At 35.0% G+C, this 144179-nt stretch overlaps 4 protein-coding genes and 2 long non-coding RNA genes across 20 annotated transcripts; 3 read left to right on the top strand and 3 right to left on the bottom strand.

Moving 5' to 3' along the window:
* Window positions 1-36281: 36281 nt before the first annotated feature.
* On the top strand, window positions 36282-37340 carry LOC114295624 (uncharacterized). Its single transcript, XR_003640959.2, has 2 exons — window positions 36282-36520; window positions 36854-37340. It is a non-coding gene; the product is annotated as an uncharacterized LOC114295624 (long non-coding RNA).
* Window positions 37341-72965: 35625 nt separating this feature from the next.
* LOC114295634 (protein TOPLESS) lies at window positions 72966-89700 on the top strand. Of its 8 annotated transcripts, none has more exons than XM_082866137.1 (28): window positions 73021-73277; window positions 73571-73615; window positions 73793-73962; window positions 74097-74276; window positions 74374-74487; window positions 74568-74726; window positions 75182-75359; window positions 75450-75573; window positions 75841-75947; window positions 76065-76230; window positions 76369-76478; window positions 76597-76666; window positions 76807-76880; window positions 76981-77076; window positions 77192-77287; window positions 81748-81875; window positions 81981-82215; window positions 82313-82474; window positions 82562-82651; window positions 82850-82996; window positions 83424-83534; window positions 83635-83814; window positions 83910-84038; window positions 84161-84256; window positions 86746-86934; window positions 87015-87181; window positions 87770-88049; window positions 89446-89700. In XM_082866137.1, exons 3-27 carry the CDS (start codon window positions 73883-73885, stop codon window positions 87981-87983), a joined length of 3402 nt encoding a protein of 1133 aa, XP_082722263.1. In that variant the 5' UTR covers window positions 73021-73277; window positions 73571-73615; window positions 73793-73882; the 3' UTR covers window positions 87984-88049; window positions 89446-89700. The 8 variants fall into 8 exon arrangements, with proteins under 8 accessions (XP_082722260.1, XP_082722256.1, XP_082722263.1 ...); XM_082866135.1 differs by having other exon boundaries at window positions 73037-73277; window positions 73869-73962; XM_082866134.1 differs by lacking the exon at window positions 73571-73615 and having other exon boundaries at window positions 72966-73277; window positions 73869-73962.
* A 4667-nt stretch (window positions 89701-94367) lies between these two features.
* LOC114295635 (uncharacterized) lies at window positions 94368-118087 on the bottom strand. 8 transcript variants are annotated; one of them, XR_003640960.2, is made up of 17 exons: window positions 117932-118087; window positions 115653-115900; window positions 115311-115439; window positions 114984-115191; window positions 105244-105390; window positions 103517-103591; window positions 102969-103040; window positions 101994-102068; window positions 101384-101455; window positions 101155-101226; window positions 100608-100679; window positions 99452-99523; window positions 98259-98402; window positions 97456-97527; window positions 96257-96403; window positions 95071-95230; window positions 94368-94870 (listed from the first exon to the last, which is right to left on the bottom strand). XR_003640960.2 is itself a non-coding variant. In XM_028239910.2 (16 exons), exons 2-16 carry the CDS (start codon window positions 115848-115850, stop codon window positions 94686-94688), a joined length of 1740 nt encoding a protein of 579 aa, XP_028095711.1. In that variant the 5' UTR covers window positions 115851-115900; window positions 117932-118076; the 3' UTR covers window positions 94368-94685. The 8 variants fall into 8 exon arrangements, 5 of the variants coding, with proteins under 5 accessions (XP_028095711.1, XP_028095712.1, XP_028095713.1 ...); XR_014327450.1 differs by having other exon boundaries at window positions 117703-117953; XR_014327451.1 differs by lacking the exon at window positions 99452-99523 and having other exon boundaries at window positions 117932-118074.
* LOC145789469 (secreted RxLR effector protein 161-like) lies at window positions 106293-107789 on the bottom strand. Its single transcript, XM_082866129.1, has 2 exons — window positions 107586-107789; window positions 106293-107264 (listed from the first exon to the last, which is right to left on the bottom strand). Exons 1-2 carry the CDS (start codon window positions 107660-107662, stop codon window positions 106763-106765), a joined length of 579 nt encoding a protein of 192 aa, XP_082722255.1. The 5' UTR covers window positions 107663-107789; the 3' UTR covers window positions 106293-106762.
* Window positions 109951-110325, top strand: LOC145789471 (uncharacterized). The gene is made up of 2 exons (XR_014327452.1): window positions 109951-110079; window positions 110117-110325. It is a non-coding gene; the product is annotated as an uncharacterized LOC145789471 (long non-coding RNA).
* An 8401-nt stretch (window positions 118088-126488) lies between the features above and the next one.
* LOC114295636 (DEAD-box ATP-dependent RNA helicase 15) lies at window positions 126489-129437 on the bottom strand. Its single transcript, XM_028239916.2, has 6 exons — window positions 129256-129437; window positions 128699-128801; window positions 127769-127951; window positions 127317-127412; window positions 127139-127172; window positions 126489-127052 (listed from the first exon to the last, which is right to left on the bottom strand). The coding sequence occupies exons 1-6, from the start codon at window positions 129285-129287 to the stop codon at window positions 126967-126969; spliced, it is 534 nt and encodes a 177-aa protein (XP_028095717.1). The 5' UTR covers window positions 129288-129437; the 3' UTR covers window positions 126489-126966.
* Between the last annotated feature and the right edge of the window lie 14742 nt (window positions 129438-144179).

Below are 144179 nucleotides of genomic sequence, written 5' to 3'. Positions count from 1 at the left end.
GTCTAACAAAGGCAAAAGCTTAGTTAAAAGCCAAAAAAATATTTTTTACTATCTTCTCAAAACAACTCATAGTCACGTGACACCCAAGATCAACCAATAATTTTTTCCTTTACATGTGAATCCTCATTTTGACTTAAATTTCGAAAACACCCTTCAAGTACAATAGCCAACGTAACAACACAGATGACTTAGGTGCAATTTGGAAATTTGATAAAAAGTCAATTTTTTAACTTTTTAGTTTTTTTACATAAAAAAAAAACTTACAAAAAAGTCACTAAAAAATCAAAAAAATTAAAAAGTCAATTTTTTATCAACTTTTCAATACACCACTTATTTTCATACCAATATTTTTTATATATATTTTACTATGTTCTATTTTATAGGTTTTATTTTAGATTAAAAAAAATAATTCAAACCGTTCATTTTATAAATTTTATAATAAAAACCATTTATATGAAAAATTAACTTTTTCGAATTTCAGTTGGTATATAAACAAATTATATTTTATTTCTTAAAATGGATAACAATTATGAGTTTAAACTTAAACTATTCATTTTATAAAATATAATATAATTTTTTCATCTTCAATATCCAATGAATTGATTTTTTGTACAAATAATTTTTATATAATTCACATTTGTTCCTTTTTTTTTTTTTTTTTGATCAAAAGAGATATTTCAATTAATAGAGCCAAAACGGCATTTACAAGAGTCCATATAACCCAAAAACTTACACCAAACAAAGAAAAAATAATGCAAGAAGCACCCAGGAAGAAAACTATGAAAATATTCAGGCGTACATAACGTACTCGTGCTCGTACTGCGATGCAGAGTCGATCATAAAAGTTCGACAATAGAGCATGTCCAAAATAAATCATAGATCCAACCACAATGAGGGTAAGCTAAACAAATACGCACAGATGGACTCTAAGAACCAAACAAACCCAGAAACAACACAAACCAGTGAAAGAAAAAACAAAAACAAACAAAAATAAAACCAAACTAGAAAGACACACAACCAAGCAGATCCGGCAGCAGCATCTGCAGATCCGGCGATGGGGAAGACTGGCGAGGAAGAGGCGGCGGAAAAGAGTCGGTGAAGGAGGTGGCTGAGGTGAATCCAATGTCGGCAAAGGAGGGAGGAAGAGCAGACGATGGCTATGGAGAAGGAGGCAGAGTCGATCAAAGGAGGGAGGAAGATAAAGCGGTGGTTATGGAGAAGACGGTGGTGCAGAGGCGGTGAAGGCGCAGATCTGAAAAGGGCACTCCCGGAGTGAATGGGTGGGGGAAAACACCTCACAAAGGAGGGAGAGGATGGAAGGCAAAGCTTCCAAGTTTAGGGAAAGCAAAAGAGGAAAGGAAAGAGCAAAAGAGGGGTAGGGGGAGGAGAGAGGAGGCCGGAGGCCGCCGAAAACCCCTCCCCCACCACTAGCAGCCACCAACTCGAGAAATCCTAGGGGGAGAAAAGTTTAGAGAGAGAAGCTCTCAAACTAGAGAGAGAGAGTACTGGAAACCAAGATTCACATTTGTTCCCTTTGTTATCCAAAATCCCAATAGATTTTTTTTTATTTCTTTATAATTAGACACAATTTTGATGGGCAAAATTGAAAATATAATTAAATTATCTAATGATGTCAACATTTATTGTTATTTTTTTACAATAAAGTAAGGAGAAGGGAATCTGTAATAAAATAATTAAACCTTAGGGGAGGTTTCTATTATTTCATGAAGTTTCTTCCATTTTATTAAACCTTGGAAGTGGTTAGTGTAATTAAAAATTAAACTTCGATGGAGATTTTAATCATTTCAGCAATTTCATTAAACCTTAGGAGAGTTTAGTTTAATTAAAAATTACTCGCAAATGGAGGTTTAAATCATTTTAGAAATCTCATGGAAGGTTTCTGCAAGGAATGAAACTAGGGGAAGACTACGGGTTCATGGCCCCTTATCTCTATGAAAAATGTGTTTGTCATAGTACTTTAAAATATATATTTCATTTTACACATAAAATGACTCCCTAATATAAAAAATATATATATATCTAATTATTATCTCATCTTGTAGTCTCTTTTATTTTATATAAAAAATTTCTTTATCCTATTAAAAATTGCTTCCATAATGTTAAATTTCTTTTTATGTTTATTATTTATCATATTCTATTTACATGTGTACGTGTGTATATGGTGAATTTTTTTCAACTTTTGGCCTCTGCAATGATGAAATCCTAATTTCGTCCTGATTTCTGCTATTTCATTAAGCTTAAAGGGAGATTAGTGTAATTTATCCAAATAAAAAAATTATTATATCATTTTGATCTTTATAGTTCCAATTAACATTAATTTAACCTTTAGTTTATGCGATTCAATTGAAAAAGTTTTTAAAAATTAATAACCATTGAAACCTAATTTGATTTCTTCTTATATTTAATTTTGTTTCTGTATCTAAATTTTTATCTATAACACATAATACACGTAGGGATGGCAATTTGAAACCGGCCTGATGGGGACCCGACCCCCTGACCCCGAATTGAGCGGGTTTTTCTCGAAAAATACCTCCAACGGGACGGGAATAATATTTAAAAATCAATCCTCGAACAGATTCAGGCCGGGGACAAGGATAAGTGTCCCAGTCCCGTACCCGGCCTGGCCCGGTTTGTCCTCAAAATGAAATTACTAGTTTACCCCTATATATATATATATATACACACACACATAGTAACCAAACTCTCATCCTCTCAGTTCTGGCTTTCGTCTCTCTCTCTCTCTATTCCCTCTACTCTCTCTCTCACTCTCTCTCTCACTCTCACCCTGTTTGCGACATCGATCATCACTATTCGCGACGCCGATCGGCCTCCTCCGTCATCCATTGCCACTGTCTCGACGCAGTCACAGCCACGGCCACCCATTCGCGACGCCGATCGTCCTCCTTCATCCACCATCGCCTCCTCCGATCTCCTCAGTCGTTCATCGCCGCCGATCATCCACTCTCTCTCTCTCTCTGACACAAATACATAGATCTGTATGTATCTCTGTGACACAGATACACCGATCTATTTTTTTTTTTTTTTTGCTAGAGATCTGTTTGTGTATATATGTGTATATCTCTCACAGGGAGAGAGAGATGTATCCATTTTTGCTAGTGTATATCTGTTTGTGTATCATGATATGTTGATGTTGAAACTGATATGTTGATGCTGATTCTGTTGATGTTGATGATGATGATGATGATGATGATGATGATGATGAGGTTGTTGTTGTTGATGGTGGTGTTGAAATAGATTTGGGGGGCGGGGAATTTTCGGGGTCGGAGAAACCTGATCCCCGTCAGGGGACAGGGATGGAGACGGTAGTAGGTTCCCCGTCGGGGATCGGGGCTGGGGAGATTTTCACAATTGGGGATCGGGGACGGGGAGTGTGATTCCCGGCCTCACCCCATTGCCATTCCTAAATACACGTAAGATTGTTCAATAGTTAGTTTTGTAGCCAGTTCTATATCTGTGGACATATTGATAGAAAAATAAAAAATATAAGTAGGCCTCATAATCGTTATTAATGTGTTAACATTCTGAGTTTAAATTTAAAAAGAAGAAGAATAATATTGATAATGGGTCTTTATGTGTATAGAATATTTTGAGAATGACTTTTCTTCAGTCTGACTGGGTTTGAATTGATATAACTATTCGAGAAATGAATTTGTGCCACCTTGGTTTTTTTTTTTATAAATTAATGATTTAAATTTTGCCTATTAATTAAATATTGAGTTCAAATTTATTTTATGGACCTAATATTGGATTTGTAAGTAGATGGGCATAATCTAAAGCATTAATTTATTAAAAAAATATCGACAAGATAATCATCTAGTGGTTGGACTAAACATCCAATTCGGATGTCCAAGTTGAGAATAAGTTTAACTTAGGCTGAAAATTGAATTTTTTAATAATTTTTACCTTTGAATGATTTTTTCTAATTGTATTGAAAATCACAAATTACTGAGATATTGAATTCTTTTTTTAATGACTTTTTAAATTTTTTTATTAACTTTAACTTTTTTAAAAATATATTTTAACTATTTAGATAAAAAATCAAACCAACCTCAATAACTAAACACACTATTTTGATGAGAAGATCCCAACCCAACACCATTGTGTGCCAGAGAGAAGCCTAATGTGTAACACACTATGTATATAATATTTGTTAGTTAAAATGCTTAATATAACTCATTTTTTTTAACTTTAATGTACTAGGCATATGATTAGGTATTTTAGCTCAACTTACATTCACTAGTTACATGTAGTTAGCCTTCAAGGCTAGGCAAAATATATTTAATCATTATGATTATTTTTCTCTATCTTTGTTGGTGATGTGACATTTTATAAAATTAATAGTATTTAGATGAATAGCTAAAATAAATAGCATGGTTGGAGTAGAAACATGAAATAGTTGATAGGCAAAATAAAATATATACTTTATAGTAATATTTAAATATGTAAAATACCTATTATCGTTGGAGATGCTCTACCACTAGGCATATGATGCTTGTTAGTCAAAATGCCTAATGTGACTCACTTTTTTCAACTCCAATGCAGTAGGCATATGCTTAGGCATTTTGGCTCAGCTCACATTCACTAGCTACATGTAGCTAGCCTTCAAGGCTAGGCAAAATGTATTTAATCATTAAGATTATTTCCCTCCATCTTTGTTGTTAACGTGGCATTCTATAAAGTTAATAATATTTGGATGAATAGCTAAAATAAAGAGCATGGTTGGGGTAGAAACATGAAATCGTTGACAGGCAAAATAAAATATATACTTTATAGTAATATTTAGATAGGTAAAATACCTACTACCATTAGAGATGCTCTTAGTTATTTAGTGCTTTAGGAAAGAACAGTAGGACAACCAAAGCTAAAGAGGGAATAAAAAGAAGCCCAAGTATTAAACTACTTGTTCATGAACAATTACTAATACTCTTATGAAAAAGTACAGGAGAAAATATAATTGATGTCAAAAATAATACAGTAATGATTTAGACCCCCTCAAATTTCAATCCCCACCATTCCATACACACGTGGCGGATGGTGATTGGAGGAGGAGAAAAAAAAAAACAAACAAACAAACAAAAAGAAAAAGTGACCAATAAAAAAAAAGAGGTCAAAAGAAGGTGAAAAAAAGGGAGTTCCAATCTTTATTCAAAATAATAATAATACTTAGTCACCCAATAATGCTTGGGCATATATGCTTTTAATAATATTTTCAGTAATATTTGTAGCATTGCTCTTTGTTCATTAATTTCATTTTTTTCTACTATAATTCTATACTTTTAGATTTGTAAATAAAATTTTATTAATGAGAAACGAAATAATAAAAAATAAGTGTCATAATTATTATGCTTTTTATGAATCATTTATTACTTTATTATGTGCCTAGTACGTGTCAAACGTTAGTAAGACAACATGCATTTGAACTTGCGTTAAGATCCTCTGGGGTGATCTCCCTAGAGTGATCTTCTAAAGTGAGTGACATAGGCTCGACACGTGTCCCATTAATGAAATCAAACGTTGAGATTAATCCTCACCAAAACGACGTCGTTTTGGTGGGGGAAATTTAAAAAAAAAATGAGAAAAAAAAAAACGAAAAAAGTTGAACAGAATGACAAAGAAGCTTCAGAATATATCATCATCGTCGATTTTGATCCGTAAGACCAAAATAAATAAAAAAAGAAGATTAAATTGATTCGATAATGAGATTGATTCAGATCTGTATCATCATCATCATCATCAAAAGATTGAAGAAAAAATGTGAACAGAATGAAATTGATTCAATAAAAAAGAAGATCAAATCGATTCAATAATAAAATTGATTCAGATATGTATCATCATCATTATCAAAAGATTGAAGAAAAAACGTGAACAAAAAAAAAAAAAAATCAAATTTATGGAGGAGAACACTTGGGCTATTTATTTGGCTTCTGCGTCATATATATATATATGTATATATATATACCCAATTGAAACAAGCCTAAATGCCACAGATCTGATCTCCAAAAACAAAACCCAGCAAAATCCAACAGCAATGGCTTCTACGTCATATATATATATATATATATATGTATATAGCAATGGCTTCTGCGTCATATATATATATATACCCAATCGAAACAAGCCTAAATGCCACAGATCTGATCTCCAAAAACAAAACCCAGCAAAATCCAACAGCAAAGAACCACAACGTTCAATACCCAATAAGAGGCAGAGATTGAAGATGAACTTACAGAAAAAAGAGCTTCGTCGAATCGAAATTTGCAGAGAATTCTTCTATCAAATCAAATCCCTTCAAAACAACGAGAAAATTTGTAGAATTGATCGTAGATTTACGATCGGCGGAGGAAGTCTTTCAGATCTCTCCATCACTACTATTCAACCGTGAGATTTCAAGAGGACATGAAAGAACAAAGCAAAATCAAAGCTTTGGTCCCTTCTCTCTCTCTAACTCTTCCCAGAACAGAGTGAAAGTGAACCCAGATATTGTTGATTTTTTTTTTTTTTTTTTTTTCAAAATACTCACCAAAACGACGTCGTTTTGGTGAGTATTAAGATCAACCGTCCGATCATCCACTTTAGGAGATCACTCTAGAGGATTACTCTAGAGGATCCTTGCGCTTTGAGCTTATCCACCAAAAAAAAAAAAAAAAAAATTGTCCACAACATTGAACCATTCAAGAGTCACTTTCGATATATGATGTGAGTGTGATGGTGAAAGCAGGTTAAATGATTTAAGGTCATTGATTTAGACCCCTTGAAATATTCATCCCACAATTCCTCCACACACATAGAAGTTGAGGATTGGATGAGTAGAGAAAGAAAAAAAAATAAAATTAACCAATCAAAATTAAAGGGGTCAAGGGGGTGACCATCAAAGGGAGTCTCAACCTTTATTCATGATTTAATACTATATCTTGTTTATACATTTCTAAAAATAGAGTTTTAACTATACATTTGGTAATAATAATAAAAAATTAAGACACAAATATCACTATTACTGTAGGGTCTATCCCCATTAGAATTCATTAGAATTTATTTATTAGAACTCTCTATTATTTTTCATCTTATTTTTAAGAAAAAAAAAATTAAGTACAAAAGGAAAGAGAAAGCTAAGAGCAAGGGATCCTTTCCTAAATAAAAAATGTTTTAGAACTCTAAAATAAGAGTTCTAATGGAGCTCTAAGGATGGTGTGTCTAATATGATGGGATGTTTTTCTCTTGTTTTTATTATTATTATTATTATTTTATTTATTTATTTATTTTTATTATTGCCAAGTATATAGAGTTTTGTTTAGAGCTCCATTTTTAGGGGAGGTATCATTTCCCTTTCTAAATATTCAAAAATGATTGAGAACTCTAATAAACGAGTTCTAATTGGAGTGTGCTCCACTGTGATGTGATGTTTTAATTTTATCTTTTTATTTTTATTTTTATTTTCTGCCACATTATTAGAGCTCAATTAAAATTCTACAATTAGGGGAGCACCATTGGTCCTAAATATTATCCACTATATAATAAGACAATGAGAGAGAAATGAAAATGGCTAGCATCAATATCTAACCAAAAAAGAAAAATATACAATGAAATTTAACACACAGCTTTTGATGGGAGTACAAAAATAAACAAAATAAACTACTCCATCAAAAAACAAACTGAGCTTATAGAAAACAAGCACAACATTCCCAACAAAACAATGATTCAGAATTTTCTTCTAACATTAAGTTCTAATTAAATTATAATTAATACAACAACAAATTATAATTAAAAATCACAAATACACACCCAAAATGAGTGTGTATTATAAAATTTTCCTAGAATTCACGGTTTTCTTATATTATTTTGCGCAGAGGTCCACACACGTTGGGAAATTATAGCTGATAATGACATTAAATTTTAATTGATAATGCTATACTATACTATACTATACTCTAAAAGATATATAACATGAATTTGGAAGGTTGTGGAGAAAAGTCCCCGGCTGCTTTTAGAATATGTTAGCAGTTGGCACACGTTATATGTAATATGAGGAGAAACCACCAAACCACCAAAATTTGAGTTATACACTTGTCAATTATCTACTCCATTTTTTTTATTTTTTTATTTTTTTTATTTTTTTTTTGTCAAATAGGAAAATAAAGACGCGTAACATAAGAAGAAATCATCAAAATTTAGACACCAATAAATTGTTTGCTTTTAATAATAATAACTAGGTGTGACTCACCTGGTGGGTGTGTTAGAAATATTTTGAGTTCATAATAGATTTTTTTGTATTAAGTGTCAATTTTTTATTTAAAATAAAAAAATAAAAAATAGTAATTAAAAAACAAAGTCTATAAATACCAAATGAAATGTTTACGTTTAATAATAATAATATAGATATTGATAGAATGATGGGGCTTTTCCCTACCTCATTTCATTTGCTAGCTAGTAGCTAGGAATATCAATAAATTCGCCCATATTCCACGTCTCTCTCCTTTTCCCCCACCTCACTTCATTTGCTTGCTAGTAGCTAGGAATATCAATAAAATCACCGATAGGGATTGGTACCACTAATGTCTCATTTGGGAATAAATTTTTTAATAATTTTTTAAATTTTTAATTAAAATATGATATAAAAAAATAATATATTTGGGATAACTTTTTGACTATTTTACGAAAAGATGTACAAAAAATAGAGAGAAAATGAAATCTTTGACTTTTTAGTATGTGTTGTTAACTTTTTGATTTTTTTAGTAATTTTTTGACTTTTTAACTAAAAAAGTCACTTACCAAACGAGACCTAAATCACTATTAATAAGGTGGGAAAAAAAAAAATCAAGGCATAGCAACACTGTGGCCGTGGGTGGAGCTCACTGCTACATCATTAGTGCCACCACTAATTAGTGGTCTTAAACATTGTTGTAAAATCACGGGGCAACGCTTCACGAATTTTATTTTGATGATTCAAATTGTTTAATGTATAAAATTTGTTGAGTATTTTATTTTTATAAAAAATTATGTTGATCGAATATCAATAACCCTCGATCAAAACATATTTCTGTCAATAATTTATTTTTAGAAAGGCAAATTTCATTTTATCTCATTGTGATTTGGCTCATGTGCAGGTCACTCCCTTATTATTTAGAAATAACCATATGACTCTCACGTAGTTTATGGGCGGACCAAAGTACACCGTCAACTTTCCATCAAAGTGAATAGAATTTGAGGATCTTCCGTCCATGAGGAGAGTAAAAAAAATATTACCCCTCGTTCACCTTTAAATTTACAAAAAAAATACAGCTTATTTGGTTTCAAGATTTTGGATTCACTTTTCAAGTAATTAAATTTTCTTATTTTTCGTGTTTTTTTTTTTGTTGTCATTGAATTTTTTTTAATTTTTTAAGCAATTTTTTTTAAAAATTTTTAGATACACCTAACATAAATACATTTAAAAAGTATAATAATTATGAAAAAAATTAAAAATTCACTAAATATTAAAAATACAAAAAAAATACAAAAATTTAGTATATTTTCGTATTCCTGTGTATTTATTAATTTTTTTATAAATATTTTACTTTTTAAAGAAATTTAAATAAGGTCCGTCTAAAAAAATAAAAAATAAAATTTTAAAAATATTCAATAAAAAAAATCCAAAAAAAAAAGAAAAAATTACTCTGTGTATTTGGTTTGAGTTTTCTGGATTAAGTTTTTGAAAAACTGACTTTTGTAGTTTTCGTATTTTTTTGTTTTTAGTGAATATTTTAAAAATTTTATACATTTTTTTTTTACTTTTTTAAATGTATCTTACTTAGATGTATCTAAAAAATAAAAAAATTGTGAAAAAATATTTTAATAAATTAATAAATATATAAAAATATAAAAAATATACTGAATTCTTGTTTGTTTGTTTTTTTTGTATTTTTAGTATTTAGTGAATTTTTTTAAAAAAAATTTATAATTTTTTACTTTTTAAGTGTATTTATATTAGGTGTGTTTAAAAAGTAAAAAAAAATATTTAAAATATTAAAAAAATCCAATAAAAATAAAAAAATATGAAAAATAAGAAAATAATTTTCTGAAAAGTAGAAACAAGCAAGGTTATTTCTCTCTTTATTCAATCTTCTCTGCGTCGCTACTCGCCCATACCAACGTCCCTCTCCTCTCTTTGTTTTACCTTTGCCAAATCCACTTTCCCACCCCAACCCACTGCCCAACACCAGCTTCCTCCTCACGTCCTTTCTGCCCCCACCACACCCATTTTCTATCTCAACACACTCTGTGAAAATACATACATATACATCTTTCCACTCATTTTGGCTCTACAAACCTAACCTTTCGATCAAAAACACAATTTTATGTTTTGATTTTCATTTTATATTTTTGGTTTCATATATATTTTTTAAGTTTTATATAAATTCATTAAATTTCAAAATTCATTCAATATGCTATGATACACCATAGTGATTCATTCTTTACAGTGCACTATTATTTCTTAGCTTCTTAATTTCGTTTTAATTTTGAATTTGATTTTTCTTCAAATTGAATTTTGACTAATGGCCGGTGTTGGCTTCATTGGCCACAACACTGAGAACTGTGTTAGATAGTGCCTTTATGGAATGTTGGTTGTGAGAACATAATTTTGAGTTGTTCACGTGACTTAAGTGGTTTAGATTGCACTTAAGTTTGAGATAGTCTGATGAGGACGGAGAGTTCTAGATGATGATAGGCTCTCTGTTTAGATAAATCCAACATAAGTTTTATCCATGAGATAGAGTCGTAAGAAAAAATGATAGAGTCGTAAGAAGTGAGACTTCTAAGGAAGTTGGACACTGTTGACTCGATAAAGAGGGCATCCTGTGGGTCTAAGGTATATTTTTACTTGAGAGTTATTTATTTAGCTAATATCTTTGAGAGATAGATGAGTCACTTAATTGTCGGAGTGTCCCGGATGGACGAGTCACCAGTCTTGTTGTCTTTTTATGTACAGGTGTTGGATTTCTCTATTGTCTCACTATGGCTTAATTCTCGGATTTCTCTATTCTCTCCCTATGGCTTAATTCTCAAAATTTCAGGAAGGAGATCTGATCTAGTTGTGAGATCATATTTTTTAACACCTACATTGGTGATACGTATACGCACGTACAAATGTTGAAGGTAACTAATGGATGTGGATAAGAAGAGCAAGGAGGTAGGACAATAAAAAATAAAAGAATTGTGATGGTTCCTGCAGACTGTGAACAATATATATGTGTATCATATATATATATATATATATGCTTAGTTGAAATGAAAGGATGAAGAAGACAAGGGTATAAAGTTTAATTCACTATTAGTGTTAACGGAAGTTAGATATGTAAAATCCATGAATCATATGGAGATTATGTAATTATTTTCAAATGATAAGTGGGTGATCTAAACACAGGTCAAATTATAAGGGGTAAAGTGAAATTTGTCTTTTTTAAAATCATATTTACCATGAAACAAAAATATGATATGATCGATGGGTTATCGTTATCCGATCAATGTTTTTTTTTTTTTTTTTTTTTTTTGCAAAGATATTTGCAAAGATAAAGTACTTGAAGCGTTCTATACATTGAATAGTTCGAATCATTAAAATAAGACCATGGGATCATTGAATAGTTCATTGTAGACTAGAGAGAAACTCTGTCCTAAAATCATATAGGACTTTTTAGTACAATTTATTTGTGCTATTTATACTTCTTTTTTTTTTTTTAAAAGTATGTGTTGAATTATTTTGTATAAATTTTACTAATAATTTATTAAGTAAAAATAGTTTAAATAAATTAAAAAAATTAATTTCTAAAAACTAAATAATAGATACTTTTTATTTCAATTTTTAAATTATCAACTTTTAACTCACTTCTCAATCTGTCTCATTTCTCTCTATCTTCTGATAAGATTAGTATATGCAATTTTTTTTAATTAATATTAGAACTCAAAAGCATCATACTAACTTTTATATAATCGTTTTTTTAATTTATTTAAATTATTTTTACCTAACTAATTATAAGTAGAAGTTGTATCAAATAGTTTGACAAAAACTCCTAGAGTAAAATAAATTTATGCAAACTCAACTAAACTGTACCAAACTGTCCCATAGTTAAAATAACTAGGCAAGATTTACTTTTAGAGAAATTGTAAATCAGTGAAACAATAAAAGAATATTTGCATTCTTATGGGGGTTCAAATTTTGTGTGTACATAGTGTAAGTTCTTCATGTCTGTCAGAGGGATGCATGGTGACTGTTGTCGAGTCCGGATTCTCGGCCACCCTTTGCTATAGCCCCCAAAACGACGTCGTTTTGGAGGCAAATTTTAAAAAAAAAAATGCAGAGGAAGAGGGAGGAAGGAGAGGAAGAGGGAGGAGGGAGGAGGAGGAGGAGGAGGAGGGCCGGACTGGAGGGGGCCATAATCACAGGGAGAGGAGGAGGAGGCGGGGCCGGAGGCGGAGGCAACGGCGGTCGCAGCTGCTGCGACGGCGGGCAGCGAGGGACGAGCTGCGACGGCAAGCTCGCAGCCTTCTTCCTCCTCCTCCTCCCTCCTCCCTCCTCCTCTGCGTTTTTTTTTTTTTTTTGAAAATTTGCCCCAAAACGACGTCGTTTTGGGGCGCTACAGAGAACAGCCGCAGGCAAGGGCAACCGAGGATCCGGATTTGACTGTTGTCAAGGACGGAACCAAAATTTTAACACCGGACAAAAGATAAATTAATTTTTTTTTACCATATACATAAACACACCTATATGTAGAATATGATATATAAATTATATATAGACACAAAAAAAAAAACAAAAATAAAAAAATAAACACCATAGAAGTAATCTCTAATATGATCGATAAGTTTCTTGTTTTACAAAATGAAAAGAGAATTTAAAATGGGAAATATGATATATATTTTTTATACTTGAAGGCTATTTTATGTATAAAATGGTATATAAATATATATTTAAAGTATTATGGCAAATAATATTGTTTCACAAAAATAGAGGGGCCATAGCCCCTATAGTTTTCTCCTAATTTTACCACCATCTGTTGTACCCTTTGTGCAATAGTCACTACTACGAGCACAATAGGACCCATATTGTATCCTACTTCGATAATTCAAATCGTTCATTTTTTATGAAATGCTAAGTATAACATTCTTATAAAAAATCAAGTTGTTTGAATCGATAGTTCTATGATCAAATCAAATTATGACATTTATAATATAGTCCCGCTACAAAAATTATTAGATAGCCTAAGAACACCAATCCCTTCACCAATCACCAAATACAAGTCTTTTATTGTTTTTTGTTCCACAAAACAAAGTTGTCGGCACACCTTTCATCTATTACAACACCCTTTAAAAGCCACCTGGTCAAGTTGAAAGAAAAATGTTAGGGGCACGAAAAAAAAATTATCAAAAAAATCTATCAAATCACTCATATGAGTGTATATGGTGAGTAAGTTTTTTGATAAAAAATTTGAGATCTCTAACAATATTGAGGTTGAAAACTACTTAAATTACTTCTCCACATATGCTAATGAAAAATAATTCATCTCTCTAATTTTGTCTTTCCAGTTTCATCCCCGATAATTTGTAACGAGAAATCAACAGGTGCACGGATGCCTAAGTCAACATTAGAGCGGAGCAGATCGGAGATCTTGTATGGAAGACCCATCTGTGGCAATTAGGCCACTTCTTGTAACAGACATGATTGCAACTATGTATGAGATGATATAGCATCTATTGTCTATGTTTATGTATATGACTATATAAAACTCTGTTTTATTTCAATTCCAATGCATCAAAAATAAATAAATAAATAAAATTTCCTTCAATGATGTGAAATTAGGGAGAACTAAAGATAAAAGATAGATGAGTGTGTGACCGCTTCACATAGGTCTTAACCACGCCATTATAGGTAGAATCGAGGGTCTCATATGCTAATGTAACGTACCTGTATTGGATAATTTGGATAAATTACAAATGCACCTTCTGAGACTTATTTAAAATACAAATTGTCTCTTATAGTTTAAGAAATTACAAATATTTCATTGTCAAATTTTTTTATTTAACATAATTAACTAAAAAAAATCAAAATTCTAACTGTTCTCCTATACAATATTAAAATTATCTGATTGTTAATTGAAATAAATTACTGACATCAATAAAAATTATTAATTGACTTGATAATTTATTAATAAAAGAAGCTATTTATTGTGAAATTAGAAACTTTAAGAGGCGGGATATGATTTCTAAAACCATAAGAGATCATTCGTATTTTAAGTAAATTTCAAGGAGTGCATTTGTAATTGACCACAGCTTCTCTCCGGTCTAAATCGGACTTAAGGGTGCTATTGGGCCTCTATTGGCCCATCACGGAGTCTGCATCGATTATCTGAACCGTTCAATGCATAGGATTCATCGAGTATTTCATCCTTGCAAAAAAGATACGTTGATCAGATATCAATAGACACTTAATCTCACATTATTTTAAAATCATACTTACTGTTGACACAAATGTGTTTTGATCAAGTGACTATCGATATTCGATCAACGTGATTTTTTATAAAAATAAAATACTCGATGAATCATATATATTAACGATGCAGATCATCAATACGAACACTATGATAAGCCCATGATAGGCCAATAACACCTTCCAATTGAGAGAGCCAATTGGAGAGAGCCTCTCCCTTTGTAATTTACTCGGATAATTTTCACTGAACCACATCTAGGGGTGTAAAAATGGCCCGAGGCTCGTGGCGGCCCGAAGCCCAAGGTGGGCCCGACCCATTTCGGCCCGTTTAAGCCCGAGCTCGAGCCCAGCCCAGTACCCAGTACCCAGCCCACCTATCCGGCCTTCTCACTACCAATGGTCAAATTTCAAAAAATAAAAATAAAAAACAATTTGCAATGGTTAAATAATTAAAAAAACATAAAAAAATAAAATAAATAAAAAGATTGATCTTATAAAAATAAAAAATAAAAATAATTAAATAAAAATTAATCTTGTAAAAATAAAATTTTATATAATTAAACAAACAACATTAATAATTTAAAAATAAAACAAAAAATAATTGTAATTTATTAAATTAAAATCAAACTAATAATAATATTTTCTTTGGCTAGGAGAGAGAAATGAAGTGTAACCCACTGGCACATTACACTGTCAATGTGGCTAGTTGCTAGCAGCCGAAACAAGAGAGAGAGAGAGAGAGAGAAATGGACCCCAGCCTACCCTTTTGCTATAGCAGGCATGAGTTACCTATTACCAATAACCATTACAAACATAAAATAAATTGTAAAAGTGGAGTGGAGTGGTGGGCAAGTTTAATTTGTTGAAAATATATTTATTCATCATTACGATAGACTGACAGAAAACATAGAAGAGAGTGGAAGCAAAGTCGTAAAATATTCATTATATTCTGTATATACAAGAGAGAATCCCTGAAAACTTTTTAGTGAAAAGACTAGAGCATGGCAATATTTTAATATATATTTCTAGCTCCATTCTTTTGATCGGAAAGAACGGCTGCCTCTCTCTCTGTATGTCCTGCCCGTCCCTACTAGCCTAGTCGAAATTGATCTGTTGCATCTCCTCATCAATCACTCAACTCAAACGGTAATATATATATACAAATAGTCATAATTAAAACTACTATAAATATCTTTCATTTTTTAAAATAAATCTCACAACAAATAATTCTCTCTCTCTTAAACTCTCTCAATCTCTCTTAAACTCTCAATCTCTTTCAACTCTCAATTAACTTTGAAGTGTCATTCCTAAGTGACAATTGCAATTGTGCAACAAGAAACTTTTATCAGAAGAAACAAATTTCTGTATCACATTCGCCAGTCGGTAACATTAATTAGTTTAATTAAATTTATTAGTTACTCATTTTTTTCATTAGTTATTTGTGCACATATATTAATTATTATTTTTTTACTGATTGTATTGACACATTATTTAAATTAATTGTTAATTCTTATATATTGTTTTACTTATATTACTATAGATACTAATATGCCTAATGTTTATATCGATGTTGATACATATACTACACAACATGAATCTGTTGATTCTCCTTCTAATATCCCTCTTCCAACAGTTGGATCATCATCTAGGAGCAGAAGTAGTAGTGTTTGGGAACATTTTGAAAAGATATCTATAAATAATCCTGATGGTACAATTACATTTAAAGCCAAATGTAAATATTGTGCACATTTACTTAGTACTGCATCTACAAAGAGTACTAGTCACCTAAAAAGGCATGCTAACAAACATTTACAAAATCAACAACCTGATATTCGAAGTCAAATGCAATTAGGGGTTTCACAAACTGGCAATTTGCAAACATTTTCATATGATCCTCTACGTGTACAAAATTCTATAGTTGATTATATTATTAAAAAAGAACAATCTTTTACTACTAATGAATGTCCCGATTTCACCAAAATGATTCACGAAAGTTTTGCACCGCAATATATAGGTTTTCAAGAAATACTACTAGAAACAGAATTTTAAAGAAATTTGAGGATGCTAAAGTGAATTATTTGACATCTTTAAAAATTTGACTGGAAGAGTTTGTTTAACATCTGATTTGTGGTCAAATAATGATTTTGAATATCAATATATCACTGTGCATTTTGTTGATAATGATTGGAAATTAAATAAAAGAATTATTTCATTTATATTAGTTGAACTTCCATACACTGGTCATTCGCTTGGTGTAGAAATAAAAAATAAACTATACGAGTGGACTTTACAAAATAAAATATTTGCGATTAGTTTAGATAATAGATCATATTATAATCAAACTGTAGCCCATTTAAAATCAACTTTACAATTACTTGTTGATAGTAATTTATTTCATGTTCGTTGTTATGCCCATATTTTCAATTTGATTGTTAAATAAGCTATGCATGTATACGAAACTTCTGTACTTGTAATAAAAAATACAGTTGTTACTATTATGTCTTTTGGTAATTGAATTTCGGAATATAGAAAAATTTGTCAACGAGAAAATATGCCATTTAGAGAATTAATTTTAGATGTAGATAGTAGGTGGAATTCAACATATAATATATTAAAAATAACTTGTAAACAAAGAAGAGTAATAGATTTATTTTTTGCAACAACATCAATAGGAAGAATATTGACTCTCACTGAACATAATTAGCTCCAAGTAGCCTCGTATAAAGAATTTTTTAAAAGTTATTGATACTTCAACAAAATTATTTTCTTATATATATATATTCCTACTTCACCATTTGTTTTATATATGCTAGCAGAAATAATTAAAATTTTCATAAAATATATGGATAATGAATATTATATAACCATCATTACTTCAATGAAAGAAAAATTTGATAAATATTTTGATCATTTGCCTCATCTATTACGTTTAGCCATAATAATTGATCATATGTGTAAAGAAATTAGTTTACAAGAATTTTTAGAGCGTATTTTCGCTGATCAAACACAGTTTGCCCCTATTATGCAAACATGCAACAGATTATTTGAAGAATACAGGGCATCTGCATCTGTAAATACACCTATACACACTAGATTAGCAGTCTCATCTTGAGGCGGGAGATTAAGTGTTTTTTCAGTAATAAAAAGTAAAAGAATATCTCAACATACAAGTGTAAGTAGTTCTGAACCACAATGTTATTTGGAAAAGCCCATCGGTGGATGATTCCAATGATTTTGACATTTTGGAATGGTAGAAACAAAATGAAACTATGTGACCTGTGGTTTCACAAATGACCTGTGATATACTAACCGTTGCTATTTCTACAGTTGCTTCAAAAATAGCTTTTAGTGTAGGTGGGCGAGTGCTGAGCGATTCCCGAAGTGGGCTTTCACCTGAAATGGTTGAGACACTGATGATATCCAGATATTACATGCATGCGCTTATATGAAGACAAAATTATAGTGAAAAGAAGCAAATTTAAAATGATTTGGATGATATATCCTTAAATAACGCGACTGAAATGTCTGTCTCCTCCGATGATTGATCAATAATTTGTTTTTTATTATTTTTTTTTTTTTTTTTTTGTATATTAGATTATTGAGATGAAATATAATGCAAATGATTGGTAGGTTAGCAGGTGCTAACCTAATTGGGATATACTTGACCTATAGTGATGCAATTGCTCTACTATCATCAGTAATCTACACATAATTTATTTAATAATATCAAATTTTGTAATATTTTATTTCATTTTGAAATAAAAATTATTTATTCAATAAATGTTATATAAATAATTAAATATTATAATATTGAAAATTTCATTTTCATATATATAAAATTATTCATTTTGAAAGAAAAAAAATTACATAATTACATACTTTTCCAGTTATAAGTTTATAATTAAAAAAAATATAAATCATATATAATTAAATTTAAATATTACCATGGAACATCACATAACCAAACAAAATATCTCATTAATCTTAACTGTACGGGGAAGAAATAAGTTTCCTCGTATAATCCTGTTGACTAAGTCCACGCTTCTCCGTACGACGTCGCTTTGTCACCTGAAAACACAAACGTGAGCTAGCCGGCGGGTGTATGCCAGAAACCTCTCTGATGCCTAAGTTAGAAAACTTGACGAATAAACAAAGCTCAATGTATTCAGGAAGCAAAATTGTATGTTGTGTTATGTTACCTCCTCCAAGGTGATGCTTGTGAGCTTTTATAGGTTTCGAGTGGCCCAATCCTAGTAGGACTTTTATTTCTCCATGCAGAGTCCTCTTAGGATTCATACTCTTAAGGATAATGCTTATCCTTCAACACCCCCCTCACTGCTTAAACCAAGTGAGATGGTTTGTACCATGGCCGAACTTCAACATGACCGAAATAAACTTGACTATGCAGAGCCACTGAGTAGGCCGAACTACCTTAGTTCGGTTCCGCTTTTACTCCTCCTTATCTCGGTTCTCTCCTGTTCAACCCATGGCACGGTTGGACCAAGACCGGCCTAACTCAAAGGTACTGCTAGACCGACCTATTCAGGATACATCATGACCGGACTAACTCTGAGACCGGCCTAGCTCCAACTTGTCCGGACCGAAGTAGCTTTACTATTCTTGAGCCGAAGTAAATTTATCTCGCTTGGGCCGGAGTAACTTTTACATTTCTATTGGGCCTTTTTACTCAGTCCTTCGTACTTTGGGTCATGAAGCCCATCTCACAGCTCGGCCCAATTTTTACCAAAAATTACCCTCTCAATTGCCCCTTAATTTCATCTGCTCAGCGTGATTGGGATTACCAGTCCACCAGCCGAGCTGAAGTTTTCAAGCCTTTCCAGCCGAGCTAAAAACCCTTTAGCCTATCCAGCTGAGCTAATTTTACTCCGGGCTGCGTTTTGTCCGGTCAAAAACGTCTCTTCAATCACGACTGTAACGCTTCCCTTTTCCAATGACACGTGGGGGGCTCTGATGGGCTGGGAGCAGCTGTCACGCCGCCCTCGTACAGCGAAATTTTTGAACAGTCCCGCCCTTTTTTGCCTTTCATCCTTTACACAAAACAATCCTTTCATTTTTGAATCATTCACCCACACTTTTCTCCTTCTTCTCTCTTCGTGCCTCCAATTTTTACCAAAAATTACCCTCTCAATTGCCCCTTAATTCCATCTGCTCAGCGTGATTGGGATTACCAGTCCACCAGCCGAGCTGAAGTTTTCAAGCCTTTCCAGCCGAGCTAAAAACCCTTTAGCCTATCCAGCCGAGCTAATTTTACTCCGGGCTGCGTTTTGTCCGGTCAAAAACGTCTCTTCAATCACGACTGTGACGCTTCCCTTTTCCAATGACACGTGGCGGGCTCTGATGGGCTGGGAGCAGCTGTCACGCCGCCCTCGTGCAGCGAAATTTTTGAACAGTCCCGCCCTTTTTTGCCTTTCATCCTTTACACAAAACAACCCTTTCATTTTTGAATCATTCACCCACACTTTTCTCCTTCTTCTCTCTTCGTGCCTCTGCTTTTCTAACCTGAGTTCGTGTTTGCTGTGTTCGTGCTTTTCATTGCTCCCATCTTCTAGTTTCTTCCCCTTCACTCTGGTAAGTAAATCTAACCCTTTTGCTATGTTTTGTTCTCGTATTTTGCTTTCCATGTTTTAGTGAAACACATCTGTACATTTTTGTTTTGCTTCTGTACTTCTCATGGAAAAATCAATAGAACTCATGTGTGTATGAATTATCCTGTAGAAAACCAGTCTTGGATCCAAAATCATGTAGCAACCGAACTAGGATACTGTTTGTTCTATATAGGTAGATCCCCTTAGACAATAACCGAACTAGAACTTGAAGAGATGACAGCAGTTTCAAAAAATAACCTTCTGATCCTTAGCCGAAATAAGATCACCGAACGAAGTTTGAATACATTAAACTAGGAACCTCAGTCTTCAACCGAGCTAAGCCTTTGGGGCTAAGCCAGCTTTCTTAGTCTCTATACCGAACTCAGAAAGCTGCCCCTAGAGGCTCAACCGAAGTAACAAAACTCAAAGTTTAACCGAATTAGGCCTTCGGGGCTAAGCCAGCTTTCTTAATTTTCTAGACCGAACTCAGAAAGCTGTCCCCAGACGATGAACCGGTCTAATGAGTAACCTGCTCAAACCGAGCTACCAAACCTTTTGATGAACCGAGGTAGAACCAGTTAACAAGGCCGAAGTAGGGCTCTTGTACCTTGCTTTTAATTTGTAGCACGGTCCTATGATCTGTGCTTAACCCCTTTGTTTTTTACTTTGCAGACTTAGGTTGCCCAGGCACTTCTTCGTGCGCTCAACCGTGCTACTGAGCACAATTTTTGCACCGATATAAGTTATTCATAAATTATACAACAAATGGGTAAGTATAGGTATTTGGTAGAGACCCCTGGTGGCATGGCCGAATTCCGAAGGGATTATGGCATTCCAGACGATGTACACCTTACCTTAGCCAAGCAGGATGTCATACCATAGGGCGAAGCAGGCTTTGTACCTTTTACCCTGCTTTCCATAATAGAGACCGGACTAAGGTTCCCAGTTCAGCCTTTAATTTGTGAGTTTCTTAGGCAAACCAGATTATGCCCAACCCAGCTATCCACCAACACATACCGGATAATAATGGGTATAGCCGAACTAAACCGCCAAGCAGGCCTGAACCTCGGTCTAGCCGAAATCTTCCACTAGTACTCCATAGGTTCCAAGGACGATGGCTGGGTTTATTACCTTAGGATACGCCGCCGTAGAGAAAAGATAATAAAAGATACACCGGATAAGGATGTAAATGATGATGACTTTTTCTGGGTATCGGGCAATTTTGAAGATCAGCAAGCCCAAATCCCAGGCCAAAGTATAAACTGGAAAAAAGGAGAACCTGGTAGAGTTACTTTGGTTTTATGCATGTTTTCTTTTACTTCGGTTTCAAATGTCACAACCGATCTAACAGTTGTATCTTTTTGCAGACTCATCTCATCTTGCATCCCTGTACAGTTACCCAAATCTGAACACACTCCGAGCCGCATTACGGTTTAAAGAAAGGAGTTGGGCTAAGCTTCTAAACTTTGAGCCGACTTATAGGTATAGCGGTCGCCGAAAAGCCAGAGTGACCGATTTCCTTCTTGAAGACGCTCCAGAACTGGAACCAACCTTGCCTGAAATAAGACTTGTCCCACTAACCGCTGAAGAAGAGATGGCAAAGAAAAGCAGAGTCAGGGCCCTTCTGACCACAACAACCAGGGCCGAAGTACCTCCATCAATCCAACCGCAGCCCGCTGTTGTGGCCCTCCCTTCTCAACAGCCGTCCTCTTCCCGCCGAACCAAGCGTGTCCGAACTGCCGAAACTGAACAAATTTTGGTTGACGATGCAGAACCTGCACTTCCACCAAGTTTGCCACCGAGCCCCCAACTGGAACCTTCTGACCGAACTACCGGCAGCTGGGCCCCAAAACTTACTTTCAATGTCCGAGACATCCGAGATACAGACTCGGTTGTTGCTGAGAAAGACCACCTGTTGGCCATCAATCTGGCCAAGAGTGTGTGTCTGCCCAAAGACATGGAGCATCACCACAAACAGTTAAACACCGAACTGAAGGCTATCCGGTCTACGACTAAATCCATGATTCTGGTAAGTAGCTTCGGTCGTTTTTCTGTCTACTTTCTTTTTTCAACTTCTACTTCGGCTTAAAGGGAAATCTTTGCTTTGTCAGGCCCTTCAGAAAAACCAACTCACTCATAGGAAAGTGCTGGAGCTTAGGAAAGTAACCAGGCAAGCAGCGACAGAAGCTGAGGCAAAAGCGGTCGAGCTGGAGGAGGCCAGAAAGGAAATGGCCGAACTACGGGGCGAGGTCGGTAGACTGACCGGACTGGTTAGTTCGGCCAAAGCGAAAAGCAGAATGCTGCCATTGCTCTGAAATATAAGTATCTACGCGAGCTGGTGAAGCTGGAAAGGAAGAAAGATGCCGAAATATCAGAGGCGAAGGAGAGCGCAAAAGAGGCCGAAAAGAGAGGCTTCAAGAAGGCAGAAGATGTATACGTCCAACAATGTGAGGCTGCCAAGGAGCTGTTCTTTAAGTGCGGCTGGAGGGGAGCCATTGAGAAGCTCGGTCATGATCCTCAGACCGAGGTTTTCAACCCTCCAGCCTACTTCATACCGAACTCCCTCATGGAATACGCCAATGCCATGCAACAGCAGTTTCTTGAGGGCTCAGACTCTGATGAAGACTCTGCCCCCGAGGATACTCCGGTTGCGAATGTAGATCAGGTAGTTCGGTCGGAGCCCACAGTGGAAGATCTAACTATTGAACAACCAGGTGAAACCGTGGTTCCGACCGAAACCATTCTTGCGACTGAAAACGTCCTTCCGCCTGAAACCGGTCTTCAAGTTGATACCGATGCTGCCTTTGACGCCGAAATTGAAGACCTTTTTTCTTGATTTTGCATTTTTTCTCTTTTTTGTTACTTGTTGTCTTTGTAACCGGGCTATGCCCCTCTTGTACTTGCTTTTCAATGAATGAAAATTTTGTTCGACTCTTATTCTAGTTTTGATGTGTGTTTGCACTTGTAATGGTTAAACTATGCTTATCAGCCAACCACTCCTTAGCCGACATAATTACTTCGGCTGAGGAGTATGATGAGTTGTTTTGAAGTCAACCATTCTTCAGCCATATCCATACTTCGGCTGAAGAGTACTAAGAGTTGGTTTATTCCAGCCAAGCACTCTTCAGCCATACCCTTACTCCGGCTGAAGAGTACTAAGAGTTGGTTTATTCCAGCCAACCTCTAAGTTAGTTTTTTCCAGCTAACTTAGAACAATGTTTGGTTATTTCGACCAAACGTCCTGCAGCCTGGATCCTTATCCTGGGCTTAGGAAGGGTGTTGGTTTATTCCAGCCAACCACTCTTCAGCCATACTCATACTTTGGCTGAAGAGTACTAAGAGTTGGTTTAATCCAGCCAACCTCTAAGTTAGTTTTTCCCAGCTAACTTAGAACAATGTTTGGTTATTTCGACCAAACGTCCTGCAGCCTGGATCCTTATCCTGGGCTTAGAAAAGGTGTTGGTTTATTTCAGCCAACCTCTAAGTTAGTATTTTCCAGCTAACTTAGAACAATGTTTGGTTATGTCGACCAAACGTCCTGCAGCCTGGATCCTTATCCTGGGCTTAGGAAGGGTGTTGGTTTATTCCAGCCAACCACTCTTCAGCCATACTCATACTTTGGCTGAAGAGTACTAAGAGTTGGTTTAATCCAGCCAACCTCTAAGTTAGTTTTTCCCAGCTAACTTAGAACAATGTTTGGTTATTTCGACCAAACGTCCTGCAGCCTGGATCCTTATCCTGGGCTTAGGAAAGATGTTGGTTTATTCCAGCCAACCTCTAAGTTAGTTTTTCCAGCTAATTTAGAGCAATGTTTACAATATTCCTATCTTTACTAAAGCTAACTTTTACAGAGAACAACTCATGCTGAAAAGAATTGCTTGTTTTATTGAAGAAAGAAAAAATTACACATGTTTGAAAGAGAAAAAGCTAAAAGTAAAATAACTTGAGATTGGCCGTGTTCCATGGCCTAGGGATTGCTTTGCCATCCTTGTCTTCTAGGTGGTATGCCCCTTTGCCTGTTAACCCAACCACTTTGTAAGGACCTTCCCAGTTCGGCCCTAACTTGCCATCTCCTGGTACTAAGGTGTTTCCCATGACTTTGTGCAGTACCCAATCGCCGATCTTGAATTGCCTTGGATGTACCTTTTTGCTGTATTTTCTGATTAACTCTCGTTGGTATGAAGCAATGTGAACCAGTGCTTTTTCTCTTCTTTCTTCCGCAAGGTCAAGTTCCAATGTTATGGCTTCTCCATTTAAGTCTGGATCAAAATTTTCGCTTCGAATTGTGGGGAGGCCAACTTCCAGTGGGATTACTGCTTCCATTCCATAGGCTAAGGAGAATGGTGTCTCTCCTGTTGATCGTCGAGGCGTGGTGCGGTAAACCCATAAACACATGAGGAAGTTCGTCCGCCCATTTGCCTTTTGCCTTCTCTAATCTTTTCTTAAGTCCATCCAAGACGACTTTATTTGATGCTTCTGCTTGGCCATTTGCTTGAGGATATGCCGGTGTAGAATTATAGAACTCTATCTTGTACTCTTCACAAAAGCTTCTGAAGATTCTGCCGTCGAATTGAGTGCCATTGTCTGAGATTAGGGCCTTTGGTATGCCAAATCGAGTGATGATGTTTTGCCAGACGAACTTCTTCACATCTTTTTCCTTGATTGATGCCAATGCTTCTGCTTCAACCCATTTTGTGAAGTAGTCTGTTGCCGCGAGAAAGAACTTCCTGCCGCTGGGTGCTGTTGGAAGTGGTCTTACTATGTCCAAGCCCCATATTGCGAAAGGCCATGGGCTAGTCAATGGTAGGAGTTCTCTAGCTGGTTGATGTATTTGATGTGCGAATTTCTGGTATTTTTCACACTTCTTCACATATTTCTCTGAGTCTGCCTGCATATATGGCCACCAATAACCTTGCGAAATGGCCCTGTAAGCTAGCGACCTTCCTCCTTGATGGCTTCCGCAAACCCCTTCGTGTATTTCGAACAAGAATGCTTCTACTTTGCTGGGATGAACACACTTTAGGTAAGGTCCTGAGAAAGACTTATTGTATAATGCCAAGGATGGGGAGAGCCAAAATCGCTGTGATTTCGCTCTTATTCTGTTGGCTTCTTTTTTCTCTTCCGGTAGGATGCCGTCTTTTAGGAATAGGATGATGGGATCCATCCAAGAGGGCCCTAATTCTGCGCAACATACTTCTTCTGCTTCGGGGTCTTCTATGCTTGGTCTTGGTAAGTAATCGATGAGCAATGGATGAGGGGTGGATGCATCTGCCATTGAGGCAAAGCCTGCTAGTTCGTCTGCTCTGCTGTTTTCCTCCCTGTCGATTTGTTCTATCCTTACTACATCAAACTTCTTGATCTCTGTTCTGACCAATTCTTGGTACTTGGCCATCCTATCATCCTTTGCTTTGTAGTCGCCAGAAATTTGATTTACCACCAGCTGTGAGTCGCTGTAGACCATTAGTTCGGTGACCTTCATGTAATGTGCTGTCTTGAGTCCTGCGAGAAGCGCCTCATACTCCGCTTCATTGTTGGATGCTGGGAAGCCAAGGTTGATTGCTTGCTCTACAACCAGGCCGTCTGGAGAGATGAGGACTATGCCAAGTCCTGCACCATGCCGGTTGGATGCTCCATCCACAAAGAGCTTCCACATCTCTCCAACGAACAACTTCCAGCAAGTGAAGGGGTCAGATGATGTCGTGGGGTCAAGAATGGTGTTTTCTTCAAGGTCCATGCCTGTTGTCTGCCCCTCGCCATCTGGTTGGACTGTTGGTGAGCCTTGGTTTGCTTCTTCCTTGCTGTCTTTAGTCTGGTCTGCCTTGGAGTCTGATTGAGTGCTTACTGCTAGGGGTTGCGCTATTCCGGTGTCAACTTCCATTCCTAGTTCGGTTATGTCAGTTAGGTCGACTGGGCAGATATGATGACTACCAGGAGTAAACTCTGCGACGAAGTCTGCCAAAGACTGGGCCTTTACTGCGGTTCTGGGTTGGAACTTGATGTCGAATTGTCCCAACTCTACTGCCCACTTCAAGATTCGCCCAGACAAGTTTGCCCTCTCAAACAAAGCTTTTAGTGGAAAAGCTGTGAGGACGACTATGGTGTGGGCATGAAAGTAGTGTGCCAATTTTCTCGAGGCCATCATTAATGCCAATGCTAGTTTCTCCAAGGGCAAGTACCTTGTTTCGGCTCCCAACAATGTCTTGCTGACATAAAAGATGGGCAAGTGTTGTATTCCTTCTGTACGAACCAACACTGCGCTAACTGCGTGTTGAGAGACTGCCAGGTACAAAAAGAGTTCTTCACCAGGTACTGGGGTAACAAGCAGAGGTAGGGAAGACATGTATTCCTTCAAGCTTTCCAGAGCTTGGTCGCATTCTTCATCCCACTCAAACTTGGCCTTTAAAGCTTCAAAGAATGGTCGTAGTCTGTCTGACGATCTGCTTATGAACCGATTGAGCGCAGCCGCCATGCCGGTGAGATGCTGCACTTCCTTGACTGAGTTTGGTCTCTCCAGCTCCTGGATTGCTCTGATCTGGGAGGGGTCTGCTTCTATACCCCGGTTGGTCACAAGGAAGCCCAAGAATTTGCCAGATCCCACTCCGAATGCGCATTTGGACGCATTGAGGCGCAACTTGTGTTTCTTCAAGACTTCAAACATTTCTTCCAAGTCCCTGAGATGGTCATTCTCATCCTTGCTTTTGACCACCATGTCGTCGATGTAAGCCTCCATTGTTCTGCCTAACAATGGTTCAAACATCTTGGTGACCATCCGTTGGAATGTTGCCCCTGCGTTCTTTAGGCCAAAGGGCATGACCTTGTAGCAGTACAATCCTCTGTGTTGTAAAGGATGTGACCTCCTGGTCTGGTTTATGCATGGCGATTTGGTGGTAGCCTCTGTATGCGTCCAGAAAGCTAAGTCAATTGTGCCCTGCCGTTAGGTCTACCAGTTGATCTATCCTTGGTAGAGGAAAGCTATCTTTTGGGCACGCCTTGTTGACTGTTTTGTAGTCGACGCAGACACGCCATTTACCATTCTTTTTTGGCACTACGACTGTGTTGGAGATCCATCTTGGGTAGTGCACTTCTCTAATTGCTCCTGCCTCCAGCAGGTTACCTACTTCTTCTGCCACTATTTCGGCATGGTGAAGTGCCGATCTGCGAGTGCGCTGAATGACTGGTCTGGCGGATGGGTGGACATTGAGTTGGTGACAGATGAAGTTTGGATCAATGCCTGGCATGTCGTAAGGTGTCCAGGCGAACACTTCGATGTTAGAGGTCAAGAATTCCAAGACCTCTAATCTCTTAGTGCTGGACAACGACGAACCGAGCAAAAAGAACTTATCCGGGTTCTTTTCATCAATTTTTACCTCTACCAAGTCCTCCACTGCTTTCTGATCCGCCGCCTTGCCGACGTCTGCGAAGAGCTCATTACTTTCTGGTTCTTCCACCGAATGAACGTATCCTTTGGCAGCGCGGCTGCCATTCACCGTGGCGAAACATTGCTTTGACATGATCTGATCTCCATAGACTTCTTCAATTATTCCGGCGTCGTTGGGGAACCGCATCACTTGGTGGTAGGATGATGCCACCGATCGCATGGAATGCAGCCATGTTCTGCCTAAGATGATGTTGTAAGTGGAGGGGACCTTCAATACCCAAAACTCCACTTGTTTTGTTACACTTCCTGCTCTGACTGGAAGAATTATTTTGCCGACAGGCCACTCTGGCATGGAGTTGAATCCAATTAGGGGGGATACCGCCGGCGCCAAGTCTTTGTCTTGTAGCTTTAGTTGTTTAAATGTGTCGTAGTACATGATCTCACATGAACTACCCTGGTCAATCAGAATCCGTTTGACGTCAAAATCCTTGACTCGGAGAGTGACGACTAGGGCATCATTGTGAGGACAGTATATTCGATCCAAGTCTTTATCCGAAAAAGACATAACATTTGTCGCCTCGGTTTTTCCCTTCTTGATGGCAGGTTGGGCACTTAGCACCTCTCTGAAGTGCTCAACCTTTTTAATTGACCCCCTGAGCTCGCATACACGCTCAGGCTCAAAGACTCCATGTATTACATTGATAATGCCTTGAGGTGGGGCGTCGATTGGCATTCCGTTGGGGTTATTGTGATCCTGGGGGGCTGGTTGCGTCCCTCCTTCAATGTATTTGTCCAAGTGGCTTGCTGCCACTAACTCTTCTAGGTGTTGTCTCAATGGTGTGTAATTCTCCGTGCGATGTCCTTTTTCTTTGTGAAAGGTGCACCGCGATCTTTCGTCATAGTCCTTCTAGGCTTCTCCTAGCTTGGCTGGCCACTTGACGAAAGGCTCATCTCTTATTTCGCTAAGAATCCGATATATCGGTTTCTTAAACACCGTGGTTATGGCAGTTCGGATTCTCAACCATCTTTTATCCGGGTCTTCTCCGTTATCTCGTCTGCCACGTCCGTTTTTGCTACTTCGGTCTACCGTGTTGACCTTCGCTGAGGTTTTCTTTTCTGGTATTGCGGTCGCACTAGATTTTGCTTTGGCACGTGCGCCATCCTCTTCTACCCTGATGTGCTGATGCACTATTTCCATCAGGGCTTCCATAGTGAGGGGTGGCGTCATGGTGATCGAGTCCCTCAGTCTGTTCCCAACTGGAAGGCCTCTTTTATATTGTGCAATGGCGAGATTGGTGGGGCAGTCCCCTATCTGATTAAATGTCTCCCAGTAGCGACTGTTGTAAGATCTGAGGGTCTCTTTTTCACCCATGTCGATGGATAGAAGCTGGTCGATTTCCACCGGGGTTTTAGCGTTCGTTCGGAACCTTGTTACGAATGCTTCTGCCAATTGAGCCCAGGAGGCTATGCTGCCCTCTGGAAGTTTTTCGAACCAAGTCAAGCCTAGGTCGCCAAGGCTTGATGGGAAGAGTATACACATCAAGGCCTCGTTTCGCCTGTACACAGCCATGACTTGGCGAAAGTGGCTCAAGTATGAATACGGATCCGTCTTTCCTTTGTATGTAGTGAATTTCGGCTGAAGGAAGCCTGATGGTAGGGGCGCGTTCTCGATTGCTGGAACAAACGGTGAAGTCTGTAGTCTTGCCAATGCTTTGTCCGTTGGTTCGTAGGCAGGGCGCGGTATTGGCGTTCCAACCTCGACGCTTCCATGTGTCCGAGAAGCCAACCGCTGTAAGGCAGAAACTCCGTGTGGATCCCTTGCCCTGGCATCCTCCTTGCATTGTGCTTTCTCTTCGAGCACGGTTCGTAAGTCGGATGATCTGGGTAATTTCGTCTGTCTAGATCTGGTTTGGTGCGAATGCGAGGGCCAATATGTGCTTCCTGAGGCTTCTGCTCTCTCCTTGCGAGGGTGTAGTATTCCTACTACGATTTTTTGAGTGGCGAGGGGGCGTCTTGTTTTTGCGCCCCTCTCCTGTCGTCACTTCGTTTTTCTTCATCTGGCGTTTCAAGGCCTCCATGTCCGCCGCCATCTTCCTTATCAATTCATCTTGCTCTTTCACGCGATCTTCTAGAGCTTGAGGGTCAACCCTCCGCCTTTGCCTGTCGGGACTTTGAGAATGGGATTGACGGGGGCTGTGAGTCCGTCTTCCCCCAGCATCCCTCCTGGAGGTATGTCGTTGGGGCTCCAAGTCCGCCATGGGAGGGACAGAAGGTAATCCTTCACGCCTTGCGCCCCCTTCTGGAGTTAGTCCGTCGACGGCGGACTGCGGCAATTCTTCAATGTGTGCCATTGAATGTAAAGGGGAGAAGCTTTAATCAAGAGGTTTTGTTCTGTCTGTTATTCCCACAGGCAGCACCAATTGTACGGGGAAGAAATAAGTTTCCTCGTATAATCCTGTTGACTAAGTCTACGCTTCTCCGTACGACGTCGCTTTGTCACCTGAAAACATAAACGTGAGCTAGCCGGCGGGTGTATGCCGGAAACCTCTCCGATGCCTAAGTCAGAAAACCTGACGAATAGACAAAGCTCAATGTATTCAGGAAGCAAAATTGTATGTTGTGTTATGTTACCTCCTCCAAGGTGATGCTTGTGAGCTTTTATAGGTTTCGAGTGGCCCAATCCTAGTAGGACTTTTATTTTTCCATGCAGAGTCCTCTTAGGATTCATACTCCTAAGGATAATGCTTATCCTTCAACACCCCCCTCACTGCTTAAACCAAGTGAGATGGTTTGTACCATGGCCGAACTTCAACATGACCGAAATAAACTTGACTATGCAGAGCCACTGAGTAGGCCGAACTACCTTAGTTCGGTTCTGCTTTTACTCCTCCTTATCTCGGTTCTCTCCTGTTCAACCCATGGCACGGTTGGACCAAGACCGGCCTAACTCAAAGGTACCGCTAGACCGACCTATTCAGGATACATCATGACCAGACTAACTCTGAGACCGGCCTAGCTCCAACTTGCCCGGACCAAAGTAGCTTTACTATTCTTGAGCCGAAGTAAATTTATCTCACTTGGGCCGGAGTAACTTTTACATTTCTATTGGGCCTTTTTACTCAGTCCTTCGTACTTTGGGTCATGAAGCCCATCTCGCAGCTCGGCCCAATTTTTACCAAAAATTACCCTCTCATTAACTAAAATACTCTAGTATAATTTTTTTAAAATTTTTATTCTTAATATTAAAAAAAAAAAAAAAAAGTCCAGCTAAGCCCGACCTGCTAAAAAGACAAGAATCCGCAAAGTCCACTTGGACCAGCTCAAGCTCGGACACAGATGGATCGGACCGGCCGAGCCATTATTACATCCCCACACCAACTAAAGGACAAATTGTGGGTGTTTGGGAAGTGGATTTTTATGTAGGTTTTTTTAATTGTAGGATATTATTGGATAAAAAAATTTTAGTGTTTGGAAAGATAGTTTGATTTTTTTGTGGTTAGATGTGATATTTGTGAGAAAAAAAATGAAATGATTATAAGATTAGATGTGATATTTTATTTAAATTTATTTTTTTTTTATTTTGTAAAACTTTTATCTTAGGCCAAGTTTGGGGACTTTAAAAAAAGTCAAAAAGTCAAAAAGTTACTCAAAAAGTTAAAAAGTTAACACTATTCACCAAAAGTCAACAATTACGGCTGCACAACTCCCAATTCAAATTTTCCCCTACAAATCAATTTTTACAATTTTTTATTACACATTTTTCAATAAAAAGTCAAAAAGTTAACCCAAACATCCATATTTTCAACCTCAATTTTTTAGTCCAAAAAGACAAAAAGTACACTTTTTTAGTCTTTCCAAACTTGGCCTTAAGTAAAAAAAATTTAAAAAAAAATCTGGAAGCAAGTTCCCAAACAGCACCATTGTTAATTAAATTAGAATTAGTATAATGCTTGGGACCCCCTTTTGGGGGTCACCCCTCACCCCCTTTGCCACGTGGCAGGGGGTGATTGGAGGAGCAGGAAAAAAAAGAAAAAGAAAAAGAAAAGGTAACCAATGAGAGAGAGGGGGTCAAAGGGGGTGGGGAAAAGGGGATGAATCATTACTCATTAAATTATATGAAAAGCATTGTCTGACGTCTGACATATGACAACATACTACTTGCCGATCAAAAAAGCAAAGAGAGTTTGGGAATCAAATCAATTTAATTTATCATCATAATCGTACGGCGTTTATTTCTTTGGAAAAATTGCACATCTAGCTTTTTGACAAAATATTTACAAATTAATAAAAAAAAATTATGACCTTGTTTGGTTTATTTTTGAGAAATAAAATCTTGGAAATTTTTTTTTAGAATTTTGTTTAGTTTAGTAGTTTTGGAAAAAAAAAAATTTTAAAATCAATTTTTTTCTCCTATACATCAATTAATCACTTTTTTTATCTCATCTCTCATTTTCAATCACTTTTTCTCTCACACATATCTACTCAACTATAACAAAATATTATTCCAAACTATTTCAAAATATATAACCAAACAAATTAAAAAAATTCTATACTCTTTTTCCAAATATTTTTTTAGAAATTTATCTTCCAAAATCAAACCAGACATATATTTAAAGGGAATAATCTACTAGTGGTGGTAATAAAATTTAATTAAAAAATATAAAAAAATAATTTTAATTATTAATATTTTCTAATTTTTTCACTGACACAGTATTAATGTAATTTTCACTATATTTAATTATTAATATTTATAAACTTTACCGATGGTTTAAAATTTTTTATAAAAAAAATACAGTGACAGGTAAATCTCCCTATTCCTTTTATATATATATATATATATATCGTGAGGTTTCATTAATGTATATATAGGGGAAATAATTGCACAGTCGTGACAGCAAAAAAAAAAATATATATATATATATATAACCTGTGAGAAAGTATAATAGTTTAATTTATTAAAAGGGATATTTATATTCACCCAAAAAAAAAATAGATATTTATTCATAAATTTTTTTTCACCTATTTATATTTCACTTTAGTCTAAACTATTTACTTATGTTTCTATAAATTTCATGAGTGACATAGTTATTAAAATATCCCTAATAATAATAGGGTGAAGCGTATATTAATATTCACATTTATAGTGTGAATATTGCATGATGTGAACATTTACACTGTTAACGTGAACATTCATACTGTCAAATTTATTTAATATAAATGCTCTAATCACCAAATTACTGGGTTTGAAAAATATTTATAATGATAAAATTATCCATCAAATATCTTAAATATTATAGTAATTGAGATTTAGGCCAAGTTTGGGATGTTCCAAAAAAGTCAAAAAGTCAAAAAGTTACTCAAAAAGTTAAAAAGTTAACACTATTCACTAAAAGTCAACAATTACGGCTGCACAACTCCCAATTCAAATTTTTCCCTACAAATCAATTTTTATAATTTTTTATTACACATTTTCCAATAAAAAGTCAAAAAGTTAACCCAAACATCTATATTTTCAACCTCAATTTTTTAGTCCAAAAAGACAAAAAGTGCACTTATTTAGTCTTCCCAAACTTGGCCTAAGATCAAATATCCAAAATAATAAGATTTATTAAAATATAAAAATATTTTATGACTAAATTAAAATACAAACACTTAAAAGAGAACTTTCTAATAAATTTTACTAATTATGATGTATAAACTTTTTCACTAATTTATAAAAAAAAAAATTTTGACTGTCCAATTATACTGTCATTTCCTTTAATATGGGGTTTTTTGGAAAGCACTAAAAAAGCTAGCTTCTAGTTTTTTACGTATTTTGAATCACATCATTTCTATATTTTCTATTCACAAAAGACAAAATAAACTAAAAAAGTTAAAAAATTAATTTTTTACCAATTTTTCAAGACACTCCTATCCCACAACATATTCATTTGACAATTTCCAAGATGCATAGTTCGGATTTTGATTACTTAGACCATCTCTAACGGTTTATCAAAGTTGACATCAAATTCAAATTTTGATGAAAAAGTTACTGTTTGGTGCTCCAACGGTTGCACCAAATCGATATCAAATTGAGATTTCATCAAATAATTCATCAAACTGAGGACAAGATACTGATTTCACCAAAACACTGTTTGTGACTGTTGGAGGGAGGACCCAGTCGACCAACCGGTTGCCCGGCCGGTTGACCAACCGGTCGACCGATTTCCTTTATAATTGATGGGTTCAAACCGATCAAAAAAAGTTCAAACAGGTAAAAAAAATTTATTTTGCCTTACCGGTTAATTGGCCGGTCGACCAACCGGTCGACCCCAAACATCTTAAATGAGAATGAAAGCTGCAAATATGATTAGTCTGTTATCAAATTAAAGAAACAATTGTTTAATCATAGATTCATCTGATTGCTAAGATATGCACAATATATCTTTACTGAAACCACCAAACATCTTTATAGAAATAATTGATGAATCTATTGATGAATCTATGAAAGCTGCAATTGTTTACATCATGAAAAATATTTACGCTTACCGGTCGACCAACCGGTCGACCCACGGGATTTGATACGGGATTTGATGCACCGTGGGAGCGAGTGGTATCAGATTTGGTGAAATGGGTCATTTTTTACTCAGATTTGATGAAAAAAGAAATTCACCGTTGGAGATGCTCTTAGACCATCTCCAACGGTTTAGCAAACCTGGCATTAAATTTGAAATTTGGTGAAAAATGCACTTTTTGGAGCTCCAACGGTTTTACCAAATTAGTATTAAAATGACAATTGAACAAAAAAATCATCAAACTGAGAACAGAATACAGGTTTCACCAAATTACTATGCGTGACCGTTGGAGGAGTCCAGCCGTTGACCAACCGGTCAACCGGTTTCTTTTCAAAGAGGTAGGTTCAAACAGGTTAAAAGGTTCAAACAGGTTAAAAAAAAAATTAACCTTACCGGTCGACCGGCCGGTTGACCAACCGGTTGACCCTTCAAATTGAGAGAAAGAGAGACCCAGACAGATACAGAGTAGAGAGTGATTAGAATTCTTAGTGGATGATAATGATAATGCTTCTTTGTCTACCCAGGCTGAATCAAAGAAGAAGCTTTAGCTAATACTAGTATTTTCTTTTGGGTTTCAAACAGATTTTTTTGTAGAGCTCAATTTATTTTCTTGTAAAATAAGCCCAATATGGAAAGTTCAGCTGAGAAAAGTAAGGGAAAAGATAGGTTCAAATCTTTCGCTGGAAATGGTGATGGAACCGGATGAATGGTTTCAGCAAATGGTGATGGAACAAAAAATGAGAATCGATCTGCTTAAGCGATCCGGTTCCCTTTCGAATCTTTCGCTGGAAATGGTTTTAGCAAATTTTACCAATTGGGCATCCGACTGCAGAGACAGTACCACAAGTTCAAGCAGATCGAGCTCTAAAACTTCGACTCACAAACCGGAGGCTAAGGTGTGTTCTTCACCGGCTCGATTGAGTTGGCCTATTCGCAAGGCCCATCTCCCAAAATGCTCGATTTCTGATGTATCCGAAGCTGACCAACCGGTCGACCCTTCCCTCAATTCTGCATATATTTTGTTCGACAGATTTGATACTCACCGTTGGAGGAAACTGTATCAAATTGAGAAAACAACCTATTTTTTACTCAGATTTGATGAAAAAAGAAATGAACGATTGGAGATGCTCTTAGGGACCTGTTGCTCCGTTTGACATGTGCACGTGGGTCACGTACCTATGTAAGATATTTAATAAAATATTTAAATTTTTTAATATTGCTCTTATGATTAATTTAGTTTATTAAAAGATAAAATAAATAAAGAAATTAATAAGATATAATATCACGTCTAAACTGTCATTATTCTTTTTTTACAAAACTACAAAAAAAAAAAAAAAAGCCGGCTTGTTTTGAAAACATGATTAAAAATAACTTTTTAGCTTTTTAGATTTTTGGATCACATCTCCTCTTTATTTTTTTCGTAATTTAAAAAACCAAAAAAAAAATCAAAAAATAAACCTTTGTCTTACTTCCTAAAATAAGTTCAAACAGAACTTTTTTTTAATCAAGTTAAAATAGTCAAAAAATCTAAAAATCAAGTTAAAAAAATTCTTCTCAAACGAAAGTTAAGAGCATCTTCGCTTGAATTTTTAAAAATTTATATATCAATTTTTTATAAAAGTTTAAGTGTATATAAATTTAACATTATTAAAAAATAAAATTCATTTGATATGTTAAATTTATTATTTTATTACTTTAATATTTTTTATATTCTCTTATATTTTTTTAATATTAAAATAATAAAAATAAGGACAAATTATACAAATAATCCCTGCAGTTTACACTCTGTATCATTTTAGTCTCTATAATTTTAATTTATTCCATTTTAACCATAAATTTTAAACTTTGTGTCACTTAAGTTCAATAGAGAACTTATGTTATGCATTTGGATAGAAAAGGCACATGTGGACAACATGTGCAGAGTTTTTGAGGGCAAAGTAATCAATTTACTTTTACTCTCAATTTACTTACGCTGTGTTTGGTTGGGGAATTTGGGAAGGGAAATGGAAAGGGAAATGGAAATGAAAGGAAAATGAGAAAGAATTAATAGAATTCCAAATCCCAACTATGTTTGGTTGTGTTGGTTATAAAATATAATTGATGTCCTAAAAGGTATCCTATTTCTTTATTTATTTCTCACCCCCTTTCTTTTCCCATATATTTTTTATTATAACCAAACATAAATAGGATTACATTTCTCATTCCTTTTTCAAATCCCACCTCAAAAACTCCAACCAAACACAGCATTAATGATTTATCCAGCTAACTCAGAGTGAGTTAACTCAATGATATATATACATCTATACATAGAAGAGAGAGAGGAGGGAGGGGGTGGCGTCGATGACCTATGAGAGAGGAAAAAAGATGGTGTTAGGGATGGGGAAGGCAGAGGCAGGGGCATGGAAAAAAATGAGTCACCAACACCTGCGAAGTCTGTGAGCGCAGCCTCCTTGATTCCTTCCGCTTCTGCTCTCCCGGTTGCAAGGTACTAACAATGTCCTCTCAAATCTATTCAAATGTCCTTCAAAATCCATTAAATCTATGTCTTTTTCTACAATTTTGACTAAAATTTGAAGAAAATTGAAACGGGTATTGCCCAAAAATTGCTCACCCTTATGGCTTCCATTGAAATTTGTAAACTTTAATATGAAAATTCGGTACTTTCTAGGGGATTTTTGCATCTTAACTAGGTTTTCTGGTTGATTATGATTGTTTGATTTGCAGTGATCACTGATTTTAGATTGGTATTTTGAGGAATTAAATTTTGGGTATTTTGAGTCAATTCTTATCGATCTTTTACAATTACTATTGAATACAGATTGTTGGCACATCGAAGAATTTCGAGAGGAAAAGAAAGTACTCGCTGGAGAAGAAGCTCTGGGCAGCGGCGTCGGACTCGAAGAATTAAAAAAGAAAAAATCCTCTGTTTTGTTGGTGGTCTATCACTTTGTTGTTGTTAGATGAAGGAGGTTAGATGGAGGTGATGGATGTGGCGGGTATGTGCGAAAGACAGGGTGGTGAGTTTGATAGTCTGGGTGCCAGACTATACTGGGTTTGGTATGGTAGAAGCGGATGGTGCTGATGTTGGGATTGGGTATGGATGATTTTGGTGGTGGAGGTGGCAATGGTGTGTTGCAAAGAGTCCTAGAGGAAGAAGATGGTGAAATAAGGAATGGTAGTGAAATGCCTATATTGCCCTTGAAACAGGGTCATGTGTGCCTCACGTGTTTGTTTTCCTTCAACAATTTTAACCAGTGTTAATAATTGGACTAAAATTGTACAAAATCAAAAATTGAGGGTCAAAATCGAGCAAATTAAAATTATAGGGATCAAAGTGACACAATTGGTAAAGTACATGGACTGTTAGTATAATTTGTCTTAAAAATAATAAATTTTAACATATTCTTTTTGATACGTCAAATGAGTAATACTATGAATCCACTCTTATTAATTCAAACCCCTTATCACACAAATTTAATTTCTATCACACAAACCCCATCAAAAAAAATTCTGGATGGTTAACTATGAATTTCAAAAGTTTTCCATGTCAAATTTGATATTGCTCAAGACATGTCAATTATTAACTCATTTTTGCAAATTTGGTTAGAGCATAATTGCATGTCAAATTTTATTGTTAATAGTGTCACCTCAAATATCACAATTTGCATGAAAATACTTAAATTAGGCTCTCCAAATACCGCATCCTCCTATTTATATAAATATATATAAATATTATGTTAATCATTTATTTTTACTCTTTGAATTTATAGTTTTATTAACAGGTGTGTTGAAGGCACTAGTTAAGATTGCATTAAATGAATCCAACTACTTCTATAAATACAAAAAGGGATGCGTTTATACCTCAATACGAGAGAATTTGAGAATTCTGCAAAGTCCATCATAGGCTCATTTTGATGATTATAATTGTTCATTTTGTAAGGCCCTTAATGAATATCATTCATGAAAAAAATTAGGTTGATCCGATAATCGTAATATTTTTATTTTATAATATTTATCTCTAAAAAAATGAATTGTTTATTTTCAAAAATATATTTATTGCCCATTTTTTTTAAAGACAAATGTGAGAAAATGAAAATATTATTATTATCGAATCAAAATAATTTTATTTTTATTTTTATGAATGATATACATTGAGAGTCCTACAAAATAATCAGCTTGACTCGTTGAAACAATTATTTTAACTTCTTAAATGATATTTTTAGCATGAGTATGTTTGGTAACCTTCCTAATTTTTTAACTTTTTTATACAAATGACCAATTTACCTACGATAATAATGGATTATAATGTATAAAGTAAGAAAATATGAATGTGGCTAAAATGGTTAGAGTGGATATTTTGACTTTCTGGCTAAAATGGTTAAAGTTGATATTTTAACTTTTTAATTAGGGTGAATTATACTAACAGTCTTTATAGTTTGGGGCTTGTGTCATTTTGGTTCATGACTTTTCAATTGTGACACATTTGACAATGAATTTTGAATCTTGTTCCAAATAAGGACAATTGAATATACTATTGGATTTTTCAAGGACAAAATTGTCAATTTGATAAAATATAAATTAATTTGACAAAAATAAATATTAAAAAATTATTTATGAATTTTTAAAAATTGTTTCTACCTACTAAAGATAAAATTATATAAAATTGATAAATCTTTAGAAATTTATTTATTTTTTTACCAAATTAATTTTTATTATGTATTTGGATGATGATCATATAAAATTAATTTTTAAAAATTAATCATGTAATTTTTATTAATTTTTATCAATTTTACATAATTTTATTTTTGGTGGCTAGAAATAATTTTTTAAAATTTTAAAATATTTTTTTGACATTTATTTTTGTCAAATTAGTTTATATTTTATCAAACTGACAATTTTACCCTTGAAATTAAGCAACGGTATGTTAATTGTCCTTATTTGGAGCAAGATTCAAAATTCGAGATCAAATGTGTCACAATTAAAAAGTTAAAGATTAAAGTAACACAAATCCTAAACTATAGAGACTATTAGTATAATTTACCCTTCTAACTATTTTAACCACTCCTCACACGGAGCCTAAATGGAAAGGTTTGAGTTGAGATATTTTAAATGTATAACCCATTCCAAACTAACATATTTGCCACCTCCACTACAATATGTATCAAGCCACATTGATGTGCACCAATGTGATTATGATATCCTTTTTGGCTATCTTTAAAACATTTTGGTTGTTTTGAGTTTTTTAAATTTAAATTTTTTCATTTTAATGAATTTTTTTAAATATTTTAATAATTTCTTTTACATTTTAGACGCACTTAAAAAATAAAATATTTGTAAACAAATATTAAAAAATCAAAAATATAAAATATATATATATATATATATATATATATGAAAATGCTCCTTTTTTTTGCATTTATTGATTTGTTTATAAAAGAATTCACAAATATTTTATTTTTTAAATGTATTTAGATTAAATGAATTTAAAAAGTAAAAACAAGCTTGCCTAATTTTTTTTTTTTTTAAAATTACTGAAAATAAAAAAACCCAAAATTTATTTTTGAAAAAATCAAAATCAAATAGACGGTATTTTTACTAAATAAATCAAAAAAAAAATTTGTTTCCCACTAAAAATGATAAAAATAAAATTTTGTAAAACTAAAAACTAAGGAACCATTTAATTTTTTCACTAACAAAAAAAATAATAATTTTTTTTAGCTTTTAATAAACACTAGCTTTTTTAAATTATTATTTTGAAAAAAGTATATAAGTTCATGAATGCAATTAATTAAGCATCCCAATAAAACGCCCATCTACTCATATGCTTTTCTTGAAAGTGAAATTGTCGGGTACCCAAATGTAAACCAATAAAAGAGTCACTTTCTCGTTGATGGTTTTCTTTGAAAGCAGTTTTTCTTAATTTTAAAATTTTAAAACGTCCTAATCAACAGCTTGCTAAAATAACTCAGTTTTCTCTACAGCCAAACATAGGAGTCTTAATCAACAAAAGCCCAATACAAAACCATAAAAGAAATGCCATTTGACACCCCCCACCCCCACACACACACATTAAATTATTTTAGCTTCAAAATCATCTCAAAGTTATTGGATGATCACTGAATCCTACTGCATCTCTCAAGTTGTTAGTATGAGTCATTAGTAATTAAAGTTCACTACATTAGAAGGTCAGAATTTCTTCACCTTCCTATTAGTGGTTTGAATCTTCTTACTTATGTATGAATTTTATTCCTCTTGTATTTATTGAGATTTTCTCTCCCACTTTAATAATTTCTTATGTTGTACTTGATCTTCGTCATTATAATTGAGTTTTATTGTAATTTTTTATATGAATTAAATTAAACTTAAAAAAAAAAAAAAGTTGATTGCACCCCATTTTGTATTGTTTATTTGTAATCACAGAGATGTGCCTGGATGAAGATAATTAGGGTTATGTCAAATCTATAACGGAATACAAATGTTCAGACCTAAAATTTAACTAACCATTTTCTAATTTGGGTTATGGGCAAATCAAAAACTTAATACAAACTTTTAGACCTAGAATTGAACAAACCATCTTCTAGAAATGTGTTGTCTCTATTCCATTTAGTGGATTAGACGAGGTTGTTCGGATTTGTGGGATTCACTATAGGTCTCATTTCGATTATCTAAGTTATTCATTTTTTTAACTCACTTTGTATAGATCATTTACACAAAAAATCATGTTAATCCGATATATGTAACTACAAAATTTTATCACTTTTGTCTCTGAAAAAATGAATGATAAGAATGATTTTGAAAATAGACCATATATTTTATTGAAGACAAATGTGATAAAGTTTTATGTAGTTACGGATATTAGATAGACTTAATTTTTTTGTGAATAATTTACACGAAGTAATCTAAAACATGAATTACTCGAATGATCAAGACAGAACTCGTAGTAAGTCCCATGAGTTCAAAAAGCGCCTTCCAATCCAATTAATGGATTAAAGACATTCCATTCTCAACAAGTTAATATATTATAACAAGTTTTCTGACACTTATTAGCATTAACTGATTATTATTGCAATGAAAAATTATTGGGAAAGTGGTATTAGTAAAAAAATAATTATAAATTAGCGATAAAATTTATAAATATTAATAATTAAAATTTTAAAATTTTCATGAATGGGTAATTATTTTCTCAAACCATCACTGGTTTGTAATTTTTTAAAAATTATTTAGTATTTGAAAACGCTAATATAAAAAGTAAGAGAAATTTCATATCAGTGTAAAACTTAAAAAATAATTACAAATAAATGGTAAATTTTATAAATATTAAAAATTAAACTCAAACTTTTTCATAAATTCTAATTGGTAATTTCTCCTAAAAAGTAACAGGTTTTATAATTTAGACCAATAACTATATTAGGTTAGAGAATTATTTAAATTTACTTAAAAAAAACATGTATTTTTATGAGTTTATTGGTGATAAATCTATTTCTATAGGGACATATGACATTAGGTCCAATAGTTAATCTTTTATGGAGGTAATGACATGATTAAGAAATTGTATAGTAAGAGATCAAATTATTGATTTGAAGATTTTTACTTTGATTTTTACTCCATTGCCGCTAATTCACCACTAGATTACCGTCCGCCGACCATTTGATCACTGTTGACACTAGGAAAGTCGGCGAAAAAATGGCCAGAAAAGCCAGCAGTGACAACAGTTAATGATTGTAGTAATGCAGACAAATAGACAGATTAAATGATTAAATATGTGACATGTGAACAAATAAGGAATGACACATGACAAGATAGGTGGACAAATGGACAACACTAGGATAAATAAGTATGTGAACAAATAGGTGGACTGTAGACAGATAAACTAAGAAGTAAGACTAACATGAACTTTCAAATTAGAGTAATGCTATACAAACAAAAAAAATTCATACATAATGATGTGGCTCATTGTGGACCTTTCAGTTCAAAATAAAGCACTATTAAAGATGAATTTATTTACAATAATTGTATAAATTTTATGTATGAATATAATTTTCTTTCAAATTATTTTCTTGTTTTGACTCCAAAAGAATAGAGTTTGGAACTATTGCCCCAAAAAATTTGAAATTGAACTTATTGTCCGAATGTCCTATTTTATGTAATATATATATATATATATATATATATTATTTTTTGATAATTTTGAAAGAAGTTTATATAATATGCTAACTTGATTTTCATTGATTAAAGTAATAAAATTAGTATTTTATGTTGATTTTAAAGAGATGACAAAATAAACGTGATGAATGACACTGAACATTACTCCAAGACCACTGACGATTGTTTGTCAACTTAGTTTTTAGGTTAAAAAATTTTTAAAAAATCTTGAGAAGTCAAAAAAAAAAAAAAAAAAAAAATTGAAAAAAAAAAAAAAATCAATAAAAATTAAGTAAAGCACACTGGATATTCATAATTTTTTTATACAATTATAAAAATCGTTCTCATTTTTTTTCTTTTTTTAATGAATTGATAAGAGAGTAATTACAAATTTTAGAAATATTATATTGTCAAACAGATCACTAGCTTATAATAGCTAGAAAGTTAACAAAACCTAACAATTAATTATAGAGAAATTTGGCCAAAATCCCCTAAGCCCAACATGTTAGTTTGTAAAGTACAACCCAAAATATTATACTGCTTAAACCCCTGCATAGGAAGCATGCTCTTTATGAAGGACAAATTAATATTTTCTTCTTCTTTTTTCTAGACAATCTTACCCTAGATATATATCTCAGTAAAGAACAAAGATAGTGATCACACTGGAAAGTTTACTGCTGAAGCATAAGAGAGAGAGAAAGAGAGAGAGAGAGCTCAGGTGGAGAAGAGCCATGGATAGTGCACATCAACTGCTCGACATTGTAGCTTTCATGTATAAAGAATTTGTAACAATATACCTTTATGCTTATTTATTACGTTGTTTGATCGTTACCATTCTTGTTTGTTTTACGAGGATCCCAATTTTATGGATAAGAAAATGATATGTTTAACGAGATTAATTTCGCTGAACTTTGCAAGATTGCTCAGATGTGCCAATTTTATATTTGAACTAAAAACTAGAATTTGTTGCACTTTGATTTTCTAATAATCACTTTTACGCCTTTTTCTAGTCAACCAAATAGAGTAGGGCCATTTGTTTGGTTGCTGAGAAATAAGAGGAAAACAAATAGTGAATAATGGATATTTATGTTGCTTTGATTGCTTAATTCAGTAGAAACTACCTCTGCTGCTTATTATTCTCGGTTGTCCTCAGCGATAAAGCCAATGAGAAGAATCAAGATCCACCGAAGACAGTGGATCATTGTTCTTAATTTTTTATTTGCTAGTTTCGGTTTGATCTTCTCTTCCTTATCATCATACTTTGTTTTGATTGTTGATGCCTTGTTTAGAATATATAGTAAAATGTTACTGTCAACCAGAGTAATATTTGACTGTGAAAAATAGTACCATGTTACTGTTTATGTCAATTTCAACAATAATTTTTTTTTATAAAGAATTTTATAGTCAACATGGATCTTATTTGATAGATCTTGATGAGAGAATTCTAAAAATACTAATTTTTATTAAAAATTGACATCTAAATTAAAAGTTATATTAATTTAAAGTTTAAAATATTAAATTACTTACTAAAGATATTTTGATAATAGTGGTATGTGCTAGATTTTTCAAGAATTTTTTTCTTTATGATTGTCATTAATGAATTAAAGTTTTATTATGAGAAGTTTTTGACAAAATTTTCCTTAATTACCAAGCTCACAAAGTCCAAGCCCAACAACCACCACTACTAGTTCGGGAATTCTATTTACACTCAAAAACTCGTTAAGTATTCCCAATTTCTGAGTACACCCTGTTCAATTATTTAAAATTTTATATATCTCTCACTACACCCTATTATTTTTTCCAAATTACCCACAAGGTAATAAACAAATTAAAAAAACTAAAGACAAACTCCATAATCAGAGACACCATCAACAAGCTTCTCGTCCTTTACTTCGGTCGATCTTTCAATTCTCTTTGTCTCTAGCTCGATAACATCAAACGTCTAGGGTTTTCCTTTCCCTCTGTTGTTTAATAATATTTCTTAGATAAATAATGGATTATTTGTTGATGGAATACCTAATTTGAATCGGAAACGCACGCGATAAAAAAAGGCTTAATTTTGTTTATATCTCAAAATTCTCATCTAATCATGAAGCAATACAGTTTGATTCTATAAATCAAAATTTTAAAATATATATATAATTGCTTTGAACATTGCTAAAATGACTGATCACTTGTATACTTTGCATATATTGCCTTGCCTTTACTTTTTTGTATCTCTTTCTTCTCATGCTGTTTTGCTATTCCAATTTGTTGATTACTATATGTTTGACAAAATGCTTGAATGGAAAATGCTTTGCTACTTTGCTTGGCTTACCTCTTTTATTGAATTTTTTTCTATATTTTGTTTTACAAATATTATACTTTTTATGTGCATATAATGGTGAGTTTTGGTAGAGTCAATTGGAGTTTTGGAGGGAGGAGGAGGAGGAAGATGAGAAAGAAAAAAAAGAAGAAGAATAAATAATTTTGATCACTTGGGTAAGAAGATATAGAGATTTGAGTAGGAACAATTGATTAGGATGTACCATGAGAAAAAAAAAATATTTTAGGGTTTAATATGTGTAGTTAATATTAATAAATTCACATTAAGATATAATATGAATTAGATTTATGAATTTTAATTGGGCGTACTGAGATATATTTTGAGTTCAAACAAAATCCCCCTTCCTAGTTACATACAACACATTTACAAAGTCCAAACCCAACAATCACCACTACTAGTTACATACAAATCCCATAATATGGAAGAAATAAACTGACCACAAAGGTATTGAACTCTTTTACATATGAGTTGAACCTACAACTTTACACAACAAAAGGTGTTATACAACCACTAGATCCAATGTGCTAATTTTGCATTAACATATTTTTACCTACTAAGAAATTAAAAAAACTACTAAGGGTTGTTTTGAGTATGATTTATAAGTTAAATTTTTTTATTTATTATAAAAAGACATAGAAATTTTTTTAAAAAAAATATAACCTAAATAAGTTAATAAATAACTTATTTGTAGTTATAGCGATTCCAGTTTTAATCCGATCCTTTTGTATATTGGACTCGGGTTTCGTGGTTTTGTAATGTTGTTCATGTCTTTTTCCCCTCATACTTCCTTGAGTTTGGCTATTGGATTGTAATGGTTGTGTTTAGAACAGGTTGGTTGCTTGGTTTTCAAACTTTGGTTGCCCAGAATTTTACTCCCCTGCTCAAGTGGCACTTCTTGCACTTGAGCGGGCTTTGTGAACTCTCACTACTTTTGCAGGTTTGCAAAACTATTAGGAGAGTGTATTCTACGCTCGAGCAGTCTCAGCTCGAGTGGCATTTCTTGCACTCGAGCGTTGGTCTGTTATCTGTAAAACTACTAGGAGTGTGCATTCTGCGCTCGAGCGTCACTTCTTGCACTCGAGCGGAACGACTTATTGTGTTTGACGCTCAAGCGTCACTTTTTGTACTCGAGTAAATTGTGTGTATATCAGTTTGTAGCAGCACCTTTCTACATCACTTTTTCACATCTTTTTCTCTCAAAACCTTAGATCTAGAGCCTCTCTCTCTACATTTTCACTTAGATCCGTTGGTCTCTCTACCCTAGTGTCTTTGGGAAAGAGGTAGAGCATCTCAAGAGCTTCACTTTGGTCCGAACAAAACTTTGCTTTGCTCGTCTTCTAAACTTGAGGTAGGGGCTTTCTACATTCTTCTACGAGTTTTAACTTACTTTTCTGTTGATGTGTAAAGAATTTTGGAATTTGAGATGATTTTGAACAAACTTAGGGTTTTGGTTTAAAATCAAAAGAAGGGTTTTTAAATGTATGTGTTAAATATGGTTATAGGAGTAGATATGAGGTTGTGTTGTGATGAATTTGTTGACTTTGATACCTGGGGTGGATTTTGGGAGAAATGTGAGTTTTTTCCTAAAATGTCTCAAATAGTTATTTTCTATAAATAAATGAAATTGGTGTTAGGAATATGAAATTGGATGAATGTTTATATAAATGGTGGAGTTAGATATGTGTTATCTCTCACCTATGGAAATTTGGGTAATTTATCTGTCTTGGAGATTGTATATCTGTTTAGAAATATCTGTTTTGAGCTATTGGTGGAGGATAACTATGATTGTTGTAGAAATTGCATGATGATTAGGTGAATTGAAACTAATTCCTTATTCGTTGTCATTGAATATGACTAAGTCTTTAATACATTGTAAATGTATGATATTTGAGAGAAGAAAGTGGATGTACACCATGTTTGGGAGAAGAAAATGAATGGACTCCATTGAATTAAATTGGCCTATGTGTCGGAGGTGAAAGTCATGAAAACCGCGCATATACATACGTATGGATTCTTGCGGACGAAATATCCATAAAATGAAAAAATCAAAGTATTTGTATAATGGCTGTGTTAGTTAGAGACCCACTAAGTTATACCCTCAATTTGGTTGTCTGAATGAAATGATGAATGGCTTATGAGTTGAGATAAATTGAATTGAGGTATAAAGCACGACATGGCATGGTTTTGTGAAAAAGTTATAAATAATTTTATCATGGGCTGTGGATATGCATGTCATACTTATACCTTTGTTAAGATCAATACATTGTGTAAGATTGTTTCTATTGGCCTTTGGCTCACTCTTTTTAGGAAAAACCATTTTTAGGTGCCGGGGATATGCCTCTGCCAAAACAATAGCTTGGAGAAATTTGGAGCAAAGGCTTCTCTTTTGTGTATTATGTTATTGTTTTGATTCTAGCCAAGGGCTTTGATGGGTCATTTCACACACTAAAATATAAACACTAAACTATACCAAATTCCTTAGAATAATAGTAAGTCCAGGTATTGATTCACAGGGACAAACGGGAAATTAGACTAATTTAATGGTTAAATTCCTAAATTAATTTTGATTAAAAGATGATTGGTTCATAATCTAATGAGAACTAAATTAAACAAAGTGATTAAACAATTAATTAAAAGTAAGGATGAAGTACTAGTTTTGGGAAAAATCTAAGATAATGAATCCACCACTAATTACATAAATAAGGTTTTGATTTGAAAGTCAATTATGTTCCGGTTCGAACGAAATAATACTTCACAACTACAAATTCAAAGCATTGATCAAGAAAATTATCACATTCAATGTATAGGCACGAATCATCTCAAGTGGTACGAATCTTTCGCTCTAAACTACGGTAACGAAATGGTTCGTCCCTCGTAGTATGGCTCATCTCATACCTTGAATATGAAAATAGAGAAAACTATTATATGGAAAGCATTCAACAATCACAGAAAGTAGAATACTTGAAGAGATAATGAAAAATATATAATTGAAACTTCTTAAACACCATACAATTTTTTCAAACCTTTACATAATCAAAAAACAAAGAGAAAACCCTATTTACTTGGCTAAGGTTTCATCAAAACCCTAGAAAGATGAGCCTAGCCACTCATGGAGGAGTGGGAAGGAGTGGAAAAGGTGGAAAAGGAAGAAGCCCCCATAAAAGTTGCCTTTGAAGCTTGAGAATTCCTCTCTTCAAACCCTAGCCTCCCTTTTCCTTAGAATATTTTCGAACCCTTTGAGCAGCTTATTTTCTTCCTTTTATTCCCAGCAAAATAGAATGAATTTTTCATGCACGTAACCCTAAGTAGGCCACTTGAGCGCCCATGTGGGTCACTTGAACGGTGGTGGGTTGCATGTACGGTGGAGCTTGGCCGTACGTGCGGTGAGGTAGCAGGCCGGGATTTTTTGCTCCTCGCACGGAGAATCTATTTTCACGCCTTTTTTGCTTGAATTTGAGTGTTGCCTATCAAATCTACACAAGTGCACAAAATACATCATCTCCACCAAATAAACAACATTGAAAGACTAAAAATGTAACTTAAGTTGCCTCAATGTGTTACCTTTTGGTCTACATCACATCCCCCAACATACATTTTGCTTGTCCTCGAGCAAACAAAAGAAATAAGAAAAGTAAAATAACTCTAAGTCACTTTCGTAGGGATCACGATTACATTTAGCATATGCAACAAGCCTTTAAACCACAAGGTTACCCCAAGTGGACAAGTATAGTCTCGTGAGGGTTCCCAGAAATGATACTCACAAACATCAGCATATTCACATCTGCCCCACAACAAAAAGTAATCACACTACTCGAACTATCAATTAACTTATGTGCCAACTACAATGTGGTATTAAGACCTAATGAGTCATTGAAGACATAGTGGACAAGCGTGAAGGAATCTATTGAGCAAAACCACAATTCAGTTAATACAAAAGTTAAGTCCCCTGTACTTGTGAATGCTAGTAAACTCATCATCAGTGCCCTTGGTGTAAAGTGCATTCCTCATAACTAGTTAACTGTCCACTATAATAGCCCAGTGTAACTCACAATAACACCCAACATATACAGAAAAACTAAACTTTTGCAACTAAGATTCTCATTTTTTTTTTGAAAGACTATGCAATGTCCTAATCCATTAAGCTTTCTAATCAACCCATGTGACAAGCATTGGGCCAATAACTCTCAAACCAGACTGTTTTAGGACACTAGGTATGAAGACACCCATGCGGGCTTAGGTGCCGTTTGGTAACACTTACATTTTCAGTTTTCTGTTTATATTTATAAAAATTTTAAAAACTCAAATAAAAACTTGTTTGGTAAAATTTTTAATTTATAAATCAGTAGTCTCAGTTTATAAATTTGGCCAAAAAATGAAAACACAAAAAATGTGTTTTCGTTTTGAGTTCTGAGTTTTTATTTTTTTACCACCCAACACTAGCCACCACCCGCCACCATTTTCCACCACCGTCTTCCGCCACCACCACCCACCCCCCACCACCACCTGCCACCACCACTCACCAGCCACCACCCACTTGTCACCCACTCACCACCACCACCCACCCCTCGCCACCCACCACCACCACCACCCGCCACCCGCCACTACCATCCACCGCCCGCCATTACCACCCGCCACCTACTTGCCACCACCACCTGCCACCCACCACCACTATCCACCTGCTACCATCACCCACCACCCACCACTACCATCACCACCATCACCCGCCACCCACTTGCCACCGCCACCCACCACCCACTCACTACCACCTACCACCCGCTACCGTCATCCACCCACCACCACCACCACCACCCGCCACCACCTGCCATCCGCCACCCACTTGCCACCACCACCCGCCACCCTCCACCGTCACCCACCCACCCACCGTCACCACCCACCACCCACCCGCCACCACCACCGCTACCACCCACTCGCTACCACCCACCACCGTCACCCACCCACCCACCGCCACCACCCGCCACTACCCGCTATCCGCCACCCACCTGCCACTGTCACCCCCTGCCGCCACCACCACCACCACCACCACCACCCACTCACCACCATCCGCCACCACCACCTACTCGCTACCACCCACCACCCGCCACCAGCTACCCACTACCCACCGTCACCACTTTCCACCACCGTCTTCCGCCACCACTTTCCACCACTTGCCATTTCTCGCTCTTTTTTATATTTATACAAATTTTTAAACATTTTGTCAATTACCAAACGCGTTTGTAGTTTATGTTTTTCTAAAAATAAACAAAAAAAAAAACAAAAATCAGTTTATGAAATTTTTGTAAATATAAACTGAAAACGTAAACGTTACCAAACACACCCTTAATAACTCGAGCTAAAAAGGCTACGAACCTAAACAAGTCTTTATTTTATTTTGTTTTTAACTGTGCAATGTCCAGGTCCCTTAAGCTTTCTAATTAACCCATGTAGCAAGTATTGAGCCAGTGACTTCCAAACCAGACGGTTTTAAGGCACTAGGTGTAGAGACACCCCTACGGGCTTAATAACTCGAGTTAAAAAGGCTATGAACCAAAGCAAGTTAAGTGGTTTTTTTTTTTTTTTTTGTGAGAATCAAGGCTACTCATTTATTCTTTTCTGCAACACTAGCAATTATCTATGATGTACACCGGGCATTAGAATAGAGACGTCACCTCTATGAAAGTGTGTTCATGTGAATCAAGGCATACTCATGACAAGTGTACTAATACCACAAACACAAATAACTCTCCTAGTGCAAACATCACATGCGAGTATTTACCTAATAAACCCTTTTCATACAAGTTCACTATGTTCCCCAATTAACATATGCTTATATCACTACCATGCTGGCATAAAGTAAACATCAAGTGAAGTGGTGCAATCAAGTGTAGCAAGTACAAACATGAATTGTTTTTATAAATAAATACCCTCACCCCCAACTAGAATACAATATTGTCTCAATGTAAGCAGCGATAAAGTAGATAGTAAAATGAGAGAGAAAATCTTACCAGACGGTGTAGGCACACATCCAGTGAGGCAGAGACGAACCAAACGCACACACACACACGATTTTTTTTTTTTTACTGTACAGCATAAAAGGAAAAGAAAATAAAACAAAACAAAAATAAATGAAGAAATAAAACAAAGAAAATAAAACATATATCACTGATTTGGATCCGGCGGTGGTGGAAAATGCTGCTCAAATAGGGCATGCATCAGCTTCCGAGTCTCGAATGCCTCATCATGAACCCTAGCGCCAAGCTGATCAAACTGTTGCTGACTTGACTTCCGGTATGCATAGAAGTCAGTTTGCAGAGATACGACTGACTGCTAATACCCATCAAGTGTCATCTGCAAGTAATCCCGATATGCCTAATAGTCTGCCTAGAGATCAACCACAGTACTTGACAGCATTGTGCTTGGCCAGAAGGGGATCCGGGAGAGGCCGAGGCTCAAGGGGTTTGAGATGGCCTTGTCTAACGAGGATTTAGAGAGCTTTGGATAAGGCCATGTAGAGTGGGGTAAAGACCCTCTGGCCTTAGGCTTGATGGCTTGAGGTTTGTGAGGTTGTGTTAGATGTACAGGCAAAGGGGTTGGCAGATGCTGACTAGGTTTGATGATCTCTTCCGAGTGTAGAATTGGAGCTGAAAGGGGCATTTCTGGTACGACATCCCTTTTTTCCGGCTTGCCCCTTGATTTAGAATGCTCTCATCTTGAGTGGCAAAAGTGTCATCCACAGTCTTTGCAATAACTGCAAGCACTTGCTGTTTGTTCAGCCATTCAGCCTTCAAAGCCTCAACGGCCCACCGAAGATGTTCATAGGGACCAATGCCTGCCCCTACGTTGTTCTTATCACTTGCCTCCACTTTGCCAAGGGATTGGGTCGCTATATCAGGGCGGAGCCCAGTTGTTGTTGACATGTCATTGTCCAGACCTGAGATAGCTTTAGGTTGGCCACTTTCAACCGCAGCTCACCCCAAGATTGGGGAGCCTTTTGGCGTGAAATTTCTGGCATGTGATGTGGTCGATGATGGAGCCAAAACCCCAAAGGCTAAATCTGCCATAATTCCCTGCAAATCTTCAATCATGCTCATCAGCTCCGAAGTAATGGGTTCATGGGTTTGAGAAGTTTGGGGTTCAAGTGCATCCATCATACACAAGTCTGTACTTTCTGGAATATACACCTCAGGCTTGGGTAAATGGGCCGGGGTGATGTATATGCTGGGGTTGTAGGTGGATTGCAGTGCATGGATGAGGTTAAGATGTGAATGAGGTACTTGGTCATTGGGGTCTTGAGGTGGAACTATCATTTGATTGTCGATGAGATTCTGAACCTCATGACGAAGGCGGTAGCAACGATCGGTGCCATAACCGCGCTGCTGATGATACACGTAATATTTGGTAGAGTTATGTCTGGCAGGGAGTGGGTCAGACAGAGGTTGAGGATCAAGTGGCTTGAGATACTCCCTTTCCATCAGGACTTTTAGTGCGCTGGTTAGGCTCATATAAAGAGGGGTGAAAGTTCTGCCTTGAGCTCAGGCTAGGCTGGCTGTTTGTAGGCTTGATTTGGCAAAAAAGTCAGCTGTGGCGACTGTATTGATTTCAATGGGTTTGGAAATAGTGCTACCACCAGCATTGGTACTCCCGAAAATCACCCTCCTTGTTGGTTCACTTGTTTTGGGAATAATCCCCTTGTTGAATGCACTCTCAATCTGAACCCCTAATTCATGCAAACTTTTGAAAATGAATAGTGGAGCAACTATTAACTTTTGCAGCATATCAGGCTCCAGGTTTTGCACCATTATCCGTACTTGATCCCTCTTAGAAGAACGATCTGTCATCTATACTGCCTTTGCTCTCCACCTTGCAACAAATTCCACAAAAGACTCTGTAGGGTTCTGGTGTGCTTCAAGGTCTTGAGTGGTTATTTCAAGTTGGGTATTGTAAGAGTATTGATTGACAAAGGCCTCAGCCAACTCTTCCCAGTTCTGCTTCACTTTATCCTCTAACTTGGCGTACCAAGTGGCTGCTACACCCGACAGGGTTCTTCCATATAGAGAGAGTTTCTACGGCTTAGTCAGACCCATCAGTTTCAGGACATCCAAGAAAAGCCAGATATGTACCATAGGATCTCTAAACTTGTCGAAACGGTCAATGTGTGGCATTTTGAATATGTCTGGGAGCCTTACGGCAGCCTCGGTGTACCCATCCTCATTGTCAAGAATAGAGTTAAGGCCCTGTGCCTTTTTGAATTGCTTCTCAAGGTTCGCAATTTTCACAGAGGTTGGATCAAGATCATTAATATCAAAGGGATAAAGCCTCTCATTAGGCTGCACCAGAGGTGTGAAAACTCGAGTTTGAGCCAACCCTTCTTGAGGATCTGGGCTCTACAAATCTTCAGATGGTGGAGGTGGGTCAAAGTTCAGCTGGGCCCCCGAGACTGGATGTGTTGTAGGTGCCCCAGATGGGCGTTGCATTTCAACATTGGTCTCATCTTGCATGGCAGTTCCTTGGTTTAATGTCGATGCCGCTATCATGGCCACAACTTCTTCTGGACTTTGTGCCATCACAATTCTGCTAAATTAAACAAAGGTAATCTAACTGGTGACTATCGAATCAATGGAACTAGTGAGCCCTGTTTGGCCCTTCTTTGCCCTGCCGCCGGCAAAGGAATACTGGTTGCCCTTGAACTAAATCTCTGACCTGACAAAGTCTATCGACAAAAGTCTGGTGTACTCGAGGGATATCAAAGCCTTCTGAAGCTATGGTACCAGGACTACCTAGCAAAAGAAAAAACATTCAGCATCTCAGCCTAATTTCACCAAAATAGATATGATCACAGCTGAATAATTGTACTCCACACTGAATTCTGCCCCAAAATAGATACCAACTTTGCAACTGATATGTACGTCCCTGTACAGTTTCACTGTAAAGCACATACTAGTTAAGTGAAAGCCAAATCACCCCTAAAGGGGGTAGGGTTACCCTGTCCTAGTTTCGTCAAGAGCTAAGGTTTCACTACGCAAAACATGTGGTTTCATGCAATTCCTGCATTCAGGTAAGCAACATGTCCTAGCTTGGAACAGTCTCTATGGCTTCCGATATGCAACTAAGCCGATTGGTCAAAAAGGGTACCTCAGCAAGACTACTTAATTTATCTCTCATATAGCGATTCCGATTTTCCTCCATTATTTATTGTATTCTGGACTTGGGTTCTGTAGTAGTTGTTATTGTCTATATCTCATTTTCATCCTTTAATTCTTTGTATATGCGTTGTGGGATGTGTTGGGTAAGTTTGGAATAGGCTGGTTAGGTGTTGGAACAAATGATTGCTGCCCAGGATTTGGCTTCTTCGCTTGAGCGAGGCTTTTTGCGCTCGAGCGAGGCCTAGGTATTTGCTTCTTTGCTCGAGCGAGAGTTCTTGCGCTCGAGCGAGGATTGAGGGTCTTCAGGTTTCTTTTCAGACGCAACTTTTGCTCGAGTGAGCTTTCTTGCACTCGAGCGAGCCTGGTTTGGTGTGTCTATTCGCTCGAGCGAGAACTTTTGCGCTCGAGCGTGCGTCTATACCTCTTTTAGACCTGAAGGTTGGTATTCTTCGCTCGAGCGAGCTTTCTTGCGCTCGAGCGAGCCCTATGTTTTGTGTTTCTTCGCTCGAGCGAGAACTATTGCGCTCAAGCGTGCATCTGCGTTGTAGACCTGAAGCTTTGCATTGTTCGCTCGAGCGACGCTTCTTGCCCTTGAGCAAGGTTCTTTGTGTTTGGTCGCTTGAGAGACCACTCCTTCGCTCGAGCGAGCCCTGTGTATATCAGTTCGCAGCAGCGTGTTTTTACATCATTTTTGAACCTCTTCTCCACTCTAAACCCTAGATCCGATACACTCTCTCTCTACACACTCCTTCTCTCTACAAATACACTTGATTCAGAGGGTTTCTACCCTACTCCCTTGTTTAAAAAGCTAGAATATCTCGTGGGCTATCTTTTGATCTGAAAAAGTTAGACTTTGGAGCATCTTGGGTTTCTCTCTTCGTCTCCTTTGAGCTTCTCCATTTGAGGTAGGGATAAACTACTAATTTCTATGAGCTTTAACATAAACCTTAGTCATTTTGTATAAATTGAGGGATTTGGTAATTTTGGGTAAAGTTAGGGTTTGATTTGAAATTATTAAAGAGGGGTTTTCCAATTTTGGGTTCATTGGGTATGTAAAGTCTTGAGTTTAGCTCCTTTTGTATATAATTAATGAATTTGGCCTTTAGTGCTAATTTTGAGAAAAATGAAGAAATGCCCAATATGTATTTAATAACTATTTTGTATAAATAGTAAAATAAATGTGGAAGTGTGAAATTGGATTGAGAATCATGAAATTGGGGGAAATTGTGATTGAATGATGTAGTTGGATCAATGAATCACTCATCTATGGAAAATGTAATAAATTATCTGTTTGATAGATTTATTTATCTATTTAGAAATAACTGTTTTGGGCTATCGATGGAGGATAGTTTTGATTGTTGTAGACACAGCATGATGATTAGGGAAAATTGAAACTAATCATTTGGATTATGTCATTGAATGTGACGATGGAATCAGCACATTGAATATGTGAATCATTGGGACATTGTATATGACTATGTGTTTAAATACATTGTATATGTATATTGTGTGAGAGGAGATAGGGAATGTACTCCATTTTGTGGGAGGAGATAGGGGATGGACTCCATTGATAACTAAGTTGGCCGGAGTGTCCAGGGTGCAAGTCCTGAAATCATATTTATTTATGGGTGCCGGTTCTCTTGGACGTAGTTCCGTAAAATGGCAAGTGAATGGAAGTGTTGAATGATGTTTGTTATTGAAGTGTTTTTATATGAGTTGTAATCTCATTTTATACTGTTGGGATAATATTGGACTATGTCAATGAATTAATTTGGATAAATAATGGGAAGTGGATTGAATATGAGGAAAATGTTGATTGGTTATGGAAATGGTATGAGTCGGATTTCAAGCGTTAAACATTTATCGAATGCTTATGTTTTAGTTAATTCTCATATTCTGTTTAGCGTATCTCTACTGGGCTTTGGTTCACCCTACTTGGGACACCACTTTCAGGTACAGGTGACACGCTGCCTCCAAGGTTATAGCTTGGGAGGTCTTAGGGCTGGAGTTGCTGTTTTGGTTATTTTGTTTCATGTTATATGTTTTCATTTCAAAGCCTAGGGCTTTAACTTATAAAGGGCTTTTGACCCTCTTTTGTAGTAACCAAGTTATACTTGGAAAGATGTAAGCCCGTAGGGCATTTACTTTGTTGATTAACATGTAACATCCTTTGTATAGAACACTCTGATGAATGGAATACAACTTTGCCATAATGTGTATGTGTCTTTCGAATGAATGTTTAATGTCATATTTTGAGGGCATTACATCTCACACCTAACACCGAGAAGTGAAAAGAGGATCAAACGGTACAGCGGTAGTCCATATTCAAGGGTTGTGTTCCCATCGTGGCAGAGCCCGCAACCGGTCAGCCTTTTGGCTAGCTTTCCAAGCAAGCCTCCGGCAAACCGTTCAGGAATAGCAGATGGCAAACACTGTAACTTAGGCGCACCAATGCAAATGCAAATGCAAAGAAACACATAAGTGTAGATAAAACAACATATCATGAGTTCGAGTCAAGTTCTCTAAGTCCCTGGCAAAGTCACCAAAAACTGTGGACTCGCCTTTTTTCGCGCCCCGCCTTTTGAAAAGGGGTTGAAAAAAAAGGCCTCATAGTTCGGACTCCCGCGGTTCTGAATCTAGTCTCACAAGTGCAATGTGAAACTGATAATCACCAAAAAGTCTAAATCCGACAAACCTTTTTGGAAAATCGATTTTAAATCAAATAATGCCAAAATTGGATTGCTTTGTCAAATACAGAGTCGCCACCTAAATATTTTATTTTGGGGGAAATTTAGGAAACCTTGACTCGTGCCAAAGGTCACGTGTCCGTCATCACCAAAATTGCATCGGCTAGGGAACTTAGATATGAGAGGGGAAGGTCCTGAAATGAGCATCCATGCTCGCCCGATCAAAGATCGGCCTTTACTAATCATGATATGAGTTTTTATAAACATTATGCGTTCTTATTCTGGTTATTAATTTAACCTTACTATGTGATGCACACGCATACAAGTATCGACTACATCGCAAGAATTGGAGCATTTCAAGTCATGTTTGTTTGTGAAAATGGTTTGAGTTTGCCACCCTCAAGTGGCCTTAAAGATGCGGATTTGCCACCAAACATAGTGGGCTTAAAACAGGATTTGCCACAGCAAAGTGGGCTTAAAACTTACATTCGTTGAATCATTCCAATTCAAATAACAAGCCTTCATCCACAGGCATTCATGCAGTTTAGCATTTAAGCACATAGCCTCATGGCAAGCATGCGAATCATGGCAATATGGTAATCGCACTCATGCAAGTATGCTAAAGCATAAAACTCACCGAGTACTCCAAGCCAAAATAGAAACTAGTTAGAAAAATGCATGATCCTAACTATATTAAGTATCTAATACAACACATGTAATATGAAATTAATAGGCTCGGCTACTAATATGGCATATGAATCAATTTGAACAACATGCGATTAAAACACGTATTCAAAGAAGATATTTGAAATTGCAATGCAGTTTGAATAATGCGCCGAGCCTTGGTACATGCAATACAAATGAATAGATGCAAGCATGCGAGCATAAGGCATGCTAATTGAAAATGTCCCTAATCTAACCATCAAAAGCGATTAAATAAAATGGAGAAAGACGTGAGGTTGGAAGACATACACACACGCACGTACACTTATCACAACATTACGCCCTCGCGAAGCAGGATCCGAATAAATAAGCTAACTAACTACGCTAATTAAGCTAACTAATTATTACAACAATTGAAGCGAATTAACTAACTTATTAGCTAATTAAATATTACAAATCGAAGTAATTAGCTGAATACTAAGCTAATTAAGTACAAAGCAATTAAACTAATTAATTAGCTACCACTAATTAACTAAACAAAGCAATTAAATGGCCTTAGGAGGCAAGGGATGCCTGCATGCTCGATTCCTTCACCCGAAAAAGCCACCGCCTTGCCACTGAACGCCTTTGTTTACACATTTGAACATTAACAGTGCGCCTAACTCCCAGAATGCCTCTGCTCCACCTCAGGAACACACTGTGTAAAAATTTCATTGATGGCCGACAAGGGGGACAAGGGGCCGGTCAGCTACCAATGGTGGCCGGTCGACTTCCATTGGTGGCCGATCAGCCACTAATGGTGGCTATCGGCCACTACTGGTTCACATTTGCATACTCTTGGAGCCAAAGCACAAAATAGGCAACAATCCAAGCCACAAACACCTTTCAGAGCTCAAAGAGGGTCTCAAGTAACCTCAGCCCAAAGATAAGCAACTTTGGTTCAGAGTTGATAAGCAAACTAGAAGTGTATGTCTACTTGTATGCACAAAAGAGTAAGAGAGAGAGAGAAATCTAGAGAGAGAAAATTGTAGAGAAAGAGGCTCCCAAAATTTCCAGCCTTGAAAACAATAGAGAAGGTCCTTTATATATAGAAAAATGAGAGCTCAGGTTGAAAATATTTCAAAATGGGACAGCTGGAGCAGTACAGAACAGTTGAAGGGAAAATATCTGCACAAAAACTACCTTTTTGCACCAATGGCCGACCGGGCACCACTGGTGACCGACAAAATGCACCTCTGGCCGACACATGGCCGACACATTCCACTAGTAGCCGGCCAGAAAAATCTACTCTCTAAGTCTAACTTCAAATGGGCATATCTCCTTGCTCCGGACTCCTTTGCAGGTCATTCTTGAGTCTAATTGAATCCCCGGAAGTCTTCTTTCCAATGGAGGCAGCCTCACATCAAAATTCCAAGTGTGCAAAAAGTTATACTTGTTTTAGTGAAGACTGCTCAGTTTTGGTCCTAATGGATGGATGCCTATCTTCTCCCAAATTAGTGTTGTTATCTCTCCTCCTATTTTCTTCAACTCCAAACCCCTAAATAAGGTGTTTTAAATATTTTTTAAAGAGTTCACCTCTCTTTCATTTATTTTCACTTTGTCCTTGCTCGGTTTACTAAAAAGCGTAACATTTAATGAAATGCGAGCCTCAGAACATTATAGAAACTTTTCAAAAATATTTTGAAAGAGAGGGTTTTAAGGTCTAAAAATCATTTTGGTCAAAATAGTTTTGGTCCAAAAATAGAGTGTAAGGTTGGGATTTGAAGCTTCTCTTTGCCGAAGAAAATGAACCTTTGCACAACATAGCCTTCATCACCGAGTGATCAACCTGTGGCGCCCAAGTCTTATGGGCAGTCAAAAATGGGGTGTTTACAGTTGTGGGAAAGGCACTTGCCCTTATTGGAGTTTGTCTATAACAATAGCTTTCAATCGAATATTGGCATGGCACCGTTTGAGGCCTTGTATGGTCGACCGTGTAAATCCCCTGTGTGTTGGGCCGAGGTGGGTGATGCACCTATGTTGGGTCTAGAGTTAGTCTAGGAAACGATGAAGAAAGTTGCACTTATCCGTAAGAGATTGGTTACTGTTCAGAGTAGCGAGAAATGTTATGTCGACCGTAGGAGAAGACCCTTGTCTTTTATGGTGGGAGACCAATCTTCTTGAAAATATTACCTACGAGGGGTTTGATGAGATTTGGAAAGAGTGGAAAGTTGTCCCCTCGATTCATTGGGCCTTTTGAGATCCTTGAACGGATTGGAAAGGTAACTTATCATTTGGTTTTGCTGCCACAGCTTTCCAGGGTTCATGATGTATTTGATATTAGCATGCTTCAGAAATATGAGCCAGATTCATCACACGTGTTAGATTGGACCCACTTAGAGGTAGATGAGGATGCCTCATATAAGGAGAGGCTGGTAAGAGTCTTGGATACTCAGAACCAAGTCTTGCGAGGCAAGACAATTCCCTTGGTTAAAGTATTGTGGAAATATCACGGGGTGGAGGAAACAGCTTGGAACGTGAGTTGGAAGTTCGTGAAAAGTATCCGGACTTATTTGCTAATGTTTGAGCATGTATTGCGATTTTGATTATGTTAATGAAATATGAAGACATTGTATATGTTTTGAGAATATGGAAAGATTGTACATGTTGTATGTGTTTGGAAACACGAATTTAATGTAAACATTGTATATGCTTTGGAAAAATGTGAAGTGCTTTCATTGTTGGAACTTGTGTATCAAGTTGATGAGAATGGCTGACCAAAGAATGGGTTATAGTGATGGAATTGATTAATTATCTTTATTGTGGTCGGTCTAAACATAGTTCTAAAACTTGATTTGAAATTTCGGGGATGAAATTCCTTAAAAGGGGAGATTATAGCGATTCCAGTTTTAACCCGACCCTTTTGTATCTTGGACTCGGGTTTCGTGGCTTCATAATGTTGTTCATGTCTTTTTCCCTTCATTCTTCCTTGAGTTTAGTTATTGGATTGTAATGGTTGCGTTTGGAACAAATTGGTTACTTGGTTTTCAAACTTTGGTTGCCCAGAATTTTACTCCTCCACTCGAGCGGCACTTTTTGCGCTCGAGCGGGCTTTGTGAACTCTCAGTACATTTGTAGGTCTGCAAAACTACTGGGAGAATGTATTCTACGTTCGAGTGGTGCTTTCTGCGCTCAAGCGGTCTCAGCTCGAGCAGCCTTTCTTGCACTCCAGCGTTGGTCAGTTGTCTGCAAAACTACTAGGAGTGTGCATTCTGTGCTTGAGCGGAATAACTTATTGTGTCTGACGCTCGAGCGTCACTTATTGTGCTCGAGCGTACTGTGCGAATATCAGTTCGCAGTAGCACCTTTTTACATAACTTTTTCACATCTTTTTCTCTCAAAACCTTATATCTAGAGCCTCTCTCTCTAAAACTCTCTTTCTCTCTCTACATTTTCACCTAGATCCGTTGGTCTCTCAACCCTAGTGTCTTTGGAAAAGAGGTAAAACGTCTCAAAAGCTGCACTTTGGTCTGAACAAAACTTGGTTTCAACGTCTTTGAAGTATCTTCCTTGATTTGCTCGCTTTGCTCGTCTTCTAAACTTGAGGTAAGGACTTTCAACACTCTTTTATGAGCTTTAAATTAGTTATCTGTTGATGTGAAAAGAATTTTGGAATTTGAGATGATTTTGAACAAACCTTATGTTTTGGTTTAAAATCGAAATAGAGGTTTTCAAATGTATGTATTAAAAATGGTTATGGGAGTCAATGTCAGTGTTGTGATAAATTTGTTGATTTTGATACCCGGGGTGAATTTTGGGAGAAATGAGAGTTTTGCCCTAAAATGTCTCAAATAGTTATTTTGTATATTTAAGTGAAATTGGTGTTGAGAATATGAAATTGGATGAATGTTTATATAAATGATGGAGTTGGATATGTGTTATCTCTCACCTATGGAAATTTAAGTAATTTATATGTCTTAAAGATTGTGCATCTGTTTAGAAATATTTATTTTGGGCTATCGGTGGAGGATAGCTATGATTCTTGTAGAAATTGCATGAAGATTAGGTGAATTGAAACTAATCTCTTATTCGTTGTCATTTAATATGGCTATGTCTTTAATAAATTGTAAATGTATCATGTTTGGAAGAAGAAAGGGGATGTACTCTATGTTTGTGAGAAGAAATGAGTGGACTCCATTGAATTAAGTTGGCCTATATGTCCAAGGTGAAAGCCAAAAAACCGCGCATATACATGAGTGTCGATTCCCACGGACAAAATATCCGTAAAATGGCAAAATGAAAATATTTGTATAATGGTTGTGTTGATTAGAGACCCACTGAGTTGTACTCTCAGTTTGGTTGTCTGAATAAAATGATGAATGGCTTATGAGTTGAGATAAAATGAATTGAGGTATAAAGCACGACATGGTATGTTTTGTGAAAATGTTATAAATGATTTTATCATGGGCTTTGGATATGCATATCATACTTATACCTTTGTTAAGATTCATACATTCTGTTAGATTGTTTCTACTGAGTTTTGGCTCACCCTATTTGGAAAAAACCATTTTCAGGTGCTGATGATATGCCTCCGCCAAGCCAGTAGCTTGGAGGGATTTGGAGCAAAGGTTTCTCTTTTGTGTATTATGTTATTATTTTGATTCAAACCAAGGGCTTACATGTATTGGATTTATATCCGCTTTTGTTGTAACTAAGCATGGTCTTGAAAAAGGGCATTTATTTAGTTAAACTCTTTTATACTATTAACTCTCATGAAATGAAAAAACATTATACTCTGACTCATATTGTTATTTACATATGGTCTTGAATGGATTTATGACATTTATTTCGAAGCGTTACAATAGTGTTGACAAATGAGTCCTAATACAATCAAATACCAAACCACCTTTAAACAAGTAAAAATAACTGCACAATGGTACAAAACTTATTTGGCTAAAGCTTTTTGACTTAAAAAAGTACAAAGGCAAAATAGACTAAATAAGTCAATAAGATAAAATGTCACATCCAAATTATAATCATTTTACTTTTTCTCTAATAAAAGTCAAAAAAGCCAAACTAAACAAACTTTTAATCACAAACTAAAATAGTCAAAAAGTTAAAAAACCAACTAAGAAAGTCAATTACCAATGACAACACAGTAAAAAAAATATATATAAAATCATATAAAAATATAATATTTTGATTATTAAAATATATAAATATTTTTATTAATTTATAAATATTTTTTTACTGCACCATTGTGCACAGTTATTTCTCCCTAACTTCTCCATTACTCTACTCTTGGTTTTAAAGGGTCTAGAGATCTGTAAAAAGAGCAAGGATAATCTCCTTGCCTTCTCTACTTGGGGGTGATCTGGACCATTGGATATATGAGCAAGTAATTTTTTTTTTTTTTTAATAAAGTGATTTAGGCGATTGGATTCTCTTAGGGTGAATCTTAACCTTTGCAAGGAGGGGGGCAAGTAAAGAAGGCAAAGAGAGGATTCTTGCTCCTATAAAAATAAGGTCCAAATCCCAATGGTGGTTCGATCAGGTCATTCATAACAATTAATTTGAACAAAATTTGACAGTAGATTTCGTGCAAGGTTAAAATCAGTTGTATTGTCAAAAAAATTATTTAGTGGTCTACGAATATCATGTTGGTATGTCTTTGACTAGGGTTGAGGGTTGCTGCTATGCCTTATGGCACAACAGTCCTGGTGTAAAGGCCTATAGAGGTATTTACTAAGTGTATTTTGATGATCTGAACTATTTATATTGTAAGATTTATCAAATATATTATCTATATAAAAAATTAAATCAATTAGACATATGTAATTCTATGATCAAATCCTAATTGTTTTAAAAAATTATTAAAATCATGTTAATCGTTGATTTTTTAAAAAAATAAATGCGCTCTTATTATGAGGTTACAGATATCCAATTTACTTAATTTTTTGCATGGATGATCTACTTGACGAACCTTACAATATAAACGGTTCGGATCATCGAAAAAGACTTGGAACACACCCTCAATGGGCCTCATAGCGACCTGTTGTGCCATAAGGCACAATAGGAACCCCAACTCCCTTTGACTAAGGTGTAATTTGGAGAGTAAATATTTTAGTAAAAAAAAATTAAAAAGTTTCTATAATTTATCATATTACTCTCTTTAATATTGTTTTTATAAAAAATCAAAAAATTACTAAAAGACTCTCTTCCCAAACGAGGCTAAGTACAAATCACTATGCCTTATGTTGTTTTCTAATTATTCAATATAAAATTATGAGTCCAACCTTCTTCATGTGATCATGCCCAAAACCACTAAATAACTTCTCGTAATTGTATTCCTTACTTTTAGAAAAACTATGGCTTAATTATACCTATATTTGGAGAAGTTATTTGGTGATATGAGGCATGACCAGATAACGCCCACAAGCATTGTGATTGGTAAAAAAAATGTAATTTACGATTTGGTGACAAATGATAAGAGAAGAGCATAAGCATAATATTTTATGAGTATTATGATCGATGGAGAGAATATGATTTACGATTTCGTATTTGGTGATGAGGGAAGAGCAAAAGCATAATATTAGTGAGAGTAATGTCACATAGTGCCCCAATACTGTCTAATAATTATTATTTTTATTTTTATCTTTCTTAATAATTTAGAGAAAATACAGTTTGAACAATAATTTTAACGTAATTTCAATAAATTTAAAAAAAAATCAAAACTAATATAAATGGTGTAAACACACAGACAAGTAAAGAAAATATATATTTTAATATAAAGATATGAAAATATTATTTTTTATTCATTAAATTAACGTATTATTGATAAAATTGATTTTTTCACGATCAATAATATTTCTTCATTGAAAAGCTTAAGCATTCGAGATTATGATTTAATAATAACAATGCACCAATAAGTAATAGCAATTCCTAATCGATCAAAGTTAGATCTAATCTAATCTAGAGTGATTGAATTTGATCTACTTTCAAACAATGAGAATGGACACAATCAATTTTTAAATGAAAAATCACAATTGAAACCCATTTAATTGTGGAAATAATATGGGTCACCGGCCACCAAAACAATTCACTAAGAATTATAAAAAAGTACACAATGAATTCTTACACAATCACCTATCAAATCTACATCAAATTGGCTCAATCCCTTATGTCTATTCCAGCACCATTTTTACCATGGGATAGCTTCTCTCTCCAACGCTGAATCCACAGCGCCAATGTCGAATCCTCAATTGTAAGCCACTTCGAAATCCATCGAATATATCTTTTCTTGTATGTTGAATTTCTAATCAAAACTCTTTGATGTTCTTCAATCCATACTGCACTGATGAATAGATTTCACTCAAATCATCAAAGTACAAAGATCAATTACTCTAGAACTCTTCTAGCTTTGTTTTTTTACAACTTTAAAGATGAATATATGAGAGTTTCACTGTAGATCTGGTCAACAAACACGTATATAAAAAATTGAACCGACTTAGATTACTCGAGCGCACATTATGACTTTGTAGGATTTGACATAGGAACATTGAGATGTTGTAAGCCTAAATAACCCTTCAAGTGCAATTTTCTCCGTTTGAGTGCTATTGTCTTTCCTCGAGTCAAACTAGATTGGATTCGCGTCTAAAACGTTCTCATTCTTACACAACAAAAAAAGCAACTCAATTACGGGTTGTTTTGGGAAGATGGTAAAAAGTGACTTTTTGACTTTTAACCAAGCTTTTGGCTTTTTTAAACAAATGATTTGGGAAGTTGGTAAAAAGTAACTTTTGACTTTTTTGATTAATATTTGTTTATAATGTCAAATCATAATAAAATGACTAAACTACCCTCATTTATTTAAAATATTTACAACTGAACCTTATGTAACACATTGTGACCCATGAGGGGTAAAATTGTAATTGCACCGTTGGCTAAAAACCAACTTGCCAAATGAAAAAAAAGCCAAAAAAGCCAACTTTTGGCTTTTGCTACCAACCAAAAAAAGTGGCTTTTAGCCAAGTTCCCAAAATAGCCCTACAATTGAATAGTATTTTGTCCAATTGGAGTACCAACAACAAAAGGCCTAACATCCATCTCATAAGGCACTAATTGCTTAGGTATAAGTCCTAAAGTATTCTTAATGGGAAATTAGAAATAAATAATTTCATATGAGAATATGGTTTTAATTTAGGAGAATTTATTAAAAATTCTCTTCAAATACTTGTATTCCAATTAATGCATAACATATTTTTGTATTCTAATAAGTCCTATTATTTGAATATTTGATCCACTGAATCCTAATTTTCATATTTAAAGTATTTTACGAATAATTTTATTCTTATAAATATTTTTTGAATCCATAGCAACTTAGTGTGTACTATTTTGGACTATTTTATACCTTTTATATATTTTTGGTGTACATATTTTTTTTACGAAATTTATATTTTTGACACCGAATTAATGAGACCTATCAAATAAGATCTCACTTGAATATGTAATTTTATAAAATAAAAATAAATTAATAACTTTGACAATATGAATATTCACATTGACAGTATAAATGTTCACATCATGGACCATTCACACTGTCAATCTGAATATTAATACGCGCTTCATCCTATTATTATTAGAGGTATTTTGGTAATTATATCACCCATAGGACTTAGGCCAAGTTTGGCATAACCTAAATAATACAAAAAGTCAAAAAGTCACTATCATATTTAAGTCACATCATCTTATTTAAATCACATCACCTCTCTAACACATCACATCAAACGCAACACATACCCAATCCATATAAGCCAATAAATTAAAAAGTACGCTTTTTTAGAACATCCCAAACCAACTCTTATTAAAACATAAGAAAATAATCTAGAGTAAGTGGAACTAGGTGACAACGGATTTATGAATAGGATTTAGCTTCTCTTAAGTTGTTATTTCAACTTGAGAGAGCGCTTTTACTTGGTAGGCCCATTTTTTTTACCTATTTTGGTGATTTGAACCGTTCACTTTTTAGGACTCGTTGAGTAAAATATTTATACAAAAAATGAAGATGATTCAACATCAATAGCTATATGTTTGAATCATATTTGCTTTAAAAAAATGGACAACAAATATAATTTCAAGAATAACCATCTATTTTTTGTAATACAAATTTGATTCAAATATATAGTTACCGATGTCCAATCATCTTAATTTTTTATATAAATATTTTATTTGACGAGCCTTAAAAAGTGAACAATTCAAATCACCGAAGTCGATCCCAAAATGGACCTATCAAGCCTAAATGCTCTTTCAAATTAAGATTGCCAACATAAGAGAAGTTCAACCCTTATGAATAAATACCCCTTTAATTTAACTAATCGGGTTTTATAAAAATTAAAAAATTACAATAAATAATATAAAATATATATTTTGTATAAAAGATATAACAATGTCCTTTTTTTTATCCATATAACTAATAAATTATTGATAAAATGAAACTCAACATTATTTGAATTAAAAATTAAAAATAATTCAATATAATTATATCAAAATTATATAATTTATTATATATTTTTTAAAATCCGTACAATTTACCTTTACAATTTTGTAACGTTGGGATAGTGGCCCCACTAATCCATTTTATATCCGCCACTTATAGAATCAACTTTTTAAAATAAAATAAAAAAAATACAAACAAAGCAAATTAATTAAATGATTTTTTTTTTTATTTTTTTTCATCTGTTAATTACGAATGAATTTATTTGACTAATTGAAGTTTCATTATTATCAATCATTGTGCCTTATAGTCTCGTTACCTAAACAAATAAGACAAAAATGACATCAACATTACACCAAATTCTAGATTATTATCATTTTGTTGGTTTTGAAATTACCTCATCCATAAAATTGAACAACTTCTATTTTTATTTTATTTATTTATTTAAAAAAAAAAATAAACATTTTTTTACATATTTTATTTGAGAATAGATTATTTTAATAATTTTTTAATATTTTACGAAAATATGTATAAAACATAAAAAGAGAAATGTGATAATTTATAATAATTTTTTGACTAAAATATTTAGTCTCCAAACGAGACCAAATCATAATAAAAGACAAACATGATAAAATAAAAATGTTATGATTATCCAATTAATGTAGTCTTTTTTTTATAGATGATATATGAGTCTTACAAATAAATAGTTCAAACCATCGAAATGAAATTTGCAATGGACTCCATAAACCCCTCAAATTCCTTAAAATTACAAAATTTATTTTAGTAGTCAAGCGGCATCACCAAAGAATGTTCCTTACTAAACACCAAACATCATGTCCACTGCTATTCTTCATAATCCAACACAAAATTATAAATCACAGTCCCTCAACCTATCACAACACTCTAGGGCACTACGTTGCCATGTCCAAGACCACCAAATAAACTTCTCCTAAAATTAAGATTTGAACTTGAAATAAAATGAAAAATTTACAAATCAGTGATACTCTTCTAAAATAATAACAAATTCATTGAAAAGTTTATGATTTTAATCATTAAAGTATATAAAAATTACTATAAATTTGTAATTATTTTTAAAGTATCATTGATTTCTTATTTTTCAAAAAAAAAAAAAAAACCTCTTTTGAAAGTACATATTATGATGTTTATTTTAAACCAAACACCATTAAAAGTAAGAGTAATAGTAGATATCTCAAAAGATATCGTCACGACTCGTTCCCCGTATCCAAGGGTTAAGTATCGTGTTGGCCAGTAACTGAGATTACCTCCGGTCAATTCTTAAATAAATTAATAAACGCGAGTGAAAATAATATTTAAGTGAAGATACCAAAATAATCACTGGAGTTTCTATTTTTATAACAAAATTTATTGACCAAAAATGTCGATATTTACATATAAAAATATCATAAAAGTGTTGTGTGTGTCTATTCCTCAGCCCTGCGTCTAAGACTTTCCAAAAGTTATTTCTGAATTGCATTGTTTCCTGAAAATTGATAAACAACTATAAGCACATGGTAGAGTGAGAAATATTATGCCAAGAGTATAAGGGACACAAAATAATCACGGATAGTTATGTAGCTAAAATATATAAGATAACTTAATCTGAACAAATAATCATTTAAGCAGCAACACTGAGATTATGTAAATAAGTAGCCATAACCACGGTACCGAACAGAACAGAACAGAGGTCACATGAATGATAGTTAGAACAGAGATACAGATTCAAAAGGTGGCTCGTACGGATTATAGAGGTGACTCCCACAATAGTGTATCACTTATCTCCACACAGAATAGAGGTCAATAGATCCATGACAATAGAGGGTCACAAAGTGACCAAACAGAGGCCAATTATTATTTAAGTCCCACAAGGCGTGAGACTCTCGTGGTGGTACTTACAAAACATAATTGTTTATAAAGTTATAATCAAATATTCTTTAAAATTTAAACAAACATATTCTTGTGTTTCATTTAAACAAATAGAGTTTAGAAATTAATCCACGTAACTGAAAATATTTCTAAAACATAACTTGAATTAATATAATTTATAAAATATAGCTTGTATAAAATAAATTATGGTAAGTCAAAATATATGTAAAATATATTATAGTAACTAAAGGTATAATATAATTCACTTTAATTTTAATACCTTACTCTTTCTTTTCACTACCAAAAAGACTCTCGACTTCCATTATTTTTTTCTTCCTTTTCTTCATTTCTTTCCCTTCTCTTTATCTCATTTTTCCTTTCTTTTATTCCATTTGATCACCTCCGAACATTAGCTACGTGGCCAGCGCGTATCTTTTCCAAATTTGATTTATAAATTATATAAATTTATATTTATTTTTAATAAATATTTAAAATAATTATACTTTGACTCAATTTTTTAGTATAACTATATAAATAAATTAATTTCTAATTAAATTACATTCTATCTTATACCAACAAAAAATTAATTATTTATTTTACTACCACACCCATTATTATTATTATTATTATTATTATTATTATTATTTTGTACTCTTACTTTTATATTTATTTATTTATTATCTTTAACTTTAATTTGGCCCAATTAGTATTATAATTCTATATTTATGTTAATTTGGTCTCAAATAATAATCTCTAATTAATTTCATATTTGATAATCCAATATCAAATTAGATTCTGTATTTATTATTATTTATTTAATAATATATTATCACATACAACCGTAATACTAGTATAAAATTTAAGGGACAACTTAAATTTTCAAGTTGTTACAAATATATAAATTTTTTTACTAAATATCTCACATAGATGTGGGACCTGCATAGTATAGGTCTCATACTAATATGAAATATTAAGTAAAAATTTTGATAAATCTTTTAAGCCTCTTTTGGAAAGACTTATAAGTCAGCATTGACTTTTTAGCTTATTTAGGCCTCGTTTGGGAATAGATTTTTTTAGGGTTGTTTTGGGAAGATGGTAAAAAGTGACTTTTTGGCTTTTAACCAAGCTTTTGGCTTTTTTAGACAAATGATTTGGGAAGTTGGTAAAAAGTGACTTTTGACTTTTTTGATTAATATTTGTTTATGATGTCAAATCATAATAAAATGACTAAACTACCCCAATTTATTTAAAATATTTACAACTGAACCTATGTAACACATTGTGACCCATGAGGGGTAAAATTGTAATTGCACCGTTGGCTAAAAACCAACTTGCCAAATGAAAAAAAAAACCAAAAAAGCCAACTTTTGGCTTTTGCTACTAACCAAAAAAAGTGACTTTTAGCCAAGTTCCCAAAATAGCCCTTAGTAACATTTGACTTTTTGATTAAAATATGATATAAAAAAAATTAGTATGTTCGAAATGATTTTTTGACTTTCTACGAAAAGATGTGCAAAAAGTAAAAAAAAAAAATCTTTGACTTTTTTGTATAGATTATTGATTTTTTGACTTTTTTAATAACTTTTTTAACTTTTTGACTAAAAAAATCACTTACCAAACGCGATCTTAAATTACATTACCTCTTTATTTTTTACACGTAAAAATAAATAGATAAGTAACTCAAATAAACTAAAAAGTTAATAAATTAATTTGGCCTATTTTAAAAAATATGTTAAAAATTATTTCTCAACTTTTAACTTATTTCTCCTCTCACTAAAAAAAAAAATTAAAAAGACCAAAAAAAAAAATCAAAAAGTTACTCCCAAAAGACACTAGCATTCTTCCTAATTTTATAATATTTTTTATAGCAGCCTCTAATCAAATGACTTTCACCCAATTGACATGACCTTGCTCTCTATGATATGATATATCGGCGACTTTTTGTTTACATTTTGTATCGCCGAGAACAAAACTGTCCTTTTCTTGGTAACTGGCTCGAATTTTTCTCCGACAACTCCTAAGCTGTACATTTGCCTCTTTCCACGCCGTCAGATACAAATACAAATTCATTTCCAGACTTATCTAACGGTCAAAACTACGATCAACGTACTCCACAGTCGTATGTTATCATTGCTCCTCCATTTTGTTTGAGGGATGATAAAAGAAAAAAAATAGTTCCAACTCAGCTCGGCTTCAACTCGATAAAAATCCATTCGAATTCAGGGTGTTTTGGTAATATGCTATTTTGATGTTGTTTAGGGTGTTGGTTATTTTAATTCGATTTTTTGATATTTTAATTATTTTAGTCAATGAAAAAAGTTGTGTTTAAAATGAATTACGATTTTTTTTTTTGTAATTAAATAAATGATTGTAAAAAAAAAGTGATTGTTTGATAGGATAAGATATGATATTTTATCTTACTGATTATTTTAGTCTTTTTTGTTTTTTTTGGCTATTTTAATCTCAAATCATCATCCCAAACATCCTCTTTAGTCAAAAAGTCATTACTAAAAAATCAACTATTCTCTCTATTTTTTGTAAATATTTTTTTTTGTAAAAAATCAATTAGTCAATTAAGATAGTCACTTTTCAAAACAACTCTCAGTTCGTCAAGTAAACAAATCAAGTTTAAATACATTTTAAAACTCGATAAAATATTTAAGGCTTGTGTTTGGCAAGTAGATAAAAAAAATCATATTTTTGGTTTTTAATCTATTTTAAGTCATATCATTTCTCTATTTTTTTTACACATTTTTTTTTAAAAAAATTAAAAATTAACTTCTAACTTATTTTCCAAAATAATCCTAAATAAAATTTAAGCAATCAATTAGTCATTGAATTCAATTCAACAAAGTTAAAACTACATAAAAACACCAGACTCGATAAAAACTCATTTAAATTTTTTACAAATTCAATTTAAACGGTTAAGTGCGTAGCTAATTTCACTCATTTATCACTACTAATTTCGTTCACAACTAGCTATTTTCACAATCTAGGGGCACTTTGGAAAGTTGGTTAAAAACCAGTTTTTGGCTTTTAACCCATTTTGGGGGATAATTCTATTTCCACACACTATTTACACTTTGTGCACATCATTTCTTAGTTCACACACTTATTAATTTAGTTACATTGGGGGTGTTTATTTTAGCTTTTCAGAGCTAACTTATGACTTTTAGTTTTGAAAAAGTTATTTTGGACTGTTTGGTTAAACTTATTTCAAACAGCTTCTAATTCTAACAGCTTATTTTAACTCAAAAAAATTGATTCTAAGAAGCTGCTCACCCCTTGCTTCTGATTATCAGCTTCTGCTGTGGACATGTTAATTTATGGTTATACTCTTAAATTTTTTTATTTTTTATTTTTTTAAAAATAGAAAAAGACTCAAATAGACTATAGATTATTATTATTATTATTATTATTATTATTTATGAGAAATGTAGACAAACAAAAAATAAAAATTAATTGAAAAAGCTATTTCACTGTTTATTTAACAAACACTACTCAACAACTTAAATCTATAATCCAACAGTTACACCAAACAGATTAACAACTTTTGATTAAAATCATAATCTATAATCTGTTAAGCTATAATCTATAAGCTGTTTTAACAGCTACACCAAACGGGGCCATTATATTTTTCTCATTCTACACATCAAATGTTTTAAATATATTCCTAACTCATAATTTAAACACACCACACAAAACACATTTACACACATCACAACAGCAATTCCGATATATCTAACCATCCACCAACACATTTTTAACAGTTCTTTAAAGCTAATTAGCGATGAAATGATGAAAAGATTGATGAGAGTTGAAAAAAAAAAAATTTTGGTTCGCGATCAACGATGATAATAAGTTTTCATCGTGATCAAAAAAAATCTTAAAACAAATCATATGAAAATTTTTTATCATTGTTTTTTTTTTCGCAATCTTATGGAAGTTGAATTTACAAAATAATAACAGTTTTTTTGCTCAAAAAAAAAAAAAAAAATTTCCACACGTAAAAAAATACCTTTTCATTGTTGCATTGGTTGTAAAATCATATTCTTCTCTAAATTTAAACTTCTATGATTTTGTAAATCTTTCATCACAAAAGTAAGAATGACGGAAGTAAAAATAGAGTACAACAATGATAAGAGTTAAAAACAATAAAAGAACAATGTAGGCCTTAGCGTGATTTTTTTTTTTTTTTTTTAAAAGATGTGCATTGAAAATTTTTGTTCCCAAAGATATGTATAAAGAAAATTTAATTTTAAGATTTGTTGTGTATCGATATCTATAATAGTCATTTTGTTTAATGATAAAATTATAATAAAAATTTAATTCATTAAGTGTGTGCACATAGAGTAAATAATGTGTATCTATTTTAAGTCACACCACCTCTTATATTGTTATTCATAAAAATATAAAAAGTCAAAAAAAAAAAAAAAAATCAATTTTCAATCAACTTCCCAAAACATTTCGTACCTGACTGGAGAACCGCTGTGAGCTGAAGATTCCGCGCCGATCAATTCAGACAAAACGTAGCCGGCTCAGTGGGGCCCACATACAACAGTACTTATACATTTCTTTTCACTTACTTATCCATACGCACATCGACTTATCAGCCTATAAGTCAACCTACTTATCTAGCTCTATCTGTCCCCTCTTCCTAAAAAAATCGCCATACCTGCAAGTTTTTAATGTCGTATTTTAATTACTAGAGAGAGAAAATAGTTTGTAGAGAGAAACATAAGCACAGACCATTCTCTCTCTCTCTCTCTCTCTCTTTCTTCTCTTCTATGTTTGTGTAGTGTTCTCTCTCACTTGAATCGATCTCTGCGTTCTTCTCTCTCTCTCTCTATCTATCTATCTCTATCTTCTCTCCTATGTTTGTGTAGTGTTCTCTCTCTCTTGAATCGATCTGTGTGTTCTTTTTCAAGGTAAGCTTTCCTCTCTCTCTCTCTCTCTCTCTCTCTCTCTACGTTCTGGAATATTTTACTTTCTACTGTTTGCTTTTTTCTCTCTCTATATATCTATATGTGAAACCCTGCTTTTTTTCATTTCCTTTAACCCCCTTTCTTTGCATCTCTGATTCCCTCAGTTTTAAAGCTGCTTTTGTGTCTTTGATTCTCTTTAAAAAAAAAAAAAACCCCTAATTTTTGTTTTCTTCACTTTTTACCAACTGGTTCTGGGTTTCATGTTTTGTCGGTGTATATGCTCAAACTAAATGTAGTTGTGTGTGTTAAATTGAAGATCACTTTAATGATCTAAGTACTGGGTAAGTAAAGTTTTCAAATTTTTAGATTTTGATTTTTGTTGCTATTTTAATTTATATTTACTTCAATTCATTGTTGGGAAAATAAATAAGTTATATTATAAAATAAATAAAGCCTCTGGTATCTGACCTGGGTTTTTTTTGGTTATATATTTATATGTATATATATATATATCCCAGATTTTTTTTGTTTTTGGGGAAGAGGGGTTTGCAGATCTGCTTATTTTAGCTGATTTTTGCTCATCTGGATTCACAGACGGAGTGCTTACAATGACATCTCTCAGTAGAGAGCTTGTGTTCTTGATCTTACAGTTCCTAGATGAAGAAAAGTTCAAAGAGACTGTTCACAAGTAGGTGATTTTATATTGAACTTATGTGCATACAACTTGTTTGTTTATTTGTCATATGAGTTTTCCTAGTTTTTTTTTTTTGGGTAATTATTTATTGATCTTTTTTACCTTAAATGGGTCCTCTTAATACTTAGGCTTGAACAAGAATCTGGGTTTTTCTTTAACATGAAGTATTTCGAGGATGAGGTGCACAATGGAAACTGGGATGAGGTTGAGAAGTACCTCTCTGGTTTCACAAAAGTCGACGACAATCGATACTCCATGAAGATATTTTTTGAAATAAGGAAGCAGAAGTATCTTGAGGCATTGGATAAGTAAGCTTGTTATTAATTAAATCACAATACTCTGTCTTTCCCACTATAATTTTACATTTGTATTCTTTTATAAATGGGGGATTTGAATATTTGACAGGCACGATCGGTCCAAGGCTGTGGATATCCTTGTAAAGGATCTCAAGGTTTTTTCATCATTTAATGAGGAGCTCTTTAAGGAAATAACTCAACTCCTGACATTGGAGAATTTCAGGTATTAAGTATGAAGTCATTCAAAATTTCATTCTAAGACAGCTAGAGAATTCGATTCTTACTAGTTTTGTTGTTTTGCAGGGAAAATGAACAGCTATCCAAGTATGGAGATACAAAATCTGCAAGAGCGATTATGTTAGTTGAGCTCAAGAAGCTTATTGAAGCAAATCCATTGTTCCGTGATAAATTGCAGTTTCCTAACCTCAAAAATTCAAGGTTGCGGACTCTCATTAACCAAAGGTAATCTTATAGAGGCATTCACATTTACAAAATTAAGACCATGTTTTGTGTAGAATTTGAAATGGAATGTATCAATTTTCCAAGCATTAAAATGAGTATTATGTTGCATTTACACTCACAAACTCATGTTAGTTTTTTGTTTTTTTGTACATAATGTTGTTTGGAATTTTCAATGATCATTTTAAGAATAGCTGTCCTTCCAAGTCTTGTTTGGAACTTCAATTGCTGTGTAGAAAAATTTGTCATTTTCCAATTAAGGGGAAACCCAATTAATCGTTGCTCTCATTTAGTTGTGGCTATATAATTATATATGCTTCATTATATTGAGGAAGGGTAGTGAATTTCAGGCAGCCTAGATGCTAAATAATTAACTTACATTATGATTGGTAGATATTACTCTCTTGGCCTTGTTTTGTGGCTATGAAGAGAGAATTGACAATTTACTAATATTGCAGCTTAAATTGGCAACATCAACTTTGTAAAAATCCAAGGCCAAATCCAGATATAAAAACTCTTTTTGTGGATCATTCATGTGGACAACCAAATGGTGCCCGTGCTCCATCACCAGCAAACAATCCACTGCTAGGATCTTTACCAAAGGCTGGAGGTTTCCCTCCTTTGGGTGCACATGGGGTAGGCTTTCGGTGTAATTGGCTACCTCATAAACTCTACTTCACAGTGCTAATGTGGTTCTCTTATTGTGTTTTAAATTAATGTGTTCAGCCCTTCCAACCTACGCCAGCCCCAGTTCCTGCTCCGCTTGCTGGTTGGATGTCTAATCCACCTACAGTAACTCATCCAGCAGTTTCTGGTGGAGCTATTGGTCTTGGTGCTCCATCGATTCCAGGTACTACTTAATATTAATTTCCTATAAATTTCTGTGTTTGCTGCTTTACGCTGTGTTTGGATCATAGATTTGGGCAAAATTTTGGAAAGGGAATGGAAAAGTTGAGGAAAATAGAGTAAAAATTTAGCTTAAATTTCATTCATTTTTCCCTCATGTTTTCTTTCCCCTTTCCATATTTCTACCCAAATCTATGATCCACACACGGCCGTAAGAATTTATATGCAGTCAGTCACTTTCTCAACTCTGAAGTTGTTTCATTCTGTACAGCTGCTTTGAAGCATCCTAGGACTCCACCAAATAATCCTTCGGTGGATTACCCATCTGGGGATTCAGATCATGTATCCAAAAGAAGGGCCATGGGGATATCAGATGAGGTTCCTTTATTTGGCTCTAACTTAATTCGCCTTTGGCATTATAATTTTGCTTTTAAATTCTAAACTCATGCTAATATGAATTACCCATTTTCCTTTTTGTTTCTCTGTCAAATGCAGGTAAATCTCCCTATTAATGTATTGCCTGTATCGTTTCCTGGTCATGGCCATAGTCAAGCTTTTAATGGCCCAGATGACTTGCCCAAGACTGTTGCAAGGACCTTGACTCAGGTGTCAGCTCCTATGAGCATGGATTTTCATCCTAACCAACAGACTCTACTTCTAGGTCTGTTCTTCTTTAGTTTTATTTTATTTATTTTTCCTATGAATTTTTGATAGGTTATTTTGCATGGTGATTTACATTGAGTGTTTTTTGCATTTAAGCTAGATATTTGATTTGAATATAAGCTCTATGATGCATCAGTTGGTACTAATATGGGGGACATAGCATTGTGGGAAGTTGCTTCCAGGGAGAGACTGGTTTTAAGAAACTTCAAAGTTTGGGATCTTAGTGCATGTTCAATGCCTCTGCAGGTCTGTCCCTTTTTATCCATAAGAAAAAAATGACATGAATATTTTGTTTGACTTACTCTTAATGCAATAGTTGACTATTAAGATGTATGAACCCTTAACCTTTCCTGTGGAATTTCAGACTGCTCTAGTCAAAGATCCCAGTGTATCTGTTAACCGTATTATTTGGAGCCCTGATGGTTCTTTATTTGGTAAGTAACTTGTGACTTACTCTTAATGCTATAATAGTATATGTCATATTCTTGTATGTACATATATCCGTATATATACTAATTAATAAATATACTGACAACTGGACTGACTTAATATGTCCATCCTTTCTGTTAAACAGGAGTTGCATATTCGAGGCACATCGTACAAATATATTCTTATCATGGAGGTGATGATGTACGGCAACATTTGGAGGTATTTTACAGTTCCAAGCCTTCTGGGTTCTCAAAAATTTCCCCCCATGTACTATTGGAGATTACTATTTCAAAATTGACGTTGATTTCTTTCTTTCTAGATTGATGCTCATGTTGGTGGAGTAAATGATCTAGCATTCTCTCACCCCAATAAGCAACTTTGTGTGATTACCTGTGGTGATGATAAGACCATCAAGGTTGGTCTCATAAAAAAAAATAATTTAGTGTGTTGAATTGCTATAAAACATGCCAAATTGTTACGTACCAGCATGATAAAACTGTGGTGACGTCAAGTTCCCTTTCTGATCCCAGGTTTGGGATGCTGCAAATGGTGCAAAACAGTACACTTTTGAAGGTCATGAGGCTCCTGTCTATTCTGTCTGCCCTCACTTCAAGGAGAACATTCAGGTAATAACTTCAATCTAAGAAGCATCAAAACTTTTAAGAAGGTAACATGTCGTGTCCAACACCGACAAAACATGACAATTGTCGGACACTTTCTAATACTTAAGACACTCATGAAACACGTTATAAGTTCGAATAAAATAACTTGGATCCCGATGATAAAACAAAAGCAATGTAAATTTATACCTGTACTCTTCTTTTAAAAATGATTGGGTGTGTTTGGTTTGCTTTTGAGAGAGTGATTTTCAAAAAAAAAAAAATTGGAGAGAGTTTAGAAAAATTCTTTTAGTTTGTTTGGTTGTATATTTTGAAAGTTGTGTTGGAGTTTGGGAGTTTGGGATGATTTGATATTTTGTTGTAATTGAGTAGATGTGTGTGAGAGAAAAAGTGATTGAGAATGAGAGAGGAGAGAGAAAAGGTGATTGATTGATGTGTAAGAGAGAGAAAGTGATTTTAGAAATTTTTTGATAAAAACCACAAACCAAACAAAATTTTGAATTTTTTTTTTCAAAAATAACTCTCCCAAAACCAAACCAAACAAGCCCATTATCTTTGGCTTAAATGTTTATATGTGTGAGACATATAGTAATTATTTATCTTTATATATGACATAATTGTTAAAATCCACCTACTCTCCACCTAATCTAACCCACTACACCACTACCACCTCACCTACTCCACTAAACCTAACCCACTACACCACTACCACCTCACCTACTCCACTAAACCTAACCCACTACACCACTACCACCTCCACTTCACCTACTCCTTACCTACTACACACTCACCCTCTTCTATATATAGGAATCATGAATCATTGTAATAGATATCAATATATCAATCAATAATAATACATACAATTTATTCTCTCTCTTTCTCTATACATTATTTCTTACATGGTATCAGAGCTGGTTTAAAACCTAGTATTTTCGCTTCCCCGGCGGGCGGCAACCTCACCTTAGCCGCCCGCCGGACCTCAACCTATTCCGCTGATAAAATCAACAAAGATTTGTGCAACTGTAGTCATGTGTGAGGCTGATGGAGAAGAATTCTTCACCTCATATGACGAGACAGTCTGGAACTGGAAACACTGCAACATTCTGCTCTGGAATTCTGCAGCAGCTAGATTATAGCTTGGTTGAGTGCCAAGCTTTGGTTCTTCCACCCACTCTTGAACTTGCCCAGCAAAGTGTGAAGGTTCATGCTTGTGTTGGAGGGACTAGTGTGCGCGAAGATCAGCGCATTCTCTCCAGTGGGGTTCATGTTGTTGTTGGTACTCCTGGTCGTGTGTTTGACATGTTGCGGAGACAATCACTTCGCCCTGTTTACATCAAAATGTTTGTCTTGGATGAAGCTGATGAAATGCTGTCACGAGATTTTTAAAAATCAGATCTGTGATATTTTCCAGTTGCTGCCACCCAAAATCCAGGTTGGGGTGTTCTCAGTTGCTGCCACCCAAAATCCAGGTTGGGGTGTTCTCTGCCACAATGCCACCAGAGGCTCTTGAAATCACCAGGAAATTCATGAATAAGCCTGGAAAGAGAAAAAGCTCATGGTAGGATTTGCGAAGTGATTCGCTGCAGGATTTTTGGCTTTGGATGAAACCCTTACCATACTCCACTCATTCTCTCCAACTGTTCTAACTTTTTATTTTTATTATTATTATTATTATATCAAATAATCAATGCACTCATGTTCCCCACTAACAGTGTCCACTTTTGACCCAAACCATTTTCAATCCATCATTTCTCCTTCACCTTTTGCACCCCACTCACCGACTCTCTCTCCACTTTATCACATGGGTTTGTCCCTCTCTCTCCTCCATTTGATTTCAAAAATCACTTATTTTTATTTATTTTTTCCAAGTCACTTTTCCTCTTTTTTAAATACCCCACTTTATTTTGAAACAATCGCACTGATGTTTTTCATATAATCCATCTATAAATATTTTTTATCTATTTTCTTTCTCCCTTGTTTTCTTTCATTTTATTTTTATTTTTTCAACAAAACATTCTCAAAAAAAAAAAAAAAACAAAAAAAAAAAAAAAAAAAACAACATTTTACAAACTTGTCATTTCTTCATGCCAGGGATCAACCCCGATCAGCATTTTACACCATAAAAAAAAAAAAATAATAATAAAAAAATAAAAATAAAAAAACACAAAACAAAACAAAACACAACCAACACAAATCGGAACAGTGGGATTTTTCTTCTCGCCTATTCCGCCGGTCTTTTCTTCTTGCCACCGTCTTGGGCGGCCCTTGCCGGTGTTGCCTCCGTGTTTCCCACTCCACTGGGCATGATCACTACTCCCTGCTCCTCCACTGCAGCATATGGCGGCCCTCCAAATCGGAACATAAAACTGGCCTTCCGCTTCAGCTCCTTGTTTTCCGCCTTTAGCACACTTATCTCTGCTCGCGCATCCTTATACATGCGTTGGAGCAGAGCCAGTTGGGCGTTTAACTGCTGCACCTCATTTGTCCTACTCTGCAGCCGGTTCGACAAATTTGTAACCGCAGTCATGGTTTCCACACATGACTTCAAGGTATACTGATTGGCCTCCACATCCGACTGCACCGCCATTTTTTGCTCCACCGACCGCATCGGAAAGTTCAATGGAGCAAAACCAGAGGTGTTTGGTTGAGGTTCACTGGCCACCGCACCAGTTATTTCTCTTGTGGGCTCGTTCAGTTCTGGAAAGAGCGTGAGCAGACCACGGGAAGAGGAGGCCCTGTTTTGGGTAGCTGGACGGGAAGAAGAGGCCATGTTGCTGAGTGTTTCAGAGACGGGTTGGTTATAGAGTATTACAGAGTTTCTCTCTCAGTCAAGGAAGAGTTTTTCAGAAGATTTTAGCAGGTTTTCTGCCTCAGCCTCCGCATTGATTTATATAGAACATGACAAAGAGGCCGACACGCGCACTGTCGCTCACGTGCCTCGCCGCGTCTCCGGCTCACCTTTTGATGGCTCGACGCTTTCTGTCGGGCACGACTTTTGATGAAGTGGGCGCGCCTTTTGAGGGCGCAACTTTTGATGGCACGTCTTTTTATGGATTGGGCACGCCTTTTGATGGCACGCCTTTTGAAAGATTGGGCACACCTTTTGAGGGTGCGACTTTTTAGGGGTCCGACAAGACTCTGTAAACTGTCCCGACATTGATTCCGGTTAGCTCCTTCATGGGTCCGACAAGACTCTGTAAACTGTCTCGACATTGATTCCGGTTAGCTCCTTTATGGGTCCGACAAGACTCTGTAAACTGTCCCGACATTGATTCCGGTTAGCTCCTTTATGGGTCCGACAAGACTCTGTAAACTGTCCCGACATAGATTCCGGTTAGTTTCTACAAGGGTCCGACAAGACTCTGTAAACTGTCCCGACATTGATTCCGGTTAGTTTCTACAAGGGTCCAGCAAGACTCCGTAAACTGTCACCACAACTGTCACAACATTGTCTGCTACAACGGTCCGACATGACCCCATAAACTGTCTTCTACATCGGTCTGACACCGCCATCCAGTGTCCTCTACACCGTTATGACACCACCATACAGTGTCCTCTACAACGTTATGACACCCCCATACAGTGTCTTCTACAACGTTATGACACCACCATCCAGTGTCTTCACCAATGGTCTGACACGACCATACAGTGTCTCTTATCCTCTTTTATTTTTATGTATTTTCTTGTTTTGTTACTCTCTCCAAACTCAAGTTGGTTAGTTCCTATCCCCCTTGAGTTTGCGGGGGGCTGTTAAAATCCACCTACTCTCCACCTACTTCACCCACTTAAACCTACTCCACTAAATCTAACCCACTACACCACTACCACCTCACCTACTCCACTAAACCTAACCCACTACACCACTACCACCTCACCTACTCCACTAAACCTAACCCACTACACCACTACCACCTCCACTTCACCTACTCCTTACCTACTACACACTCACCCTCTTCTATATATAGGAATCATGAATCATTGTAATAGATATCAATATATCAATCAATAATAATACATACAATTTATTCTCTCTCTTTCTCTATACACCACTACCACCTCACCTACTCCACTAAACCTAACCCACTACACCACTACCACCTCCACTTCACCTACTCCTTACCTACTACACACTCACCCTCTTCTATATATAGGAATCATGAATCATTGTAATAGATATCAATATATCAATCAATAATAATACATACAATTTATTCTCTCTCTTTCTCTATACATTATTTCTTACAATAATAAACATGTAAAATTATATATTTTGCACGAGTTTTCCATGTGTCATGCCCTAAATTTTATGAAAATTTTCACGTCAACATGTCCATGACATGTCACGTGTATGTATTTGTGCTTCTTAGACTCCAATAATTCAATTACTCCCGTCTTTACCAGGTTATATATGGTTTTCCCTTGACTGCCCTTGCTGCTAACATTGCCTATGTGCTTTTCTATTTCAGTTTATATTTTCAACAGCCCTAGATGGAAAGATAAAAGCTTGGCTATATGACAATTTGGGATCTCGAGTTGACTATGATGCTCCTGGTCGCTGGTGTACAACAATGGCTTATAGTGCTGATGGAACAAGGTTGATTCACTAGACCTGCTATGTCAATGCTATTCTCTGTCACTTGTTGGTGCATAGTCAGTTTGTAATTTTTGTTTTCTTTTTTGGTTGGGTGGTGTCTTTCAGGCTGTTTTCATGTGGGACCAGCAAAGATGGGGAGTCGCATATTGTTGAATGGAATGAAAGTGAAGGAGCTGTGAAGAGGACCTATCAAGGGTTCCGAAAACGATCTTTGGGTGTTGTACAATTTGATACCACTAAAAACCGTTATTTGGCCGCTGGTGACGAGTTCTCCATTAAGTTTTGGGATATGGACAATGTCCAACTTTTGACAAGCATCGAAGCCGAAGGAAATCTTCCAGTAAGTTCATTATGTTTTAGTGTCTGTGTTGAGAAGAATATTTTCTGAATGTACTGTGCACAGTGGACTGAATTCTGCTTACCATCCTAAATTCAAGGCAAGCCCACGTATCCGCTTCAACAAGGATGGAAGTCTCTTGGCTGTTTCTGCAAAGGAGAACGTGTTAAAAATTTTGGCAAATTATGATGGTCTTCAGTTGCTGCGCACTTTTCAAAATCTTTCTTATGATGCTTCAAGAGCATCTGAAACTGTGACAAAGGTTAGCTGATTTAGATGGTTGAATCTCCGTGTGAGAGATACTCCTATCTGATGTAGACTTGCCTAATGTGTTTTATCTCATGCACAGCCTACAATAAATGCAATGACTGCTTCTGCTGTCACTACTAGTGCTGGACTTGCAGATAGAGTTGCCTCTGTTGATGCTATCTCTGCAATGGTTCGTTTGACATGCTTGTTTCTTCTGTCCCTCAGATCATTATTAATTACATCATGCATTAAAGTAGCAATAACGATCTTCGGATTTTTATGTTACTTGCAGACTATCAGTTTGTTTTGTGTAGAATAGACCTTAGGACAGCAAATATATATAAAATTACTCCACACATATTGAGTAACATATGATTAATTATGTCAGAATGGGGATGCCAGAAATTCGGGGGATGTGAAACCTAGAATTACTGAAGAAACCAATGACAAATCAAAGATTTGGAAGCTCACTGAAATTAGTGATCCTTCCCAGTGCCGGTCCTTGAAGCTCCCTGAGCACATGAGAGTAAACAAGGTATGTTTTGCTTAATCTATCAATGGGTTGATTATGTTATTCAGTCGTGCTTGGATTGATCGATTTTCAGTCATGCCGGTTTGAGCAGAAATTTGTTCATTTGGGCATTTTACTGATATATATTAAATCTGTATTTGCTTGTGACATTTGAATTCTTCTTTCATGCATTCAAACTGGTGGCTATTTTAGTAAGCCACTGAGGCTTCATAAATGTAATTTGAATGCATGTCTCTTCATAGTCATACAGTCTCCTAATTTTTATTATTGCCTATAAAGTCTTCCGTAAATTGACTTACAGTCTTCCATAAATGTATTGGCTGATATGCTACATATTGGTCAATATTTAAAAGCCTGATCACAAGGCTTTTGATCCCATTTGTCTATAAAGAAGTAGTTTTCTCACTTGCTTCAGTATTAATCACTACAGATATCAAGGTTGATTTATACAAATTCCGGCACTTCTATTTTGGCATTAGCATCAAACGCCATTCATCTGCTTTGGAAATGGCAGCGAAGTGACCGCAATTCAAGTGGCAAGGTATGCAGGGTGCAAAAATGTCATTTTTGTCAATGGGTAGTAATTTTTTTTGAAAATTTTATTTAGAAATGAGCTCATCTTCAGAGTGTTCATTCTTTAGGCAACAGCCAATGTATCACCTCAATTATGGCAACCATCAAGTGGCATTTTGATGACCAATGATGTTGTTGACACCAACCCTGAGGATGCTGTACCCTGTTTTGCTTTGTCCAAAAATGATTCTTATGTGATGTCTGCGTCGGGAGGAAAGATTTCTTTATTCAATATGATGACATTTAAGGTGACAGAAAAATTGGATTATTCTCTGGTTGAGTTATTTTATGTTTATGTAAATTATTGGTTTGACTAATCCCAAATCCTTTTGGGCAAGTGCAGACAATGACAACTTTCATGCCTCCACCACCTGCAGCAACGTTTCTTGCATTTCATCCTCAAGATAACAATATCATTGCTATTGGCATGGATGATTCAACAATCCAGATATACAATGTCCGTGTAGATGAGGTATGATAGATTATATAGTGGGTAGGAAGTTACAACACACGTAATGGGTAATTATCAGCTCCACTGTTGTTCAATAAACCAATCTTTTTATCTAATTACTAATAAGCATTTTATTATTGCAGGTCAAAAGCAAGCTTAAAGGTCATTCTAAAAGAATTACTGGCCTTGCCTTCTCTCATGTGCTTAATGTGTTAGTTTCATCCGGAGCAGATGCTCAGGTTAGCAACTTCTTCAATATTAAGTCTGTCAAGAGTTGTAATGGCTACTATATTTCCGTTGTTTTAATAGTATTAGATTGCTAGCTGATAGCCCCCTCACCCTTTTTTGATTGAGAAATTGGAAAATGCACATCATTATCAAAATTTTAAAGCTATATAAGTTCTAAAATGGATCGCTGCATCAAGAATATTGCAAATGAGGAAGCAGTAATCATGCTCCAACAAAAGGCTTTGGTGCTCAAGTTCCTCCTTTACCTTTTTTTTGGGTGAATAAGAGATAAAATAGAACAGAGAAATTTACACAAATACAAGGGGCAAACCCCAGGCCCTACCACAAACTACAACAACAACACAAAAGAAACACAAAACTAAACTAAAATATTAAAAGAAATTACATTACAGCTGCCACCATACTATTAAAACCTGCCATAACCAAAATCAAGAACCCGAACAAACAAACCAACCGAGCAGACCATAGAACTTGTTCAAGAACCATGTCCCAAACAGATAGGGGTCTTGAACAATAACTTTACCAGCCCAAAAGTAGCCCTGATTCGTCAAGAGCACAACATCCACTGGGAAATCCCTATAGTCCAGCCCTATTCTAAGACTCCAGCATATCCAACATGAAACACAAACAGCCCAAAGAGGGGAAATATTTACAATATTCAAAGAAACCAACAAACCAGAGAAGAATATATACAACCCGAAAGTAAGACAACTTATAGACCCATTGAAATGTCTAGACAAGGCGCAACTTGCAGCCATTGCCGAATAGCATCTCCAAACCAAATACATCTGCCAAGAAGGGCGCAAATTGCAGCCACCACCACACCACATACAAATTTTAAATAAACCTGCCCAATGAGAAGGAAAATAAGTGCCAAGATTACATGTGTTATCATAGAGAAGAAGGAATATCATGCTAAGTATGTGAGACCTCCCTTCACTCGACCCACATCTAATAATAACACTCCACTCATTATGGTTTCTCACTGCACGAGGCCCACACCTCTCCAACTCACTCATAATCTCAATTGAACTACTGTATATAAGAGCTTCCTTCACCTGCACATAAAAATTATAATATATAATAGCAGTTAGAAATAATGTTATGAACAACCTCACATCCCTCAACCCACAGTTTAGAAATAATATATCTTGGCTCACAACACTCAACCCACACATGACAGTGCCCGAACAAGCTAAGGAGTAGCAAGGTAGCATCTTTTTGAAGCAAACATCCATAATATCCATCTGCAAAAGAGCACCCACATTAGAAAGCCCTCGGTATATGCTCGCCTTCACTCAACCCTCAGTATAGGTGCACTATCCACACTCAATCTGCCCCCAGCATTGTTGTCCTGGGGCAGCTTCATAATTGTTGAAGGTAAGTTCCATTGGGCCAAATACCGGGCATCACCTGCAGAGTTGATCAAATTATTCATTGAAAGAATCCTACCTCTAACCATTTGAACAATGAGTTTTGTAACAATCTCTTCAGGTTTGAAATCCTTGCTAAAAATCCTCCTATTCCTCTCAGTCCAAATCTGATAGACAGTGCAGAGGAAGGATAGTTTCATAATAGCAGACTGCAAGGTCTTACCTTGGATGGATTTGAGTTCCTCCTTTACCTACGGAGAAAAATGAGACTTTCCTTCCTTACACAACCTCTAGTTTTCTCTCACTTCTCCACTTAACATGTGAACTCTGATCATTCTTATTACACATTTTTTAAAGAATAAGCACACTGGAGAGAGTAACAACTTCAGCCAAACAGGGTCCTTTAAAAATGAGTAAGCAGAAAAGGTTTAAACATTTCAAACAACCTTACCAAAGTCTCTTCATCTGCAATTCTTTCTTTCAACGCCCTTGACTTCCTATTTTAAATTTCCTATTTTGATTTTTGTACAGATAGAACAAGAATGGAATAAGAGATCTCAATTGCTAGGAAAATGATTAGTTTTTAAATGATGAGTAAGAAAGGAACTGGCTTGGCCAGACCTTGATAGGTCCTCTTCTTTGGGAAATCATACTATTTTTGTATTTAGATTTAAGAAGTGGAGCATAGGGAGCTTTTCTAGGGCTCTTTTTACATAGTATATTGCTATTTTCCCATCTGCAGTTCATTATTAGACTGCCTGGACTTTTTCTTAACAATTGTTTTGTCAGTTACCTAATTTCAAACCATTTTCCCTGAACAATTCCGATCCTCAATAATTAGACTCTAGAAAAGAGAACTTTGACCTTCAAATTCTAACTGTGTTTTGGATCTTGAATTTGTGGAGGGATTTGTGAAGAAAATGGAAAGATTTTCCCTTTCTTTTGCAAATCCCTCCACAAATCCAAGATTCAAACGCAGCCTGAAAGTGAAGTGCAGTCTATATTTTGGGATTGGACATCTTATTACTTTCTTTTATTTAGCTCCAGCTAGTGCAGTCTATATTTTGGGATTGGACGTCTTATTGCTTTCTTTTATTTGGCTCCAGCTTTGCGTGTGGAGCTCTGATGGATGGGAAAAGCAGAGAACCAAATTCCTGCATATTCCAGCTGGGAGGACACCAACAGCACCGTCAGACACTCGTGTACAGTTTCACCAGGATCAGACACACTTCCTTGTTGTACATGAGACACAGCTTGGGATCTATGAAGCAACAAAACTAGAATGCGTCAAACAGGTGGCACTTTTTTCTTTCTTTTTTATGGTGAAGCAACAGTATGTCCTAGGTAATTAATGTGATTTCTTGTCCTTTTTTAGTGGGCCCCACGTGAATCGGTTGCTCCAATCTCTCATGCGACATTCTCATGCGATAGTCAGCTGGTATATGCCAGCTTCTTGGATGCAAGTGTTTGTGTATTTACTGCTGCTAATCTCCGACTGCGATGTCGTATTAGCCCCTCTGCTTATCTTTCACCAAGTGTCAGGTATTTCCTCATCTTCACTGTTTTCTTGGGGGTTGTTTTTTTATTTTTAGATGAATCTAGAGTTAGTATAACATGTCTGTTGATGAAGTTTAGTTTGGTTGGTATAAAGTTGAGGTGGGGTTTGACAATTGCTTCTTCTTCTTCTTTTTCTTTTTTTATTTTTTTGGTGCTTTTTTAGAATTTTAAGAAGCTTGTGTTTCGTAAAGTTGCTTTTCAGATCATCCCATACAGGCTTATTTGCTTTTGGAATTTTTTTTAATTTTCCCATCAAAAAGGCTGCCTGATTATTTAGTTCTTTCCAAACAGGGCCTCAGAATATCCATTTGGTTTTTGTTCTTCCTCATTCCGTCCAACCTCGTTTTAAGTTTTAATTTTAAAATCAAATTTTATGCGTTAAATGAACACAAACAAAGTGATCTTTGGCCTTGTAAACTTCTTGTTTGGTACCAAATAATAGCGAAACTCTAGTTCATAATACAGTATTCACAGAACAATCGTTGTCTACAATTCAAAAGTCCGACATGGAATGAAAAAATCCGACTTGTGTTACACATTGTTTATTCTAACAATTTTGTATTTTTACCGCAGTAACTCAAATGTCCACCCACTAGTCCTCGCGGCACATCCACAAGAGCCGAATCAGTTTGCATTGGGTCTATCAGATGGCGGAGTTCACATCTTCGAACCTCTAGAATCTGAAGGCAAATGGGGAGTGCCTCCACCAGTTGAGAATGGGTCAGCAAGCAGCGTAACGGCTACACCTTCAGTTGGAGCTTCAGGCTCAGATCAACCTCAAAGATGATCAAGTGGCGGCTGCCAAGCAGAAGTTCTTTTACATGCTTTGCTTGCTGGCCCATTCTGAGTATAGGTATGCCTCTCATTTGACTGACTTAGTACTTACGTTGGAGACTAAGGTTCCATTTGGATAATTGAATTTCAAATGAAGGGATTTGATGTCAAACTTAATAAAAATATAGGAGACTTGGCCATTATACATAGATTGAGAAACTAAAAGGGGAGCAGTGTTATAAAAGGCGATAGCCGCACCAAGGTGCCAAGGTCTCCTAGGGCCTAGGCTCAAGGCGCAAGATGAGGCGTAGGTTTCACCAAAGTGAAGCGCACCTTGTATAGAAAAAAATATATAATTTAATATAAGTAAATAATTTAGGGTTCAACATAAACAAAATGAAATGTTAAACATTTATGCTGTGTTTGGTTAGAGAATTTGGAAAGGGAAATGAAAAAGGTAGGTGAAATGTGAATAAAACATATCTATATTTTACATAGTTTCATACATTTTTTTCCTTTTTTTTTTCTAAATCCTTTCCCAAATCCCTCAACCAAACACAGCATTAGTTTTTTTTTTGGAGATTAGGAATTAGGGCTAATTTTTCTTTTGTCATTGATTTGGGATTGAATGCCTAATGTATTGGCATCTGTAATAAGAGTAAGAATCTTCTGTAGTTGCACCATATTAAATCAATGGTCAGATTTTAAACAAAACCAATTAAAACAACAATAAAAAAAGTCCTCAAGACGCAAGCCTTGGGCCAGTCAGGCGCCTTATCACAGTCACCTGGCTTAGAACACTACAAGGTGCAAACCTTGGACCTAGATGGGACATGGGCTTAGGCGCACACTTAGGCACGCCTTTAATAATGCTGAGGGGGAGACACAGTAGATTAAGAAGAGAAGTATTTTATTATTGTACAACTATAATCCTTACAATGAAGAATTTCAAATAACTACTTTTACATTGTTATTTTAAATCCATTATAATCCATCTATGCTAAATCTCTCAAATTCAATTTTAAAATTCATATCTAATTTAGAAAAGGAAATTGGATTAGATTCAAATCATGAGTTATTCTCCTGCCCAAATCCTTTCAGTTCAAATTCATAAATCCAAATGCAATCTAAGAGAAGAAAAGGAAATTGGACATACCGATCCAACCAGTTGTACCATCAACTGAGCCCTAAACATATTTGGTTTGTCACCAAGGTTGGGTTGTTCGAGTATGGTGTTGAGGTTTGGCAAAAAGCAAGGCTAGGATCACAGAATGATTCATAGAAAATGCATTGGATGGCTGAGATTAAGTCCAATTACATATTTAGAATATAAATCTTAGCCTATCTTTGCATTTTTAGTGATTCATTTTGTGTTCTTAGCATTACTTGTTATGACATCTCTAATACACCTGCCTGGTCCACTGGCCCACCTTGACATATTTTTGTTGCTTTGTTTTTGTTTTTTCTTTGTGCAGTTGGGAGTTGAAAATATGTAATTTACTTGATGGTTGGGATGAAAGACATGTAGATTTAACATCTTGATCAGATACTACTATGTAAGCTAAATGTTGTAGACTGTAGGAGTATTAACAGTTTATCTTTTGTAGCCCAAGAAAGGAATTTCTTCTAGGAAACTGTTTTCTTTTTTCTCTCTTTCCCTTCTTTGTTTATATTCTTCTTTTATCTGTTGAATGTAAGTACTGTTTTATCTATGTAATTCTTCTAGGAAACTGTTTTCTTTTTTTTCTTTTTGTTTCGTTTTTTTTTTTTTTTTTTGGGGGGGGGGGACTGTCGAGTCAAGAGCCTCTCCTTGCAGGCTCCTACTTGCGCCCGTCCTTGCAGGGCCTTCGGGCCTACTTTTAGGCCCAATTTTGATAATCCGAACCGTTCATATTTTATGATTTATTCAGTATATCATATCTATAAAAAATCAAGTTGATCGGATATCAGAAAGTATGTGTTTGAAAAATTGAACTAAAAACTATTTTTTTAAAGAATTTAATAAACAGTTTTCCGAACATATGCTTTCTGATATACGATCAACTTGATTTTTTATAAGTATGATATACTGAATAAATCATAAAATATGAACGGTTCGGATTATCAAAATTGGGCCTAAAAATAGGCCCGAAGGCCCTGCAAGGACGGGCGCAAGTAGGAACTTGCAAGGAGAGGATCCTTATACGGGGACTGTCCTCAACTCAGAGCTCTAGCAGACCAAACAAACAAAGTAGTTCATTCTATTTTTCCCCCTTATTGTAATGTCTCTCTCTGCAATAATTTTTGGTGCAATATCTTCCAATGGTGATTTAAGATGGTTCTTAAACCACCCAATAAGTAATTTTATTTTCACACACTAATTTTTTTCATTTAATGAACACATTCTCAATAGACAAAAAAAGTTTTAAAATTTTTTTTTTCAGTACACGTCTCTTTATTTCAATAATGTTCTCATTTTCAATTTCAAGTCCCTAATTTTTCTTTCAGCCACCCATTCACCATTCAACGCCACTCTTAGCCCTCTTTTGCCACCTCCACTGCCACCCTCAGCTTATCCCCTTCTATCCTAAATTTTCAAGTCCATCTTAGATTTTCACAATCAATCTAGAAAGTAGTGATTCGCGGCAGGTGGTTCATCGGGGAAAGTGGTCATAGGCAAAGGGGGGAAAGAGGTGATGAGAGAAGATGGCGGAGGAGAGGTGGTGCTAGCAATGGAGGATGGTTGTGGTGTTTTAAAATTAGGGTTGGATGGAAGAAAATATGTATATTATGATATTTTTATTATAAGACAAAATTGTATTGAAATTTTTTTTTATTAAAGTGTGAACTGAGCGGAATTGATGTGTAGAAATAAAATTATGAAAAATAGGTGGTAGCTCGAAAGTCTGTGGCCTGATTTTGGGTCGAATTTTTTTTTTCTGGCATTTGAATACAGAGAGAGAGAGAGAGAAGAGAGAGAGAAGGAGAAAAGAGGAAGAGGGAAGAGAGAAGAGGAAGAAAAGAAGAGGAAGAGAGAAGGAGGACGAGGACGATGGCGGAGGACGACGGCGGGCTAGTGCTGGTTCTGCCGACGACAGGCTCGTGTTGGTTCGTGCTGGTTCTGCCGACGACGGAGGATGACGGCGGGTGCTGGTTCTGCCGACGACAGGCTCGTGCTGGTTCGTGCTCGTGCAGCAGCTCAGCCTCCGTCGCGCCTCTGCCGCTCCTCCGCCCCTGGTTGATGCCCCCTCCTGTCCAGTTCTCCCTTCCCTCCTCCTTCTTCTTCTCTCTTCTCTTCTCTTCTCTTCTTCTTCTTCTTCTTCTCCCGTCTTCTTCTTCGTTTCTGATTAAACATAGAAAAAAAAAAAAAAAAAAAAACACCAAAAACGACGTCGTTTTGGTGTCGAGCCAAATTCGACCCACGAATTTCGAGCTACCAACCGGGGTTGTAAAATTATTCCCACCAAATGGGTTTTGTTTTGGGATTTAAATGATATTTAAATCATTATTATAAGATATTGCTACAAAAATTATTGCATAATCCTAATCCCTCTATGGAACCTCCGGTCAATGATTCTTCTGTAAATTTTTAGTTCGAATATTGGGGAAGAGAAAAGTAACGGTGATAAATGAGTGGAATAATTGACTATTCAAATTTAATTTGATAATTTTAATAAATTTTAAAATTTGTTTAAATTTAATTTGTTAAACTTTTGAGTTGATTTTAAACCAACTTTTATTAAGCCAAGTTTAAGTAGTTTGGTATTTTTATTTAGTTTTAGGCTTATCGAACTAAGCCGAACGAGTAATTAAGCGTTCAAACTTTGTTTGAAAATTTTAAACCTGGTTTGGTATTTTTTATAATTTTAAGCTTATTAAACCAATCTGAATGAGAAATTAAGTGTTTAAGTTTGGTTTGCAAATTTTAAAGCTAGTTTGGTATTTTTATAGAGTTTTAGATTTATCGAACCAAACCAAACGAGAATTTGAGTATTCAAGCTTGGTTTGAAAATGTTAATGAGTTTTAAAATATATTTAAGTTTGCCTTGATTACTTAATGAACTGATTTCGAATAAGCTTTTAACGAACTACTCACAAGTTGAGCTTTAAACTATTTGATTTGCTTATAGAAATTGATTTTTTTTTTCACACTTCACTTTCTTTTCTTTTCTTTTTTCTTTCATAAATTTAAAATCCAAACATAACTTCAAATTTGGCGGACAGTATTTTATGGAATGGAAAAACTTGCTCGAATATTGACAAAGTATTTTATTGAATGGAAACTATCTTAGTGGTCATCTTGCTTTCCTTGCAGGAAAGGTCTTGGCTTGCAAGAAAAAAATCCTAGATTTTGTTATAGTTTTGGAGCATTCCAAAAACTAGTGTCGGATTCAACATTGCTTTGGTATATTTTGTATATTATTATTATTATTATTATTTTGTTTGTTTTTTTGTGAAACTATTTTTAAAAGTTTTTAGTTAATTCTTTTATCAATATTTAGTTAATTCTATTTTGCTTTGGTTTATCTTATTTTCAGGATATTTCTTTTTCCATCTTACAACTTTTTTTTTATCAAAAAAAAAAAAAAAAAAGAATATCAATATTTCCTTCTTCTGACCATTTTACTTGAGTGTTGCGACTGTATTGTTCAAACACTCTTGCTGGAAAGAAATTAAATTTTGAAAGTTTATAAATTTCTGAAGTAGCAACTTCTTGCATTTTTTAAAATTTTGATAATTCTTCGTTGGTAAAAGTTTTTTCTTCTCCGATTATATCTCCAAATCGAATGACTTGTAATTCTTAATGAGATACACTATCTGCTTCTTGAGATAGTTTTTAACTATTAATATTAGTCATCATGAAGATTAGTTCTTCATCTGAACTTTCTTCATCACTAAAAATTTCGTATAAAATTTCTTCTTCATCAGAAGAGAATACTGACAAAAGGAAAATTTATTTGTTTGTGTCAATGAAAATGTGTAGTTCAAATAAAATAGAACTTTTGATTGATCCAAGCACTGGGAATCCTATAGAATCTCCTTTGGATCCCATTGAATTTCATTTGAAGGAGCCTTAAAACATCTGTATTGTTCCTGCTAGCTGGGTAAATCGAACACAAGATAAACATGTCGCTCGCCTGCTAGTGGGGCAAAATCGAAGTTCTCTTCGGGTCTACTATCCACCAGGCGAGCCGGGCAAAAGCGAAGTTCTCTTCGGGTCTACTATCCACCCAGTAAAGTGGAAAACATAGTAGAATCACGCAATGCACCAAATGAAATGATTTTTCATTGTCTTCATTGAAGTAACATGTCCTTTGGACCTTTGACTTACCTTTAACCATGCAAGAATTTGTAGCCTTAAATCTTGATTTTTTTGATTGAATTAACATTGGCATGAGTGCTCCAAATATTCATGAACAAACTAATAATTGTGTCTGTCCATATAATTTCCAAGTCTACCTATTGAGCCTATATATATATTTTTTTTAAATAATTAAAAAAAATAAAAACTAGTTTCTAATTCTAAAGCATTAAAAATCAATCAATCCTACATTCCAAAATACATCCAAAGTCCAAATACTCCATCAAACAATAAAAATAAACTGTCATCTGTTTTCATTAGTAACAGTAACAGTAACAGTTTAGTGAAGAATTGAAATTGTACTACAGAATTGAAACTAAAATTCAACTTTGAAAAAGATTCAATTATTTTTTAATATATTACATAAATAATAACTTTTGAAATTATGAGTTCAAGTCACGAAACAACCACTTTATACACTATGTTTAAGGATAAGTATGTACCCAATCTTTCTCCTCCCAAACACACATTAATGTATATTATTTAGGCGTTGTTTTGTTTTATTTTTATATTACATAAATAAATAATAACAAAATAACATAAATATATTATTCTCAGACTGGACTGGCCACGCTACAAACTTGATTCCTAAGTCCAACTCAACAATTGGGCCTAAAATATTAACCCAGCCCAAGCCTTGAAAAAGTAGAACTGGGCTGGGCAAGACAATGCCCACCCCTAACTTGGGGAGCAGCCTTACAAGTTTGTAACTCGGAAACAAGTAAACAAAGGAGAACTATTTCTGGCAACTGGTTTCCAAAACAAAAAACTGAAAAACCAATACGAAAATGACATGTATTTTTAAACTGTTCACTGTTTTTGTTTCCGGAAATAAAGATAACGAAAAACACAACCAACCAGTTCTAAATTACAAGCCTTCCTAGAGCTCAACATCAGATGCTTTACCAGTCACGTATAGCAAAGAATTTTAGAATCTAAAATATGAACAGAGATGACACAACATTCATGCATCAATATAAAAGATAGAAGCCTAAATTTCATTTCAATGGCTGAAGAGCTTTTAAGGTGGGAGAATCATAGCAAACAGTTTAGATATCATCCAAGTTCTATCCCAACATGTATAAATAATTTTCCAATAATATGTACAACTCCTAGGAAGTGAAATTGGAAACCATACCAAGGTAGCTTTTATCTACATTTTCTTTCATATTCAGTGCCCTATACAAAAGAAAGTTTCACATGCAGCATAGAGAACTTTCTGCCTCAAATCGGAAAACTATAATTAAAGCCAATCTTCAAGTCAACCGTTATATACAATTCAGCTAACGGCTTCTTGCTTTAGCTCTTCTTTTCAGGCTAGACATTTACAGAATATCTTACACAAACAAACCACCCCCCTCCCCACCAAAGAAATTATTCAGGACGAAAGCTTACCAGATTTGGGAGGTCAATCATCTGAAGCCTCTTGATGTCGTTCACAGTCACCTTGCAAGACTCCAAGGTTAGTGATTTCAAATTCTTCAGTGGCCTGAGATGCTTCAACCCTGCACTCGTTATACGAGAGTTGGAAACGTTCAAAGAAATCAATTGCCTCAACCCTGCATTTACATGCCAAAATGTGTGAGAGGATATAAGGGGAAAATGCAGAAGGCTGAATTATCAGATTTGAGAAATTATTGTAAATTATTTATCCATACAAAAGAAAAAAGAACAAGGACAACAGCATCCTAAATCTTCTACCAATTGAAGTTTTAAAGAAGTCTCACACCATAATTAGGGACACGGGGTCACCTAGTACCTCCACTGTAGTTTGGTTTGGTTCCTCCCAAAATTGAGCAGACAATTGTTTCACTGAACTCTCATCCAGAACCAGGGAACAAGAAACTATTCCCTTACATCTATGCAAGAACTGGAGGGCATTACTGCCATGAAACCTCACAGAACCAGCAGTTACCCATCTGTGGTCATACAACATATTTGCATACTTCAATGCATGGCAGCAAATTAGACTGAACAATTTTCTGGATTGAAGATCACTATTAACCATAGAAAGGGTGCTTTGAGTCTTTCGAGCAATTTTGTGTAGAAGTGTGAAACAAATTACTTCATTGTTTCATCCACAATGCAGACACAGTTTGTGGCAAATTATGAAGTTATTGTTCAAGCTTAATGGTTTCAAAATTTGCTCTTTGGACTTAGGATTGTTGATTCCATTTCCAAGCCTATGAAGATTTTTTGTGATAATTTTATTTCCCATTTCATTCACTCAAAATAACAAAAGTACTATTTACTCTTAGAGGACCAGGTATCTTCCATTAACCAAATGATTATTCCTTCGTGTTTGAGAAACACATATCTAATATGGGGATAACTGAAAAGTTTTGGATGATTGGTTAATGATGTTCTTGTAGCGAAGCGAAGGCCCACATGCCCCTCACCTCACAAACTATCTTTTGGGATTGAGTTCTACCCAAGATCGTGTAACACTAGTGACCATGAGTTACACGAAGTACTTCGTTGGTTGCATCTTGCTTGTTGACTGCCATAATATTATTGTTTGTATATGTTTTGATTTGTATGTCAGGAGTTAGCCTCATAAAGGTTAAATGGAGCAGGTATAAATGTTCTGGTTGAAGGAACATTACAGTTGGACCAATTTTGAGAATAGACATGGTGATCACTTTTACATGTTATTCTCATGATTATCACTAATCCTTTATGGCATCCGTTATGTTGGTATAATTGCTAGTACTATAACTATGGAAGGTCATATTTCCATTACAGAGATGTATTGGTCGTCATGATTTGGTATTAGTGGTTTTCTCCCAATGTCATACATAGCCCAAGTGGGAGAAAAAAAAATTAACTTATGACCTCACAAGGGAGAGAGAGATTCAAGTGATACTTTTATGAGTCTCCATAAGCTATAAAGAAAGGACAGATACTCTTAATAAGAACACAAAGCCAAGTTTAAGAAAGGATACCAGAAATCATTTCCAACGATTTATCAGTCAGGTTGCCATTTTGTGAAAGATTTAGCACTGTCAAGGATGAAAGATCCTTGATATTCTTCACACCAGCATCAGTTAATCCTCCGCCACATATTTCCAGGGACCTTAGGTTCTTGAAATCTGAATCAATACACAAGCAAGGAACACATTGATACGAAACACATAATGATAACCAAAACCCAGTCCAAATTACTTCACAGTAAGTGCACAACTAAGAACAGACAGACACATGACATGACACGTACACACACTGACAATAAAATTTTCAAAATATGTAGTACACGCCACGTGGGGCACACACGCAAAACTTACAGTTTTATATATTTATTATACAACACATACAAGGATAAACAATTATTATATGTCATATATATATATGAGAATTTAATTCAAATATAATAATTTTTTAAATCTAAAGGTGGAGAATATTTTAAATTTACATTTTTTTTAATCATTAGCTTTTAAGTTATTTTATTCAATCTTCTGATATGTATCATGTGTATTTGAGCGATAGACATGTGCAATCATTAGCTTTTAAGTTATTTTATTCAAACTTGTGATATGTTTTATGTGTGTTTGAGCGATAGACGTGTAACCCACACACGTCTGAAGCATGTACTAGTCTAGAAATTTAAAAAATAAAATAAAAAATAGTAGGACATGTTGAGAAGAGCGTCTGACAGGTGTTAAGAAATGTCTGACACGTGTGGTGTTGTGTCAACACGCCATGCCACCTTAGAAGTATTCATTCATCTTAGGTGCACACATATATCATTTTTTCTTTCTTCTTCTTATAGTAGTATTATCCTGGAGAGTGGGATGTGAAAACTTGTAGAACTTAATCAGAATGCATAAACAAAGGGAAATTAGAAGTCTCAAAACTTGACCAATCCACCAATCCAAAGAAAAAAAAGGGAGGGGGAGAGATTTCAGTATTATGCATATTAGTAGAAATATTGATAACTGCTCAATAGCATTTTACATTCCAATGGTTGAAGCTTGCAACCACATACCACATGCTTCAAAAAGCAAGATGTTTTATTCCCCACCGAAAAAACAAAAAAATAAATAAACAAAAGGTGAGTCAAGCATTTGGTGACGCATATGACCGATTTTACTGTAAGAAATACAAGGCACTACTATATGAGTATCAGTAGTAAAACAAAACGTACTTCGCAGATAGTTTGTTCCAGAATCTGTGATGCGCGCTCCAAAAAGATCCAAATGAGTCAACCCAGTCAAGCCTGCATAGCACAAGTAAAGAATGTAATACTTTCATGTTATGGTGAGAGAGAGAGAGATGCGTCTAGCAGATCAGAACTAAAAACTGACAATGGAGAAGAAAGAAAAGAAGGGAAAAAAAAAGAAAAAAGAAAAGAAGGGAAAAAAAAAGAAAAAAGAAAATTGCGATATAAATATTGTCCATGTGAAACTACTGCATCATATTAGGAGTGCCACAATTAGACTGGGCTAAACACATCCAAAAGTGACAAATGAATACTAATTTGAACTCAGAGAGAGAGAGGGGTTTAACTCAGAATTATGCTTGGCTCAGAAGCTTACAATACTAAAGGAAATAATGGTTACTAAACTGAAAAGTAAAGAAAACCATAGACACATAGAATGTCACCAGACAAAAAGGATTGATATGAATTGGAAATTGTAAGGATTTTTGCTAAACTGGCTGCGATATTCACAAAACTCTATTTGTGCAAACATGGGAGTTCAACATCAACAAAAAGACTTAACACCTCACAAAAGTTCAAGCAACATGGGCCAACACCAATAAATGCAGATGCAAATATCGCAGCCATGTAAACATGAAAACCCTGTCACGAAGGACAAGAAAATATAAAAGCGTCACATCCAACAATAAAAAGGCACATCTGAAGAGTAACCTACCCAATTGATCAAACAATAAACGACGGATTTAGAAAACATGCACCAAAGGCAACATCACCTCAAACACACTTACTCGTAAGAGCAGAAAGTCCAGCATCTGTAATTTGGCGGGCATCCAAATTTAGTGACTTAAGTGATGACAATCCAGACAACTTTCTTAAGCCACCATCAGTGACATCAGTGAAGGAGAGATTTATACTCTCCAGATTAGTCAAACCTAAGAAAGAGACCAATAAAAATGATGGTTAATACAAATTAAAAAAGACACGAGATAATTAACTGAACAACTTTATTCTGTCTAAAGCAACCCAAGATTTGGGAGGGTGAATGATTATTAGAACTATGCTAATAGACTTCAAAAAGCCAAAACCACAAGTGCCTGCAGCTGAATGCATACCATCTAACCAAAAGAGGAGATGAACATCATCCTAGCCTCAATTGGTTTTTTCTTTTCTACTGTTAATTAGGCCTGTGCTATATGAACCTAATTTAAATATCCATTCACAAAGTAAGAAATTACATAAACACTTCGTCTCATCCCCAAGTAAGTATAGAAGAATGGAAAGGCGGGAGTTTAAAAAGGAAATCAATGACTGATGATGAGAAAGCCTCCTTCGCAAATCTGGTGCTTCTTTATTTTTATCTTCTGGTTGTGAATGTTTAGTGGCTTGTAACTGGGATTTGGGTTGATTTACCTACTTTGTTCTTTGCATTTTTTCTTTTATTCTTCTTCTTTTTTTTTTGGTTGTGCAAGGGTTGTGTCCCCTTGGCACATTCTAGCAGTCATCTTCTGAGTTGGCCAAAATAAAGATTTGATTTATTTGAAAAACAAGCAATACTTTTTCCTGTCCTCACTAAAGGTATGTGCAATTAATGAACTTACCACGAATCTATTCTAACAATTCTCAGTCATACACAAACATTATTACTTTCCCTGCCTAGACACTCATCAACACCCCAAATCTTAGCAGGCTTAAGGGATCAACATAATGCACGAATGCATAAAAAACTTAATTCCAGGTATACGACAGTATAAGCACACATATAGCGGATTTGGAAAAAGATGGCTGATGAAATTTTAAAAATGAGTACAAATCTTATGCAGAAGAACCAACTAATCTATTGTCAAAGTGGCTGAATAAAGTAAAATCCAATTACCAGCAATTCAAAAAAAAAAATTCTTTTTCTTTTTCTTTCTTTTTTTTTTTAAATTTATTTTTTAATTATTCGTAACCTGCATACTGTATGTAGAAGGCAAAATCTAACCAGAAAGATGCCGGAGGCCATTGCTTCCAACTGCTGTATCAGACAACTCCAAACATCTCAAATGCTGAAGGCCTGAGCTTCAGATGTCAAACCGTAAGCATATAAGAAATGAGCATCTATCGTAGAAATGTTGGGGGGGGGGGGGAGGGGGGGGGGAGAGAGAGAGAGAGAGAGCAACAAGAAACTAGAATTAAAAAATTAAGTCCACAAGTATGAAAAACAACCTTTCCCATTTTTAAGGGGGGACAAGGATTAGGGTTGGTTTTAATTGCTTTTGATGTTATGAGCATTACAAAGCTTTTCATAAATAATTAACAATAAGTTTTCTTGCTACATCAAACCTAACCATGTTTCTGATGCAAATAAATAAATAAATGATATGCATGTCAAGCACAATTTTCATTGCACCAGGAGGATATACACTTGAGCCACAATGGTATTACTGGTCGACTGACCTATAAATTTCCTCAAATCAAGACAATCACACTCATTCAACCCTGTCTACTCGTCACAAGACTAATTTAAAGAAACTAATTTTCCTTCTTTTTTTTTTCTTCTTGATTTTGCAATATCCATAGCAGTTGTCTGATTCATCAATCAATCATCAATGCTGCAATAATAGGAGTGTAAGTTCTACAGAATTAAATTGATCTCAATACATTTTACCTAGCACCTAAACTGGACATATCTTGTTGCATTAGCTCTAGTTTAAAATTTCAAAACATGAATAAGACAAGACTTTTCAGGGTTGACAGTATTTTTGGCACAGGTTGCATTATTGGTGATAAATTTAAGCTCCGGAGCAGCCGGAAACAGAAGTCTCATATGCACCAACCTATGGTTCTGCAGTTTGCCCTAGATCTTTTGAAACATCTTTTCCTTGATATCTTGATACAATCCAGAACAGGTCAAATATTTATCATAAAAGGCAAATAAGCATGCTTAACTAGATGATATTTAAAACCACTAACAAAAAAAGAGAAGTATAATGCATCTTCCACCCAGAATCGCCCACTAATTTTATAACTTCATGCACAATACATGTGCGACTCGAAGGCATAAGCTTCTACTGACCATTGATTGAAAACAGAACTGTTATTAAAAGTGCAACATGGACATAAGAAAATTAAATAAAGGGAACTTAGTGAACAATGACCTGCCAAGTTAACCAGGCCTTCATCATCAATCCTACATGAATCCAGGTTTAAGCTCTCCAAATTCGTTAAACCTGCTTGAAGCAAAAGAAAAACTATATAAATAACAAAAACTTCTCAAAAAGTAAAGACTTGTATACGTTTGTAATGAACACAATATCAAACAATGGCAAAAACCAGGTGTGTAGAAACATAATGCATTGTTGCATGAAATGAGAAGTCTCTATGAGAAAATATTTTCAGTGAACCCCAAATAAATTCTGCATACTATGCTTTTGATAATTTGATTTAATGACCTGCCAAAAATAATCACATCGGAAGGCAAACCCACAAGAATGGATTTTGAGAAACAAGGGGGAAAAAATTCTACATATTGTATATTCAACAGCTAGAGGAATACCCATTCCCCAAGTACAGCTGTGAGTTGTTGCACAAGACCCATCTATTATCCCTCTTGGGTATCTCCGTCAGAAGTGGGAACTCTATAATTTTTGCCCTGATTTTTTATACTGTTATTGAACTTGCATAAATATAAGAAGGAAAAACCACCTCTCATGTGTACCAAACAAGCATCTGAGATATCATTGAATCCCAAGTTTAGTACTTTCAGATTCCGTAGCCCTGCATAAAACATGATATGAAAAAGGTTACTTTTTGTTGTTAAGGTTGCTTTCAATGTTTTCCTGGTGCTATTAGAAAGTGTAGTACGTATCTCAATTTAAAAGACAGTCCATTATTCTTAAACCATAAGGGATACAAAAGTTTACATGTAACCTACCTGAAAACTTTTCACACCCATCATCAGACAAATTACATCTGCTTAGGTTCAAATATAGCAGGGCAGGAATAGCTGCATGCATAGAACAAATGGCAATCAGATTAATACCAAACATGAATAACTTATACTATTATAAATCATAGTATATCACAAGAAATCCTTCATTCATCACCAGCATTTACCATGCCCAGTCAAAAAAATTTAAGCAGAAAATCAAAAAATTAACAATCAACTCCTTTGAAAATCAGAAGTCAGCTTCCAAATAGAAAACATTCCAGAGAAAGTAATTTTTTTCATTTTCTCATTAATCCGATGCATTACACTGCCAAATATTTTTATTGTGCTTTGATCCACAAAATGTTTAAATTTTCAAATGGAAATCCTGGATTTGCAATAAACTACTAGTCTCCTACAAATCCATAATCATATCTTTGAGTTACCTTGGTCAAGATATTTTCGTAAGTTTAGACCATAAAACAAATATTACTCATGAAATATTTCTTGTTCCATACCCACATACCCTTCTCTCAAAATGCAATATTTATCACAATATCCAATAACATAACTACAATGGCAATGACTCAAAGGAGAAGAAAAGGCAAAAGTGAACCTGCAAGAGAGTCCAAGCATGCTGCAGTAACAGCAGGGCAACCTTCCATGTTCAATAGAGAGAGCTTGTGCAAACCTGCAATGCACACAAACACCAAATATTTCAATGGAAAAGTTATGGAATTTGCCATACCAAGAAGACAATGAAACCAAAGCTGGCCATGACAAGTTCCTAAGGGAAGCATTATCAAACCATTTAAGGAAAAAAATCAAGGATGACGTATCTATATTACTATGCTTCCAGTATATAATGAAAATACATTTAAGCAAGTAAGAAGAATTTAATGGGACAGCGAAGTTGGCCCAGTGGTCCATGTAGTTGTCCCTTGAGATAGTGAGAAGGTCAGAGGTTTAAGGTTCGAGTTGATAGAGTGACTATGACCCTTTTGTTGTAATCTAACTTACTAACCGACTAACATCCTATCATTAACACCCCCCCCCCCCCCCCCCCAAAAAAAAAAAAAAAAAAAAAAAAAAAAAAAATTAGTATGAAGAATTTAATGACACTACCAGGTACCCTTGAGAATGCATCGGAGAAAGTGGTACTTGCACTATGACAGTAAATAATGCAAATCTTATTATTAACCTCATCCAACTTGATATCTGATTGTAAAGCATCTCCAACACATTAAATACACTTGATTAGACATATAACGAAATGTAGAAGTAAATAAGTTCACAAGCACACAGACGGAAAGAGATAGGTAGATAGAGAACCAGACAAATTGATGTGCATATATATAGAGAGAGAGAGGGAGAGGGGGGGGGGGGGGGCAGCCAGAAATTTAACAAAATTCTTCAAACTAGTTTGGAAAATGAGTAGTGTTGATTAAGCATTGAAATTTCAAAACACATAAAAATGCCTCTCAAAACTGCATATCTGATGTGGGCATGGACCACGTCCCAGAAACTAAACTACTGTCAACATAAATTGAGTTTCTACAACGAAACATTAGCTTCAGGCCAAAATAAGTACCTCCCAGAAAACTGATACCGTAATCTGAGACCTTGCTGCAGGAAATTTGTAGCTCTTTCAAGTTGGTAAGCCCTGAAAAATAATGAAATATAAAATTTTATGGCATCTGATTGCACAATAAAAGCACATGCAAATAATTATGGCTCACATGACCTCATGATAATGTGCATTCTATACCACATTGCTTATGAAAATATAGGAGTAAATAGAAACATTTTTTAGGGAGTTCATTAAACTACTACCGCATGAGTCAATTCTATAACTACCCCACCCCCAAGCACAAACAAGCAGGCCCCTGAACAATTCCAGTTATTTGAACAAGGGTAGAAAGCATTCTCCATGAATTCTAAATAATGCAAATCTAAAAATGATTTAAAGCATTCTCCATATGTTCTACATAATATTTGAAGACTTTGGGAATCCTGTAACAAAAAATCTTCTAGCAAATGCAGGTGAAAACAGATGCATGTACCCTAAATCAATAAATATAGTTTATCAACATTAAATTTATATAATCATAAAACTGAAATGCAGAAAGAGAGAGTTACCTGAAAGAGGTTTCATATCAGCATCTGTTATGCAATTGCAACATTTAATATTTAGAGACTCAAGCTTCGCTAGCCCTACAACAGAAGTAATCCATACATAAACCAGGTATTTGATCTTTTCTTACATATTCAACAACAGTAAAAAGTAGTATAACTTGACAGTCCCATGTGCATTCTACATTTCTCTAGTCAATGGCAGATGGTAGAATGCACAAGTGACCGAAAAATAAATGACACCCATAATCACAGAGAAGTGGTTCATGCAGTTCCTCAAAAAAATAAAATACGAGGCACAATTAAACTAAGAGTAATGGAATAAATTCCAGTTATCTGCGAAATCACAACAAAGACGTAAGAATCTTATCAGGATAAAATTATAATAAGACTTAACATCTTATTTATAACATTATACGAGCATCACATGTATCATCATACAGACCAGCCCTTCTCTAAGGCATCAAACAACTACTTGCATCATTCAATATCCCCACAGCCATTGCTTTGCACAATCAGAAAACTTGGATTGCCAAGCATGGAATGTAGGCAGAAATAGGGGGGTGGACGCTTCAAGCAAGTAAAACCAGATAGAAGACTGCATCAAATTTTACCCTTACTAGCACCACAATTTGACTAGGAACAGAATTTGGGTAATGGTCTTCATGTTAACCAGCTTCCATAATTTTTAGAACAACATTATAAAATTTTCCCTCATTTAGATCTCTCTCAACAATCTCTATTCAAACTTCCTTGTCTTTCTCATTTTACCAAAATTCTATCCGTTTGGCGATTTGATTTTTTGGCTAAAGTAGAGAAAAAGCCACTAAAATGCCAAAAAGCCACTGAAAAAAAAAAAAATCAATTATCTCAGTAATTCACTGTTTTCAATACAACTAAAGAAGGCCATTTCTAAACACGACCACCTTTTTCCACCTCATAAAAAAGCCAAAAAGCCACTAAAACAGCCAATTCCCAAACGAGGCCTCAATATGTTCAATCCAATACCTGCATAGTCTAAACGCTTCTCTACCAAGCATCTCAATTTTCTACCTTAGATCGATAGAATCTAGTCTCAAAATTGTTCCATCTTTCTTCACGTGGAAATATTTGGGCCTGTTAAGCATTTTAAAGTTTGCATCTAGGGAGTTCTTGTCATATATGCTTACTGGTTTTGCTCGTCCCAACATAATACAATTACTTTTTCTCAATATAAATCTATGAAGGAATAGACAGTATCTTTTTTTTTCTTTTTTTTCTTTTTTTAAGGAGAAGGGACCGAGTATTTTGATTGTTACCCTCAATATTATTCTGAAGTGAGTAAGTAAAAGTCTCCACATTGATTACCACTCATTAGAGGACTGCGTCTGAATTTCTTTTTCTTTCTTGAGAAACAAAGAAAGCAAAAAAACAACAGCAGTAGCTGAGCTTGTTTGAGTCAGTCAACACTCAACAGTAAACATGTTTTACCAATGCCTTAAACACCATTCTTCACAGAGTTTTCTCATCATGTATGAGCATGTCATATATGAAATTCTAACTTAATTTGAATTTGTGAAGTGATTTGGGTTTCCAACAGAATTCCAATCAAAGATGCTGAGAATTACCAGGTATCTTTGAAAACGTTTAATACTGTTTCAAATATTGACACAAAATAGAGCAGAATTTTTATCCAAAAGCATGGCAAAATGAAGTTTAGTTTTCAGACCCGATTACATTGAAGGAGAACAAACCTTTGAGATGAACAAGTCCACCATGGATCCCTGGACATCTTTCCAGATCCAACTTTAACAAGTTAATTAAGCCAGCAAAGACATTTAGCCCTTGAGCAGTAATTTGATTGTTTCTCCTAAAACTCAAAGTTGTCAAGTTCGAGAGACCTGAAAATGTTAACCACAATCATCTGCATACACCACATAAATAACTTTCTCTGGGAAAATGTAAGATGGTTCGTATGCTAGTTCAAGTCCATTTTTAAAGGTGGTAACAAAAGAAGGAGCACATAAAAAAGATAAAATAGCAAAAAATGACGAGTCATAGCTAAAAAATGCTCACAAAGGATGCTTTAAGGAGGAAAAAAAAACTATGCCAAATTCACCAAGTAACACAAATATCTTTGATTCCATTATTTGTATTTTACAGAATTTCCACAAATCCAGTGCACTAACAAGACCAATGGTCAAAATAAAACCAATTGAATCTTTCCACAGTTGATTTTCGTGAATGCTGTTGACAGGTTGATTCAACATATTGAAAGAAGAGCTTACAAAGAGAAAGAAGTGTAGCAGAAGTAGAGAAAGTGGAAAAAAAAAAAAAAAAGTACAACCATAAAACAAATATGAGTTAAAATGTCAAGGAACCTATAGGATTGTATATAAAATACATAAACATGAAAAAACTCTCAGTACTTTGTCATGGTAATGAAAAGGCTCTACAATGCCTGTTTTTCGGGAGTTGTGATCAGAATTTGACTCAATTGGTTTCAAGAAAAATGCTTAATATGCTTGTAAGTGAGTGACCAAATAAATCTCCCAAAATGTAACTAGTTGCCCGGAACAACCAAATATAAATTAAATTTTCCCACAAAGTATTGTGCAGAAATGAAATTGAACATCTAACAAGATATAACAAGAGTTACAAAGCAATGTAACAACAATGATGAATGACAAAACTGCTGCTTACAGCAACAATGCTATTTGATAAAATTTTAAGCACACATGCCATGAATCAACTGTAAATTTTCTTTTTGTTTATTTATCAAAAAAAAAAAATCAACTGTAAATTTTCTAAAGGAATTCGTATATTCAATTGTGTTTGTAATACAAGAGTACATCGATTTATATAACAATATAACCTTAAGACTGAAAAGGAAACTAGAATAATTACTCAATTCCTAAAATATACAAAAAATATTTACTACCATATATATACAACCTAATATTCTCACACTCCCGCTCAAACTAAAAATGTTTTAACAGAAAACACTAACAGTTTACTAAGAAGAAATTGAAACCGAACAGTAGTGTGAGTCTTGGTAAAGGAGTCAGTAAGTTGCAAAGCTGAAGAGACGAAAGGCAAGGAAATGGAGCCAAACTGCAGATACTGACGAACAAAGTGACAATCAATCTCAATGTGCTGCATCCGCTTATGGAAGATAGTGTCATGAGCAATCTGAATAGCACTGCAGTTGTCACAATAGAGAGAGGTTGGAGAAGACTAAGGGACACCTAAATCAAACAAGAGACAGTGAAGTCAACCAATCTCAGCAATAGCATAAGCCATAGCACGATACTCAACTTCGGCAGTAGAGTGAACAACAGCAGTTTGTTTTTTGTTTTTCCAAGAGATAAAGGAACCACCAAGAAATATACAGAAACCAGATGTGAACTTCCGATTAGTAACATCACCAGCCCAATCAAAATGAACATAAGCCATCAAGTCCAAAGAGGAAGTAGAAAACAACAGAAAGCCCTGAAACATAATACCCCGGAGATAGCGAAGAATTCGAACCAAAGCAGTCCAATGTGTAGAACAAGAAGTAGGAACCAATTGGCTACCCACATGAACATCATAGGCAAGATTAGAGCGAGAAACTGTCAGATAGGCTAAGCAACCCATAAACTCGTGATATAAAGTAGGATCATCCGGATGGACACCATCAACAGTGTTAAGCTTCACATTGAGCTCAGTTGGAGTCTCAGAAATCTTAGTAAGTAAGACCGGCACGGTGAATAACCTCATTTGCATATTTGGCCTGAGACAGAAAATAACCCTTGAGAGAAAAGGCAACCTCAATACTTAGAAAATATCACAATGGGCCCAGATCTTTCATTTTGAAGGTGCAAAATAGATGTTGCTTAACCTCAGAGATAGCAAAAGAGCCGGAGTCCGTGATAATCATATCATCCACATAAAGTAACTGGGTAAAAAAACCAGCAGAGATGTGGAGGAGAAACAAAGCAGAATCCTAGGCACAAGAATGACACCCAAGCTGAGTAACGGCTATCTAAAAACAATCATACCAAGCACAGGAAGACTGTTTCAAACCATATAGAGCACGGCGAAGATGACACACCTGTCCAAAAGAATGAGGAAGACCAGGAAGAGGATGCATATAGACCTCCTCAGCGAGATGGCCATTAAGAAAAGCATTCTTAATATTCATCTGATAAAAAGGCCAATGACGAACAGCAGCAACAGAAATCAAAGTGCGGATAGTAGTCATCTTGGCAATAGGGGCAAGTCCTCATAATCAATGCTATACTACTATGAGAAACTTTTGGCAACCAAGTGAGCTTCGTAGCGCTCGTGAGAACCATCAGAATGAGTCTCGACTTTATAAACCCATTTGCAAGCAACTAGATTCTTGCCAGCAGGCAATGGAACCAGCTCCCAAGTAGCAGTCTTCTGCAATGCAAACAACTTATCCTCCATAGCTTGAACCCAATTATGATTCTAACATGTCTCCTTATAAGACTGATGTTCTGAAAAAGAGTGAATAACTGACAAAAAAGTGCAGTATGAAAGAAAAAAACATGTTTCTGCAAAACCAAGTTTAACTACTTATTTACGGATGCGAAGTGTATACTTACGGTTAGCAAGATCAGAGTCATCAAAAGCAGGAGGATCAGCAGTAAGGGCAGAGACGACCGGTGGAGGGAGAGCCTTGCGACGAGAATATACTAACAACGGAGGAAGAGAAGGATCAGAAGGAGGAGGAGGAGGGGAAAAAGGAACTGACTCATGGGCGACAGTAAAGAGGGACTCAACAAAAGGGGTGATAGGAAAAGAAGAGGAAACATGCTAGGGGGAACAGTAGAGACGTACTCATCAAAAGGGACCTCATAAGGAAATAAATCGATGTGAATCAAATCCTCTTTAGAAACCTGGGCAGTGAAAGGAGGAAGTTGAAAATAAAATAGACGTTCAAGAAAGGCAACATGGCGGAAGACATAAAGACGATGGGAAACAGAATCGTAATAGCGGTGGCCTTTTTGAGTAAGACTGTAGCCCAAAAAGACACTAAGTTTGGTCCCATCTTTACGGAAAAGAAGAACAAAACAAGCAAATCCAAAAATATGAAGGATGGAGTAATTGGGAATAGGAGAAAACAGAACCTCATAAGGAGAACAACCAGAGCAAAGTTGAGTAGGCATACGGTTGAGAAGAAACACAATAGTAAAAACTGTCTCACCCCAAAACGAAGCCAAAACAGATACAAAGAGAAGAAGATACCTAGCTGTCTCAAGGAGATGACAGTGTTTATGCTCAGCTCGACCATTTTGGACAGATGTATCAGTACATAAAGTTTGGTGAATGGTACCCAAATTGGCCAAATACTCACAAAACTCAATTTTAAAATATTTCCCACCTAAGTCAGATCGTAACAATTTAATAGTACACCAAAACTGTGTAATGATCATAGACTGAAAAGTATGATATATCTAATAGAAGTCGGACTTACGAGTCTTAAGATAAACTCAAGTGTAACGGGTACAGTCATCAACAAATGTAGTAAGCAGAACCCATTTGGTGAAAATATAAGAAGGATTCCAGACATCAGTATGAACTAAAGAAAACGGTGTATCAGAGATAAAAGTATTTTTACGAAAGGTTAAGGCTATCATTTTGGCAAGTTTACACTCCGAACACTTAGTAAGTTGACTAGGAAAAACTTTACCTAATAAACCTGACTAAGCTAAAGACTGTAAGCGGTCAGCAGACAAGTACCCTAATCTATAATGCCACAAATAAAAAAAAGGCTTCTGTTAGAATTTACCATCACCTACCACCACTACCACCTCACCTACTCCACTAAACCTAACCCACTACACCACTACCACCTCACCTACTCCACTAAACCTAACCCACTACACCACTACCACTTCCACTTCACCTACTCCTTACCTACTACACACTCACCCTCTTCTATATATAGGAATCATGAATCATTGTAATAAATACAACATCAATATATCAATCAATAATAATACATACAATTTATTCTCTCTCTTTCTCTATACATTATTTCTTACATGGTATCAGAGCTGGTTTAAAACCTAGTATTTTCGCTTCCCCGGCGGGCGGCAACCTCACCTTAGCCGCCCGCCGGACCTCAACCTATTCCGCTGATAAAATCAACAAAGATTTGTGCAACTGTAGTCATGTGTGAGGCTGATGGAGAAGAATTCTTCACCTCATATGACGAGACAGTCTGGAACTGGAAACACTGCAACATTCTGCTCTGGAATTCTGCAGCAGCTAGATTATAGCTTGGTTGAGTGCCAAGCTTTGGTTCTTCCACCCACTCTTGAACTTGCCCAGCAAAGTGTGAAGGTTCATGCTTGTGTTGGAGGGACTAGTGTGCGCGAAGATCAGCGCATTCTCTCCAGTGGGGTTCATGTTGTTGTTGGTACTCCTGGTCGTGTGTTTGACATGTTGCGGAGACAATCACTTCGCCCTGTTTACATCAAAATGTTTGTCTTGGATGAAGCTGATGAAATGCTGTCACGAGGTTTTTTAAAAATCAGATCTATGATATTTTCCAGTTGCTGCCACCCAAAATCCAGGTTGGGGTGTTCTCAGTTGCTGCCACCCAAAATCCAGGTTGGGGTGTTCTCTGCCACAATGCCACCAGAGGCTCTTGAAATCACCAGGAAATTCATGAATAAGCCTGGAAAGAGAAAAAGCTCATGCTAGGATTTGCGAAGTGATTCGCTGCAGGAATTTTGGCTTTGGATGAAACCCTTACCATACTCCACTCATTCTCTCCAACTGTTCTAACTTTTTATTTTTATTATTATTATTATTATATCAAATAATCAATGCACTCATGTTCCCCACTAACAGTGTCCACTTTTGACCCAAACCATTTTCAATCCATCATTTCTCCTTCACCTTTTGCACCCCACTCACCGACTCTCTCTCCACTTTATCACATGGGTTTGTCCCTCTCTCTCCTCCATTTGATTTCAAAAATCACTTATTTTTATTTATTTTTTCCAAGTCACTTTTCCTCTTTTTTAAATACCCCACTTTATTTTGAAACAATCGCACTGATGTTTTTCATATAATCCATCTATAAATATTTTTTATCTATTTTCTTTCTCCCTTATTTTCTTTCATTTTATTTTTATTTTTTCAACAAAACACTCCCAAAAAAAAAAAAAAAAAAAAAAAAAAAAAAAAAAAAAAAAACATTTTACAAACTTGTCATTTCTTCATGCCGGGGATCAACCCCGATCAACATTTTACACCATAAAAAAAAAAATAAAAAAAAATAAAAACACAAAACAAAACAAAACACAACCAACACAAATCGGAACAGTGGGATTTTTCTTCTCGCCTATTCTGCCGGTCTTTTCTTCTTGCCACCGTCTTGGGCGGCCCTTGCCGGTGTTGCCTCCGTGTTTCCCACTCCACTGGGTATGATCACTACTCCCTGCTCCTCCACTGCAGCATATGGCGGCCCGCCAAATCGGAACATAAAACTGGCCTTCCGCTTCAGCTCCTTGTTTTCCGCCTTTAGCACACTTATCTCTGCTCGCGCATCCTTATACATGCGTTGGAGCAGAGCCAGTTGGGCGTTTAACTGCTGCACCTCATTTGTCCTACTCTGCAGCCGGTTCGACAAATTTGTAACCGCAGTCATGGTTTCCACACATGACTTCAAGGTATACTGATTGGCCTCCACATCCGACTGCACCGCCATTTTTTGCTCCACCGACCGCATCGGAAAGTTCAACGGAGCAAAACCAGAGGTGTTTGGTTGAGGTTCACTGGCCACCGCACCAGTTATTTCTCTTGTGGACTCGTTCAGTTCTGGAAAGAGCGTGAGCAGACCACGGGAAGAGGAGGCCATGTTCTGGGTAGCTGGACGGGAAGAAGAGGCCATGTTGCTGAGTGTTTCAGAGACGGGTTGGTTACAGAGTATTACAGAGTTTCTTTCTCAGCAAAGGAAGAGTTGTTTTCAGAGGATTTTCAGAAGTTTTTTTGTCTGCCTCAGCCTCAGCATCAACCTTGGTTAAATAGCGAGGCAGCCACGCGTATCGCGTGCCTCTTGCCACCAGACGACAAAACGGGCGCGCAAGCCAAGGCGCCCACGTGCCTCGCCATCATGTCCGGCACACATTTTGATGAATTGGGCACGCCTTTTGATGGCACGCCTTTTGATAGATTGGGCACACCTTTTGAGGGTGCGACTTTTTAAGGGTCCGACAAGACTCTGTAAACTGTCCCAACATTGATTCCGGTTAGCTCCTTTATGGGTCCGACAAGACTCTGTAAACTGTCCCGACATTGATTCCGGTTAGTTTCTACAAGGGTCCGACAAGACTCTGTAAACTGTCCCGACATTGATTCCGGTTAGTTTCTACAAGGGTCCGACAAGACTCTGTAAACTGTCCCGACATTGATTCCGGTTAGTTTCTACAAGGGTCCAGCAAGACTCCGTAAACTGCCACAACAACTGTCACCACATTGTCTGCTACAACGGTCCGACATGACCCCATAAACTGTCTTCTACAACGGTCCGACATGACCCCATAAACTGTCTTCTACAGCGGTCTGACACCGCCATCCAGTGTCCTCTACACCATTATGACACCACCATACAGTGTCCTCTACAACGTTATGACACCACCATCCAGTGTCTTCACCAATGGTCTGACACGACCATACAGTGTCACCTATCATCTTTTATTTTTATGTATTTTCTTGTTTTGTTCCTCTCTTCAAACTCAAGTTGGTTAGTTTCTATCCTCCTTGAGTTTGCGGGGGACTGTTAGAATTTACCATCACCTACCACCACTACCACCTCACCTACTCCACTAAACCTAACCCACTACACCACTACCACCTCACCTACTCCACTAAACCTAACCCACTACACCACTACCACTTCCACTTCACCTACTCCTTACCTACTACACACTCACCCTCTTCTATATATAGGAATCATGAATCATTGTAATAAATACAACATCAATATATCAATCAATAATAATACATACAATTTATTCTCTCTCTTTCTCTATACATTATTTCTTACAGCTTCACAAAGAATCTAACTAAAAAGAGAAAAAAGTAACTGGAGAGGTAGTCATAGGCAGACGCAAGCTTTCCACCACATAGAGGTCTCCAACTCTACGACCGGTCTCAATCTGCTACTTGGACATCCGATCTTGCACAGAATAGATAAAAGAAGAAAAGATAACATCAAAATCGAAGGCATCAAGCTGACTGATAGATACTAAATTTACAGATAACTGAGGAACATAAATGATAAATGCAATAGTGATAGCAGACATATCAAATGGTAACACAAACCCAACAGGTACAACAGACATACTAGACCCATTAACAGTATTAACAGTAATAAGAAAGGGAGGGGAAGTACAATTTTGAAGTAAAAAGAGATAAGAAGTCATATGATGAGAGGCACCAGAGTCAAAGAGCCAGACAGACGAAGAGATACCTGAAGAAGACCCAAACAAACCTGAATGAAGAGAGGAAATAGCAGAGAGAGACGAAGATGGCTGGTACATAGACAGTATATATTGAAACTGACTAATCTAAGCACTTAAGAAAGCCAAGTTAGGATTAGGAGACAGAGCAAATGCAGTATAAACGGCTGGAGTCTGAAAAATACTCTGAGTAGGCGCACGGAAGTGTGGCTGAGACTACAGAGCAAATGAACGTCCCTTCTTGGGACAATGGTACTTCGAATGGCCCTTCTAACAGAAAAATGCACACTCATCAAAAGCTAAAGACATTATAATAAATAAAAAGATGAGGGGTTGAACTGTAATAAACCCAAAATAGACTAAATTAACTAACTAGGGTTCAAGTGTAATAAACAGAAATCGAATGGGACAAAACGTAATACACCAAGAAGTAAGTAACACGAGTCAAATATCAATAGGTAATGAACCAGAAGATACCAGCCTCGGATCAAAGAAGTCAAAGAGCACTGAGAGAGAGAGAGAAGCTGAAGGAACCGGAGAACCAGATACAGCTTGATCGCGATGCTTGTAGAGAACTAGAGAGACAACCCAGAAGTGGAAGCACAGAAGTCGACCTAGAGAAAGATGAGACCACAAGACCAAAGAACCACAGAAAAAGCTCGCAAATCGACGAGCCAACCAAAGGTTACGAACGACAAGAATTATGATTCCGGCGACCAACCAAAGACCGTGAACAGAGAACTAGAGAAGCTAATTCGCGATTAGAAAACCAATGTTGAGCTGAGGAGACACGAACCAGAGATTGTAATTTCGAACTAGATGGGTCAACTTCAAACCTTCAAACACAATTCGGGCTTCACGATGGGCCGCAATTTGAACTTCTATGGGTTGCACAAACTTGATGAAGCAAACGAGGAACTCGATAATGATCAAAGATCAAAACCAAAGAGTGTTCTAGAGAGGGTGGGGTTCCGAACCAGAAAGAGGCTACTAGGGTTTCAAACCAAGCTAACCATGTAAATTTTCTAAAAGAATTTGTATATTCAATTGTGTTTGTAATACAAGAGTACATCGATTTATACAACAATCTAACCCAAAGACTAAAAAGGAAACTAGAATAATTACTCAATCCCTAAAATATACAAAAAAAATATATACTACCATATATACATAAAACCTAATATTCTCACATCAACACCATTGTAAAATGACCTAGAGAGGTTTTACTTGCAGCCATTTATGGCTGTAGTTTGATAGAACATTTTGCATGCATATCTATAATACAACCCAAAGGAAAAGTTTAATGCTAAGAAAATCATACAAGCACCAGGAATAACTGCAAATTTAAAAGAGGGTCAAATCTAGCATCATGCTTCCACTTCACATCCCAATCCTATCACCGCCAAATGGATTCGGACTGATGCCTAGAGGGAGGAGATTTCTCTCATTAGGTAATCCAGGTGTTCTATGACTCGTGCCATATGATATGAGAGTTCCCTTGACTAGTTAGCTGTGGAAAGCCGCTCGTCTGAGCACCTTTTCCCTATTGTTTAGCTAACAATTAGGATACAGAAATCAACCATGATGATGGATGCATCTCCATACGCTAAGAGAACTGGCTGAAGCTTTACTTTGCACCTTCACATGATTCCTTCAGTAGGGCAACTCGCATATAACTTCAAAGATAAACAAACCTTGAGATGCACTGACTGCATCTAGGTTGGTGGGTGGGGAATAATTGAAGTGTCATCAGTCAATGATTTAATTATATTATGGCCCCCTTTTTCTTTGACCATCTACATTTTTGCTGTCATATCAAGAGAACTTGTTCCCTTTCGCTTGTGTCCATATTCAATAAAGTCCACTCTCTCTCTCTCTCTCTCTCTCTCACACACACACACACACACACACACACACACACACACGAGCGTGCACACACATTTTTCTTAAGCATAGCAAAATTCTAAAACGCAAATGCTGCAGTAGAGGGGAGGGGGAATTGGGAATACCTCTGATGTGCGCTAACCCATGGTCTGAAATCTGGTCACAGTAATTAAAATTCAATGCCTGGAGATTTGTGCAGCTTTTGAGAGGAATCAACCCAGAGTCTGTAACATCAGAACCAGAAAAATCCACAGAAAGTAAAGATGATCCCTGTGAAGAAATGACATCCATCCAACTGTCCTTCAATCCTGGGTATTCTCCCAACTCAAGGTCCTGCCAATTAAAAGATAGATACCCCTTAAAGTCCACTTCAACCACTAATACAGATAGAATAAATGAAGAGAAGAATGAACTTATACTTATAATAACTTGCAATCATTACTGGAGTTTACCTGGAGGGCACAATCTCGAAAAGCTTGAAGAGAAACCTCAGTCAGACATTGTGAGTACACTAATTCATTGAAGATCTGCTGACTAATATCCCTTGGCAGCATGGAAAAGGTAGTATGTTTATCAATATCCTATCACACAACAAAGACAAAAAAAATCAATCCGGAATTACAAAGGAGGGAAACATTTACAACTATTATGGCCGCATCCTCATCCGCATCCCCATATCTCACATTTAGCGCCACATATACAATATATGGGGCTATTGATACAGCCATTAGCTGCAAATTAAGCATCTTCTACAATAATACATTATCCTGCGACCTCACACAAGCAAGACATACCTTGCATATCTTGTAAATGCATAGTTCCATTAAAGATGGGCGTGGTATTTTTCCCTGCTTATTATCTACAGCAGGTCGAGAAAAGGAGTTTCCCAACCACTTAGAACTCCTACTTTTGGAATATCTTCCAGAAACTCCTCTAGTAAGATTGTCTTCATTGACCTGTGGGTCTCGCTTCCTAGAACAAACTCCACCCATCGAGTAATGATAGGGTAGGACCACCGAAGATTGGGACACTTCACTTCAGTCTGTAAAACCAAGAGAGAGAGAGAGAGAGAGGGCAAACTAAGAACAACAATTGATCAACTAAAAAAGCAAAATGCACAGATAGCTTATAAAACATGTTCGCAATCAGAAAAATGTAAATCCGAGTGCTCGCGGCAGAGGGATAAGCAAATATCCGAAGAGATGCCCAAATTCAAAGAGGAGAGTCATCCAAGTGTATAGTACAACCTCAACACACTTCATCAACATCCATGAACATTCCAAACACTCTTTTTCAGTTTCCCATTTGAAATTATTTTCTAAAAAGATTAAACATAAAAGTGTATTTTTACACCATATCGCCTGATCCCTAACAACAATGTGGTGCATTTAACATCCAACAAGAAGCATGTCTGGATGCACTTGGCACACATAATTTTAGCACTGCAATGCAAATAAAAACAATACCAAAAGCGCCCTAACAACACTTAAAATTGCATATCCGTAATACTTGTGTGTGTTCCTGCATCCGTAGAATAACGATGTACACAAATGGCATTTATATCATGTATATTTCAATGCGGCACATGTACTTAAAAGTCCCAACCAATCAACTTTTAAAAACGGATAGAGAAATAGAACCATTAAACTTTGATATCTGTTTTGTGATGGGAACATACACACCAACACTTTAAGACACAAAAAATTAGTCATTGTAGCTATAGTGGTTAGATATGCATTGATTGCATGTAACTTATAATGGCGTCATCAATATGGGCATCCAAATTTAGCATATGTAAAGCCTATAAAACGCTTAAAGCACGTCGCTCATAAGTCCCTGCCATTGAGGTGAAGATTGTCAATACATATTTTTTTCTACCATCAGCATAAAAGGTATCCAGTGGAAACCCTTTGAGTAGTATGTTTGGCAACTCCTTGCCACTAAGCTGGACTTAATCACAAAGGAAAGTCAATTCGTTAAGTTACAATGAGAATTGAGAAGCATTGAAGAATTTCACATAAATTATAATGTAGCTAAATGCATATTTTCAATGTAACAACCCCAAAAATTAACTATGATACTTCTTTTATCTAACAACAACAACCAGGGAAAAATAAACAAATGAAGTAGAGATAGAGAATGACATATAGCAACCCCAATTGCTACCGCAAGTGACTCGATCGACAATCACATCAATTTTTTTTATTTTTTTTTATTTTTTTATTTTTGGTCAATTGGTAGGAGAATATTATATTTTTTACAAACATCAAGAAAAATACATCAAACTGAACAATCCACCATGAAAAGAGTCCAACAATATAAACCTTCAAAACACCAACAACTCCTAGATAATAAAAGAAGCACCTCCATAAAGGGAAAGAAACAAACAACTAAAAAAAATCCATAACGGCATCCAAAATTGATCACCTCTGAATAGGCCTTATAATTTTAAATTATTTTAAATTTTCCAATATAATATTTAATATTTTCCAAATTTTTTGAGGTGAGGTCAAGCCTGCCCGCACCTCCTAGATCCATCTTTGCCTCTAAGATAGGCAGAATTACCCAATCAAGGGGTTAACAAATATAAATAAAAACTTGCGTGTATATATATTATTATGTACAATAGGCACATAACCTAAACACCACCTCAAAAAGATAGCAGTAAAATAGACTCATGTAAAACAGAAAAATACTATGATATGATCTAAGAAGAATATCGACTTTGAATCACACTCAGTCTCATGTATTGAAAACCCTGCGTGTTTGGTTGCTGAGAAAAACACAGCAACGTGTCAAGAAAACCAAATATATATATATATATAGTCTGATCCTCTCACTTACAAATATTGAGCAACATTTTGATGTTCAAATGATCAATTCCTCAAATTTCCCTCTTTCTCTTGAGAACCAAACAGAAAATAACAATCATTGATTTGAGTAAATGAAACAGGGAATCAACAGAACATCAAAATCAATAATCAACAAACAAACAGAACACTTTGAAACACGTATATATATATATATATATATTCACATGCAACTGATACACATGTAAATAGAGGAATCGAACCTAAAATTACGATCATCTGAACAGTTCTTCGATTCGATTCTGAGAACTGAGAACAAGTATCTGTTAAGGTCCACCGAGAGAGAGAGAGAGAGAGAGTGGTAGAAAAAAAAGGAGCACACAGTTTGGCAAAGGCTATTTATTTTTTATTTTTTTTACAAAGATAAGATAAGTTAAAATAATTAATAAAAGGAATAAAAGATTAATTATAATTAAAATAATTAATAAAAGGTTAATTATAAATATATCTCTGAAATTTGATTAAAATATGTATCATTTCTTGTAATTTTAGAAATTATATTCTATCCCTTAAGATTTCTAATATTATAACAAATCGTCCCTTTTATTAATAAATTAATTAATAATTTAGTTAATTCTGTTAAATAAAAAATATTAATAAATAAGTATTTATAAACTTTTAAACTACAGAAATAATCTATATTTTAAACAAATATCAAAAAATATATTTATAATTTACTTTTAATAAAATAAAATATCATATTAAATTCATAATTATTTATTTTTCTTTTATAAATATTATATCTAATTTTTTAAAAAAAATTAATCATCTTCTTAAAAAAAATTAATCATCTTCTTACAAATAAATATTTTTTAAAAGTCACAATGGGTGATGAGAAGCCAAACTCCGCAGCAACCAATCGAGGCCACGTGGAGAAGAAAGCCAGTGAAGGGAGGTTCGGAGTTAGGTGGGTTTGGCAGATGAGATAAGCTAGGGGAATAGGTGGGGGCCCAGTTTTATGAAGATTTGTTTTTGTTTTAGGATTGCTTTATCAATTGGGTTTCCTGGGCCCCTAACATGGAAGATATTATAAGCAATCTCTTCAAGACTTTTTTATATGATTTTTATTGTTGATTTTAATCATTATTCACATATATCAAACGTTTTTTATTTTCTATTTATATTTATAAAAAATTTAAAAATTTAAATAAAAATTTATTTGGTAAAATTTTTTATTTATAAATCAGTAGTCTCAGTTTATAAATTTGACCAAAAAATAAAAATACAAAAAATGTGTTTCCATTTTAAGTTTTCAGTTTTTTTTTTTTTTTTACCACCCAACACTAGCCATCACCCACCACAATTTTCCACCACGGTCTTCCGCCACCACCACCCACCCCTCACCACCACCTGCCACCACCACTCACCACCCACCTACCATCACCACCTACCTGCCACCCACTCGCCACCACCACCACCCACCTGTCATCCACCCGCTACAACCCACCACCCGCCACTACCATCCACCGCCCACTACCACCACCCGCCACCTACTTACCACCACCACTCACCACACACCTGCCACCCACCCGCCATCCACCTACCACCACCCACCACTACTACCACCACCACCCACTCGCTACCACCTGCCACCTGCCACCGTCACCCACCGTCACCCACCACCACCACCACTCACCACCACCCACCATCACCCGTCACCTGCCACCACCACCCACCACCCCCCGTCGCCACCACCCATCACTCACCACCGTCACCCACCCATCCACCATCACCACCCACCACCCATCCCCCACCAACCACCACCATCCGCCACCCACCTACCGCCACCCACCTGCCGCCACCACAACCACCCACTCGCTACCACCCACCACCGTCACCCACCCACCCACCCACCACCACCACCACCACCCGCTACCACCACCCGCCATCCACCGCCCACCTGTCACCCGCCACCACCACCAGCACCACCCACTCGCTACCACCCGCCACCATCACCCACCCATCCACCACCACCGCCACCACCCACCCGCCACCACCAGCTACCCACCACCCACCGTCATCACTTTCCACCATTGTCTTCCGTCGCCACTTGCCACCACTTATTATCTCTCACTCTTTTTATATTTTTAAAAAATTTTAAACATTTTGTCAATTACCAAACGCGTTTGCAGTTTATATTTTTCTAAAAAAAAAAAAAAAACCAGTTTATAAAATTTTTGTAAATATAAACTGAAAACGTAAACGTTACCAAACACACCCCAAACAATCATCATTATTGTATTTGATTCTGAATTTTTTAAAATTTAAATTCGTATTTGTTAGTATTTTTATTTATCTTTTTATTTTTAATTAATTTAGAAAAAATTAATTTTGTAAAAAAAAATAAAAATTCATGAAATACAAAAAGTACAAAAATTTAATATATGTTTTTGTATTTATTGATTTTTTAAAATTTTTAATCATATCTAAAAAATAAAACAAAAAATTTATTAAAATTTTAAAAAATTACTAAAAATACAGATTAAACACTCATAAAATTATTTTTTAAAAATTCTAAAAATAGTTTTGTGAGTTTTTAATTTGTGTTTTTTTATTTTCAATAAAATTTCTATTATTTTAGTTAAGTTTTTTGGTTTTTAGATTCATTTATATACACTTAGAAAGTATAAAATTATACAAAATTTTATTAAAAAAATAATTGAATACAGCAAAATGTAATTAAAAAATTAATTTTTATTTTATTTTTTTATATTATTTTTTTTTGAAAATCTAAAAATTTTAAAAAATATATCAACAAAATACAAATTAAAAACTCAAAAATTATTTTTAAAGGTCAAAACCAAAACATAATGATTTGTATTATATTTGTAATTTAGGGCATAATTAAGTATTATCACTAGGTGCAACTCGGGTGAGTTCAGACAAGTTTAAAGATTATCCAAACCCAACTCAAGTTGTACTAAGAGCTAACCAGACCCGCCCAAGCTCAAATTCTAACCCGAGATTGTTTGCCAAAATCCAACCCAAGTTGCCCGAATTGCACATAAATTTCAATCTTTTCTTTTTTCTTTTTTTAGTTTAGCTAAGTTAATTAATTTGTTAAAATTATACTCTAGTTACAATTTTTTTAAAAAATTATTAATACTATCAAAACAAATAATTTATATATATTATACTGCTATGATGGTTTTTAATTACAATTTATGAGTGAGAAAAAATAAATAAATAAAATTTTGTATTGTATTAATTATGTATATAATGCATATTCAATATGATCTAATGATCTAAATTACTTTAACATTATCTCGTAACTAATAATTTATAGGGACAATTATTGAAAAGTTCAAGTTAAGGAGAGTGTAAGGCATTAGGTCTAGTGAATATTTTTTATTGATGAGAAGTTCATCTTTTGTGAAATAATTTGGAGAGAAGTATTTTTAATTGTTTGAAGGACATGTTGTTTTAATTTTACCTCTTAATTGGTTTGTTGATTTTTTTTCTATCTATTTAATTTTAAACCTATCTGTTCAATTTTTTTCCCTATCTGTTCAATTTTTATCTATTCAAATTTTATTTGTCGAATTTTTTGTCTCTACGTTTTTTATCTATTAAAATTCAATAAACATATTTTTTTTAGGGAATTTTTTTTTAAGGTCCCTGGTATTAAGATTTTATAGCATAAAAGACACTCAATATTTTCATAATGTCTAAGGTCCCTTAACATTAATCCAGAGAAAATTCGATCTAGAGAATTTCTCTGGACGAATTTTCTCTGGACTTCACAGAGAATTTCTCTGGTCGAATTTTCTCTGGACTTCACAGAGAAATTCTGGTTCACAGCGAATTTCTCTGGTCACAGAGAATTTCTCTGGTCGAATTTTCTCTGGACTTCACAAAGAAATTCTGGTTCACAAGGCTTCATTATTATTGAGAATTTCTCTGGACTATAAATCTATAATTTATTGTAGAGTGCATTCACAAGGCTTCATTGTTATTCAGAAGCAAAAGAGAAACAATAATTATAAGAAAACCAGAGAATTTGAGAAAGATGAAGAATGAAGTTGGAAGAGAAAAGAAAACTGCAATTTTCTCTGGTTGCCTCTTTAGGTGCTGAAAAAACTTCAGGGGCCTTATTCACCACAGGTTCAGGTTGTACTGAGACCTCTGGTTCTTGATCATGCTCTTTATCTGCCTCCTCATCACCTTCATCAAGAATGTCTTTTTCACTTTCACTTTCCTATAATTCAACATCATATTTGAGTGATAGTTTTCCAAGACTCGTCAATTTTTTTACCAACTATTAGTATAATGTCACAAGTGAAAAACATATAAATCCTGAACTGCTCAAAACCAAGAAAACTTCACTCAACTCAATGAGTCTTTGTCCCAAATACTCAGGGTCTCTCAACATCAATTCGGAGAATTTCTTTGGAATTCAAAGAGAATTTCTCTGGTCGAATTTTCTCTAGACTTCACAGAGAAATTTTGGTTCACAGAATTTCTCTGGACAAATTTTCTGCATCAGATACAAATTCTATTACACGGCAAATGTCCATCTCTTCCAAACCGGGAAAGTATTAAAAGATAACAAAACAAAAGAGAACGAACCTATTAATCAAGAAGTAAGGTTACAATTGATATAGAGAAAATTTTAGTTCTCTTGTCTCTTCCAACTTCATTCATTATCTTTCAAACTAGAGAAAATTGAAATTTCTTTGAGTACCGAAGAAATCCAGAGAAATTTGTGTGGAGAAAATTTGTGTGGCTTTGTGTGGCTCTATGTTAGAAAAAAAATTTGTGTGGCTTTGTGTGGCTCTATCTAGAGAAAATTGTGTAAAAAAAATTTGTGTGGCTTTATATGACTCTATTAAGAGAAAATTGTGTTATAAAAATTTTGTATGGCTCTATCCAGAGAAAATTTGTATGGCTCTTTTCCAATTTTCTCTGGTTTTTTGTTGTTTAATTTTTTCTGGACTGTAAGACATTCACTCAACAACCAACCAGAGAAAATTGAACAACCACCATTTTGACCAATTTTCTCTGGACTGTAAGGCATTCATACAATAACAAACTGGAGAAAATTGAACAACAAAAAATCAGAGAAAATTGAACAACAAACTAGAGAAAATTGAACAACCACTATTTTGACCAATTTTCTCTGGCCTGTATGACATTCATACAACAGGAAACCAGAGAAAATTGAACAACAACAAACCAAAGAAAATTGAACAAACACCATTTTGACCAATTTTCTTTGGACTGTAAGACATTTATACAACAACAAACCAGAGAAAATTGAACAACCACCATTTTGACCAATTTTTTTTGGATTATAAGACATTCATACAACAGCAAATTAGAAAAAATTAAACAACAACAAACTAGAGAAAATTGAACAACTACCATTTATCCAAAAACAGAATAAATATATAACCAACAACAGGCAAGAAAATTGTCAATTGATACAAAATCTCAAAGACTAACTTGCTGATTCATGAATGGCTCTCTCAATTTTGATAGAAACCAAACAGGACATCAACCAACAGAAAGGTGGAATTTTTTTTTCCAAGAAATCAAATCAAACTCGCAATAAAAATCAAAGCTAGATAATTTTTTTAAGGTATGGCACATCACTAGTCTTCCAAGAAATCAAATCAAACTCACAATACAAAAATTAAGAAATAGATAAACAAATCACATTAAGAATAAAATCTTTCTATTGATTCAAAATTGTGTTTTAAGGTATGGCACATCACTAGTCTTCCCACATATTGAGTTCAACGATACATGCACAAGTTGACATATGTACAAACATATATGTAACCATATATGTACATATATTCAATTACAGTAATCATCTTACCCCTCCTTATCACAAAAGTTGGAGAGGCGTTGGTAGCCATGAAAATTACATGTTTTTTGCAGAAAGGTGGCTACTGGAACCATTATTAAAACAACTGATGTAAAGCTACTGGGACTATAGATTAATAACCACCCATATGAGGTTTGATGTAACAGATCATTGTTTCATAATAAAGCACCATGATCTCTTGGTAGTAACAGTGTAGTAGTACTAGTTTTGAGCTAGAGTTTCAGATTATTGTTCTTTAACCCCCAAGCTCATAACATCACAACATATCAAGAGATGTCTGCATTTATATAGTACTTACCAAAATGGCTGTCAAGAGATGTCTAGAGAAAGAGAGATCTTCACATCAAAGAATAATTTATTTTTCTATAAATTTATGTACAGCAACAAATAATGACACCTCAAGAACTACAAGAATCCCAATCAAAAGCATAAAAACAAATTGCTTTCCAACAATGAATTTATGTTCTCTTGTAATGTTTTCATATCCTCAGTCCCTACAACAGGGCACTTAATCTAATTCAAGAGAAAAACAAGTTTACCTGTAATCTTTTTGTAATCAAAGGCAACATTTGTCATCTGGGTCTTATTCGAAAACTCGATTGTACCATATCGAGCAGAAATATATCATACTTCATAGGCCTAGCATGCTAGAGAAATGTTGTTGTACTTTCTTTACTCTCTGTTGCATCTCGGGATACCTCTTTTATGGGATTGAAAGGAGTTCGACACCAACGGTGACGGCAAGATCTCGATGGCAGAGCTCGTATCAGTCATGAAAGCTCTCCAATCCAATACATCGAAGGACGAAGTGAAGCGGATGATGGAGGAGCTCAACACCGACCTCAACGGCTTCATCAATCTCAAAGAGTTCTGCAAGAGTGATCTTGTCTTTTGAGATCAACGAGAGAGAGAGAGAAGAGCAGCGTGATATATCAAATTTCTCTGTGATAGATAGGTGTGGAGTTTAGGGACTTTAGACATCAAAAAATAATATTGTGGATCTCTTCCATTACTAAAAATGGGACAGGGACCTTACACTAATTTTCCATTTTTTCTATTTGTTCTATTTTCCCTTTTCTAGACATATATCTCGAACCCTAGTTCAAACCCTATTTGTTCTAATGCCTTGTTTCAAATTCTGCAAATCCTTTTAAACATTAGATGTCAAAAAATAAATAAATTGAGTCTGAAAATACTACATTGGCAGCTTCCAACTAAACCAAATACAAAAGAATACCAACACAAAACCATTTCAACTGCCTCCAAATCAACCAACCTAACAACATCCATTCATACAAAAAAAATCCATCACCATGTTTGTTTTCAGTTTTTTGAAAATACTTTTTAAAAGATTTTACTTTCTTATTTTTCATATTTTTTTGTTTTTACTGATTTTTTTTAATATTTTAAGCAATTTTTTTTTTTAATTTTTAGACACACCAAACATAAATACACTTAAAAAGTATAATTTTTGTGAAAAAAAAAATCTTTAAAAGATTCACTAAATACCAAAAATATTTTTAAAAAATATGAAAATTTAGTATATTTTTCGTATTTTTGTATATTTATTAATTTTTTAAAATATTTTATTTTTTAGATACATCTAAGTAAGGTGAATCTAAAAAAGTAAAAAAAATGCTTAAAATTTTAAAAATATTCACTAAAAACAAAAAAATAAGCAAAACAAAAAATTTAGTTTTAAAAAAACTGAAACCAACCACTCTTCTTTTTGAAGGAAAAAAAAAATGAAAACTCTATCAAATACTCAGAAGAGTTGAACAATTTCAAAACTTTTTTGATAAATAATATATAGTAATTTATAAAATAAACGATTTGAATAAAGCAGAGTAATCCCTACAAACCTTCATATTGCGATGTAAAAAGCAAACCCAAAATGAAATTATACTATACAAATACGTTGGCAAACAACACTATTCTCAGTACAACGTTGTAACTACCTCAAATATATAAATATATCTATATATATATATATCCATCTATATCGATAACTTTTGTAACGTAAAGCAGACTATCCATATCAGAGAAATTTCACCACCATGTATCACCAGTGATAAGACGATTACAACGACGATAATGAACTTTAGCCAGAGGAAGAGGAGGAGGAAAATGAGCCACTTTATGATGAGGATGAGGATGACAATGATGGAGGAAGTAGGGAGATATTGGCCGCGGATCCAAAACGACGGCGTTAAAAAAAACCACTACTGCAAAAAATAATTAAAGATCATTTTTTGATAAATAAAAATATCTTACTTTTATTGGAGGTGTAATAAAAAAAATTATATTCATATTTTAATCACACTTGATTTGATTGAGTGTAATAATATTTATTTTTTATGTCACTCACTACAACAAAATGCACATTTGGGGACTAATTTTTTAGTCGCCAAAAGTGCATTTTTTAGTCGCCAAATTCTTTGCTCGACTAAATATTTTGGTCGCTAAACTGGTTGCGGAACACTTGTCAGGGAAGGTAAATATTTAGTCGCCAAAAGTCCTATAAATGGCAACTAACGTTTTTAGTCGCCTAAAATAAAATTTTAGTCACCAAAAATCTTATTTTCTGCTACTAAAACTTTGGTCGCCAAAACTTGAAGTACCTATGGCGACCAAAGTTTTAGTCGCCAAAGGGTTTTTTCATCTTTTTATTTTTTTATTTTTTTCATTTTATTTTTTTTAGCTACTAAATTCTTAGTCGCCTAAAGTCTGCTTTTATTTTTGCTACTAAATATTTAGTAGCCAAAAGTTTTTTTCCATTTTATTTTTATTTTTAGCTACCAAATATTTAGTAGCCAAAAGTTTTTTTCCATTTTATAAATAAAATTATCTATATACTGATAAAATTAGCAACCATTTCACAATACACACACATTTCACTTTCAACCATAAAAAAAAAAAAAAAATCATATTTAACATCAAATTAATATTTCCAAAAAAAATTCTATACAAATCAAGTATAATCCAATCTCAAAAATATAATTCCATACATAACAGAGGATTAAACAAAATTAATATCTAATCAGGCTGCTCTCAAAAAAACTCATTGACTAAAACTCATCCTTCAATTATAAATTCAGCTGATGTGTGACGGATGTTAAATTTTGTGCTTTTGTGTGGCTTTGCATTACTGTAGGATTATCCCTCTCTCCCCAACAACCTTTGTTTACTTAACTTATGAACTTCGTCGACCCTCTTTAGACGCCCAAACCCCTTCTTCAAGTAAGGGACAATATACTTTATCATATCATTTTTGGACATTTTGATATGATTTCCGGACACACTGATGTACTTGACTCTCCCAGCTCTGTCCAAGGTCTTCAAGCCAATCCAATCCTCAATGCAAAAGCTTTGTCTGCACACTGATGTGCTAGTGCAATGCTCAAATTAAGGCTTTGGGTAGCAAGTAGGAGCTTTTGCTGATTGCACAGTTGCTGTTGGCTGGCTTATAGCTCTGCTCAAAACAAACACTTCTGGTAGAGATTTGAATGTCAGGATAGTTACACAGGACAACAAAGATTCTAGTCTGACACTCAAAGCTCTGTTTTCGTCAAACTACCTGACAGCAATGCCTCTTTGTAATCTGAATTGGCCTAAAGTGGTTCAGGTTAGTAATTTAACAAAATCTCCAAGACATGGAAAGCAAGAAGCAGAAGTAGATGAATTTCTGAAGCAAAACATGAGCTAATCAAATGATTTGCCTGATCATTACGTAAGCATCAGGTTCCTCAACTTACTGAACTGTTGCTTGCGAGTTGAATTCCTCTGATGAGGGAGTTCATTATTAAGCATTGGAAGAAAGCTCTACATTTTTCTAGATATTCAACGATATTCTGGAGAGAAACAATGATTCTGATAGTCAGGCTTCAATCAGATATGATAGCAAACAAAGTAAAGTTATACCAAAGTATAAAATAAAGAATGCACAACAATTTACATAAATGGAGCAAATACATCAAAATAAAGATGATGATCTACAATTTACAGAGAAATTCATAAACCTAACACAACAAATGCATAATACATGAACATAACAACCGAGTTACATCAACAACAAATAGAATCCAGGTTACAATAACAAGTATGGAGTAATGAGCCACACAACTCCTAAATTCAACAAGTGAACAAAAAAGATGCACACTTGTTTCAATAAAAATGGTAGTTACTAGAGAAAGATAAAATGCCTCACATTCCTCAGAGAAAGATCCTTTTCTCTAGCAAGTGCCAGTATTCTTCCAAGTGTTCCAACATCAATGTGAGGGCATTCATTCTTCAGTAGGTCCTTGTGAATTTTGATATTGACACCGCCATAGAAAACAGCAACCTTGATATCTGGCAAATAAGTGCTGAAGCTCTCAAACTCATGGCAGATCTGCAGTAATGATAAACACCAAAAAGAAAGAAAACTAATAAGATAGAAATTGGATTGTCTATGCATACATATATGTCTGTGTGAGTTGTTTAAGGAAGAGAGAGTAATAGATGAGGGTTTAAGCCCTACGATTTAGATACATGCCTAGTAAGCTAATTCCCTTGTATGACATAGAACAAGGGCAGCAACTTGACCTGCAACAGGCTCAATTTGCTGCAATGTTGACAGAACAAAAACAGCAGTTTTCCCCATCCCAGATTTCGCTTGACATATGACATCCAAGAAGCTAATCGTCAAAAAATAAAAAATAAATATTGGAAGATGAAAGAAAGGAGAAAAAAAAAATAGGCAGCTACCCAGACCATGATTTTAAGGCAATATTAAGTATAATGTGTCAACATATTCAATACCAGCAAATAACAACAATAATAATCACTATCTATTTAAAAAAAAGCCATAATATCTAAAACTTAACAACAATAATAATCATTATCTATCTAAGTAATAGGAGATCCACGACAACCACAACCAGATAGTACAAAGCTTATGCGTTTCAATTACAGATGCTCATCTTTCTTTAATCTAAATTCTACAAAAGCCTAAGAAGACAGCTAGGCATCAACAGATGGATGAACATAACATTATGACCGAAACTGAAAGAATGAAAGAAAAACAAAATTAATAGTTATTCTAAGACATAAAAAATCTATTTATGAATTTGAATGACTATATGAATAAATATCTTGCCTTTTCAGATGGATGCTCAAATCCAGAGTCCACAATAGCCCGCAGAAGCTCTGGCTTCAAAAGAAAATCTCTGAATTCGGAGCTGTGAATTCCGACATAGCCCCTACAAAAAATAAATAAATAGGAGAACGAATTAGAAATTTACAGTATATGATAACATTTATCCAAACTGAAACATAACATGATAAGATTTATAGAGATTGGAACATCACCGGAGAAAGATGCAAACTTGACAATTTATACCAGAGCAAAGCATCTACAAAAAAACAACTTAAAAGAAAAATGCAATTTTCTTATGACAAACTGTGACAATCTTTTCGAAAATAAAAAACCAATAAAAAAAAAATTAAGTGGATAAAGATAATCAAATGCATCAAATTGAAAGGGAATAAATCGAAAGCTACCACGATGATAAAGATTGATGTGTGTATATAGTATGTATGTATTGATTTTTAAGATCAATAGTGAAAATCAAAAGGACCAATCAGATCTTTAAGATCCCCACAAGAAACCTCTAAATATTTTGAGAGAGAGAGAGAGAGAGAGAGAAAGCATACGCGAGACGGAGCATCAATGGAGCAGAGTTCATCTCAGCGATGAAGCCTTTGGATCTCACAGCGGTGGATTTGTGAAGATCGGCGGAGGAGGAGGAGGAGGCGACAGCGTGAGAAGGAGGTGCTCTGGTTTCCGTCGAAGGCGAAGAAGAGCGGCAGTGAGAGAGGGAGGGGAGAGGAGTAGCGGAGACCGGAAGGGAGAGGGAGAGGGACGCCGAATAGAGAGAGAGGCGCAGATTATTTTAGGGTTTGGTACAAAATATATATATATTATTTTATACAATTGACGACTAAAATACGTAATGGTCGCCAATTACTTATATGTTACACCATTGGCGACAAAAATCTTTTGTCGCCAATTACTTTTATAAATCCCTCAAATTTAAATTAGAAATGTCTCCCTCCAATTTTTTATTTTTTGGCGACTAAACTAATTTTTGGTCGCTGAAAATATGTTTTGGCGACTAAACTTTTAGTCGCCAAAGATATATATTTTTTTTTTTTAATTTTACATTTGGCGACTAAATATTTTAGTAGCCAATACCTAATATACGGCGACTAAACTAATTTTTGGTCGCTGAAAATATGTTTTGGCGACTAAACTTTTGGTCGCCAAAAGATAAAAAATAAATTATTAATTTTACATTCGGCGACTAAATATTTTAGTAGCCAAAACTCAATATACGGCAACTAAATTTTTTTTTGTCGCCAATTCTAGTATTTTTAGCAACTAAATTATTTTTTAGTCGCCAATAATCAATATATTCCGACTAAAAAAATTTAGTAGCTAAAATTTATACTTTTGGCGACCAAAAAAAGTTTTAGTTGCCAATTCTAACACTTTTGGCGACTAAATTTATTTTAGTCACCAATTTTAGTCGCCAAAGATGTATTTTGTTGTAGTGACTTTTCAATTAAGTGTAAATATATGTATATTTTTTAATCACACCTTCTAATTTACGTGTGATTGTATATATTTTTCTATTTAATTTTTATATAAAATAATATTCCCAAAATTACAAATATGTGCCCTTATTTTGTATCTTTCTCTATCATTTTTTTTTCTTCACAAACAAGTTCCCTCTCTGTCTCTTTGCTCTCTCTCACCGAGTCACTATCGTCGCTTATCTTAATGCCGCACAGGACCGCATAGTGTCCGTCAATCTTCCAGTCGCACATCATCACGTGGCCAGCGCCAATCACCATTGCCTCAACGACGACTACCGCCATTGATATCAGCATCGCAAACCAGCAACCATTCTTTTCTTATCTCGCAGCACGATCCACCATTGGTGCACTACCCCTAGGTATGTCCTTTATATTTTTCACTCTGTGTGTGTATCTCTATCTCTATCTCTCTTCCCCCAATTTAGGCCTCTAAGGTTTTTTTGTTCCATTTACATAAATCAACCCATCCACCTCCATTGACGAATGATTGGAATTTTGATTTTTTTTTTATGATATGACGATCTTGATTCATGGATTCAAAATATCAAATAAAGTTTATTAATCTTGTATTTTGGTATTTTGGTTGTGTTTTTTTACAATGCTTCACACATGTTTGCATAAATTCCCCACTCAAACTACATATTGTTTTTCTACTTCTGTTTATTTTGGTTAATTTCACTCACTATCTTCTTTGACTATTTTAGTACCAATAAAAAGGAAAAAGAGATGTAATTGTTTAGATTGTTATTTGTAATGTTTCCAATGGAGTTCCTTTTGAATTGACCATGTAAACTTTTTGAGGTTATAAAATTCCTGGAGTAAACTTATTGTAATTGTTGTTCGTTATAATTTATAATGTCCATCATGGTTTGCAAATTTTTTATTTTTAGCTACTTGATTGCTTTATGAAATTAGTGAGGATGTTGGTTTACTTGAAATATGCAGGAAAAACCATGGACAAAGTTGTTGGTTGTTTGTTGAGATATATGAGGTGCAAGTTGCTATATTGTTGGGTAAGCACTCCAAAATTGATTTTTGTTGATTATTCATGCAAGATTCTACTATGTGGCTGTTAATTTAAGAATATTCATTCATCAATGTTTGATTAATATTCTATGATTAATATTCATTCATAGAACCTGGTAAAACACCAAAAATAAGCTAACAAATTTGAAAAAACAAAATCAATCATCGAAATCATGTCTCTATCTATCTGTATAACTTTAAATTAGCAAAAACAAGATGAATCACCTAATAAATCAACAACACAGATTAAAGAACGATCGAAATCAACACAGAAATTCAGAATAAATCAACACAAAAATTTAGCAACTAGGCATGAAACAAACAAGCTAGGTTACAGAGAGAGATAGAGAGTTGGATCCATACATAGAAAGTAGCTTACCGATTATGAATCGATCGAAAACTTCATCAACAATAGATCGAAATATTCAAATCTTCATCAACAATCAATCAAAATCTTCAAATCTTCATCACGCGAAAGTCGAGCGAGAGAGAGTGGAAAGTGGACAGTGAGATTCAAGCGCAAAGAGTGTCGAGCGAGAGAGAGATTTTGAGAGAGAGTGAGAGAGAGAGCTCATACACCACCGTTGGAGACAGATTTGGGAAATAAGAGTGAAAGGGGAGATAGGTCAAGTTCTACATGATTTTTTTTTAAGTCAAGAACACGATTGGGTTAAATGCTTTTGTGATGTTTTCAATGTAAAAAGTGATTTTTTGAGACGATTAAATAATCAGTCACAAAAAAATAGACGCAAGAAGTCATATTTCTAGTAGTAGGTGCGACTACCGGATCTGATCATGAATCCTAGATTTGATGATGCCGTTAAAACTATAAAAAAAAATAAAAAAATAAAAAAAAGTGTTAAAATTAGTGAAATCAAACAAAGAAATATTGTTTTTGGGAATGCGATCTATCTTTGGATTAGTGAAATTGCGGGTTGAAGTGAACAAATCTTGAACTCGTGGGCGGTGGTGAGCTTGTTGTCGGTCAATAATTGGGATTTAAATTGAGACGAACTCAATCTGAGGAGGAAGGAAGAGCATCGATGGAGGAACACAGAGAAAAAGAGGGAGAGTTTGAAGAGAGATAGAGAGGATTAGGGTTTGGAAAAGAAGAGAGAGAGTGTGTGTGCCGGTGTGAGATGAGCCGTGTATATGGTATATATATATATATATAAGGGGGTTTTGGTCATTTTGCTTAAACTTATTATTTTGGACAAAATATTTTGGCGCATGGATTTTGGCCAAACAAAATTGAAATTTGAATTTATGGATCAAGTGTCCTAATTTATGTGTATATTTAATACTTTATATATATATATAATTCAAGCTTCAAATTGTTTGGATTGTTTGATATTTTTGTTTAAATTCTCCCAAATTTAATTTAAACTTTTAAATTTTTGTTCAAATTCATACTCAATTCAAAAATATTTTATTCAAATCTTAAAAAAATTTGGGCACCCAAGTTGCACCCTAAGAGTATCTCCAACGGTTCAGTATTTTTTTTCATCAAATCTGAGTAAAAAAATGACAATTTTCTTAATCTGATATGAGTTGTTCTAATGGTGCACTGTAGCTTACATCAAAAAGCAGTGATGTCCGGCAGGACGACCAGCCGGTCGACCAGACAAGGGTTTTTTCTCCATGAGCAAGCTCTCATAACTGCTTCATATGTTACTCTTGGTGGTCGACCCCCCAGTGTAAAATTTTCACAAATTTTTGCATTAAAGCAATCATCCGATGGGACATCCGGCCGAACGTCCGGCCGGTCATCCGGTGGGTCCAACTCAACGACTATGCGCAGTGAATTGCTGAAAGGGGCAAGCCATCCTCAGTTTGGTGAAACGTTTGATGTTTTCTCAGTTTGATACTGTTTTGGTGCAACCGTTGGAGCTCAAAAAGCATATTTTTTTCATCAAATTTGAATTTAATGTTGGATTTGGTGAACGGTTGGAGATGGCATAATTATCACTAACTTGATATTGAGAAGGGTTATTGTACTTGCGGGTGTACAAATACAAGGGTAATGTGATGATGATGATGATGATGATGATGTACGGCTTGTTTAGTGTGATCATCAACGGGATAATTATTAAATGGGACAGCTCTTGTCTTCAAGCAACTTATGTGGGAGTTTGGGAAGTGGCTATTATTTAGATTTTTTTGTTATTTTAGTAGGTTATTTTAGTTTTTGTGTTTAGAAAGATAGGATGAATTTTTATTTGAGTTATTGTATTGGAAAATGTGTTTGAAACGATGTGAGGCTGAAATTACAAATTTGTCCCTAACCTTACTTTTTCCAAAAATTGGTCTAAAAGGGTAAAATTGTCATTTCCTATCATGGGATTAGGTTGTCTGCCCACTGAGCCTACATTGTTAACGTGATATGTAGATTGCTTGCTGCTCTTTTCTTTTTCTTTTCTTTTTTTTTAAATATAAATAATTGATTTAAGTACTGTTGAGGCTAGTTGGCTTTTTTCTTGAATGGGGCTAAAATAGCCTCTCACGTCACTTTCCAAACATTGATCATATAATATTGGGTTATTTTAAAAACAATGGTTAACAGTTATCATTTAGCTTTTAACTCATTTTAAATCATATAATTTTTTATATTTTTTACATATTTTTTCAAAAAGAGTTAAAAAAATTAAAAAATTAATTTTTAATCATCTTCTCAAAACAACCCATTATTATAAGAGAGACTTTTATCAAATTGAGTGTCTTAATTGGGGGATGTTATTCGGCTTTCATAAATCCATTATGAAATTTGTATCGATATTTTAAACTATTTAATATATAGAATTCGTCAAGTATTTTATTTATTTAAAGAATTATATTAATCAAATATTAAGGCCTGGTTTGGCTTATACTATATAAGTCAAAAAGTCAAAAAGTTACTCCAAAATCCAAAAAGATACTCCCTCCGTCTCAAAATATTAGTCCCTTATTCCATTTTTCATTGTCCCAAAATATTAGTCTCTCTTTATAAATCAAGTACAAAAATAATGTAAATTTTCTATTTTGCCCTTCTTTTAAATTAATAAACAATTTAAAAAGTACAATTATGACATTGATATTCCCAAAAAATATACTATCAAAAGGATAATTTTGAAAAATCAACTTTTTTCAAATGTAATAAGTGTACTACCAAAAAAAGTTAGATTCCCCAAAAGGGACCAATATTTTGGGACGGAGGGAGTATCACTATTCACCAAAAAAAAATTAAAAAAATCAATTTTCTTTCCAAAAAGTACAATTTGAATTGATGTAAAGCAGCGGCTGTGCAGCAAAAATGAAATGGTTCGGTGTGATTTTCACACACACCGTTGTTCGTCCCATGGGGGTCATTACGGGTCCCGTTTTGATAATATGAACCGTTCAATGTGTAGAAATCGTCGAGTACTATATGTCTGCAAAAAATCACATTGATCGGATATCGATAACTATATGATCAAATCAGTTATATACAACAAATGGATGGTGTTATAATTAATGATTGAAAAATAAATAAATCTGATCAGATAGCTATCGATATCCGATTAACGTGATTTTTTATAGATACATAGTGTTCGACGAGTTACACACATTCAACGGTTCAGATTATTAAAATGGGACCCGTGATGACCCCCATGGGTCAAACAAAACCGTCTAGTGCTTTGTACAAAAATTAGCCAATAATTTTCAACTCAAATTACACAGCCGGTTGTACAGCCGGTTGTACGGCTGGGGCCCACTCCTCTGTTATCATCTCTTACACATTTTTTTTATACAATTTTTTAATACACATTTTTTCATAAAAAGTTAAAAAGTTAACACAAACCTCCATATTTTTTTTTTGTTTTTTTTAATCTAAAAAGATAAAAAATACACTTTTTTAAGACACTCCAAACCAGTCCTAATAATCTCATAAACAGATAATGCGAGTTTCATAATGAGTCTAAAAGGCCTGATAACACTCTCCCACAAAAAAAATAAAATAAAATAAAAAATCCCTCTCCAGTTATTATTAAGCTGACGTCAGTAGGTTTCTTCTATCATAGAAGTGATGATTGTCTAAGGCAAGTGGCAGTTGTGAAAATGGTATTTATATTAAAAATATTGTCAATTAATGGGTAAATTACATTCAGTGTGTTTGGTTTGAGTTTTCTTAATTAAGTTTTTTGAAAATTAAATTTTTTAGTTTTTGTGTTTTTTTGTTATTAGTGAATATTTTTAAAATTTTAAATTTTTTTTTACTTTTTTAGATGCACCTTACTTAGATATATCTAAAAAGTAAAAAACTTGTAAAAAAATATTTTTAAAAATTAATAAATACATAAAAATACAAAAAATATACTAAATTCTTATATTTTTTTATATTTTTGGTATTTAGTGAATTTTTAAAAGATTTTTTTTTTATAATTTTTTTACTTTTTAGGTGTATTTATGTTAGGTGTGTCTAAAAAGTAAAAAATTGCTTCAAATATTAAAACAATTCAGTAAAAATAAAAAAATACAAAAAATAAGAAAGTAAAATTTTCTGAAAAATATTTTTTAAAAAATGAAAACAAGTAAGCTGATTGATAATGACAATAGTTTGATTTAAATTTTATTTCTATACTTATTTGTTTATTTATTTTTTTGTCAATTAATAAGATGAGTAATTATAAATATGAGAAATGTTATATTAAACAGACAACTAATTCAACTAAGGATGGCTATTTTCCTTCGTCCTGCTCAAGTGTCATTCTAACCTACCCCCACCTCATTTATATTTACTAAATATATTTATATAATGTTTATTTCACTTTCTACTCTTGAATTGTTATCAAATTATTTACTTAATTCCTACATTATTGATTAAGTTTATTAAAGTCTTTGAAATATATAAATTAAAATCCATTTAGTTTCTGAACTATCGATTAAATCTATTAAGTTCTTAAAGTATTTAATTCAAACATATTAAAAAAGTCATTGATTATTAATTTTCAATGACAGTTTGAAAATTGTTACAAAAAAATAAAATGAATTATAAGTTTTAGCGACAATTTAAAAAAATCATCACAAAAAATTTTACTAATTTACAATTTTTAGCGACAGTTTAAAAAATTTATCACAGAAAAACGTTACTAATTGTAAGTTTTAGCGGTAAATTATAAAAATCGTGACAAAAAAATGCTAATTGTCAATTTTAGCAACATGGGAAAAAAAATTATTTTTAGCAATAATTTTATTAAGAATTATTTTTAATAAGATTTGTTGGGAATTAATTCTAACTATTAAGACATATTAGTAATTTATCTATTATTTTATTGATTACATCCTACAATAGTTATTTGCTTGTCTTTATCTAAAATTATATGTTGGATTTCATTTATAATTTTTAATTAATTATTTTTAAATTTTTTATTAAGATATTTTAATAACTTACTTAATGTTTTATTTTGTTCTTTTATTATTTATAGCGAATTATTATTATTTAAATTATCTGATTGTATTTCTTTAGTTTAAATACGAACAAAACAAAATATTTTTTAAAGACATAACACAAATTTAAGATTTTTCTACAATAAAATCTTAACTAAGTATTGATTTTTACTAATTTAGAATATTTATGGGTTTATATTTATTTTTTAATATTTTTAGGGATTAAATAAGTTTGAATTAAATAGTTTAAGGACTTAATAGATTAATCAATAGTTCAGGGACTAAAATACTTTGATTTATATATTTTAAGAAAATTCAATCGATAGTTTAAGAATTTAGTAGACAATTTTGTCAATAATTCAGGGGTAGAAAGTGACATTAACTCACATATATTATTTAATTTTTTTTAATATGATAAAATTAAAATCCAAAATATTACACTGAGTTTTTATTTGTACTCAAGTTTACATCTTTTGATTTCCATTAATTATAAGTTATTATCCATAACATACTATATTATTTATATTTTTATTAAGATTTCTTATTTTTAAGTTTCAAAATTAATCCTCCTTGGCCATCAACTAGATATGCCCTACACTCGATTACACTCGATGTAATATAGGACGGTGAAAGAGAGGGTGACAAACTCGCCTCAAACCTGCCTCTTGGCCATCCTTAAATCGTAGAGTAGTTAAAAAGTTAAAAAAAAAAAAAAAAAGGATAAATTATATATACTTCTCTCGAAATTTAACTAAATTATAGATACTTTTTTGAAGTTTCGAAAATTACAGATATCTCCCTGAGGTTTATATTTTCATAATAAATTATCCCATGAGATTTATATTTTCATAACAATTTGCCTTCCTAATTTGTTATGCAAATAGTACCTTCAGGGGTATCTATAATTTCTTAAACCTCAGAGAGGTATTTATAATTTTACTAAACCTCGAGGGGTATATATAATTTGCCCTAAAAAATACAAGACTAATTAGTAATCATTAAACCTACTAGCCCACGTACAACCCTCATAATTGGACAAAATAAAAAAATCACAGTGAATATCAAATTAATCTTCACAAGAATTGAACTAATCTCATACACTACATAAACACTAGGCAAAAGACTCTAATTTAAAAAGTTCTTTAGTATCTATTATTTGAAATTGAATAATTTGATTTTTTCATTTTATGTTTAGTTTTAATTTAGTCATTTCATTCAAATTAAAAATTAAAAACTATGGGTTCGTTTGGTTTGAATTTCCCAAAAATTTTTGGGAAAATTTCTCTACAAATGAGTTTTCAGAAAAATTCAAACCAAACAAATTTTTCCAAAAAAATTTCCCAAAACTTGTAAACCAAACAAGTTTTCCAAACAAATCTCTCTCTCGTACACATCAAATCAATCACTTTTTCCAAAACTCTCTCTCAAAATAATTTTCCAAAACATCTTTCCAAAAAAACCAAACCAAACAACTTTTCGTACTTTTTATCTCCCAAACTCATCTCCCAAAATCAAACCAAACAAGCCCTATGATTTTGGACAGTTACTTTTCATTCTTCTAAAGTGTGTACGAAAAAAATATTAACGAAAATTTGAACAGACGGACCAAGTGCTATGCCACAACATTTTTTTTTTTTTTTTTTGTTTCCACACCATTTATTACTAGACACCATTTTATAAAAAAGATTAACACACCATTTATTACTAGACACCGTTTTATAAAAAAAGATTACCAAAAAACATTGAATCGGACTATTTTAACTAACGAATATTAAATTAAAGCACCACATAAATTTGCCCTAAAACCACTAAATAATTTTTCGTATTTGAATTGTAATTTAGGCATTTGATTATTTTTAAATGGATAAATTACAAATATATCTTTGATGTTTGATTAAAATACGAATCACTTTTTGTGGTTTTGAAAATTACATTCTACCCCTCAAGGTTTCTAATTTCATAACAAATCGTCAATTTTATTAATAAATCATCAAATTAATTAACAATTTTTAATGATGTTAGAAATATGTTTCAATTAATAATTTAGGTAATTTTATTATTGTATAGTAGACAAATTATGAATTTTATTTTTTTAGATAATTCTGTTAAATAAAAAATATTAACAATGATATATTTATAATTTTTCAAACTATAGAAAATAATTTTTATTTTAAATAAATTTTAAAGGTGTATTTATAATTTACTAATTTTTAAATGGTAAGGTGGAGTTTTCTTAAAACCAAGGGCGCAATAGGATTTCATCCAATGGTAAGTGTGGGGTCGCCTCCCTCTCTCACGTTATTTCCAAACGGATTGGTATTTCAATTTCATTTACATAATAAATTACGATATAATTTCTCTCAATTTTTAAAAAGATAGTAATTTGTATGTGTTGGAATTTTTCAAATTTAAATATTAATTTGAGAGAATTTGAGGGGTTTGTAAGACCCACCATAGGTCCTGTTTATACCATTCGTGTAGGATCTGAATTATTCATTTTATAAGATCTTTTGTGTGTATCATCCATGAAAAATGTTAGATCAAAATCATAATATTTTCATTATATCGTATTTGTCTCTCCAAAATTTGAATAATCTACTTAAAAAAAATAAAAATTTGTCGTTAATTTTTTAAAAGACAAATGCAATAAAAATAAAAATATTACAATTATCAGATTAATTTAATTTTTTGATATGCATAGGCACCGTTTGGGAAGTGGTTTTGTGGGTTTTTTTGGCTATTTTAGCCACAAAAGATAAAATAGGCTATTTTAGTCACAACAAACAAAATATCACATCCAACCCATAATCATTACAGTCTTCTCTCACAAAAAAAAGTCAAAAAATCTAAAAAGTCAGCAAGTCCTTCCCAAACCAAGCTTTTAGCCCAGGCTAAAATAGTCAAAAAAATCAAAAAGCCAAAAAGTCAACCCACTTCCCAAACCAACCCATAGTGGGTTTTACAAAAGAGCATTGATAGAGACCCCTCCAATCACCACCCCACAACCCCCACACACACGTGGCAGGTGTTAGGATCAAACACACCTAGAAAAATATCTCACACACACAGAGAACACAATATTTACGTGGTTCGGTCCAATGCCTATATCCACGGACAGAAAAGAGAATTTTCACTAAAATAGAGCAAAAATACAATTACAGAGGAGGAGATGAAACTCACTCAACTCACAGCTCTCACTCTCAATTTCTGATGATACAAACCTCTCCTCACTCATCTCAATTTATAACCAAGAGAGGAGGAGTAGGTGAAGTGCTAGCCATAATTGGCCAAGGTAGTGCCACCCTCACTATCTTCCTTTAGTGAGTTGGTGTAGCCCTCCACCACTTTCTTTTACAACATGGTGCTACCTACACTATGTGAATGGTGGGCTCATTACCATGTGGGTAGTGGATGGAGCCAACAATTCTCCCCCTCCACGCCCACATGGACAACTGACTTCTCAGCTTGGACTGCCAAGACACAGCTCCCCCTGATTGGATGCCCTGTACCCCCTGCTCGGGATACCCTTGCATTACCGTGCAACTCCTTGCATGATGAACACGGGAGCAACTAGAAAACTTCAGAGTGTGACACATCAACATCCTCAATTTTCCTTGCTCGGAGCTTATTTCTGAACAACCAGCCTTTGCTTTCTGCACTTTAGAACAACTTCCCAGCGATCTCATACGCCCGTTGTCTGTGCTGCAATCCCTGATGTTCGGTTCAGTCTCACTTGTACGTCCGTACTGATGTTTGACAGTTAGCCCTTCTGCCAAGACAACTTCCATCGGTCTGTACAAGTTATCACTATGCAACTCCGTGCATAGTGCTCGCACCCCCTTATTGGAGTGCATTGCAACGCTCACTTTGCGACTCGAGATTGCATCCCTCCTTTCCATGCATCTTTTGAGAGGTTGCAAAATGTCTCTAACACGGAAGCAAAAGAAACTCTCTTCTTCACTGGCATAGTCTCTACAGACTTGGTTTCTTTGCTCTGAACTTTCTTCAAGATTGGCTTCACTGGCTCAGCTCTGTGCATATTTGAACTGCCTCCTTGCGTTCCCGTGTACCGTTTTCGCCATTCCTGATGAAAGCCTTGCTCAATCATACGCTTTGGTTGCGTATGTTTTCTCTTTGTACCCTCCGACTGGCATTTGACAACACTCATCTTTGTCAAAACTTCTCCTTCGAGTCTGTACAATTTGTTGCACAATTTGCCTTGCAACAATTCTTTATCACCTCTGCGTACATGAAGAACCCCGCCACTAGATGAGAAACAATTTCCTTTTAGATCTAGCATACTCAGGGAGATTAGATTCCTCCGTACTCCTGGCACATGTCGGACCTCAGATAAAATTACTTTTCTTCCATCCTTAGTAAGGAATCGCACTGTCCCTGTGCCGACAACTCTGTTCACTGTGTTGTTGGCCATCCGGATAATGCTACCGCTGACTCTTCGGTAAGTGGAGAAAAGCTTCCTATCCGCACATATGTGGAACGTACACCCTGAATCCAAAATCCAGCCGGGTGTTTCCAACTCTGACGAGATTGTAAGCATCACCTCTTCATCGTCAGAGGAATGCACTGCAACTGCTGTAGTTGAGGGACCTCCGTGTCCCTTAGCCTTCTCTTTGGCTTGTCTGTCCGCCTTCTTCTCTGGGCAATCTCTTATTACGTGATCCTCTTGATCACAGTAAAAACACCTCCTCGTGTTGTCCTGTCTGGACTGTGAACGCCCTCTGCTTTTACTTCTTCCTCTACCTCTGCTCCTTTCTCTATCTCTGCCTCTACTTTCTGTGACAAGGGCATGTGACTGCTCTCCTTCCATCTCTTTCTTCCTTGCCTCCTCGTTGAATAAGGCGTCTGTGACCATCCCCATGGTTAGCTTCCCTTCGGGTGTAGAATTACTGAGAGAAACCACCAACGTCTCCCAGCTGTCTGGTAAGGAACTGAGTAATAATAATGCTTGCATCTCATCCTCCAACTCCATTTTGATTGATGCAAGCTGGTTCACAAGGCTGTGGAATTCACTGGTGTGTTCAGCAACAGACACACCATTCTTCAGCTTCAGGTTTATAAGCCTTCTCATTATCAAGGCTTTGTTCCGTGCGGTCTTGGACTGGTACATGCCCTCCAATTTCATCCATAGGGCATAGGCGTCTGTCTTTTGGGCTACATGGTGGAACACACTGTGGTCAATCCACTGTCTGATTTGACCGACAGTCTTCCGGTTAGTTTTTATCCAGTCCCCATCCTTGTCTCCATCTGGTTTGACCTCCTTTAGCGCTATAGGGTCAAACAAATCTCTACAATACAGGACGTCCTCCATCCGCGGCTTCCATATCGCATAATTAGAAGCGTTCAATCGAATCATCGGCCCTGAAGTTGATGTGGATTCCTCCATCATCCAGAAAGTAATCTCTGTTTGAAAAACAGGCTTTGCTGTGAAGTCCGGACTGCTCAAATTAGCCGAAAAAGCACTTCGAATTGCCAAAATAAAAAACTGCAAATTTTTGAAAGCTTATTTGCAAAATCTGACTGTACGGATGTGTCCGAAATATTCCAAATAGTTTGAAAACACTATTGGCTCACCCAAATCGGACCTCAAATGGCTTAGATCAAGCCAAAACAATTTTAACGGTTCAGATCGGCAGAATCTGGTGCTCCTGAGAAGCACCAGATTATTTCTCCGGATCGGCTGGCGTCGGGCTGACGTCAGCGGCTCAGTCAGCGGCTCGGTCAGCGGCTGAAGACTCGGCTCGGCTGAAGACTCGGCTGGCGCACGCGTGTTGATGGCGCGTGTATGGCACGCGCTGCTCCCTCAGTCGTCGTCCTCCTTTCGCCGCGCGTGGGGCGCGTGGGAGAGATTGGGACCACGCGCCGGTGGCCTGAACGGCGCGTGTGGGCGCGTGTCGAGACTGGGACTCACGCGCCAACTTCCAGGGGCGCGTGAGGGAGCGTCCGGCCTCCGTTGGGTGTCTTCTTTATATTTTTGGACTCCTCTCGTCGAGCCCTTGCTCCTGGTATGCTCAAAATCTGATTTCGAGCAATACGATTTCTGGGCAGTTTCGAAACAACACTCTGTTTTTCCGAAAAACGTACAACTTAGCTCTGATACCACTTTGTTAGGATCAAACACACCCAGAAAAATATCTCACACACACAGAGAACACAATATTTACGTGGTTCGGCTACATCCACGGACAGAAAAGAGAATTTTCACTAAAATGGAGCAAAAATACAATTACAAAGGAGGAGATGAAACTCACTCAACTCACAGCTCTCACTCTCAATTTCTGATGATACAAACCTCTCCTCACTCATCTCAATTTATAACCAAGAGAGGAGGAGTAGGTGAAGTGCTAGCCATAATTGGCCAAGGTAGTGCCACCCTCACTATCTTCCTTTAGTGAGTTGGTGTAGCCCTCCACCACCTTCTTTTACAACATGGTGCTACCTACACTATGTGAATGGTGGGCTCATTACCATGTGGGTAGTGGATGGAGCCAACAGCAGGTGGTGATTGGAGGAGAATGAAAAGAAAAAAAATAGAAAAGAAAAACTGGCCAATGAGAAGAAAAGGGTGTCAGAGAGGGTGAGAGGGAAATGGGGTCTCAAACATTTTTGTTTACAAAATGAATAGTTCAGATTATTGAAATAAGACTCTTAGTGAGTTTTACAAGTCCCTCAAATTCTATTAAATTGATATTTGAAGTTGAAATAAGCCCAACCCATGATGAAAATGAACTACAATTAGAGATCAATTTTAACAAATTATGAACAATTTCAATTAAATTTTAGTAAATAATACATAGTTGTAAGATAAATTAATCAAATATTTAAGGATCAATTACACCAATCTCCGTGAGAGTTGGACTAATTCCAGCAAGCGTAATAATTTTAATAAAATTATACAGAATTTCCCCCACTAACTGAATTAAACAGAGTAAACAAAAATATAATAAAATGACACAATATCCACATCTTGATATAAGAATTTACCTGATAACCTAACTCATCTTTGTACCTCTTCCTTCCCTTTAAAGCCATTAAGACGACCATCCGCATTGGTAGTATCACAATTGGCTCCACCCACTTCCACTTATCACAACCGCAATCATGTAGACCACCGCCCTTCATACCCATCCACAACAATGGTAATTTTAGTCATCACAAATGTATACATTATAGGACTTTTCTTAAGTGTGCAACTTACACCTTACACTTACGCCTTTCTGTTTGTTGTCCTGTTTTATATTTACACCTTCCATTTACACCTTTTGTGTTGGTTGCATATGGTGTGCAACCTTAAGGTATTGCACACAATAACAGTACCCTATATTATATTATATAAAGAAAATAAAATTTTTAACCCACATATCTTGTGGAAGTTTTAATTAAAATTGCGAATAAATTGAACTATTCATGAATCAGTTTAGTTTGGCTCATTAAGGGCTCGATTTGTTTAGTAAATGAGCCGAACTCGAACTCAAATATTAAGCTCGTTTAGTAAACGAGTCGAACTTGAGTTTGCATAAACTCGACTTGTT

This window comes from Camellia sinensis, chromosome 4 (genome assembly GCF_055761805.1).
Source record: "Camellia sinensis isolate YWXY chromosome 4, ASM5576180v1, whole genome shotgun sequence".
Lineage (NCBI taxonomy): Eukaryota > Viridiplantae > Streptophyta > Magnoliopsida > Ericales > Theaceae > Camellia > Camellia sinensis.
The sequence above is the reverse complement of the archived record's forward strand: the minus strand, read 5'-3'. Positions and strand labels throughout refer to the sequence as shown.

Coding starts and splice junctions, on each gene's coding strand:
- LOC114295634 (XM_082866130.1), top strand. CDS start 73,883: ATGACATCTCTCAGTAGAGAGCTTGTGTTCTTGATCTTACAGTTCCTA. Junction 77,288..81,747: donor ACTTCAAGGAGAACATTCAG/GTAATAACTTCA, acceptor TTTCTATTTCAG/TTTATATTTTCAACAGCCCT. Junction 82,216..82,312: donor AAGCCGAAGGAAATCTTCCA/GTAAGTTCATTA, acceptor CCTAAATTCAAG/GCAAGCCCACGTATCCGCTT.
- LOC145789469 (XM_082866129.1), bottom strand. CDS start 107,662: ATGCTTTTCTTAATGGCCATCTCGCTGAGGAGGTCTATATGCATCCTC. Junction 107,265..107,585: donor TTCCTCATTCTTTTGGACAG/GTGTGTCATCTT, acceptor TTTCTGTCTCAG/GCCAAATATGCAAATGAGGT.
- LOC114295635 (XM_028239910.2), bottom strand. CDS start 115,850: ATGGGTGGAGTTTGTTCTAGGAAGCGAGACCCACAGGTCAATGAAGAC. Junction 103,592..105,243: donor TGGACTTGTTCATCTCAAAG/GTTTGTTCTCCT, acceptor CTTCTGTTGTAG/GGCTAGCGAAGCTTGAGTCT. Junction 101,227..101,383: donor TGGGTGTGAAAAGTTTTCAG/GTAGGTTACATG, acceptor TGTTTTATGCAG/GGCTACGGAATCTGAAAGTA.
- LOC114295636 (XM_028239916.2), bottom strand. CDS start 129,287: ATGAACTCTGCTCCATTGATGCTCCGTCTCGC. Junction 127,413..127,768: donor AGGATCTTTCTCTGAGGAAT/GTGAGGCATTTT, acceptor GTTTCTCTCCAG/AATATCGTTGAATATCTAGA. Junction 127,053..127,138: donor CAAAGAGGCATTGCTGTCAG/GTAGTTTGACGA, acceptor AATCTCTACCAG/AAGTGTTTGTTTTGAGCAGA.